Source organism: Abramis brama (assembly GCF_963993115.1).
Source record: "Abramis brama genome assembly, chromosome: 1".
NCBI classification, from domain to species: domain Eukaryota; kingdom Metazoa; phylum Chordata; class Actinopteri; order Cypriniformes; family Leuciscidae; genus Abramis; species Abramis brama.
The window spans coordinates 35453647-35597825 of NC_139963.1; the positions used below are offsets into that span (position 1 = coordinate 35453647).

The 144179-nt window shown below is 39.2% G+C and overlaps 4 protein-coding genes across 11 annotated transcripts in view; 2 read left to right on the top strand and 2 right to left on the bottom strand.

Annotated features, from left to right (window-relative positions):
* Positions 1 to 4420: 4420 nt before the first annotated feature.
* On the top strand, positions 4421 to 81331 carry cacna1ha (calcium channel, voltage-dependent, T type, alpha 1H subunit a). Of its 4 annotated transcripts, none has more exons than XM_084088421.1 (33): positions 4421 to 4545; positions 5936 to 6069; positions 6415 to 6512; positions 16228 to 16387; positions 17701 to 18013; positions 20317 to 20409; positions 21160 to 21937; positions 24922 to 25277; positions 45674 to 45825; positions 46510 to 46695; positions 46891 to 47008; positions 47653 to 47808; positions 55686 to 55770; positions 58335 to 58546; positions 59726 to 60103; positions 62523 to 62623; positions 62713 to 62830; positions 62944 to 63012; positions 63095 to 63279; positions 63543 to 63669; positions 63761 to 63886; positions 64108 to 64197; positions 64318 to 64531; positions 67999 to 68150; positions 68463 to 68572; positions 72240 to 72373; positions 72491 to 72561; positions 72846 to 72924; positions 74258 to 74379; positions 74479 to 74781; positions 77619 to 77787; positions 77886 to 78040; positions 78136 to 81331. In XM_084088421.1, exons 1-33 carry the CDS (start codon positions 4453 to 4455, stop codon positions 79132 to 79134), a joined length of 6636 nt encoding a protein of 2211 aa, XP_083944547.1. In that variant the 5' UTR covers positions 4421 to 4452; the 3' UTR covers positions 79135 to 81331. The 4 variants fall into 4 exon arrangements, with proteins under 4 accessions (XP_083944547.1, XP_083944549.1, XP_083944548.1 ...); XM_084088423.1 differs by having other exon boundaries at positions 64318 to 64510; XM_084088422.1 differs by having other exon boundaries at positions 58338 to 58546.
* Positions 81332 to 92401: 11070 nt separating this feature from the next.
* ccdc97 (coiled-coil domain containing 97) lies at positions 92402 to 98840 on the top strand. Of its 4 annotated transcripts, none has more exons than XM_084088995.1 (7): positions 92402 to 92537; positions 92665 to 92803; positions 93984 to 94133; positions 94225 to 94552; positions 95535 to 95774; positions 96103 to 96226; positions 98591 to 98840. In XM_084088995.1, the coding sequence occupies exons 2-7, from the start codon at positions 92705 to 92707 to the stop codon at positions 98724 to 98726; spliced, it is 1077 nt and encodes a 358-aa protein (XP_083945121.1). In that variant the 5' UTR covers positions 92402 to 92537; positions 92665 to 92704; the 3' UTR covers positions 98727 to 98840. The 4 variants fall into 4 exon arrangements, with proteins under 4 accessions (XP_083945121.1, XP_083945123.1, XP_083945120.1 ...); XM_084088997.1 differs by having other exon boundaries at positions 93987 to 94133; XM_084088994.1 differs by having other exon boundaries at positions 92402 to 92803.
* Positions 98841 to 100369: 1529 nt separating this feature from the next.
* llgl1 (LLGL scribble cell polarity complex component 1) lies at positions 100370 to 142030 on the bottom strand. Of its 2 annotated transcripts, none has more exons than XM_084088791.1 (23): positions 141781 to 142030; positions 140187 to 140284; positions 126760 to 126841; positions 126451 to 126581; positions 126194 to 126337; positions 122196 to 122358; positions 121729 to 121864; positions 118752 to 118806; positions 118502 to 118656; positions 115459 to 115676; positions 114830 to 114897; positions 114470 to 114623; positions 112888 to 112992; positions 111977 to 112269; positions 109066 to 109219; positions 108795 to 108936; positions 106000 to 106283; positions 105648 to 105912; positions 105437 to 105551; positions 104755 to 104831; positions 104339 to 104462; positions 104157 to 104258; positions 100370 to 101971 (listed from the first exon to the last, which is right to left on the bottom strand). In XM_084088791.1, exons 1-22 carry the CDS (start codon positions 141859 to 141861, stop codon positions 104180 to 104182), a joined length of 3123 nt encoding a protein of 1040 aa, XP_083944917.1. In that variant the 5' UTR covers positions 141862 to 142030; the 3' UTR covers positions 100370 to 101971; positions 104157 to 104179. The 2 variants fall into 2 exon arrangements, with proteins under 2 accessions (XP_083944917.1, XP_083944916.1); XM_084088790.1 differs by having other exon boundaries at positions 100370 to 101977.
* Positions 142031 to 142338: 308 nt separating this feature from the next.
* myo15aa (myosin XVAa) overlaps positions 142339 to 144179 on the bottom strand; it is a 36751-nt gene continuing 34910 nt past the window's right edge. Inside the window, exons 63-65 of the mRNA XM_084086314.1 lie at positions 144166 to 144179; positions 143078 to 143218; positions 142339 to 142927 (exon numbers count right to left, since the gene is read on the bottom strand). The exon at positions 144166 to 144179 is cut by the window's right edge and continues 120 nt beyond it. Of these exons, the coding sequence (XP_083942440.1) occupies positions 142826 to 142927; positions 143078 to 143218; positions 144166 to 144179 (257 nt within the window). The 3' untranslated portion in view covers positions 142339 to 142825. The remainder of the gene's footprint in view (positions 142928 to 143077; positions 143219 to 144165) is intronic.

Consider the following 144179-nt stretch of genomic DNA (forward strand, 5'->3'; position numbering starts at 1 on the left):
CTAGGTGGCAGGCTGTGACTGTCCTCTTGGCTTAATCAATGTGACGGCTTCATTAATCCTTTTCTCCTAAGCTAGCAACAAGCAAATAATACAATTGTTAGCAGTGACAGTAAGTAGTGAGACTTCCAGTTTCTGTTTCTCAGAGTCCTTTTTTTTTGTGGTCATGATGCTGCCAAGAAAGGTGAAACCAGAGCTCAGAGGAAGCCCATTTATCATTTTGAAGGGTTTGACAGAAAAAGTAAGCCTCTCTTTAAGCTTTAACATTGCAGGATATTTGTATTAGTATAAAAGGAATCTAAAAAAAGATTTTTCTGTACGCGAGTCATTCATAGGTTGATTTCCCACTACTGTGGCATTATGAAAACAACTTTTCAAATCTATTAAGTCAGTATTTTCTCGTCATATTCGTCAATTTTAAACTGACTGAAAAATGCATTTAATTTTACTCAACAAAAATAACTCGCCAAATATTCAAACATTTTATATGCTGCTAAAACTTAACTTGTAAAACATGTGAGATGAAAAGACTGAATTTGAAATAACATAACATATTTCAATAAACTTAATTGTAATGTATCCGAATTCAGTCTTGCTTATTGCCACTTACTGGGGCAATGATGTAGGCCTAATCTGCAGAAAAGTTCAGTGAATGAATCAGAATAAATCTTTTTAGTCAACTGATTCAAAAGTTTCAGTTCACTGCATGGGAGAAATCAAAAATGAAGCAGAACAATCTTTTGTATATTTTTACCTAACATTAATGCAGTTATAACATCGGCAACTATCAGAGAAAAAAAAATAAAGAAGCTACTGCTAATAATCTGAACAGCAGTGCCAAAAACCCACATTAGCACCTAGAATGTGTAAATGAACACCTCTGTTAATTATGTCTTATTACTATTGCTTTATTTGCCAACTAAATGCCTTATTTATTCAGCGACACGATGCCAACTGCTGCAATCACAGGGATTTAAGTTTAAAGTGTGATTTCCAACCTCAATAGTTTTTCAGTGAGTCATGCATTTGCATGTTAGTGGGTTTCAATCAGGGCGGTAGCTGCGGCTTCCTCAGAAAAGAGATGCTGGAGGTTTGTTCTAACACACAGACACAATTTGCAACACAGTCATATGGCAGATGTTCACAAGAGAGCGTGATAAAGGAGGCAGTCTGCCGTGGTTGTGTACCACTTAGTCAGCAGGATGAGTTCTTCAAGGACAGACAATGTCTTGCACAAACACAGTTCCATCTAGACATCAAAGTCGTGCAACTTTTCTGTGATGTTGCAGAAAGCCCAGTAAATTACTGCCATAAGCCCCATTGCTAGAGCTATCTGAAGACAATAACTGGAGGCTTTGGATGAAAAAACACTCAGACGAGCCAAGTTTTCTGTGTTGTTGCTGTGTAGAGAACGAATAAAATGACAGCGATTTTCATCACTGCAGGTCACCAGGTCGCTGTATTGTTGGTTACTAGTAGGCGTTCATGCTGCTGGATACCCTAATACCCATAGCTTTGGAAAATCTGGTCACATAATAGATCTGTTGATTGTAAAAATAAGATCCGTTTTGACAAGAAATCAGTTCTTGCTGTTAAACTTCACATTGTGCAGGGGAAGTTTGTATATGGCAGTGAATAATGTATCATGTCCTGAACAAGATGTCAATCAAATTATCAATTATCAATCAAACTATGAATTAAACTCACTCAGAATACAGGCAATTAAATAATATTGCTGTATGTGGGCAGAGACAAATCATATAGAAGATCATATATAATCATTCACAATAACATTGAACTAACTTGCTAAAAATGGCCCTTCTCACATACACACTTTTTTAATATTTCTCTACAAGGAAAATGGACAATAAATATTGACTCATTCTGCACTATACCGGTTTCAGATGCTCTCTAGAATAAGAATGTCCCTCCCCTGACGCCAACAGACAGAAATTCATTAAATTGATCAAAAATGACAGTAAAGACTTTGTCATAGAACAATTCCAAGTCAAATAAATGCTGTTCTTTTGAACTTTCTATTGTCAAAGAAACCTGAAAAACACAACTGTTTTCAACATTGATAATTATGAGGAATAAGTCTGGAGTAATGGCAGCTGAAAATTCAGTGTTGACATCGCAGGAGTAAATACAATTTTAAAATGTATCCAAATAGAAAACAGTTCCTTTAAATTGTAAAATTCCATAATCAAATAAATGCAGCCTTGGTGAGCATAAACAAACTTTTCAAAAGCATTAGAAATCGTACCAAACGCACACATTAGAATGGTTGTGTAACTTGTGTACATAAAGTCTATTTAAAAAAAAAAGAGAGAAATAATTATTTTAATAGGTCCAGAAGAAATATGTCAACACAAGACCAAAACTGTGTTCATCATGTGATTTCATGGGTTCTTTAAAAGTTCCAACAAATGTGCTTGTTTGTTGACTCTTATTTTACAGTAAGTTACTAGTATGAAACACTTCAATTTCCAAAACACATCATGTGCAAAGTATTATGAAGCAATATATTTTTGCATCTTATAGCATCTTGTCTGTGAATAATACAAGAAAGGTAATAAAGGGGGAAGAATGGTGGAATAATAAAGGAGTAGAACGAAGAAAACAATCTTCTCTGGTTGGGACATTTTGCCTCCCTAGAGTTGGCTCGACTGGTGGTTGGGAAAATTCTTATTTTAGCAGTAATGCATTTCCATTTACCTTTTAAGGGGATGGATAGACTGTAGAGCTGGTAAACTTGGCCAGTTCGTTTCAACAGAAAAGCATTATTTATTAAGTGACAGATTATCAATTTAAGCCACTCCACTCAGACTGTAGACTGTGAGTGGGAACGTGACTTGTTAAAGTCTACTCCATTTCCTGCATTTCCCTGGAGAGTGTAGCCATCTTTATGAAGTGGGATTTGGGACCTGGATCTGCTTGGAAGTATGACTGAGATGTGATCTCTGTCACGTTAATCAAAGTCTTCCACATCCTGATTTACCATTTACCATGGAAAATCATGTCCAACCCTAATTTTCTTCATTGTGTGCAAGTTCAATAGAAATCCTTGAAACTCTTGAAAATAGATATTTTTTTCTGTTCTTTATTCTTTACACCTTATCTGTTGTTTGTGAGGCTCCGACAGTGGCAAATCCTCAGGGTTCATCATCAGCACCTGATTTCAGTCACTGCTCCATTGTGAGGGAGTACAATGTTGTGACGCCCACAATCCGAAGCTCTGTGATTGCTTATGGAAATGAGTCCATGAAGCAGTGTTCAAATTTCTCATTTGTGTATTGCATAGCAAGTGCCCATCATTTGCCCCATTTTAGATGAGCAGACCTGCTTAATAGATGTGTTGCGAAGCCCTTGGTGGAACGATGATGTCATTTCAACCCTAAGAAAGCTGATTGTGTCCTTGGAGGGTTTAAGCGCAGATGTTTTAAAGATTGTGTTTGAATAGAGCTATATGATCAGAAATTGTCTGGAAAAAATCAGGATCTATAGGGGCCTGTGGGTGTTGTTGGTGCTGATTTGTGGTGTGACGGCCGCTGGTCATGACGGACACGTTGGTCGTGATCTTCAGTGTAGTGGACAGCGCGTATGAAGATGCTGATATGTCGTGCTTGGTGACAGCAGCAGCAACAGCTTGTTTCGGCCTCTTCGCTGACGGTTCTTATGGCATCTGACATCTCAGACAGCAGTGGAACCAATAGTTGTGCAGCTGAAACACATAACCCTGTTTCTGTTGCACTCACTAAATATTTCAGCAGATAAGCAGTGAGAAGAACATTTTATTTCTGCTTGGATTGTTGATATGGCTGGTTTGGCTGTATAGTTTATTGAATGTCTTACGAATTCAGCACGGACGCATTAAATTTAACAAGTGATGGCAAATACATTTATAATCATCATATTAGAATGATTTCTGAAGGATTATGTGACTGAAGACTGGAGTAATGATGCTGAATTTTGATTTGTGTGTAACATTGATTTTTCAATATATAAGCAATTTTTTTTTTTTTACAACATATCTTGGCTTGTTATTTTATTATGGTTTGTTAAACTTTTAATACACCTCCAGACCTTTCACTAAATGTACTTTATTTTCATTTCATCTACAATTAAAAGAGAAAAATGTGTAAATAATAGGCTTTGCCCTCCTTAATCATGCTTTAGAAGTTTAATTCAAATTCACTCAGAAGGAAGGAACGTTTTGCAATAATGTCCTTGAATTTTTTTTTGCAACATTTTTTTTTGCTCTAATTTGTTAAACTAAATTTCTCTAACTAAGGGATCAATAAAATCAATATTGGTGTTTACTATCTATGTATCTTTATGTTCCATAGAGAAATATTTCTTTGCAATTAGCTAAACACAATCCAGAAACCATGACTATATGATATCTGTGATATATTTCCTTGACTCTTGTGCACATGGTTTGAGCATGTGAGCATGCTGGTGATTCTGCTGAACTGTGTGACTCTGGGCATGTTCCAGCCATGTGAGGACCTCAAGTGCCAGTCTGAGTGGTGTATCATCTTACAGGTAAGTCTCGCTCCAATTTACTATGAGAGATGGACTCTGAAAGCTCATTATATGATAATGTTCCCTCAAACATCATTCAAAGATAGTGTTTCATAAAAGTTTTGGATAGAAAGTAGATATTGAATACTGTAGATATTAAATTGCACAAAATGGCATCAAACTAAATGGCCTCTGCAATCAAATGTCATTAGAGCTTTTCTCAGAACTAGCTTCACTTTTCTGAGTTATTACTTCAAATCAAAACTAGTTTCAATGTGATTTTTAGTGGATGTATGAAGATCAAACAGGCGTCCTAGAATAACAGCCATTGTTCATCACATGTTAGACTAACATGGTCCATGGTTAATTTTTTTGTCTTTAATCGGTTTATCCATATTTTTCATCATTTGAAACCTAACAACCTTTCCTTGTCTACATGACATTCATGGATTTTATGTGTGCATCAGGGTATAGTTAATCAACTAATACTAAAGCAATACAAAAAATATTAAAAAAACGTATTTTATTTCAGTTAGTTGGCAAGGCAACATTAACATAAACATCTGGTTTAACTTTATGTACTAAAATAACTCTCTTTTTTTTAAAGGAACTAAAAAATAAAAAAAAAGGAAAATATAAAGAAAAAAATTTATTCGAAATATTAATAAAAACTATAATAGTATCTAAAATAACACTGGTGTGGATGTCCAAAATACTTTTTGGGACTACAATACATCAGAATTCACATTTTAGTCTTAAAATGATTACTAGTTACCCTTTATTTTATCTGTTTATTTTATCATTTTTGTGTCCAATGTCTGTTTTTAGGACTGTCCCACCATAGACTTGGCGTTAAGCCCATGTTTTGTGGCACACACAGGTTTAGGGGTCACTGGAACCTTTCCCAGATATCAGAGACTGAAGCATTTTGCTTCCTTAGTTTTGTAATTCTCTGTAATCCTGCCCACGCTCCCACCAAAGTGAGCTGGGTTGTATATATGGTACTGTGGGAAATTTTTATGTCCAGAAGAGCCTGACATCAGCATCGGCAGGATTTTGGAGATCGGGTCAGCTGAGGCCAGAGCTGAAAATACTACATAACATGAATCATAGCTGATCTTCTCACTCTCTCCCAGTAAAACTCTCAAATGGTGCCCAAATTTATATACACACATTTTTGAAGTTCTTAGCCTGTACAGAGGCCCTAAAGCGACATGGTGATGGGGAAAAAAGGGATGAGAGGAAACAATTATATTTCAATGCTTTTGCGTTCTTTCACAGAGCAAAAATGGTGCACGCAAATGCAAAAGCATTGAAATATAATAGTTTCCCCCCCCATCTCATGTTCTGCCTCCTACGTAAAATGCCTGTCCTTCTATATGATTAAAAATACTGTGGTTTTTGTCCTCAGGCATTTGATGACTGCATCTTCGCCTTCTTTGCTGTGGAGATGGTCATCAAAATGATAGCCCTGGGGATTTTTGGATCAAAGTGTTACCTTGGCGATACATGGAACCGCCTGGACTTCTTCATTGTCATGGCAGGGTGAGGAAACCTGTCTCTTTTCTCACTTGTCACTCGTGCATTCAGCCATTATCACCACGGTAAAGCTGGTCAAGAGGGACCCGCCACTCGATTTACAGGCCGTCAGTTGGGAAATAGAATTACTGTGAGATTTCCCAGCGCTACGTCATTAACCGTTTAAAAAACATTCCCCTTGTTGTTTAAATTGACCTTTAAATTGACACGAGTGATAAACACATCTTCTTCTTTTTTAAAACCACTTTTCTTTCATTATCCTCACGTAAGATCGACAAACAGAAAGGTTATAGAGATTGACCTTTAGTGTCTGACTCTTGCAGTACGTTTCCTCTGCTCTGCTTCCTCCAGGATGATGGAGTATTCACTGGACGGTCATAACGCCAGCCTGTCAGCCATCCGGACTGTGCGTGTGCTCAGGCCCCTGCGAGCCATCAACAGAGTGCCTAGTAAGTGTCTTTCATGCTGGAAAATCCTGATAAAATGATGCATTTATGGTCAATGATTGGTTCAAGGTGGTTTAAACATATTGATCAATCAGGTTAAGTCGACTGGGTCACCTTGGCTGAGCTGCAAGGTTCCAAGGTGATTAATCACATGACATTTACGGTTCAGAGAATACGGCTAGCAATTTGTATATTTCCAGGAGAATATTTTTCTCTGCTATGAATTTCCTTGACAGCAACAAACTAGCTATTATATTCCAGAAACCCGCTTTAACCACCTGAGGCTGCTATGACCTGGTTTTTCCAGCAGGCTGATCTTTGGCTGCTGATGCTACCTGCCTCTCAAAGACATTGTTATGTGTCATTTCATCTGTGATGAAAGGAGAAAACAGCTGCCTGATCTATGACATGTAGATCAGGCAGATATGATATGTCATGTGAAGCAGAGATCATCTCAGACAATCACGTGATGAGCCTGTGTGCAGGAAAGACAACTTACAGAACACACAAGTCTATAAATTACCCAGCAGAACATGTCCTACAAACGAGAGACGTATTTCTTTTAGTAATGAGCCTCTGTGTGACGGACTGACAGTTATATTTGATCTCCTAGATCCTATAAGATAAAACAATGAGTCCCATAATGTGTCCCATAAGTCTAAGGGAAAATAAAATTACACTTGTGTCCTCTTTGTCTCTGTTTACTGTTAACAGACTTTTACAAAGGCAAGTGTCATATATATAGACAGTACCATTTAAAACTTTGGGAATGGTTAGATTTTTTTTAATGTTTCTGAAAGAAGCATCTCTTATGCTTAACAAGGCTGCATTTATTTGATCAAAAATACATTAAAAACAGTAATATTATGAAACATTTTAATTAAATTAATTATTATCTATCTATAAATTACAGAAAAGTCTGTCTGTCTGTGTGTGTGTGTGTGTGTGTGTGTGTGTGTGTGCGTGTGTGTGTATGTGTCTGTTAACCGCATATCTCTCGAACCGTTAGTCCGATGGATTTCAAACTCAACAAGTGTCTCGCTACGGGCACGAGTAAGTGCAGTGCCAAGTTTGATGTTGTTTGGATGAGAAATGCAAAAGATATCGTTAAATATATCATTTTTAGAAGGTTGTGGTTTAAAAAAAACCATTCTGACATTAGAGGGTTGTATCGGTCAAAGAAGCCCCAAGAAGGTTGTGGTTTAAAAATAAACATTCTGACATAAACACTCAGTCACCTCCACTGTTTACTTCTGAATATTATAGTTTGGTTCCTTCTAAATATTATAGTTTTCTTTACCAAGAAACCAACAATTACTAAAAACACACACAAAAACTGATTTTGTTTCTTTACCAAGAAACTAACAATTACTAAAAACACACACAAAAACTGATTTTGCACGGGCACTTTGCACTGCTCCCTGAAACGACGGATGTGGATGTAATTCATTGTGGATGTGATTCATATTCATTTGTGGATGTAAACTGAATCTATAAGTCAGCTATGCTGTTTACTTCTGTAATTTATAGATATATTCTGGTGCACTTAACGTTATCGCTACTGTATAATAGTAGCCTATGCTATTCACCAACTAAACATATCCTATTCAATGCGATCACAGTCTCTTTCACGGGCATCATTTGTAATTGCCTATTCACAAGCTGTTTGCTCAAGCATAGCGTTTTCTTAAATATATCGGTAAAAGAAGCACTTAGAAGGTTGTGGTTTAAAAATAAACATTCTGACATAAACACTCTGTCAGCTACACTGTTTACTTCTGAATATTATATTTTATTCACGGCTATCAATTGTAGTAACCTAGCCTGCTCCCTGAATTCAATGCGTTCACAGTCTCTTTCACGGGCACCAAACCAACAATTACTAAAAACACACACAAAAACTGATTTTGCACGGGCATTTTGCACTAGTTATTATTAAAATGTAATTTAGTGATGGTAAAGCTGAATTTCTCCAGTCTTCAAGGGATAGTTCGCCTAAAAATGAAAATTCTGTCATCATTTACTCACCCTCAAGTTGTTTCAAACCTGTATGAATTTCTTTTTTCTGCTGAACACAAAAGAAGATATTTTGAAAAATGTCGGTAACCAAACAGTTGATGGACCCCATTGACTTCCATAGTAGGAAAAAAAAATACTATGGAAGTCAGTGGGGTCCATCAACTGTCTGGTTACCGACATTTTTCAAAATATCTTCTTTTGTGTTCAGCAGAAAAAAGAAATTCATACAGGTTTGAAACAACTTGAGGGTGAGTAAATGATGACAGAATTTTCATTTTTAGGCGAACTATCCCTTTCAGTTGACATGATTGTTCAGAAATCATTCTAATATGATGATTTGCTGCTCAAGAAACATTTATTATTATACCATGGTCTGTCTGAATACTAAATTCTGATTGGCCTTGCAATAAAATGCACAGCTAGTTCCAAGAGTTTAATCAGCATTCTATTTTAAAGGTGCTCTAAGCGATGTTGGGTAACGTCACTTCTTGTTGACTTTCACACTATTGTCAAACAAAACGGAGGCTAGCTCAACCCTCCCTCCTCCTCATCCCATCCCCTGCCCCTCCCTTCCGTGCTTCCTGAAACAGTCATGAATCATTTAGAAAAAACAAACTGGATTTACCCACCTGTCCAGCAAAAACAGAGCCACCTGAATGTCGGATTGGAAGCCCTTCTGCCGGTGGAGTTCTCGTCACCTTTTGAACGCTTTTCCGATGTGAATTCGGGACTCGAATTCGCGTTCCTTCTCCTTTTCCCTCTTCTTTGTTATTTGTTCATCGGAACGTCGTCTCTTTGGTCGTGTGTCGGCCATATCAAAATTTGCAAGAATATAACATTTTAACGTTAGTTGTTGTTAGGACATCTCTCCTCTAGCTAACTTCCCTCTTCATGCTTCTCTCTCCTCCACTCCCCACACACCCTTTCATGTGCACGCACACTAACCCCCCACCCCCCACCCCCAAATCATTCTTGTCGGTTATTGGCTGGAACACTGTTTGTCAGGGCCGGCCCGCGGCATAGGCGGAATAGGCAAATGCTAGGGGCGCCACTCATCCATAGGGGCGCCAGAATGAGTGAACGAGTGAATTTTTTTTTTTACTTTTTAAAAAAAAATTATTATTATTATTATTATTATTTTTTATAATACTATTTTAAAACCATTAATTCGAAATACTACCAAATAAAACAAAAAAAGTCCGACACATCAATATATATATATATACTGTATATATAGGCTAAATAATCATGAACACAATGACGGGGTGAAATGGGCTGTGATGCATGGGGCACCAGGTAAAATCTTGCCTAGGGCAGCAAATTGGTCAGGGCCGGCCCTGCTGTTTGTTATGTTTCGTGGTCCAGGCTGGGCCAGTTTGTTTTTCTTGCCGTTTGTGGAGCCTGGGCTGTCTACAGAGACCGCGTTTTTTTTTTTTTTTTTTTACAGTGTGTTCAGGGGACAGGCAGCTAGCGGATAGTGAGGAGATGTTTGCTGAATGTGACAAATGTTTTGGCATAAAAAACGCGTGACATCGCTTTGAGCACCTTTAATGCGCTGCTTTCATTGAAGCAACTGAACTAACCTTACTGCACTACTTTAGCCCTATTTGGACGGGATTAACTTTACAAGGGTAGATGGAGTAATGTAATTTTACCACAGGACGTCTGTAATATTAATGTCCAATTCGCACGGGATAAGATATCTCATTAAAACTAGCAGAAGTGGGAGGGGTAACTCAATTTGCGCATCGCCGTCACCCTCCTGTCGTCATGTGTGCATTACATTGCTTCCTGATATCACTTGTGCAAGCACATATAACCTATTATGTCTGGTCGAATGATGTATTAATTAACTTCAGATTGGATTGTGTTGGTAATAGGCACTTACCTAACGCTAAAAGATGTTTTGTGCCTCCAACAAGTGCTTTCGATCTTCTGAATGCTTTTTCAAGCGTTTCCATACTTGAAAAAACTTGAAAAAACTTGAAAAAACTTGAAAAACTACTTTTAAACACGAAATAACGAAATATTTACGTACATATTTACAGCGGGTCTATTTGCACGGGATTAGTATTACCTGAGGTAATTTTTCCGGGCCTTTTTACTGAAGGTAAAAGTCGCCATAATCTGTACTGACATTGTGCGTAATGATTACTGAGATGGCACATTCGGACGGGACAAAAATCACTGAGCAGCTCTGGTAATTATTACTTTACCCCACCTCTCCATGTTAAACTGGTCCCGTCCGAATAGGGCTTTAATCTCTGTCTGATTTAAAATGGAACGAATGCAAGATCTAACGAGTTGTAGCTGATGAACCTAACCACCATTTTAACCCTTCCAATCAAATTAAGCACTGCAAACATCAATGACAGCTTTAACGTGTCAGTGCTGCATGCAAATGACCATGGTATTGACCTTATTTAGAGCAGCGCCATGACAGGTATGAAAGCGAGGCTGTGAGGGATAGACTTGCCATGTTTTCATTGGCATCCACTGTAAAACGCTGTATAAAGCTCCTAGATCACTTATTTTCCACAGCTCATGTTGTCTGGAGTTAGATTGTCTTGGAAGGATATTTTTGCAGTGTTTCATCAGCAGAACAATCCAAAAGCCTATTAAATAACAGTACAACCCACTGAAGAGATGTATGTCTGTCCCTCACAGCCTCGCTTTCATTCCCGTTAAATATCTAAGATGGCGCTGCTGTGAATTAGGTCTATAAGCAGGATAATCCACGGCTAGCTGTGAATTAAACGATTTGAAAGCACTCCGCTTTGCTTCGGTTGCTTCTTTGCCTCCACGGCGTGTATTAAAATCGTTTAATGCACAGCTAGCATTGCATTATCCCTTACTAATTATCAATGTTGAAAACAGTCGTTCTGCTTAATATTTTTGAGGAAACCCTGATACATTTACATTGAATAGAATGCTCAAAAGAACATCCTTTATTTGAAGTATTTTTTTTGACAATGTCACTTTTGTTCAATTTAATGCATCCTTGCTAAATTTAAGTATACATTTCTTTCATTTTTATATAGACTTCCATAGATGGGTATATATGTATATAGGTGTGGTATATAGACTTAAAAATCTTGACAGCATACTTTATATAAAATGTTTTTAAACACTGCAAAAAAACTAACCCCCAATTTGTTTCTTTGCAGTGTTTTTAGGGAGCAAACTTTTAGCCCACTTGAATTTCAAGATTCCCTGGGCAGTGCACTCACTACTAAACTAGGGGGTGGATTGAGACACACCCCTGGAGCTGTAGATTTTAAGTATGAGTAAGTCTGCTCCACTACATCAGCTTTAATGACTTTGCTGTTGCCCAGATGGAAGACGAGATATCGTGATTTATTTGTCTCGGCGGAGTGTTGCCGCCAGCAGGAGTGCTTTTAGTATGCAATGATATTACTATTCGCTGGAGCGAATTGTGGATGTTAGTTTGAGTGCATGTGTGCGTCTCCATTGTTTTGTTTATTGCCGACATGCCGTAATTCAAATACCAAGCTAGAAATGCTTGGCAGAGTGATTCTCTATCTCCCCTCTATCTGTTTACCATAGAGCGAGTTAGCATGTTCATCCTCTTCCAATGACCACGCTTTTCTCTAGGGGGCTCATTAGAGTGTCCGAGTGACGCTGTGGCTCCACGCTGTCTTTGGTGGGAGGGATGCAGGCCATCGAGAGGATGTTCACACTCAGACAGGCCCATTTAAAGCCCTCTCCTCCCCATATCATACACTTAAATTACATCAGCCACACACACCCACATCAAACACATTAGTCACATGGATCCACCGGATGAATCGCTTCTCTCCTGGGTCACTTCTCTCAATGATGTTTGCTGATGTTTTTATGCGCATTTGAGAGAGCAATGCAGTGTCTTTTTGCTGCTTTTCACCATTGTTGTGTCATCTCAAGAAAGCAGAGTGATAGACAGGACTGTTTCATCTTAAATGAGAATGAGTACCTGTAGGTAACAGGTTATTCATTCTGCATGAAATATGCTGAACGTTGATACTCTCTGGCTTATCCATTCTGACAGTTTTTTTACACACCGGTCTGTTTTCATCACTGGGCCATTTGACACAACTGAATTACATATGCATCCATGCCTGCTCTTTTGCTCTTTGGTTTGTTTTTTTGTCAGGGCTGTCAATTGATTCATATATTTGATTGTAATTAATTTCACATAATCTCACAAAAAATACATAACATGGACACTTTGTTTCAATTGCAGCAAAATATATGTGCACTACAGAGATTATCTCACTTGCACAAAAATATCATCTGCATATTATTCAATGATGAAATAACATTATGGACCCCCCACCATCACATACTTAATAGATTATACTTGTAAAATTACTTTTGTCCCCTTAGACCAACCTTTGCAAAACTAAAAAAAATACCTATACATGCAATTCACTGCAGTTTCTAGCTGAAATGAGCACTAGTGACAGTAAAACACCAACTTCATTTCCACTCTCTGAACATTTAATTTCCGAACAACCAACTCAATAATATATTGCCATAATCACGTTCATATGTTTCAGAAAAAATTAAACACACTTTTAGCACCACTTACTGGACATTTCACTTCAAAAGTGTTGCAAAATTTTCCCAATGATCCTAGGTTGCCTCTGACAATCATCTAATGTTTGTCCAAATTACATTTCACTTCTACAGCGGGGAATTTTTGTTTTATTTTTGATAGTTCACCTAGGAGAGACAATTAATAAAACCCTTGAATTAATTATACTAATCATTAATTCAATTTTAATCAATTCTAACGTAAAAACTTTTGCTCTTTTTAGTAATCACAGAATAGAATAAAACCGTTATAATGTCAGATTTAATGTGTTATATTTAACTGCCTGAAAGTTCTGGTGTGAGTTTATATTAGCATGTGAAATACATTCCTTAAGCTTTTCCTATTATGGTAATTCTCAACACTACACCAGAATTCTGCATCCACTCTCAAGAAAATGTGAGTGTTCCTTGCCTGCAAAACAATGATACTGTAGGGTGTTGCCAGGGCATTGCTGCTTGGTAGCTAAGGTGTTTTGGGTGGGTTGCTAATGTGTTCTGACTGGTTGTTAGCACATTGCTATGTGGTTGCTGTGGTTGCTACTGTGTTCTGAGTGGTGGTTAGCTTTTATTAGTGGTTGTGGGAATGGATTTGGAATGGGTTTTTGTTCAGTGGTCTTAATTTTCCATTCAAGTTAGACTCAGTCAGTCCCTCCAGTCCCTCAGCAGAGCACTTAAAATATGCAATTTGTCTGCTCTGTCGAGCATTATTACACATTGGACCAATTTAGGTTAAAGGTGTCATTCTATAACATAAGGGCCCAGTTTCACAGACAGGGCTTAGATCAAGCCAGGATTAGGTCTTAGTTCAATTAGGGCATTTAAGTAGCTTTAATAAACGTGCCTTAGAAAAAAAACTTTACTGGTGTGTGTCTTGAGACAAAACAATGGCATTTTATTTTAAGATATGTCAGTGCAAGTTGCTTTCAGTTAAAACAGCTCAAACATGCATTTTAGTCTGGGAATAGCTTACAGTAAGCCTTGTCTGTGAAACCGAGGGAAGGTTTGCCATTTGATTTACTTTACACTATATACACTGTAGAAAATGTTTTAGGTTCTGTTAACTATTGTTTTAAAAAAATGTCCTAAGTAACATTACTTTGTTTTGTAAATTTTAATTTGTTCATTCACTAAATGCAAAATGACTCGTTCAGGCAATAAATTCATTAAACTCATCAAGTCAGCTACATGTAACTGAGCTGTATCAAAAGGTCACACTTAATTCCCGACTATGCCACCGACTATAAAACTTCAAGCCCTCAAGCAGTGAAGAAAGGCGAATACTCTGATGACCCCAGAGGACAGATACTTCCACTCAGGCTGGCTCATGGAACACAAAGAAAAGAATCAAAAACTCCCCTTTGAACAATTACACAAAATAAACCTTAGCGGTGGGCTCAACCTTATACCAAGTTTTAAAATCACACACTTAAACCAAATACAAGAGTACAACATAAACACAAAGCCAAAAAAAACAATAAAAAACTAAACAAAGTATACATAATAAAACTAAAATGAATCATAAGCAAAATAGCAGGGTATAGACATCAGAGGTCCATATGTACATAGCTCCACAAGAAAACATCTGTACCGTACTCCAAAAGTGGAACGAAAACCAAATTCAACGTCATATTCCTCACTGCTATTAGGCTAAACATGGCGTCCGCAACCCCGAAATTAAACCCAATATATATATTTCTGTCAGGACCACTACCGTCAAATACGATTGGCAATTGCATACAGATTGGCGGTATGGTTCTGTTCTGGGCAAGAACTCCCTGCACATCCATGCAGCCTAGTATGGATAAGAGCAGGGAGAGCAGCAATAACCCCCCTTAGGGTACACAGAACAGAACCAACAAGAATATATTGCAGATATCATAAATCCAAGATTTTAAAGTACAACATGATTCAAGAATTTAATGCCATACTGACTGGACAAGAGGAGGAGCTGGGGATGGAGGAGGGTAATTAGCTCATGAAAAACGCGATAGCTGCTGATACTGAAGGAGCTTATATATGTATACAGTGATAGGCGTTGTATTCCTAGACGTGTATCAGCTGAGAGTCACTAGCTGATGCGAACTTGACTAATGTGACATGCCAGAACTGATGCTATGCTTTATATATATATATATATATATATATATATATATATATATATATATATATATATATATATATATATATATATATATATATATATATATATATATATATATGTGTATATATATATATATATATATATATATATATATGTGTATATATATATATATATATATATATATATATATATATATATATATATATATAAACACACACACACACACACACACACACATTCAAATGATTTAAACGCGGAAGAAGAGGCAATAATCGGCCCACGCGCGCTGTTATCTGTGCGCACAGCCTCACACACTCGAAGCGCGTGCACGCAGAGAGAGAGAAAGAGAGGGAGAGAGGGAGGCTCGTTTCAGGCAGTGCTTGAACACCTAATTGATTCCTCTTTTGCGTTTACTTAAGCTTGAACGGACACATACACACAAAATAATGTCAAAATATCCTTCTCCACAAGTATTCTTCCGGTAATGTCATAAGTTAACAGTTGAGAAAGAAACCGGATGTGTGTCAGTATATTCGGTCCATGCATTCGGTCTTAAAGTGACAGCAACCTAATTTTCCCTGTCTGTGTCATTAATGTTAATAAAATAAACATAAAAACAACATCATCATCATCATCATCATCATCATCATCATCTATCCTCGCTCATGACTCCTCAGGAAACTTCCTCGCTCCTCGTTCCTTGCGGTGCAATTAGAGGATTGAGATGTCCTTCAAGATGGCTGAATCGAATCAAAGATGTTCGATTGGATTCCGGTCACAGGTTTGAGGACGTAGGAGCGAGGAAACAAGGAAGCATCAATTGAGAGTATTGAGAAGCACCCATTGTCTGATTAATCCATACACTGGTCTATCCACAATTTATACTGGTACTTTCAAAAATAAAGCATTGGATGTTATGCAAACCATAAAAGCAGTATGGAGTTAGCACAGGATAATTAAAATGCTGTTGCGTCTATGTTCTCTTGTGCCTTTGTATTTCAGGTATGAGAATACTGGTGACTCTGCTTCTTGATACTCTGCCTATGTTAGGCAACGTCCTCCTGCTGTGCTTTTTTGTGTTCTTTATATTCGGCATTGTCGGGGTGCAGCTGTGGGCTGGACTTCTTCGGAATCGGTGTTTCATGCCAGCTGACGTGAAAGCGTAAGTACTGTCCTGCTCTTATCCAACCGGCAGCCTTCTTCCCCTCTTCTCCTCTTTTACCCTCTCTCTGCTGGGAGCATGTCAGCGCTATCAACATGATCCAAAGTGGCAGCCAACTGTTGCCAGCAGCAATGGCATTTCAGCCACTGACAGTCTTGTAAACTGAGCATTGCACCTTGGTGTCAAATCAGTGCCGAGCATTGGTCCCCGAGCACTGAAGGTACACACACCTCCAACAAAGGTACAAGAGTAAAACAACATTACATAAGTAAAGTATTTAGAGGCATTGATGAGTACAGACTGCAGTCGTCAAAATGGATTGAATTATAAATCGTATATTTTGATGTAATGGGACAAATTGGTGCTCTGTAAGTGCATGTGTTTGTGTAATGGCCCCTGTGATTCAAGGGGCCATTACGCAAACATTTTCCTCAGCCAGTTCTTATTTAGCATGAAATATGAGCTAGTGAAATGTCCTGTTCTGAAGTGTTTTTGCTGAAAGTTTATTTTCATTTTATTGAGATTAAATTAAGCACTGCATATGATGGCGGTAAAAGCAGAGTTTTGACCCGGTTCAGCTCTTACATGCATTCAGTTGATTTAATTTTTTCTTAGCCATACCATTTGTGACATGATATTCCCAGGCCTTCAATGGCATCAGAGTATATATTGTTTTAATAGCAGTGTTTGACCGCCATGTTCTGTTTTAAATTTAATTTGTTATATGCTTGGGGGCTCCAGGCTCCCAAATGATGTGCATATAAAATGATAATAGCAATTTTGAAATTAACTTATTTTCCCTTTAAATCTTATACTTCTTAATTTAAACATATCTTTCAGACGAATCAATGACAAGCAAGAGTGTCCATGATAAAGAAAAGGAAAAAATATTTTAGAAATCTAATTTAAAACACATTTTCCAAATTTGTAGAAATGTATTCTTTGTGTCCGGTTGGTTTCAGATAGTTTTGAACAATGTTTATACAGTTTTCAAGTTTACATTTAATTCATGAATATCATACTATTTTGGAGGAATCCCCCCACATGACATTTTACAACCTGAACCAACCTTGCCTTGTCATAAAAAGGTCACATATCGGATATTTTAAGAAACTTATTGACCTTGGCACGTAGTCCTGAGGTTCTGCAGTCTCAGTCTCATCTACAGTAAATGACTAGTGTAAAGATAAGGAGGAAGCTGTGGTCTCTGAGCATATAATGTGTCAGTTACAGTGTTTGTCTGTTATATATATATATATATATATATATATATATATATATATATATATTTCGCATTGTATGTGTTTCCACAGCCTTTATAATCTGTCGTTCATGAGTCCGTACTACATGAATGAAGAAGGTGAGGACAACCCCTTCATCTGCTCCACCAATAAGGAGAACGGCATGCTGCGCTGCAGTGAGGTGCCCCACCTCAAGGAGGGTGTTGAGTGCACTTTAAATGCATCTCCACTGGGACATGCCTACTCGGGCCTGGATGGGACCAACAACAGCAGCTGTGTTAACTGGAACCAATATTACAATGTGTGTGAGGCCGGGGAGCTCAACCCGCACAAAGGGGCAGTGAACTTTGATAACATTGGATATGCCTGGATTGCGATATTCCAGGTACGTTCCTATTGAAATGGTGTTCTGATCAGTTCTGTAGTCCAGATCTTTTTTTCACATCACTGATGCTCTTTTTGTTGAACGCTGTGGGAATGGAAATGCATTATGGCCCTTTCAGACAGGACGCGGAATGCGTTGCGCTGCGCTGTGCTATGAAACCCATTTATCTTCTTTTTCCTAAAGTCAAAGGCCCTAGTTATTCCAAAAATAGATTAGGCTTTTTACAACTTTTTATTGCTTGATTTTCTTCTTGAAAGGACAAAGTCTTGTTAAGCACGCTCCAACCACACCAAATAATTGAATCTCCACTGAGAAAATGTCTGTTTTAGTCATTTCTGCCCCTTTCTCAGAAGGAGCTCTGCAAAGTGATGAGATTTTTCGATGGGAAAGTGATATCTTTTATCACAGCCTGTGGAAATTAAATAAGAAAAGAATAAGCGTCATGCTGCATATTAACTCATCAGTACTTTCAATCCATCCTCATCAGCAGAGTTAAATCACCACAGACGGACTGATGGCACAGACCTCTGTTAAAGAGTATTTTAATATGCGCAGTCATGCCTTTGGTGGAGGGCCCACCATACGGACATACAGCAAGAACTATGTTTCATTCTGTGGAAATGATTGTCAGTCTCATTTGTCCGATCATCAAAAGTGGGTCAGTCACATGGCGTCCCTTTTGGCTGGGCTATAATGACAGGAAAGGTTATGCAATTATAAAAGAGGGCGTTTTCATCTGTGTCAACATGAGATTTTAATAAGACCTGGATTGTACTCATAAGATGAGTACCCCCGAGAGCAGGTTATTCCCTTTTATGTCCAGATAAGCCTTCTTATATAATGGTTACTATAAAATTAAACTTACACATACCATGCCATAATTTATTTTTGATTTATTTTTAGAAACTATATTTGATAATATATTTTATAAGTTGTTTCAGATCCAGACTTACAGTCTTCAAAAATAAAAATCGATCATAAAAAAATAGGTTTTACATTTTAAGAATGGAGTCATGAATTGTAACATGAATAATATTTTAGGATTTAATATTTATTGTGTGAAAATGGATTTAGATCCATTTATATAAAGAAAATTAGTGAAATTCAAGGTAGATTTCACCTGTGAGCAAAATATTTTTACTGTCTATTTGTAATTTGGCAGATATTTTGCTAAATTATGTTAAAAGTTTGAAAATATTAGTTAATTGTGTGTGTTTGGAATGCATAAAATGCTATCTATTAAAGTTTACTTAGCCACAAGCCAGCAGTTTTATTCTAAAAAAAAAAAGTACTGCCACATAAGGAAATATTCAAAGATATTCGTGCTATGACCAGCTGAAAACAATCCAAGTAACACGTTTTTGTTAGTCTGACATCCAATAAATCCTGAGCCCAAATGGACTCAAGCAATATTTTGAAATTATGCCTGCCTGTTTACAGTATGTAAAAAGAGGCTATAATAAATTATGTAAAATTGTGTGTCTAGCAGTACAGTCCCATTTGCAAAATGTCAAAAATGTAAAAGTTTTGAATCAGCTATTTTAAAGCCAACTGTGTGGATCCACTGTGGAAATCAAGAAAGAAGAGTCATGCTTTTGTTTTTCTGTGAACAACAGAAATTTGTCTCTTGTTAGACAGCATAGAAAGAATGAGAAAAACGGGGGTTCACACATGAGGTCTAATGCTAAATTATACAGCTGGATGGGAATGAAATGCAGTGCTGCAGGGGCAGAGCTTCCAAAGCAAATGACTCAATGCTTATAGACGTAACCCTGCGCTACTACTTTTACTGCAATCAAACTAACAATCAGACCTCTGGCATCACTCTGTACCATGAAGACTTTGCTATATTTCTCTTTGATTTGTATGTTTTTATCTATAAAATAAATAAAAACACACACACACACACACACACATTCAAAATTAATCCCTGGGAAGAAACAACTCTTTTTCAAGAGCTTTAGTGTCTAAAAAATTAGACATGTCTTAATCTGAGGTAAGGTAATTTATTGAAACTTTACCTCAGGTCAAGGTGTATTACCTGGACTCTACATTTGAATGTGTTTGAACTCAATTATAATTTTCAAAAACCTCCAGAAAAAAAAAATACAATAAACTTGCAGGCTTTCCATTCCCCAGACAAACTCTCAAAACTCAGTGTTTGAGCCACCAGCCATCTGCACAGTTGGAAATGTGAGCCAGGCCCCTGAGACTGCTATTGTGCTGAGCCAAGCTCAAAATAATGATCACTTGAATCTTCCAGCTCACAGCATTTCTCTTAATTTCTCTTCTGTTTTTTGCAGGTTATTACTTTGGAAGGATGGGTGGACATCATGTATTACGTCATGGATGCCCACTCCTTTTACAATTTTATATATTTTATATTACTTATTATAGTAAGTATACTCTAATTGAAGGTATTTCATAATGTCGGCCTGTTTCACACTGTATACATGAATCGAGTGCAATAACAGGAAAGTGGAATTTACTGAATTTCAATTCAGACAAATTTAACAGGTATAACATTTCAGGAAATGAAATGTTCCTCAACCCTGATCCATTCATTTGTTAAATATAAAGTAGTATACAAATTTCTACAAGTGACATTACAAATAGATTTATCTGTTTCTCAGTGTGACCTATGAAAACTTAAATTGAAATTTTGCATCCTATGCGTCACCTTATTTTGGAATTCAAAGTCCTAAATTTGATTTTAAATTCAGGATATTGAATTGAGAATGGGTATAAAATTACAGTTCAGTTCCTGAGTTTGAATTGAGCAGAACCCGGTTAATAGGGATGCCAAAATATACACAATCATACTAACACTGATAATAATAAGAAATGTTTCATGAGCATCAAATCAGCATATTAGAATGATTTCTGAAGGATCACGTGAGTAATGATGCTGAAAATTCAGCTTTGACATCACAGGAATAATTATATTTTAAAATATATTTAAAAATATTAAATATTACTGTTAGTGAGCATAAGACCCTTCTTTCAAAAAAGAAATCTTGGCGACCCCAAACTTTTGAACTGTGGTGTATGTGCACAACTTATAGTACATGTGAGGTGTAAAACAGGCATTAAGGAGACTTCTCATGTTCATGATGGTGAACTACAATGACCTTTGTGTCCCTCAGGTGGGTTCCTTCTTCATGATCAACCTGTGCCTGGTTGTAATAGCAACCCAGTTCTCAGAAACAAAGCAGCGTGAGAACCAGCTGATGCAGGAGCAGCGAGCATGCTACCTCTCCAATGACAGCACCCTTGCCAGCTACTCTGAGCCGGGCAGCTGCTACGAGGAGATGCTCAGGTACATCAGCCACCTGTACCGCAAGGTGAAGCGCCGCGTTTCCCGCATCTACAACAACTGGCAGAGCAAGCGCAGAAAGAAGGTGAACCCCAACAGCGTGCTGAGTGGAGGAGGAGGCACTGGCGGCGGGGTCAACGGTCACAGCAGGCACAGGGGTGGCGGGAACTGGGTCCGTTCCATCCACAACCTCATCCAACAGCACCAACGACAGCACTGTCACCTCAGCAACGGCAGCCCCAGTCCTGTGGTCTCTACTGGGCCCGGTGAGGCTCTGGAAATGAGGTCTATCGCAACGGGGCCGCAACTAACTGTGTCCTCTCAGCCCACCGGCATGCACAATCTTTCTTCCAGGACTCAGTCAGTGCACAGCATTTATCAAGGTGACTTTCTCGAGGCCCCACAAGGGCGATCGAGCGCCACGGTGGGCGTGCCGGCGCTCGGACGACTAAACGGGGGTATGAACTATCCAACCATCTTGCCCTCCCTCATCTGCAGCTATACAGGCAGCAGTTCTGCTGGGAAAGGGAGAGGGGAATTGGATGCAAATACAGGATGTGAAGTGATTGATCCCTTTGAGAAGCTGCACCAGCTCATGGGAGAACATAGTAAGTTTTTCATGGTCATTGTTTCCACTTCCAGGCAGTTCCAGTTGTAGTCACCCTGCACAGCCTGTTTCTGGATAATGAAAGGCGTTCTGTGTAGTGACTGTCGGGCAGCCCTTTACGAACGCGACAGAAAATCAATACCTCAAATGTTAAAGTCATTAACACAATCTTTAAAGGAGTGAGGCGGCAACCAGCACTCCACTAGCGATTGTGGCCATCAAGCCCTTTGAAATCCTACATCAACCGTTGATTCCTCGTGTTAGACGGAGACAGCAGGCTTATTCTGTCACTGGAAGGAAATGATCAGTTGGTTTTCAATGATTCAGACCGCTGGCGTTTCTAGTTGAGTAGTATTAAAGATTGAGTTCACCCAAATATAAAATAAAATTAAACATTTTCAAACCCATATAAATTCATTTTTACCACAGCTCTCATTTAATCCACATTCACATATACATATTTCCACAATACTTATATCTGTAAAGCATCTGGTTTTTAGAAATGTCACTAGTTTGATATCCATAAAACTATTTTAAGTTCACATTTTTAATTTGCACTCCAAAAAACTTGAAAGGAAGTTAAAATTCACATACAAGTTTATGCACTATAGGCTGAGATGAATTTTCTGTATAATGTTAAGTCGAAATTGACATTAAAGGTTGAGTTTTGACTGTCTGACACCGAATAAGAGGCAAGACGCTGGCTTGTGTTCATACGACACTTCAGGCAAATGTCCAAAATTATGAAAGATTTGGAAAATGTGAAAGATTTGAATGGAAATGCAGCAACTGGCTCTTTTGTGTTTGTAACCGATCATAAGTGCAGAAAAAGTGCAGATTTTAATTGAAAAATTACTTAAAGGGATAGTTCACCAAAAATTTACCTTCTTTCAACATTTAATCACCCTTATGTCGTTCCAAACGTGCAGGGCTCTACGCTAACTTTTTTCCCAAGGAGTACATGTGCTCCTAAATGAAAAAATTTAGGAGCACACAAAGAAATATAGGAGCACAGTGAAAAAAGTTGATTAAACTGCTCAATTCATATGGATTAGTTTTATGATCTTTTTATGAACGTTTTTCGAAGCATCAAAGTGGTAGTTGTGTAGGCTGTCAATGGAGGGAAAGAAATCTCTCAATTTCATCAAAAAGTTCTTCATTTGTGTTCCGAAGATGAGTGAAAGTCTTACGGGTTTGGAACGACATGATGGAGAGTAATAAATGACAGAATTTTCTATTTTGGGTGAACTAACGTTACCTGTTTAATAATTATGCAATTATTATTTTAACCTACTTCAAAATATATAAAAAGAATGAACACCTCAATAAAGTATAAAGTGCTAAAAACAAAACAAATGCCTGCTTGCTTTTTTCCTTCGCAGTACTTGCAGTAGCCTATATTAAGTTACATCAAAAATGAGTTTTTGTCGTCTTCCTGTCCTCAGTGTGGACTGTTTTGGTCGTAACTTCAGTTTATGCACTTGGTCTTTTGGTGGGACATAATTAAAATAAAATTTGGTGGGTTGCTAATAAAATTTTGATACTCATTTGCAAGTAGGCCTATTGATAGTGTGCGGGAGTTCATTATTTTTTTTTTTTTTTGCACTTGGTCTTTTGAGATAATGACTATAGGCTTCATACTGTGTTGCGTATCTAGCTCACTAAGTGTTTACTTTACTTTTTTTATGGTGAAGCGGCCTGTTTACACCTGGTCACACTGCAAAAAATGCTTTTCTTACTTAGTATTTTTGTTTTGTTTCCAGTCCAAATATCTAAAAATTCTTAAATCAAGAAGCATTTACTAGAGAAGTAAAATGACATAAGAAATTCTATTTTGTTTTAAGATAAAAAGAAAGTAATTTAAGTAATTTTTGCTTAAAACAAGCAAAATTATCTGCCAGTGGGGTAAGAAAAAAAATCTGAATTCGAATAGAAAACAAGAAAAAAAATCTTAATTCAAATGGAAACCGAGATTATTTTTCTTATAAAAAAGACTTATAAAAAATATTATTTAGTTTGTTTTTGGTCAATTATTCCTTTAAATGTATGATACTTATATGAGTTCAAGTGACAAATTTACTGCAGGAGCAGTACATTTTGTCCCAGTACTATACTAAATAGTACTACTATTTAGTGCATTTGGTTTTGCATTATATCGTTTGTTCAGCATCAGATAATCAAGGCATCTCTTTCATGCCCAAGCCAGTTTTCATTTTTGTATCAGTCTGTTGCAGAATGACTATTTGTGGATTTCTTTCAACATGAATGTGTACTGCAAATTCACTGCCTCTGTCAGTGCCAGCAGTAATTTTTGATTGCTGCTCGAGTCACCTACACTTCAGCTCATTACCACAGACTAAAGTGGGCCACGGTGTAAGATTATGTCCTCAGGAAACACATTAGTATAAGAGTACAGCCACAAACATACTCTGATTGGACCAATTAGTTTTATTTAAAGTAGTGAGATCACAAGACCAAGAGAGGGCTTAAACAGAATGCATAGAGCACTGACTTGACTGGCTAGACAAGTAAACTAATAGACTAACTAGTTGAAGTAACTGGTTTTATTGGTTTGACTAGTAAAGTGGAACAAATTAGGTCCAGATATGTGTAATCATTCAAATAAGTGACCTCACAATAAACATTAGGTTAATTGTAAGATCTGTTGATGTTTGAGTTATACGCCAGGTAGAATAAAGCATGTGAATGATTTAGAATATCATGTTTCTCCTGAGAAATGTCCTCAATCCAGAAGGAAGTAATGCACAACAGCAACAGATAAATTAGCAATCAGTGTTAGGGAATGTTACTTTTAAAAGCAGTTAAGCATTACAAATCGCATTATAAAAAATAAATAACTATGTTACAGTGTTACTTTGTATATGAAGTAATGTTTGGAAAACAATAATGTAATGTATTCCTTAATGTATTGAAATGCATGAAACGCAGTAACTTGTTGACTGATAGTGTTTTTCCCCCATGTAGGCCACAGTCGTGTGCTGTTGCAGATAGCTGGTGTGGTGCCCACTCAGTTGCTTCTTGAGCTCCTGAGTTGCCCGTATTGCTCAAGGGCCCTGGAGACCATGGATCTGGAGCTCGGTGATTCAGACTACTCCAGATCAGAAGGGGACGTGGTGTACGAGCTCTCCCATGGAGCAGAGTTAAAATCCAGACATGTATTCCATCATAAAATACTGGAGAAGCGTAACCGCCTGGCTCAGTTCTGGGAGGACTTCCGAGACCGATTGACACGCATAGTGGATAGCAAATACTTCAATCAAGGGATTATGATTGCCATCCTTATCAACACCTTGAGTATGGGGATTGAACACCATGAGCAGGTGAGTGCAAGTGTGGGTTCCTTCATGAATTTTCTGAATGCTTACATTGCTTTAAAGGTCCCGTATTATGCCCCTTTTCACAAGATGTAAAATAAGTCTCTGATGTCCCCAGAGTGTGTATGTGAAGTTTCAGCTCAAAATACCCAACAGATCATTTTTTACAGCATGTTTAAATTGTCATTTTTTGGGGCTCAGAAAAACGCGCTGTTTTAGTGTGTGCCCTTTAAATGCAAATAAGCTGCTGCTGGATGACCCAGGGGGCGGAGCTTCATGAGCTCGCGCTCAGTCTCTCAGGACAATTTCATCTCACGGAATGATGATAATATCAGAAACTCTCAGTAACGGTGTTCATTTCGAGTCGGACAATAATGCCTACAGAGTCAGAGTGCTGTATAGAGATGGAACAGGTATAGTTTAGTAGTTTAATTACGGTTATTATAACGTATTTGTCATCTGCTTGTATGTATCCATTATTTATTAATAGCCTACAAGTCTGCTGTCTGAATGATGATCAAACATATACTGATGAGTTTAATAAAGTTTATTGTACATCACACAAAAGATGAAGCGTCAGTTTTACTTCAGAAAATCATCGTAAGAGCTGAGTAAACACAGTAAGTTATAAGAAGTGTGCAAGTACATAAACGAATTTCGGTAGAGTTGAGGGAGCATTCCTGTGGGCGGAGGTTAGTCAAAAAACGGTTCTAGTGACGTCATTAAAGAAGGAAGTAGAGTGATGTAGTCCAAACGGGCCGTTCGATGTAGGCAACTTCTGTTAAATAAAATATCTCGCTTGGCATTGAACTTTGAGCTTTATAATTTTACAGATATTATTTATGCTCTAACAGCAACATTACACACTAACTAAAGTTTGAAACATGGGATCACGAAGAACGGGACCTTTAATAGAAATGCTGCAAGGACAATGTATTTTTGTTGGCCAAAAACCGAAAACAAGTTATTAGTTTTGCACTTCCGGTTCTGTTGGCATGAAGACAATGGGTTTTTAATGGGCTTTTGGTTAAACGCTTGCAATTAGGTCTTTGGTTAACAAAAGCTCAAGATATTTTCACGTTTTATTCTATGACCTAAAATACATCAGTAATACCCCCCTTTAATTAAAGGGAACATATTATGCAAAATTCAACATAATTTGCTGCCAGTGTGTGTACACAACCACCCTATAATGGTAAAAATCCACACACTCCTTTTTTTTATCCCCATAAATAATTAGCATTTAAAGTAACACGCCGACTTTTTGGGACTTAAGCTCATTCACCGTATCCCCCAGAGTTAGATAAGTCCATACATGCCCTTCTCATCTCCGTGCGTGCCGTAACTCTGTGTGACGCACCCACCGCTAGCCTAGCTTAGCACAAAGACTGGAGGTAAACGGCTCCAGCTAGCATACTGCTCCCAATAAGTGACAAAATAACGCCAACATTTTCCTATTTACATGTTGTGATTTGTATAGTCACAGCGTGTACAAATAACAAGGTCACATGAGACACAGCCATCTTCTAACCGTATACATACTGGAAACTATATTCTTAGAAGCCGAAGCACTGCTACTTCTGTGGAGTGATTTACTCCAACTCTGAGCGAACTCTCTGCTCCTCACCACGGGGCTTCTCAGGTGCTGCAAGCAAATCACTCCGCCCAAGTAGCAGTGCTAGTATGTATACGGTTAGAAGATGTCTATGTCTCATGTGACCTTGTTATTTTTTAAAGGGGACCTATTATGCAAAATTCAAAATTCAAAATTATTGGACATAAATGTGTGTTGGCAGTGTGTGTACACAACCACCCTACAGTGATAAAAATCCACTCACTCCTTTTTTTTTTAATCCCCATAAATCATAAGCAGTCTCTCCAAACGACCCGATTTCAGAGTGTGGCTTTAGTGACATCACTAAAGCCACAGGCCCCGCCCACGAGTGTTGACTGACACTGCCGTTATAACTTAGACCCGCCCTGATCGAGTTCACTGCGAGTTGTACACATCAGCCATTGCTGCAGCAATGCACTCACGAGAAGCGTTGAAGCATCTCCCAAGCATTGAAGGTGTTGTAGCTGGATGTATTCATTCACATAGCTCTCTCTATTTACTCTTGAAATCTGCCAGCCACTGAAGACGAGGTGGATTTATTTTGTTTTCAAAGAAAATGCTCCCTCAACTCTACAGAAATGTATGTAAGTTACTTATGCACTTCTTATACTGTTTACTCAGCTCTAACAGTGATTTTCTGAAGAAAAACTGATGCTTCATCTTTTGTGTGACATACAGTAAACTTTATTAAACTCATCAGTATATTTTGTGTCATCATTCAGACAATTCAGATCGTCAGACAGAGTCCTACAGCAGGCTTGCATTAATAGTGTATACAAGCAATGCCAAATAGGTTATAATCGTAATTAAACTAAACTATACCTGTTCCAACATATATTCTCTGACTCTATAGGCATTTTTATGGTCGAAATGAACACCATTACTGTGACTGTCTGTTTTATTATTATCATCTTCCCTGTTCTGGCTCTGATCGCGGCTGCTTAGGCTCCGCCCCCTGTGACGTGAACCAGCAGCTCATTAGCATTAAAGGAGAAGCACTAAAACAGTGCGTTTTTCACAGACCCCAAAAATGATGATTTAAACGTGCTGTAAATAAAATTCTGTTGGGTATTTTGAGCTAAAACTTCACATACATACTCTGGGGACATCAGAGACTTATTTTACATCTTGTGAAAAGGGGCATAATAGGTCTCCTTTAATAAATAACTAATAATTAATAACTGTTTATAAGAAAACAAAAGTCATTTGCAGTTAAACTGACTATATAATAATGTATTCCCCAGCAAAATGTCATTGTGACACGAGCAGAGGTTAGCTATTTATTTATTTTTCATTCATGAACAGTGATGAGGATTCATAGCTTTATTGGGCAAACAGATCTCCTGGTTACATAACTGTGTTGTGCTGCAATGCACCTCTATCTCTCCTCACCATGTTGTTGGGATGTTACTACTCGTGGTTTCGCACCCAATCCTGTGGTTTGACATTTATCCAATCTGATAGAGGTCTCAAGGAATGTGTGAAGATACCTTCAAAGGAGCGAGTCCATCACATATGTAGATTGATATCTAAAAGTTTTTTTATTTTTTCTTCTTCTCACTAACATTTACATATTTAAATCGAATAAAACAGGAAAGATAAAAAGAACTAGCTAGGTTAGCTGATTACCTTTAAAGTCATAGCTATTGCCGTCAGTTTGTACAGCCGCGGATACAATGAGACCTGTTTTCCTGTTTGTTCATGTGACGTTGGGCATAAAGCCTATTGCATAAATGGCTTGTGATAAATATTGTTACTTTGCTAAAAGGTGGTTTGGAGAGTGATTGATTTTGAAATAATGTTTAGCTGATCTGGTAGAAATAAATTTCAGTTGCACCTTGACTTTTTTCATCATTGAAAGAACAATTTTCACAATAGGAAGCTAGTGTACTAATAATAGATCTGAACAAACCCTTTTATCTTACATTTAATTATGTGTAATTATATATGATTGATTGGTTGCTCTTTGACTAAAGCGTGGCTTGTTGAATACCAATACGGGGCCCAGATAGCACATCTGCTTTTGAAGTAAAGTCTTTAATCGTTATGATACTTTAAAGAACAGTTCATGTTGTCTAATTAACCCAAGACATGAAATAAGGCTCTTTTAATCCTTATTTGAGAAGCAGAAGAGGTGAAAATTGTTAGTAGACATTTGTTATGGTGGCTTTGGGGTTTAGAGGGGTTTAGGAGGAACCTTTGGAGATTCTTAGATCCATTTTAAAGAATTAACTTGAATTCTTGAGTAAAATGCTTGTTATTTGTGTCTTGAGGAGGGACTACTTTTTTTAGGTTGAAGAACTTGTGATTATGTAACCAATGGCAATGTCAGTGCTTTACAGTCCGTTAAATGAGTTATGCTTTTGAGTATGTCTGATAGTAGCACATTTTAAGAATCTATTTATGGCGCTGTCTGCTTGCTGCCTAGTCTTCCATTATATGTGTATTTAATGTATAAATATATTTCCAGTTTGAAATTATTGTTGGCATGTCACAAAAGCTGATTCCATCTCAGGGTAAGAAAATGTTATTACGAGGTTATATCACTACTGAATCTTTATTAATTGTAATTTTGACTTTGTATTGTAATTGCAACTTTATTTTTCATCTGAGGTGGTAAAAAGCCTTCATAGTCCACATGCATTAAATTAAAGAACAAAAATGTATGATGTGATAAACAGGATGTTTACTGGGTAACTGCCATTATTTGAAATCAAATGTTTTAAGGCTTATCCATATAGGTGTTTGTTTAGTTCTGTCAGCTATTGGGAAAAATTGTCACCAGTAGTAATTGAGGGAGGATTACAGTAATGAGATAAGGCTGGGTGCATTGATCTATGTACTGAATGCTCTTGGCATAGTGGGGAGAAAGATCAGCAACTCAGCAGAGTCTCCGCACTCTCGAGTCAATCAGCCCCCTAATCGGATTTACATGGGGCCACTGACAGTCTTCATTACTGCATCAGTCAAAGTCACCCCACTGAGATAACTGTTCACCCCATCACTAAAGATACATGCATGTCTTGACTGCACATACTGTTATTTCCTTTTTATAAATATTAGCCATTAGGCTGAGGGGCTGACATGAAATTCTTTTGGGAAGTTGACATATCCTGCAGTGTGATGTGCTATTCTCCTTCGAAAAGTATTTTAAAGCCATTTGTAAGTAATTTATTGGCTGATTCCCCTGAATGTGTAAACACAGTGACTCAAAACATTGCTTTGTTTGTTTGAACATCCTGACTAGCACAACATAGCAACAGTTGCTCAACCAATGGCACGAGTTTGGGGCAGGGCTATCTGTTTTTGGTATTTCCGATTAGATTTTCATACAATCATTTATTTATTTATTTATTTATTTTTATTGTCATTATGCTTGACATTTTTTTTATAGCATCATATTAATTAATAGACTTATTTTGTATGTTAAAAATGCATTTGTCACAGTGCCAGACATTTGCTAGTGGCAACAAAACGTCTCAGGTTAGGTATGTAACCCTGATAGGGAATGAGATGCTGCGTTTGAGACGATGTGGGAACACCCTGCATGATTGCATCGTGAAGCACGTGTATAATCAGTCCAATAGAAAAACGAGATGTCATAGGCGGGTGACGTCATCGACCAGGAAACTATAAAGCACCCCTGAAACCAGACCGCGTTAGCTTATGGTAAGCCGGAAGCAAGTCGATCAGGGCATGCAGGAAGTATGGTAGGCGAACGCAGCGTCTCGTTCCCTATCAGGGAACCAGGGTTACATGCGTAACCTGAGACGTTCCCTTTCAAGGGAACTCGAGCTGCTCTTGAGACGCTGTGGGAACCCCATACCCACTACGCCATAATACCAAATGCTTGTTCTGTGTGAAGTCCTTGCGCACACTAAGAAGCAAGCAACCTAGCCCCAGGAGTGGAGAGGTCTAGATCATAAAATCTGACAAATGTATGTGGTGATGACCAGCCCGCCGCATTACAAATATCCTGAAGAGAAACTCACGAAATTAAAGCCTTAGAGGCAGCCATACTCCTCGTAGAATGGGCCCGAGCAGCCAAGGGTGAAGGCTGTCCGGCCGCTTCATAAGCAAGTGAGACTGCCTTAACTACCCACTTGCTCATTACCTGTTTAGATGCAGGGCAACCTTTCTTAGGTGACCCGAAGCAGACAAATAATTGCTCTGATTTACGCCACAGGGCAGCTCTGTGAACTTATGCATCCAAAGCCTGAACGGGACATAACAGATTAAGTTTTTCCTGATCTGGGGTATTAAATGGTGGAGAATAAAAGGCCTGCAGCACTATTGGGCCCGCAACATTAGTAGGGACCTTAGGGATGTAACCCGGTCTAGGGTGAAGAAATGCCTTCACCATACCAGGTGCAAATTCCAAAAATGAAGGAGCAACCGACAAGGCTTGCAAATCTCCAATTCTCTTGATAGAAGAAATAGCGAGAAGAGAGAACGTTTTATATACGTTAGAGTGAAATAACGTTAGAGTGAGGAACTTTTCTGAAACCTCTTCAATGGGCTCGAAGGGAGCCAAAGCCAGACCCTCAAGTACAATGGCCAAATCCCAAGCCGGTGCTCTAGAGTGCAGTGCAGGTCTCCACCTTAATGTACCACGGAGAAAACGAATAATCAGAGGATCTCTCCCAAGAGAAGTGCCCCCCCAGAGGGGTGTGGTAGGCCGATATAGCCGCCACATATACCTTTAAGGTAGAGGGAGATAATCCAGCAGAGAAGCGGTCTTGCAAGAAATCAAGAACTGTACCAACAGGGCAGTTAACAGGATCTAGGTGACGTTCACCATACCAGGCAGAGAATAATTTCCATTTCAATGCATATAGTTTTCTCGTAGTCCAACAGTCCGAGAGGAGCTGGGTGCGTAAGGGAGAACCACATGGGACAATGGGTTGTCTCTGATGATGCGAAAAGGTCGACTAGAGCTTGACCAAATTTCTCCCAAAAGAGCTCCACCACCTCGGGGTGAAGTCTCCACTCCCCAGGCCTCAGCTCCTGCCTCGACAGGATATCCGCTCCCAGATTCTGATGCCCCGGAATATATACTGCTCTGAGTGACAGCAATTTCCCCTGGGCCCATAGGAGGATCTGATGGGCCTGCTTGCATGACGTGACCTCAGACCCCCCTGATGGTTGATATAGGAGACCACCGATATGTTGTCCGTGCGGATAAGCACATGGTGACCTCTCAGGTCTGGCAGGAAATATTTGAGTGCTCGAAATACCGCCATCATTTCTAGCCGATTTATGTGCCAAGAACATTGATGGTCCTGCCAAAGACCTTTCGGCAAGCAGCCACTCATGACCGCCCCCCATCCCGTGAGGGAATCATCCGTTGATAGCGTTACGCGTCGACAAGAAGCCCCCAGCACTGGGCCCTGGGCGAGGAACCAAGGTTTCTTCCACATGACCAAGGCACGTAGGCATTGCCGCGTGACCTTGATCGTGTGAAACAGATTTCTCCTTGGAGAAACCCCTTGGTCCTGAGCCACCACTGCAGAGATCTCATGTACAGAAGGCCAAAAGTGATTACGTTGGACGCAGCTGCCATGAGCCCCAACAGTCTCTGAAACTATTTCACAGTGAGTGACTGGCCTAGTTTTACCCCCTTTACGGCTGTGAGAATCGCAGAAATACGTGCAGGAGACAGACGTGCTTGCATTGTTGTCGAATCCCATATTACACCCAGAAAAGAGGAGCACACTCTTTTTGGCGTTGAGCCGCAACCCCAACATCTTTATGTGAGACAGAACAACATCTCGATGCCGAACTGCCATCTGCTCGGACTGAGCTAGAATCAACCAATCGTCGATATAATTTAATATGCGAATGCCCTGGAGTCTCAGAGGAGCCAGAGCTGCATCCACACATTTTGTAAAGGTGCGGGGTGATAAACCTAGGCCGAAGGGAAGAACCCGATACTGGTATGCTTCGCCCCCGAAAGCGAACCTCAGGAACTTCCTGTGATGAGGATGGATTGATCTTGGATGGATAGACGCGTCCTTCAAGTCTATTGTGACAAACCAGTCCTCGGACTGAATCTGTGATACAATCTGTTTGAGTGTAAGCATTCTGAACTTGAGTTTCTGAACTCTACTGTTTAATTGACGCAGATTTAGAACAGGACGCAACCCTTCATCCTTCTTTGGAACAATGAAGTAACGGCTGTAAAACCCTGACTCTCTGCTGGGAGGAGAAACCCTTTCTATAGCCCCTTTTTGTAGAAGCGTCAGTACTTCCTGCTCCATAACCAGAGCCTGCTCGGAGTCCACCACTGTGGGAAGGACCCCTTGAAATCTGGGCGGACGAGAACCGAACTGAATTCTGTAACCCTTTTCTATTATATGCAGGACCCACTGAGAAATATTTGGTAGTAGTTTCCACGCTGCCAGAAATTCTGCTAAGGGAACCAGTCTCTCGAGACTGGCCTCTGGATTTGGTTGAACAGTCATTTCGGTGCTCTGAAGCGGCGAACCGGCAGGGAACAACCGAACTGACCATTCTACGACCCTCCTCGGAGGATCGTATGGGGACGCTGACACCTCGGTGCCCTGAAACAGCGAACTGGCAGGGAACAACCGAAGTGGCAGCGCTGCGACTCTCGTCAGAGAATCGCCCCCCAGAGGGCGCAGAGGAGGAACGACTTCTTGAAACCGTCCCTCCCCGGAGGGGACCACCCTCAGAAGCCTGACAACCTTGGCGTCAGGACTTCTTCTTAGTCCAAGCTCTCTTAGATCTTGCCTACCCCTAACAGGCTTAGACTGTGACCGCACCCAGGTTCCCCAGATTGTGGAGGAGCCCGAGCGGCGACGCTCTGTTTCTGTTGCACTCTGTGCTGTGAGGAGCTCGTAGACGGCCGAGACTACGGCTCGGGGACATTGGACTGGCGAAGAAGAAACCTCTGGAACGCTGCAGATTGTTTTTTCGTTTCTTGAAACCTATCGACGACACAATTTATAGCGTCGCTGAACAGACTTGTAGGCGAAAGCAGCCCGTCCAGAAGAACAGACCTATCACTATCTTTAATATCTGAAAGATTTAACCAAAGATGAGGTTCCGTGGCCACCAGGGCTGCCATAGAACGGCCCACTGCCATAGAACGGCCCACTGCCATAGAACGGCCCACAGATTTGGCTGTCTCCTTGGTGGCCTGGAGAGATAGATTCTCGAATTGCGTCAGCGCTAACTTCCTCACAATCGTCCATGTCCTTCAATCGTCCATGTCATCTTCACTGGTGGGTAAAGCGTATTCGGCAGCAGGTCAGGCCGTGGCATGCTTACACACCATGTCTATTCTCCAAGCATACCAGGCTGACCTGCTGCCGAATACGCTTTACCCACCAGTGAAGATATAGCTTTTAAAGGCTTGGTGGGTAACGTCTGGGCTTTCAGTGATGACGCTGAGATATCTCGCAAGCGTCTCTTCCGCCCGAGGCATTGTCATATAACCATAGTGTGATATACCCTTAATATTACTATAGTTGGATGTTTGTGGGTTATGTACTCTGAAAGACACCGGTTTATTCCACGATTTTGACACCTCGCTGTGCTCACTCAGTGTGCAGTGTGAGAGGGGGAGTGACCAGCAGCCTAGAGCAGCAAAAGCCAGTGTGTGCTTCTTTTACCAATATATATTTAATGATATATTTTGCATTTCTAATCCAAACAACATCAAACTTGGCGCTGCACTTACTCATGCTGTAGCAAGACACCTGTCAAGTTTGAAATCTATCAGACTAACGGTTCGAAAGATATGCGAATAACACACACACATGCACACACACACAGACAGAAAGACGTTCCCGTAATTTATAGATAGATATAATATACAGAAGTAAACTGCGTAGGTGACTTATAGATTCAGTTAACATCCACAAATGAATAAGCGCAGCGATTCAGGGAGCAGGCTACACTGTGAACTTGACGATTCAGGGAGCAGGTTACACAGTGAACTCAACGATTCAGGGAGCAGGCGACGATTCAGGGGGCAGGCTACACAGTGAATTCCGAAAAAATGCTACGCTCGAGTTAACAGTTTGTGAATAGGTTACTACAAATGATGGCCGTGAATAAAATGAAGAGTTTGGTTCCAAAACGCAATAAACGGCATTTAAAGTGTTCCTGCAAAAATCAGTATTGTTATAGGGTCGGTATTGAAAAGTACATTTTTTATTTAACTTAATGCGATATCCGCCGTGTTATTCTGTCATGTTTTCTCCCTTTCTTTCCAAACCGCGAAAAACGCCAATCTCCTTTCTCTGCAGAATGCGATAAATCTGCTCAACCAATCACAGCGCACCATTCCAAACATTGTAAACAGTAACAGCGGCACTTTGCTTACACCCGGCATCCTAGTTTTCCTTATCTACTTTGTGCTTTTTGATTAACAAACAAACAAAAAATTAATACATTTGACGGCATTGATGAACCTGTGGTGGTTTCTGCGGTAGGGAAGAAACGTACGCCATCGAAATCTAATCATTTATGTGAGGAGATTAAGAAGATGAGGCACGCGGGAGGAGGAAAAATGCAGACTGTTGCTTGTTCTCACACGACAGCATCAAACTTCTGTCACGCTGACACGTTGACCCCAGAGGATCTTTTAAAAAACTTTCAATTCTTGTACTCAAAAGTCAACGAAAACCGAGCTGGACCAAGCCATTTTACAGCTGATCGCCGTCAAAAAAGTTCAGGAGGTATTTCTTAGCGATGGCTGATTGAATGTATTTTAGTCCAGTGCCTGTATAGCCTATAAGATTAGTATTGACCGAGTTCAGAGGCTGTCATATGTGGATCAACTTACTTTGTTGTGTATTTTCAACAGTTTCAATATGAAAAATAAGTTTATATTGATTCAATGGATTAATTGCATTTTGAAAAAAAAAGTGTCATGAATTTATTGCATTTTTGTTTAAAAAAAAAATAATTAGTTTTTATAATAAATCTTTGAAAATCAAAATCTGGATTTGAATTTATGTTATTATAACCTAAAGATGCTATGTGAAAGTTTGAAACAGAAAATAGTGGTTTTCATCTTGCCACTTTCTTGGTAAAGAAAACACATTTTTACTCAAATTAATCAAAATGGATTTATCACGTTTTGGAACCAAACTATAATATTCAGAAGTAAACAGTGGAGGTGACAGAGTGTTTATGTCAGAATGTTTATTTTTAAACCACAACCTTCTTGGGGCTTCTTTGACCGATACAACCCTCTAATGTCAGAATGTTTATTTTTAAACCACAACCTTCTAAGTGCTTCTTTTACCAATATATTTAACAACCATGTTGTTGTTTTTCATTCATTGAGTTGTTCTGCACTCAGAGGTGTATAAAGAAGTGGGAAAGTGTGCTATGCATCATGGGAAATGATGGAGGAAGGGGGCAATAAAGGTTGCAGCAGCCGACTCCCTCTGTACTGTCCTCTGCTAACATCACTCTCCTTTAGTCTGCCATGTTGCCGCCACTGAAAGCCCAGTGTCCCAACATGCATTTTCACTGTCATTGCTTTTCTATTGCTCTGTCCAGCAAATGTGCTTGATGCAGCAGCAGTGGGAATTTGTAGCTTTGCACTCAGGCAGACCATTTTCAGGAAAGCTGGGATGGATATTCGATTTGTGTGTAGTGTAAGTGGTGTAGTGGTTCAGTCGAAAATAAAAAATGTCATCATTTACGCACCCTCATGTTAAAAGGACATTAAAAGGGTCTACAAAAAGCCCCCAAAAGCAGTATAAAAATATATAAAAAATAGTCCATACACTATATTCCAAATCTGAACTCATGCAATATATTTGTGTGAGAAACAGACATTAATTTACATTGATGTTTACTGATAATTTTCCCATTCGGGTGGTACAATAATTGCTGCGATCATTGAGGATCATTAAAGGGTTAGTTCACCCAAAAATTCTGTTAGTAATTGACCCTTCGCTAAGCCACGCCCGAAAACCGCCACAGGCCAATCGTGGCTTAGCAACCGTAACTTAGGCGCGGGAGGTCTGGCAAGCTTTCGAGCGAGGGAAACATGCCGAAGCGTTGTGCGTATGGATTGTGCAAATCTGATACCCGGTATCCTAAAAGTTTGGACGGGGTGGTGGATTTTGTTCCCTTCCCGAAACCTAAAACCCAAGGGGAGAAATGCCAGGCGTCATCTTCATTTATATAGCGCTTTTAACAATGTAGATTGTTCCAAAGCAGCTTTACATTGATAATAGGAAATTAAAAGTAAAGTGTTTTGGCTTTATAGCAGCTCTAGAATAAAGTTATTGTCCAGCTCGTGGATCAAGCAGTGTGATTAAAGGCAAGACGGAGGCTCACTGACATAACTTAACGTTACTTAAAAATATATTTCAACATTTTGTTAATCGACGGCCAAACCGTTACCCCAATCCGATCGCGACTCTCCCGTTAGTTCTAGTAAAAGTAAAAGGTACAGTAGTTAGTAAAAGGAGGGAACATCACGGGGCTTGCCGGAGATCTCCAAGGAAAAGGTTGGTATGCAAACTTAATCAGTTCATAACAGTAAGTTAGTCCGACGTGTGAGCAGTAACGTTAGCCTGGCGTGCTAAAAATATAAGCGGGAGAATGTTATCATTGCAAAGTGGTCAGGCTAATGTCTTGTGTTTATTCCACAATACATATGGATAAGCTGTTTGTTTTATAAATATTCGAATATTTTCAAATTTCACTTACCCTGCTGGGCATGCACATAGCTGTTCCTCAAATTTGTGTGTTTCCCATTTGAATGGTCAGCATATGAGGCGGTTGCTGCTTGCGCTGGGACCTAACGTTATGCTTTAACTTCAATTTTGATGAAATTATTCTCTAATCGTTTGCATATTATGTCGTGGATATAGCCCTCGAATGCATACTGCAGTATTGCACTCTCATATTTTCACCTGTTTGCCAAAAATGACTAATTATCTCCTTAGGAATGTCTGAAACCAGTGCATACATACTGTAATAGACGTGCCAGGCGCAAAAGCTTGACAGGCGTAGCAACAGTAACTAAGGAGGGCGGGGCTTAGCGAAGGGTCAATTACTCACCCTCATGTTGTTCAAAACCCATAAGACTTTTGTTCATCTTCGGAACACAAATGAAGATATTTTTGATGAAATCTGAGAGCTGGCTCACTCCTTCATAGGCTGGTAATTGTATTCTGCCGGCCCAGAAAAGTTAGTAATGACATCGTTAAAATTGTCCAAGTGACTACAGTGGCTCAACCTTAAGTTTATCAAGCGACGAGAATACTTTTTGTGAGTATGTATTGTATTGAAGAGTGGTCAGGATATTGTTTTGATATTGATAGTGTGTGATTGTCATGTGAACCATCCCTGGTTTTGTTGCAGGGGATGAGCAATAGGGTCTGGGGAGGAGGGATCAACAACAATACAATTGTTTAGTATCTTAAAACTAGACATGCACTGATCATCTCTGTCACTAGAAAAAAGACACGTCATTTTGTTGGAAAAATTATGCACAGGCTTGAAGATTGTGTTTAGAATGAATCACGACTGAGCTCAGGCTATGGCACTGCATAATGACACGTGTCTCACTCTATGAGGAAAATTACACTAAACAATGTTTTTGCCCCATAGTATGTTTTATGAATCTGTTGCTTCAGAATTGTTCTGGCAAATTAGCATTGCATTTTATTTCAAGCCAAATTAGAGTTAACACACTTCAACAATCTTGGCACCTGAGGTGGTGTCCGCTTCTGGAATAATGATTCACAAAGCAACCTGTTCAACACGACACAAGCACATCTGTTTATGTATATATGTTGCATAAATTGTAAGATTTAAATGGAAATTTACCCACTGAAAATGTGACTACCATCTGTTTTATTTTGACACTGCTAGCTTGTATTAGCAGATATTCTGGGTTTTTGTTTATTTCTTGTACCCGGCAATACCAATTAGCCTACAAATAGCCTACAAAATTTGTGATGCTAAAACTGTTTAGGACTACAAATTGATGCCCGTTAGGCGGAATATGCTTGTCTAATCTAACATTGCAGTATAAGATGATATAATGAAAGGTTTTCATTTTTCTTTTACTGATCCATTTCTAATCTGTTGTTCCTGGGTACCAAGTAGTTTTGGGAAGTGGCATATATATTCATGAAGTACATTGATATTCTCCAGTTGACATGCGCTTCTCGCGATCTCTGCACTTACACAGTTTGGTTGGATTTACGCTGCTCACCTTACATGTCTGCAGGAAGACAAATCGCCAGATCAGCCTCCGCCAGGCGTGACAGTTGTTTTCTACCAAGTTTAGCTGTGTTTGCTTTCTGAGCCGCCCACGCTTTCCCTTTCCACGGCTGCCCGCCACAGAGTTTTTCGCTGGTATATCGCTCTCTAAACCTGCCGCTTCTCACGGGAATAGCTTATCACAGGAATAGCCTGCCCGGTCGCATGTGGTGCGCTGATTGCCGTGAAGGACCTTCACCCGTTTTGCGTGGTCTGCTTGGGCCTCAAGCACGCGGAAGAGGCTTTGGAGAACCCGGAGAAATGCAGTCATTGCCTGATGCTGCCGAAAAAACTCCTGCGACGCCGCCTTAAAGTTGCTGCGACCCAGTGTGTTGAGCTCTGCTTTTCTGACTCGGATGGGGGACACGGTGACGATGACGTGCTACCGGGGCGCGACATCTCTCATCTGGGCTGAACAGCCCAATCCTGCATTCCCCGAAGAGGACATCTTCGCGGGCATACTCCCGCCTTTCGAATGAACCGGCTGGTTCTGGTGATGATGAAGACGCGGGCCTTCTCGGGGTCTCAGAGGACGAGGAGGCCATCCCGTCCTCTGGCGTTCCCCAGGCCAACGCCCCCGCGGCCTTGCCTCAGTCCATCCTCCTAGAAGTGTGTGAGCGAGCGGCCGCTTGCCTCAACATTGAGTGGCTGGCTCCACAGAGCGCCACCGACCAGGAAAGGGACATTTATGACGGGAAAGTGCTGGGACCCCCTCCCGGTTTGAGGAAACAACTCTTCCCTGTCCTCCTAGCGTGCGCAAAGCACATGAGGCACAACTGGAGCGACCCGCTCAATCTCAAACACGGTCTTGCGGGTCTAGAGGTAAAGGATATGGCGGCTCTCGGCATGGGTGATCCCTCCACTATTGAGCCATCGATCGCCAGGCACCTCAACCTAGTCTAGGGTGGGCTGCTCGCTCCCTCGAAACCGGTCTTGCCTAACAAGATGGACTGTTTTTCTGCCTCTGTGCATCAGGCCGCTTATAGATCCTCGGACTTGGCTGTCAGGGCCCTGAATGTCTCCTCCCTCCTCTCTGCTTACCAGGTGGAGATTTTGGATGACTTAGGCCAACAGCTGGACAAGGGATCCACCTCACCCACGCTGTGGAAGGAGATCAGTACTGTTAATGACCTCGTCCTCCGTAACGCTCATCAGGCCGTCCAAACCTGCAGGTGCTCCATGGCGCTTTTCTGTGGTGGGAGAGCGCGCACTCTGGCTGAACCTGTCGGGCCTCCCTGACAGTGAGAAGAGGTGCATTGCTGGCGCCCCGGTAGAGCCCGGCTGGGCTCTCTTTGGCCCCGCCGTCACATTGATGCAGCAACGATGCAAAAAAGGAAGACAAGGCCTTCAAGTTATGCCTTCCCAGGAAGGCGGCCCCACACCAGGCGCCCCCTGTGCATTTGCCTAACTCCCCTGTCTCGGGACGTAACTTCCATCAGGGCAAGGAAAGGCCCCGCAACAAACCCCCGCCACGACAGAGCAACCCACCCTCTGCTAAGACCTGGGGGAAACCGACTCCTGCCGCGGTGGGAAAACCCTCGAACCCGTGGGCATCGAGTCTGCGCTCACAAGCCGCAAGCTCTTTGGACTCTCTTCCTGCCCTAGAGCCCCTGTTCAAGAGACGGAGGGTTTCTTATGGAGGGGTCGACCACCCCCCTCTCGAGGCTGCCCAGCCCATTTGTTCAGTGGGCATTGTTTGTTCTCCCCCCACGCTCAGGGGGTCTGTTGTGAGGAAAAGTGCAAAAGCAATGTCACCACACCACACACACTGTGTTCCCCTCACCCAGTTAATAAAGGCTTCGGCCCATGTGTTCCCGAACACAAAACACAAAAAAAACACATTAAATCAAACAAATCAAATGAATTTGTTACAGAGAGGGAACCTCTCTCTGCAGAGAAAGTACTTTTCTCTACAGAGAGAGAACATCTCTCTGAACCCCTGCATGCCATCCCAAGTTCATCCACTAGAGGGCATTATTGCATCCCAAATGAGCCAGCTGGGCATACACAAAGCTATCACGGCTCGAGTGGGAACACTCACGAGCTGTGTGTCAGCGTGGCAAACTGCTGCGGCTCCCGAGTGGGTGACGCATACAATCTGATAAATCAGGGATTTTATTCTCATTATTTCCTGGTTCCAAAGAAGGACGGTTCTCTCCACCCCATTTTTGACCTCTGAGTGTTGAACAAACATTTGTGGAAATATTCATTTCAGAATGTTAACTTATGGCTCGCTTGCCCGCGCCATAAAACGAGCGCACGTTCTCTCTCTAATTAACTGCCTGTCGCAGTTCAGAGAGGGGGCAAAAGTGCAATTTCGCACTTGCCTTAGGCTGCAGAGAGCATTCATGAAATGGGTTTTGTCACTACATTTCAGCCTGTTACACGATCTTTGCCGCTCTGTAATAGTGACGCGCACCTGCACAGCAACTCTGCGCCACTGGAAGAGCGCAGACTTTTACGCACAGGGAAGCTGGCGTGCGCTCGTCGAAACTACACGCTCTAGCTTACAAGCTTTTGGTGTGGAACAGGCGATTTTTCCTGTCGTTACACGCGACTCATGTTCCAGGCATTCTGAACAGAGGTGCGGACCTTCTATTGAGGGGGAACACACTCTATGGAGATTGGCGCCTCCACCCTCTGATAGTGGGTATGATACGGATGAGATTCGGACAGGCAACTGTAGAACTATTCGCCTCGCACGAAAACACCCATTGTCCTATGTTGTTCTTGCTAAAGAACGTGGAAGCACTGGCCCACCCATGGCCCAGAGTACTGCTATATGTTTTTCCTCCTCTGTGCCTGATAATTCCCACATAGGCCAGGGTGAGAGAGAAGTGCCCGTCTCTCATTCTGATAGCACCCAGATGGCCCAAAGCACCGTGGCTGGTGGAGATAATCCCATATCTAAGCAACGCCTCTCACATTGGCTTGTGGACGCTATAATTTTGGCATATGAATTGAAGGAAGTGCAGCCCCCAGGGGACATCAGAGCTCATTCCACTAGGGGCTTAGCCACCTCTTGGGCTCTGTTCAGGGGAGTATCGCTGCAGGACATTTGCTCTGCTGCCAGCTGGGCTTCTCCCCATACGTTTGTGCGTTACTACCGGCTGGATGTCACCAGAACCTCGGTAGCACATTCGGTTTTGGGGGTGGGACGGCTTAACCCTTCCTTCTCTTGTGTGTGCCACACACGTTTCATGTCCTGCCTGTACACAGCAGTTATGTTTGTGCATCAGTATGGCGGGTTCATGATTATGGGACGTGTCAGGCACCGCCCCTTTGGGTGACCGTCTTTCTCTGGCTTACAGAACCTCACTGCGAGTGTATTGGGCAATCAGGGAGCTGTCCATGTCTCTCCCATAGATGGATCTCAAACACGAGATGATGAAAGAGAACAATGCTACCCTACAAAGGCAAAAGACCTTAACTTGCTAGAGTGTGGAACTGAGAAAAATGACTTTAAATATTTTTAGTTGTTCCGCCAAATTAATTATAGGTAGGACACTGGAAATCTGGCAATTAGATGTTTTAGTAATTGCTAGTACCGCTTGTAACAGCTGGTCTGATGTTGTATGCACCAGTAGCCTACACTTGTTGCTTCATTATGTTGTATTTGTATGCACCAATATACCCTTGTTGCTTCATTATTATCACTCCCTGTGATATAGTCCCGCGTCGGCTCGACTGTGTTCAGGGCGGTGCTAAAGGTGCCGGCGCAGTTTTGGCACTCTGCCAGCTAGATGTATGAGTATTTCAAACAGGTCCGGTACCCGAACTGGGTGAGGCGGGGCTTTAGTTCTTTGTTGTATTCATCTGCTACGGCATGTGTAACATTTTTATATATCCTTCGCGATCGATATCGCACGTTTGTCGACCATACTAAATGTTCTGTTTGTGCAGGACAAAGCTCTGAGGACATCAGAAGTTACAGGGACTGATGGCAGCTGTACAAAGTACACAGGCTACACCATAATTTCAATTTTAATGGAGAGTGGTTCCTTGGTTTCTCATGGGCTTTTGGAAGTTACTGTTAAGACAACCCATTATTTCCTTGCAAAAACAACGGAATTGACTCAAGATACTTATCCACATGATAAAGGAGGTCTTGAATGTGGCAAAAATATCAATAACTCATTTTCGACTTAAAACAAAGTTATGGTCTTTTGCCTTTGCACGGCAGAATAGGTTATTGTCATAACCCCAGTTCTCTGAAACATCGAGTGGAGAGATCCACCAGCTTTGCCCCACTTACCGCACGAGAGGCGAATATACTTACTGGAGAACAGCAGCGCATGCAGGCTTCTTATTCCCGCAGGTAAGGGATGGGGCCTCTGAGACCCCGAGAAGGCCCGCGTCATCATCATCACCAGAACCGGCCGGTTCATTCGACGAGCGGGAGATTGCCCGCGAAGATGTCCTCTTCGGGGAACGCAGGATTGGGCTGGTCAGCCCAGGTGAGCGATGTCGCGCCCCGGTAGCACGTCATCGTCACCGTGTCCCCCATCCGAGTCAGAAAAGCAGAGCTCAACACACTGGGTCGCAGCAACTTTAAGGCGGCACGCAGGAGTTTTTTCGGTAGCATCAGGCAATGACTGCAGTAAGCATCTTCCGCGTGCTTGAGGCCCAAGCAGACCACACAGAACAGGTGAAGGTCCTTCACGGCAATCAGCGCACCACACGTGGTCGGGCAGGCTATTCCTGTGATAAGCTATTCCCGTGAGAAGCGGCAGGTTTAGAGAGCGACATACCAGCGAAAAACTCTGTGGCGGGCAGCCGTGGAAAGGGAAACAGGTGTGAAGATGCAAGAGCGTGGGCGGCTCAGAAAGCAAACACAGCTAAACTTGGTAGAAAACAACTGTCATGCCTGGCGGAGGCTGATCTGGTGATTTGTCTTCCTGCCTACACGTAAGGTGAGCAGCGTAAATCCAACCAAACTGTGTAAGTGCAGAGATCGCGAGAAGCGCATGTCAACTGGAGAACAGCAGCGCATGCAGGCTTCTTATGTCTGCAGGTAAGAGGTGGGGCCTTTTGCATTGGCTGCGCGTTTCTGTCTGTCTTGCCAGACTTGGTGCAATTGGATGCTTCTGCAGAGGTCAGGTATGGATGCCCTTCCCATAGGTGGATATCTCCACTCTATGTTTCAGAGAACCGGGGTTACGACAGTAACCTTTTGTTATTTACAGGGTATGAGTTTATACTTGCAAACTAATTCAATAATGAGACAGGTATAGATAACCTACTGTATATTTTGTAATAGAAACATACTTCACTGGTAACAATTTACAATAAGGTTTCATTCAGCATTCTGTAGTAGGAATCATGAACTTATCAACGAACAGCAATTTACAGCATTTGTTAATCTAGATAATGTTAATTTATAAATGTATTATTGTTCTTTGTTATAAAGAGAAATGTCTTAAATGATTGCATAAAACTTTCAAGTTGAATGGGTTATTTCAATTTGTTTAGTGATAATGTGAGCTGTTTAATTTATAAGATTTAATAAAAAATAAAAATGAATTAAAGCAAAAATAATTAATTTAATTTAAATCAATAAAATAATCCCATGATGGGAACCTCTAAATGGTTCTAAATATTAAGCGCCTGACAAAACACTTTAAGGTCCAATATACCTTTTCTTCTAAGAGTGTAGAATAGATTAATAAATACTGTATTGTTTGTTGTTATTTCATTATGTGCAATAATGCAGTTTTATGTGTCTGTAAAAGCGCCAATAAGGCGAGAGAGTGATATCAGAAGCAGTGAAATCTTAATGTATGAGGTTTTATCTTTCTAAATGGAAGTGTTTAACATGATGACTTTCAGTTTGCCCATAGCAAGGGCGATTGTCTAACAGTTTGGCATTGATTTTATAACCGTATGTTAATGTGAACAGTATCCAGGTGAATTCTGAGGGTTGCTGCTCTTATAATGGGCAGCAAAACTAAGAGGTTCATATCATTTATGCTTCCTTTAGAATGTGTTTATTGATTTGCTCTGTGCTAAAGAATCGAAGAGTGCAGTGGTAATTCTTCAGGCACAAGACTTGGTACAGTCTGCATCAGCAAATGCCCTGAAACTGCTTATGATGGACAGATTTTAGAGGTACTGTCTGATTGATCTGTGTTGCTTTGCTCTTAATAAAAGAGCTTATAATGCTTTGGGATTGATTTTGCTTATCCAAGCTCAGCGCTAGAGCTGTTTGTGTAAAACTGAACAATTGTAATTGCTTCATAAGTGTGCTGAAATATCTTTTTCATTTGACCCAGAGGTACCGTGTTTACATAAACGCTCCATTTATCGTTTGAATGTGCTCAGTAGTTTTGCAGGTCTCTGTATTCATATACAGTACTCTGACTCATGGCGTTTCAAGTGATGTTGTGAGAGTAAAGGTGTGTGAAGGTACCATTATGAGGGTCAGTGAATAAGGTCACTCACATGTTGTATTCCCAGCAGTATCTTGGCATGACTTTGATCTGCAGAAGGTAATGAGGTGTGGCTCTGTTTCCTCTCACAGCCCATGCAGCTGACAAATGTTCTGGAGATCAGCAACATCGTCTTCACTAGCATGTTTGTCCTTGAAATGCTTTTCAAACTGCTGGCCTTTGGTACCTTCGGCTATATCAAGAACCCCTACAACATCTTTGATGGGATTATTGTAGTCATAAGGTAAGATCTGTTATATATCTATATCTATATTCATATCCCTGCTGAAAAATCCAGCATAAACCAGCATGAATTCCATGCTGGTCCTACTGTACCAGCAACCAGCACCCCATGCAGGTCTTAGCATGCAAAACATACCTTATGCTGGTGACCGGCAATGCTGGATTCTTCAGCAGGGAATTATATTATATATTAAATAGATTATATTGTACCATTCAATTGATGGAAAATTTATAAAATACGTATCAAATATACACTACTTTTTTCACTACAGAAGTTTTTAATATTGTAAAATATTATTACAATTTAAAATAACTGTTTTATATTTTAATATGATTTAAAATGCTATTTATTAATTTGATGGTAAAGCTGAATTTTCAGCATCATTACTCCAGTCACCTGATTCTTCAGAAATCATTCTATGAATTGATGCTCAAGAAACATTTCTTATTCTTATCAATATCTAAAACTTTTATTGATTTTTCATGGCCATGTTACAGTATGCATCAGCTACCCAGATGCTATAGCTGAAAGATAGTAGAAAATTTTAGCAGGGCTTCATGTTAATATGTTGTACAGTATTTTAAGTGCTTGTAAGCATACATAAGCAATGTTGAGGTAATGTTTTTTTCATCTGAACTATTCAATATATAACTCTTAAATATAACCATGTGTTTCCGGTGGCAGTGTGTGGGAGATCATAGGGCAGGCGGATGGGGGTCTTTCAGTGCTGAGGACGTTTCGTCTCCTGCGTGTACTCAAACTGGTGCGCTTCCTCCCTGCACTGCGTAGACAGCTGGTGGTGCTGATGAAGACAATGGATAATGTGGCAACATTCTGCATGCTGCTCATGCTTTTCATCTTCACATTCAGGTGCAGACCAAACCCACACCCTCATTCAACCAGTTAGAACCAAGCTTGTTGCACAGTGCCACCAACACTATAGCTAATCTTGACCATTTGATTTAGAAAACACAGTGCTACATTAATTAGATTTTATTGAACGTAATTCTGGAATTATGTGCTTAAATGTTTATGCATTTTATTTTTATTTGACTGTCAATACAGCATTCTTGGAATGCATCTGTTTGGATGCAAATTCAGCCAGAAGATGGAGAATGGAGACACCATTCCTGACAGGAAAAACTTTGATTCCTTGCTGTGGGCCATTGTCACTGTGTTTCAGGTAAGAGCAGAAACTATGCTTACTGTACATAGATCTGTCCTTACTTTCAATGAACAGAATAGACATTTTTTCATACTTTGAAATATTGACATATCAAATGTAAAGTGTGTTGTAAGTAATTGTTTATTTTTGTCAGGTTAGAGTTATTTATATTATTATAAATATCTGTATATCCCATAAACCAATTTATTAACTCCATATCTATATCTTGAGCTAAAATAGTTACTAATGTGCAGCTCACTACAATGGAAAGCATCAGCATAATTTTGCATCAGCACAATTTCCTGAATTGCTGAACCTGCACTGTATCTTCTTACCATGCGCATTTACAGCTATTCTCACTAGATTATCGCAAAACCATTTTGTGGTTAAAAAAATACTTAATTGCTAAACCGGGAAAGCCAATTACTTGTACTTCAGTAAGGAGCCGAACTCTGAATAGATGGTACAGTATAATCACAAAACACTATTCAAATTCATCAAATTCTGTATTAATTTCCCCACTGTATAATTCAGATACAGGAAAACACATACACAAAACACTACTCTATTGCAGATCTAATTAATATGTCAGAGTTTTTTTTCTTTACTCAGCCCGTTCTCTGTACTCTTTTTCTCAGACAAATTGTTTGCGTGTGTTTCAGATTCTGACTCAGGAAGACTGGAACGTGGTCCTCTATAATGGAATGGCTTCCACCTCCCCATGGGCGGCTCTTTACTTTGTGGCTCTGATGACTTTTGGGAATTATGTCCTCTTTAACCTGCTTGTGGCCATCTTAGTGGAGGGGTTTCAGGCAGAGGTATAAAAAAAACTTTCTATTACAGCTGTCTCATTTACAGTATTTTGTTTATATTTCTTAAGCATTTGTGCAAAGTAATTGCTTCCTGCAGATAGTCTGGGGAGTTAAACTTCATTGCTGTTATAATACTGCAGTCAACATAAGTATTTTTCAGCTTTTTTGTTCTTTACATTACATAAATAAATAATGCATTGAATGAAAAAAAAGTAAAGAATGTAAACTGTGCTGCAAATAACTGATTATTTTGGTTTTCATTATTCTATAGATTCATGTTTTGAAAAAAACATTTAAATGTACATCTTATAAACCAATATATCAACTCCATATCTAAATCTAGTGCTAAATATGTAGTTAATATGCTTTGGAGTACTTCCCCACTGGCAAAATGGACTTTTAATAAAACCTGGCTGCCTATGCAGAAGAAAGGCAGAAAAAAATCAAAAGATATCGGTGCTACCTGACTAGAGAAAACAGAAAAAAAGGCTGTTATCTTTCCTTTTCCTAAATAAAACTTCAACACCCATAATGCACTGGGCATGTTCCAATGCCACTCCCACCAGTCTGCATACATTTTTCAGTGATAAACAGACTCTTACAATAACTTTTCTGTTAATAACCCTCCATCGATCCGACTGAACGAGGGCGGGGATACAAAAATGGCAAAGTATAATCTATCATTTTCAAGAAAGCCCTGAAGCTGTCAAAAGTTTTTGCTGACAAATACGCATGAATTTCTCAGTCCAGGTAACAAGGAGTAAACATTGTACATTTACATATGGGCCTACTACCGACATTGTAAAAATACAAAGTGGGTTGAAAATCTGTGAAGTTACACTTTAATAAGCTTGTGCTGGTTCCCTTTCAAGGGAACTCCCGTTGCGTCGAGAATGACGCTATGGGGAACGCTTTGCGTGATGACGTCTTGAAGCACATGTAAAATCAGTCCAATGGTGTGGCGGAACGTCAGAGGCGGGTGACGTCACGTACCAGGAAACTATAAAAGCCGGCCCGAAACAGAAAACGAAAGCTTTCTGAGTCTTCAGTTGCGCTCTGTGTTGAATCTGTCCTTGTTATTTGGTGTTGTCTGTCTATATATATATATATTTATTCAGATATGGCGAGCAAGCAGCAGTATCGAGTGTGTGTTCATCCCTGCCCGCGTTATTTAACGGGAGGTGACACACACACTCTTTGTGTTGTTTGTTTGGGAGAGGAGCATGCCCAGTCAGCACTCGAGGGTGGTGACTGTGTGCATTGCTGTGCGCTTCCATTGCGTACGCTCCGATCCCGTTTGGCTCGGTTCAATCCCGACCACGTTCCCCAGGGCTCGGGTCCCGCCGCGGCTGAGGCTCGGCGGCGATCTCAGACCTGGGGTTCGCAAATGGATCTGTCAGTGGATGTTGAGACGGGCTCTGCCTTATCTCAGCCTCTTACTGACAGATCCAGTGCCTCTCATCAGGGTGTGGAAGCACGCGCTGCGGTTTCTTCCCCCCCAGTGGAGGCACCAGTACTGCAACTATCCAGCTCTGAGGAGTTGGATGTTGTGAGTATTGAAGCTGAGTCTGAGGATTCGCCACCTCAGTCTCACGCGTTTGAGGAACTGCTCGATGTGATCACTAGAGCGGTTGACAGACTTTCCATTGAGTGGCCAGAGGATAGGCAGGACGTTCGTTCTAAAAGCAAACTTGACGAACGCTTCCTGCCATCTCGTGCGCAGCCCCAGCGCAGGAGTCTTCCGTTTTTCCCCGATCTCCACACCGAGGTGTCGAGATCGTGGGGGAAACCAGTGTCATATAGAGTTTTTACACCACACACGTCCCACTACTCTTCAATTCATAAATATAAAGAGCATGGTTATGGGGAGATGCCGAAGGTGGAAGAGACGCTCGCGAGCTATCTCTCTCCAGCAACGGCATCTTCCCTGAAGACTCCTACACTTCCATCTAAACCAGTAAAAATGACATCTTCCCTGGTTCATAAATCATATGCAGCCGCTGGACAGGCAGCAGCGTGTCTGCATACGATGTCCATTATGCAAGCCTATCAGGCTGAATTGTTGGGTGATTTAGAGGAGGGCGGGGGAATTGGTCCTGATACTGTGGCAGAACTACGCAGGGCTACAGATTTGTCTCTCAGGGCCACCAAGGAGACCGCTAAATCAATCGGGCGGTCTATGGCAGCCCTGGTGGCCACTGAGAGGCATCTGTGGCTCAATCTGAGCGATATTAAGGATAGAGAAAAGCATGTTCTGTTAGATGCTCCGGTCTCCACTGTTGGTTTGTTTGGCGATGCAGTCAGCAGTGCGGTTGCAAAATCTCAAAAAGCTTCTAAGCAAGCAGCAGCTCTTCAAAAACTTCTTCCCCGCCGTTCTTTTTATGAGGCTGCTGAGCGGGAGCAGCCTCACTCCTCTAAAAAAAGCGCTGAACATCGTGCCACTCAAAAACAGAGTGTGTCCTCCCGTGCTCCCCCACAAAAGTCACGGGGACACGGAGGGCGCGCTCAAACCCAGCAGTCTTTGAGGGGTAAGACGGATCTGCGGACCGTCATTACCGCCAAGAAGGCTGCTGGGAAAAAGTCCTGTGCCCGGTTGCATAAAGCACCTTAAGTGTAATTTGCCCTTAAGTTCGCCCTTATGTTTCCCTTAAACCTAAGGGTGTTGCAGAAAAAAACCCTTAAGTGTTACTTAAGGGTTTCTTTAAGTAAAACGTCATAAACACTTAGAATTTCCCTTAAATGCTGTTTTTTCACTTAAGTAATCCCTTAAAAAGCATTAAGTGTTGCATAAAACCCCTTAACGGTCATTTCCCTAAGTATAATTTAAGGTTTGGAAATCGTAACCTTAAGAGTAACGCGGACAAAAATAAGACGATGGCTGAATTTATGGAACCAGCTGAAGATCATTATGTGCCAAGAATAATTTTTAGGGATAGAGAGAACCCTTTGGACCATCTTAGCAATGAAAAATTGTTGCAAGAATACCGATTTGATCGACGCGCAATATTTGACATCGTCACACATCGCATACCTTGACCATGTCACACATCGCAACCACTCTTTAACTGCGGTGTTACAACTGCTTATGGCACTGCGTTTTTTTGCAACTGGGAGTTTTCAGACGGTAGTGGGATATGTTTTCCACGTGCATAAATCGGCTACCATTCAATAAATGTACAATTAGTGTGTATCGGATCTTCAGGTGATATTCTCAATTCATTCAGTTAACGGACACTCTGAGGTAAAGTGACTGCAGACTTAGCAACGATTATATTTAATTGTACAGTACAGTCATAACATAACGTACATACATTATCTTAATTCCATTATGTCCTTAAACATAACAATATTGCTGTCCATAAACTGAGAAAGTGCGCGTCTGGTGTGTGATACCTCGAGTTGTCCTAGACGCGTCACGCGACGCGGCATGTTAGTGTTTTGCGTATCTATGGCAACAACAGACTTTTATAACGTGAATCCAGGATCGCTGTCGTGAAACACTTAAATGTTTCCCTTACCTAAGAGAACCGTTTAAGAGATTATATGCAACACCCTTAAGTTATTCTCTTAGGTAAGGGGAAATCGCCCCTTAAGTATCATACTTAAGGGAAAAACTTAAGGTGCTTTATGCAACCGGGCACTGACGTCCGAGGGCTCAGGACAAATGAGGGTAGTCCCCCCCGAAGCAGAGCGGTTAACACCTCTTTTTACGGTGCCCGTCTCTCTTCGGTACCCTCAGGGGACCGTTCTGCCAACCCTGCCGCCTCAGGTGTTACAGGGCGCAGCGGTCTCTGGCGAGCACATATCTCAAGGACCACCCGGAAACGTAGTGGCCTCGGGATGCCCGGCCCTCCGAGGAGGGTGTTAGAGCAGTCTGTTCGGTCGTTCCCTGCCGGTGCGCCGTTACAGGGCGACGAATTGACTACTCAACAACAACGAAATCCAGAAACCAGTCTCGAGAGGCTGGTACCTCTAGTAGAATCTTTGACAGCGTGGAAGCTACTGTCGAATGTTTCTCGTTGGGTCCTGCAGACCGTGGAAAAAGGGTATCAGATACAATTCAAAAAACGCCCACCTCGGTTTATGGGGGTCCTGCCCACAGTGGTGGGCCCCGAGCAGGTTCTGGTTATGGAACAGGAAGTAAACACTCTGTTAGAGAAAGGGGCCATAGAATGTGTACCCCCCTCCAACAGGGAAACCGGGTTTTACAGCCGGTACTTCATAGTTCCGAAGAAGGACGGGGGATTGCGTCCCATTTTAGATCTTCGAGTTCTGAACGAGTCAGTCATGCAGCTCAAGTTCAAAATGTTAACATTGAGACAGATCGTGCCACAGATCAGGTCCGAGGACTGGTTTGTCACGATAGACCTCAAGGACGCATATTTCCATATTTCCATCCGTCCGTGTCATTGGAAGTTCCTGAGGTTTGCTTTCGGGGGCAAAGCATACCAATATCGTGTTCTTCCATTCGGCCTAGCTTTATCACCCCGCACTTTCACCAAATGCATGGATGCAGCTCTGGCGCCGCTGCGCCTCCAGGGTATTCGCATCATGAACTACATCGACGATTGGTTGATTTTAGCTCAGTCGCATCAGTTGGCGGTTCAACATCGAGATGTTGTTCTCGCCCACATGAAAGAGTTGGGGTTACGGCTGAACGCCAAGAAGAGTGTGCTTTCTCCACTCCAGAGGACCACTTTTTTAGGCGTGGTTTGGGACTCAGTGTCGATGCAGGCGCGCCTGTCACCGCCACGTATAGAGTCCATCCTTGCAGCTGTGAAAAGTGTAAAGCTAGGCCAGCTACTCACTGTCAAACAGTTCCAGAGACTGTTGGGTCTCATGGCAGCAGCTTCCAACGTGATACCTTTTGGACTACTGCACATGAGGCCCCTGCAGTGGTGGCTCAGGACCAGGGGGTTTTCCCCGAGGGGCAACCCATTTCGCACAATCAAGGTCACGCGGCGATGCTTACGTGCCCTGGTTATGTGGAAGAAACCTTGGTTCCTGTCCCAGGGCCCAGTGTTGGGAGCTCCTTGTCGTCGCAAACTGCTAACGACGGATGCTTCCCTCACGGGTTGGGGAGCGATCCTGGAGGGTCGCTCATCTCAAGGTCTGTGGGAAGACCATCATCGTTCCTGGCATATCAATCGCCTAGAGATGTTAGCTGTCTTCCGGGCTCTGAGGAGCTTTATCACAGATCTCAGGGGACACCATGTGTTAGTACACACGGACAACACGTCGGTAGTCGCCTATATCAACCACCAAGGGGGTTTGCGCTCGCGCCCGTTATCCAACTTGGCACGCCATATCCTCTTGTGGTCCCAGGGGAAGTTACTGTCACTCAGGGCAGCTTACATCCCCGGGGTCCAGAATATAGGAGCAGACACTCTGTCGAGACAGGGGCCGAGGCCCGGGGAATGGAGGCTCCACCCCGAGGTGGTGGAGCTGATATGGAGGGAGTTTGGCCAAGCTCAAGTGGATCTGTTTGCGTCTCGAGAGACGTCTCACTGTCCACTTTGGTTCTCCCTCACGTATCCAGCTCCTCTGGGACTGGATGCTATGGTGCAGACGTGGCCGAGGCTACGTCTGTACGCTTTTCCCCCAGTTGCTCTGCTCCCGGGAGTTCTGGAGAGAGTTTGCAGGGACCGGGTTTGCCTGCTTCTTATAGCCCCGTGCTGGCCGGGCAGAGTATGGTTTCCCGATCTTGTGTCGCTCCTCGACGGGCCTCCTCTGGAGCTACCCGTCAGGAGGGACCTTCTGTCCCAGGCGGAGGGCTCGATATTTCACCCCCGCCCAGAACTGTGGAACCTGTGGGCTTGGCCTCTGAGGGGGCCCAGCTCATAGAGTCAGGTCTCTCAACTGAGGTTGTGGAGACCATTCTTCAGTCCAGAGCTCCCTCCACGAGGAAACTTTATGCCCTGAAGTGGAGAGTCTTCACTTCTTGGTGTAGTGACCGTCGGTTGGACCCAGTTAACTGCCCAATTGGTACAGTGCTGGAGTTCCTGCAAGACCGGTTCACGGCAGGTCTGACCCCGTCCACTTTAAAGGTTTATGTGGCGGCCATAGGTGCTTACCACATTCCTTTGGGTGGAATGTCTGTGGGGAAAGACCCTTTGATATCTCGTTTCCTTCGTGGCACTTGGAGGCTGAGGCCTGCAGTTCGCTCTAGGGTTCCGCCATGGGACCTGTCCATTGCATTACAAGGCCTGTCCCTGGCCCCCTTTGAGCCCATTGAGGAGGTTCCTGAGAAGTTTTTAACTCTGAAAGCTCTTTTTCTTCTTGCTATTTCTTCTCTCAAGAGAATAGGGGATCTTCAAGCATTGTCGGTTGCTCCGTCATGCTTAGAGTTTGCTCCGGGTATGGTTAAAGCGTTTCTTCATCCAAGACCGGGTTATATCCCCAAGGTCCCCACTAATGTGGTCAGACCTATTGTCCTGCAGGCCTTCTGTCCTCCTCCCTTTCAAAATGCTGACCAGGAGGCTAATAATTTGCTTTGCCCTGTGCGGGCGTTAGACGCGTATGTCCACAGAGCTGCCCTGTGGCGTAAAAGTGATCAATTATTTGTGTGCTTTGGGTCCCCTAACAAAGGAGGTCCAGTGTCTAAGCAAAGGATGAGCAAGTGGGTGGTCGAGGCTATCTCACTTGCTTATGAGGCGGCTGGGCAGCCTTCTCCTTTGGCTGTCCGGTCGCACTCGACGAGGAGTATGGCGGCCTCTAAGGCCCTTATTTCAGGAGTTTCTTTACAGGACGTCTGTGATGCGGCAGGCTGGTCCTCACCGCACACCTTCGTCAGGTTTTACTCTCTGGATCTAGACTCTGCTCCAGGGTCTCATGTTTTGTCTTCCTAGTGCTGCTCTCCAGATTACACACAGGACAGACATTCGTAGCTATGGAGGCGTTGGGATAGACGTTCCCCATAGCGTCATTCTCGACGCAACGGGAGTTCCCTTGAAAGGGAACGCCTCGGTTACGACTGTAACCTCGGTTCCCTGAAGAGGGAACGAGCGTTGCGTCGCCTTGCCATATCTCCTTCATGCCTGTCAGCTCGACTTCAGACTTTTACGAAGCTTTCGTTTTCTGTTTCGGGCCGGCTTTTATAGTTTCCTGGTACGTGACGTCACCCGCCTCTGACGTTCCGCCACACCATTGGACTGATTTTACATGTGCTTCAAGACGTCATCACGCAAAGCGTTCCCCATAGCGTCATTCTCGACGCAACGCTCGTTCCCTCTTCAGGGAACCGAGGTTACAGTCGTAACCGAGGCGTTTTTCACAACCCTCACAGCTTGTTTTGTACATTTAAAGTTTAAATTATATACAAAATATAATTTAAATATTGAATAGAAATTTAATTTAATTTAAATTTACAGCTAAATATGTAGCTAATATGCAAAGTGTTCACCCCTTGAAGAGGGTCAACCTGTGGCACACAAGTTGATCTTGTGCTACAAGCATTTACAGAATTTGGCTTCTGAAGGATGCAGATTTTTGCACAAACTAAGTAGCTGCTTTCTCCAGATAGTCTGGGGAGTTGAACTGCATTGCTGATACAGTTTGGCTCATCTGTCATTCTGGGGATTGTGTGAATTGTGAGCTTGTTATTAGTAGGTGTAAACCTGCAACAAAACAAACACCAACTTAACACAACCCTAACCAAATTTCTAACAGAGGAGCAGGGCACAGAGAATACGGGCACCGCAGCTGTCTGTATGCACAGCAGGCTATGACTGAGTGAAGGGCAGTTTGTTGTTGATGCCAGAGGCCAGCATCCTCCGAGAGAGCGACTCCTGTTTGGCTTCACTGCGCCCTGAATAACACTTTAGTGGGCTGAGCGTTTACTGAAACACTGTGAGCTGTCCACAAAAACCTCTTGTGCTTTGCAGGGAGATGCTAATAGGTCAGATGCGGATGAAGAGAAGCGATCTGTGAACTTTGAAGAGGAGAAGATGGGGGAATTACAAGCTTCAGGTTACTTTCTTTTTCACATAAAATGTTATTGCCAGGTAACAAAAAATGGCTTTTATGCACACATGCACACTTTTTACACGACATAGATTTTTCCTATTCTTAGCCTGATCATTCAGACATAGAGTGAAGTCCGTAAAGACCCATTCAAGTGGGCAGTGGTCCTCTAGAGCCACATTAAAGTCAATGCGTACCCATTTCCCATAAATGAATCTACTAAGGAAAATGTATTTTTTACGCTCCTCTGCCATTTACTTGAAGTAGATCCTGGATAATCCTTTTTACTTTTATTCAGTGAATGGTGTTTATGGAGAGCATTTTCTGCCAAATTTAAATAAATAAATTAAATGATTAAAATGAAAATTAAAACCAGATTAACGATTTCATTACAGAAAACAGTACGCAAAATATGTGACAAAATTGAGAATGAAATTAAATGATTTCATTTTCACAGCATTATCCCTGTCAAATTGAAAAATAAAATGCAATTGGTGATTTCACATTTCATTTTCACTACAGTCTCGAGGCAAGACTGTCAATATTAAAATGAAAAGCCAAACGTGAAAAAGAAACTACAAATGCAGTTTTTACAATGCTCTTTAGTAACGCTCACGCAATAATAGTGACACAATTCAAATACAAATGTAAATTTTCGTTTTCATTTTAATTCCTCTTTTATTTCACAGTTTTCATTTTCGTTTTCATTTTCAAAGACAACCTGCATGCAAATTCTTTGTTAATGAGTGGGTGTGGCTTATTCTAGTAACGACGCTGAGACACGCCTTCTGTAAAGCTAAGTCATCGACGTCCCGCATGAGTTTAATGTGTGAAACAAAATTATTTAAATGTGATTATATTGTAATCGAGACGACGAGATATGGCGAAATCTGTTAGTGAGCTTTTGCGGGAAGCTGCCGCAGCATTAGAACATGGAAACAACCAGCCTGACCATGTTAGTTATGATGTTAGACTCAGGCTAGACCATAATCGACGATGAGGTTCATTCATGTATTAGGCTGTTTTGGAAATTCAACTATTTGGGTGTACAGAAGTCTTAGTAACACAATTTCTACAACAATTATAGCCAGACATTAATACCCACTGGCTTTAACCGAGAACCTCGGCCAATGTTTCATTCGCGTCGTGCCTAACAACGCCCTTCAGCCGTGACTTATTCAGATACAGCACTAGCCTAGAGTAGCCTACCTTATTGCTTTTATAAAACGGTTACCACGCAATACAAATATTAATCCCGAAACATATGTATATATGCAACTTTCATGAAGTAAAATGAATCACTAAAAGCCAATTCCTTCCGCTGGAGAAAAAAAAATAGTCCCTGACCATTTGCAACAGAAGAAGTTACATTATTTCTCCATTAGATGGAGACAAAGACTGTCTTAATGAGTGAGTCAGTCAGTCAGTAGAGAAGACTTTTGAAATGACTCAAACTTGTGATCACGGAGAAGAAAGACACAACTGACATGACTATAGGCACGGACAACCCCTATTAACTGTTAAGAGTACAAGATATCACACCGGGTATTCAAGCGGATTTTTTATTATGAATATAGGACTGACCTGAAGAAAAATGCTATATCTACTGTAAATGCAGGTACACTCGCTTTCTCGGTCTCATCCAGAAGTTGTTACTGGAAATGAAAATCAGCATTGTGATTATTTTTGTACACAAACTTAAAATAACCAAAAGACATGTAGCCTAACAGTTAAACAGCGGACAGATACAGGCTAGTGCTGTATCTGAATAAGTCACGGCTGAAGGGCGTTGTTAGGCACGACGCGAATATGAAACATTGGCCGAGGTTCTCGGTTAAAGCCAGTGGGTATTAATGTTTGGCTATAATTGTTGTAGAAATTGTGTTACTAAGACCTTTGTACACCCAAATAGTTGAATTTCCAAAACAGCCTAATACATGAATGAACCTCATCGTCGATTATGGTCTAGTCTGAGTCTAACATCATAACTAACATGGTCAGGCTGGTTGTTTCCATGTTCTAATGCTGCGGCAGCTTCCCGCAAAAGCTCACTAACAGATTTCGCAATATCTCGTCGTCTCGATTACAATATAATCACATTTAAATAATTTTGTTTCACACATTAAACTCATGCGGGACGTCGATGACTTAGCTTTACAGAAGGCGTGTCTCAGCGTCGTTACTAGAATAAGCCACACCCACTCATTAACATAGAATTTGCATGCAGGTTGTCTTTGAAAATGAAAACGAAAATGAAAACTGTGAAATAAAAGAGGAATTAAAATGAAAACGAAAATTTACATTTGTATTTGAATTGTGTCACTATTATTGCGTGAGCGTTACTAAAGAGCATTGTAAAAACTGTATTTGTAATTTCTTTTTCACCTCCGCTGCGCGTCGGACGGTTCACGCCTCGCCGTCGTCCATTAAAACCTGATAATGGACACCTCGTCGGGCATTAACCCTTACTTAATTTTCATTTTAATCATTTAATTTATTTATTTAAATTTGGCAGAAAATGCCCTCCATAGGTGTTGACTTTCATTGAAAAACCTCTTTCATTTCCACAGTAGAGTTGAAGATGTACTCTCTGATGATGTCAGCGAATGGACATGTGGATCCTCGTGGCACTTTGCCCCCTCCAATCATCATGCACACTGCTGCCACACCCATGCCCACTCCAAAGAGCTCTCTTGGGCCGGAGTCAGTGTATAGTTTGACTGAGTCCAGGCGGGGCAGTGGGATCTCGATAGATCCAAATGCTTTTGATCAGAAATCCCTGGTAAGAAAAAAAATCTATGTCAACCTTATGTACATTACAGTGACATCACAGATAGATTGCTTTAGCGTAAAATAGTTGTGAAAAGAACACAAAAAAGGTGATATCATAAGGTGAAGTGATGTCAAAATGTATCTTTTTATGACATAGCTAAGTTTGTTTCAATTGTGAGGTCATGTATTGTGGCTACCCAAAAACGTAGTGATATTTATTCATTAATAATTTATGCTATTTTACTTTTTACCTTGAAAAATATATCGAATTTTCGAAAATAATGATTATGATGTTTACATGCAAATGGTCACGTACATTAACTATGTATTCAAGTTGTAAGTTGGAAAATATCCTATATATGATATAAAAAATGTTTTTTTTAAAACAATATGAAACCAACATGAATACAAAGAGCAAAGTTTTACGAACATGTCACACGTTTTTAAAGATTTCTTTATTGTGGACACTGTTATTTGTTATTGACTTAAAACTCGAATGTAATGTCACTTTGGATAAAAGTGTCTGCCAGATGCATAAATGTAATTATTTTATGTTGTTTTTAATTTCTCATTGCTATTAAGGGCTAGACCCTTCGCTGTGCCCCACTAAAATATTACTAATAAATCCTTTTCTAACACGCTGGATATTACTGTATACAGACCTGAGAATCATTTTCCCTAATAATATTTCAGAAATCAAGTCAATTGTGTTTTTACAATCACCTGAACAAAATCAGAACAATCCTAGTTTTGCAAATAAATGACCCTTTTGATCTTATCAGTCAGATTTTCAGTTTAATTTATTCGAACAGTTCACTCATGCACTGAATCTTTTGATGCAGTTTTCTCACACCGAAATAGTAACGGGATACTGTATAAGACAGAAAACAAAAAGTGTGCTGGATACGGTGGAAATGTACTTACAATCCATCGTAGGAAACAAAACTTGTAAATGTCTTCTATCGTTTATCAATGACAAACCAGCTGTTTATTGAGCATGCAGCTTATGCATGACTATGTACTGCAGGTAAAGCAAATTTATATCCAAAACAGTATCAAAATATACACTTATTTTGATGCCCCAGTACCGATGAAAGGCAGTACTTCATTGCAGTAACAAGAAATATGTGTAACATAAGCACTGTAATGTAACATCTTACCAGGACAACATATTCTTTTACTAACTCAGACTAGCCCAAGAAGATCTCCGTGCCACCCCCGTGGCTCAAGCAGTAACTGGGGCAGCCGCAGATCCAGCTGGAACAGTTTAGGACGGGCGCCGAGTTTGAAAAGGAAGGATACGTCTGGGGAGAAGGAGTCTCTGCTGTCTGGGGATGGCAGGGGTAGTTTTGAGGACGAGGATCTGGAGGGTGAGAAACTGGCCAATATTAGTGGGGGCTCGCTGCAATATCCCAGCTCTCTAGATATCCCTGAGCTGCCCCAGACCCCCAGCTTCAGCTCTTTGGGAGAGTACCACGACTGCAATGGAAGAAGCCTGCACATACCCACTGACCTGTACACCAGTCTGAGCAAAGAAGACTCCATCACAGAGGAGGACATGGATGATGTAAGTCATGGCTTGACACTTGAGAATCACACCTGTGCTGTTTGTTACAGTCAGGCATTGCTTATGACTTGTTTTTCGAAGATGTCTTCCCAAGAGTTTGTCTTGTGAGGAGACTAATTGTCATGCTGTAATTGATTCAGCACGGTAGTTTGAAGACAGTAATTGTTTTTCTTGGTGGGTGGAAAATGACCTTTATTGGTGTAAGTGTGATGATATCTCCTCACTCAAGAGGCCTTGTCTTGAAATTGAGTTTCAAGTGCTGTGAAATTACCAGAAACAATGGGGCTACAATAAAGGCCCACATACAAACAACAAACACAAGTCAGAAGTCTGGACACACCTACACATTATTTATTATATATATTTTTTTACACATTTTACAATTGTAGTACATTTTAAAACAATATATACACTACCAATTCAGATTTGCCATCACAGGAATACATTACATTTTAAAATATATTAAAATAGAAAACTGATATTTTAAATGGATAGTTCACCCTAAAAGGCAAATTAAGAGAATTAAAAAGGAGAATAAAAATAAAAAAATCCTGCTCGCACTCATTCACATAATGAATAGCAACCAGCATCAAGCTTTTTACAAAATACGCAAAAGTATCAAAGAATGATCCCATGCAACATGTGCCGTATATTCCAAGTGTTCTGGGGATATACGATACGGTTTAAAGAATGTTTTTGTTGATCTTGATTTCTCACAATTTGTGTGTTTTTCTGGGCAAGTCGGAGTGAACTGCGGAGCTAACAGATTCTCATAAATGTGCAATCGAGCACAGAAGACCAACAGTCATGGTTGGGATTTGCGTTAAATAAATTTAATTTAGTTTTGTTTTTCACCAAACCCTATCATATACCCTCAGAACACTTGGAATATACGGCACGTGTCGCATGGGATCATTCTGTCATACTTTTACATCCTTTTTTAAAGCTTGATGCTGGTAGCTATTCACTGCCATTATATGGAGCGCAAGGACTTTTTTTTTTTTTTTTTTACTCCATTTGTGCAAATTTCATTAGAACAACACAAGGGTGAGTAGTTTATGACTTCATTTTCATTTTAGGGTGAACTATCCCTTTGATTGTAATATTTCACAATATTACTGTACTGTATTTTTGATCAAATAAATCCAGCCTTGTTTAGCATAAAGAGACTTTTTTCAAAAACCCAAACTTAACCATCAATTTTAGATTATTCAAAGTCGCCACAGTTTGTCTAGTTTCTAGTTTTGCACATTCTGTTCATTTACTCAACTAAATACTTTTAAGCAGTACTGAAGGACAGTGTTGGGTTGCATTAGATGATGAGATTAATATGTAATGTAATACACCATAATATCTAAGTTTTTTTGTTTTTCAAATAACCTACATGGATTACTTTTCTAATTTTATTGATAAATACAATTGAAAACCCTTTCCTTTGTAATAGAATATAAGATAATAATAATAAAAATAGGTGGGGGTGTAATAATAGGGGTTGTAATATCTGTGAACATATTATTTTACTTTTAAAAGTTGCATTTTAATTCATTAAAGTTGCACTTAATATTGCATTACTCTTAAATATCATGTTCCCCAACACTTGTTTCCTGTTGTTGTTGTTTTTTTTTAATTCACTATCTGGTCCAGCTTAACCATTAATATTAATACAAAAAGATCAAAAAGTTTAAGACAATGAGAAGCAGTTGTGCCCAAACTATGACTAGTTCTGTATTTCTTGTTAGATGTGCAGATTTATAGCACACGTTTATAGGCAAACTCCTCTCATTGTCTTGTGTTTTTTTAGGCTGTTCCAGGAAACCAAATTGCATGTGTACATTTGTCTTCATGTTTCTGTTATTTCTTGTGAAGGAAATTTGAGTTATGCATCATGAAGGAGTCTGAGTTGTTGGGGGAAAAACACTTTAAATTGTTGTTTATAAGGTGCTGCATGGTGGTGAAACTGAAACTGCATAATGGAGTGCATAAAATGTCCATAAAAACAGCATAAATGTGTCAGTGCTGGAAATAATCTATAATGATTTCCCACAATTGTATTACAAGCTGCATAATTACAGCTGCATCATGGTGTCATTTCTTCAAGTTGAACCATCTTTCATGCCAAGTACCTGGCAAATCAATTAGACATTGAGACAAAGTGGATTTTAATTGCACAAAATCTATTTTCTGGAAAACACATTTGCAAAATAAACAATTATTTAGTTAAATGGTAATTCATCACGTTTAAACAAGCATGCATTTGAATCCCTATTTATTGATGTATTGAATCAAGACCATTAGCCTAATGCTTATAACAGAGGTTCTTATCTACCTCAAACACTTTAAACTCCTGACAATTTAGAGCTGTAGTAATTATCTGTAGTTCTTGTTCAATTTGCTGACGCCTCTCTCTTGTGTGTTACAGAGTTTCTGTCTGCGTCTCAAGAGGACATTGGAAGCATATAAACCTAAGTGGTGTAAAGATCATGACGACTGGTCCCTTTATCTGTTCTCTCCTCAGAACAAGTATTTTCCATCTCCTAGCATCTGCTGACCAGTTTGTTCTTTTAAAGTTTCACGTTCACTTCTGTAACTGCTATATAATTCTGTCCTAGGTTTCGGATGATGTGCCAAAGGTTAATTTCTCACAAGATGTTTGATCATGTAGTCTTGGTATTCATCTTCTTAAACTGCATAACTATTGCTCTGGAAAGACCCACTATCCAGTCATCTGTAAGTTTGCTTGAGTGAAATCTTATCCTTAACAGTTCATTTGCATCTAATATTTGAGATTGTCATGCTTACTGGATGTATGATACAGTTTGTCATTTTGTTTTTCACTTCAGGAGCGAATGTTTCTCAGTATCTCCAATTATGTTTTCACTGTGATCTTTGTTGCTGAAATGACTGTGAAGGTATGATTTTGTATTTTCATATATATAAAGAGCGTTCATTCCACAAAACAATTGCACAGACGTGATATGGCTTGTGTTAAAGGTGGTGGCCCTTGGCTTCTGCTCCGGGAAGCAGAGTTATCTGCAGAGCACCTGGAATGTTCTGGATGGGGTGCTGGTCTTTGTCTCTCTCATTGACATTCTGGTCTCTCTGGCTTCCACTGGTACAAACCGAATCTTTGGCATCCTGAGGGTTCTTCGCCTGCTGAGAACTCTGCGGCCACTGAGGTGAGTCAGTGAAAGGTCACAACCTGCCTGTCTGAGGCACAATCAATCAATGAAATCCACTACACAGTCATTGCTCTAGTTAGGAAATAAACTGAAGGTTAGTTATGTGGTTGCATTATGTCTCGAGTCTACACGCTTCTCACTTTCCAATTCAACTAAAGCTTGGCAGAATTAAGTCACCCAGTCTGTTGTACCATTACATAAACGTCACTGCAATCCAAACAGGTTGAAATAGGTTGTGTCTTTGTTTTTCACCTAAATAGAGTGATTAGTCGTGCTCCTGGACTGAAGCTGGTGGTGGAAACGCTAATAACGTCCCTGAGGCCCATTGGGAACATTGTGCTGATCTGCTGTGCCTTCTTTATTGTCTTTGGAATTCTTGGAGTTCAGGTAATTGCTTCAACTGGAACACAATACATGCTTTTCAACAGAAATATGAGTTTTTTTTTTAATAACATAGCATCGATATTATCTTTCACAGCTCTTCAAAGGAAAGTTTTACCATTGTGAAGGTGGCGACACCAAAAACATCACCAATAGGTCTGATTGTGTTGATGCAAAGTACAAATGGATTCGAAGAAAGTACAACTTTGATAACTTGGGACAGGTAACTGTTATTCACAAGACATTATTCATTGGTTTGGACACATTGAAGCATAATAATATTATTGAGTGAGAAAGTGAGGTCATGTCACCTTTTTATGTTCGTAGGACTTCCAGAAATTGTTTTCTGCTGTAATTTGAAATGATTCCCCAAACTGTCATTATGATCCCTGCAACTGCACTGAATGAATGAGGGTTTTGCTGGTTACTGTCTCTCTTCCGCAGGCTCTCATGTCACTGTTCGTGCTCTCCTGTAAGGACGGATGGGTCAATATAATGTATGACGGGTTGGACGCTGTTGGGGTGGACCAGCAGGTTTGGATCTGCTTTGCTCATTCTGGCCGGTGCTGTTTCAGTATTTAAAAATTCACATGACCTTTCTAATTTGTCATATGATGGATGTGTCCTCTATCTTCCTGTCCTTCACGCCTGCAGCCTGAGCGCAATCACAACCCCTGGATGCTCCTCTACTTCATCTCTTTCCTGCTGATCGTCAGCTTTTTTGTATTGAACATGTTTGTGGGAGTGGTTGTGGAGAACTTCCACAAGTGTCGTCAGGACCAGGAGGAAGAGGAGACGCGCCTGCGCGAGGAGAAGAGACATAAACTGCTGGAGAAAAAGCGCAGGAGTAAGGAGAATTGCGGGTCTGGTCGGTAGTCTATTTTTCTGAGCACTGCCTGCTTCCAGAGCCTGAGAGAGAAAGCTAGAGAAAGATTATTTTTTTTTAAAGACAGAAGCAGTCATAAGGCTGAGTAAATAAAAAAGTAAAAACGTGCACATTTTTGCACCGATCTGATGTCAGCCTTAGATTGTGATTGACTGCAGCATGTTCCTGCATGAGATGCCCGCAACACAAAATGCTGCATGTCAAGCCAACAGGGGAAGTTTGGACAGTATATGGGGTCAGCATCAAGACCAAAGCAGCAGAGTGTCCTGCTATCAGTATATAGTGTGATCCGTTAATAGTACACACAGATTTATTTTGAATATAAGATTGAACTAGTACTAATTAGTAATTAGTGTTCATTTTGTGTTCATTTTCCTACCATCAGAGCAATTCAACATTGTAATACCAACCTTGAGTGTGTTGAGTCAACACACCTCGGTAAACCAAACTTACTGAGAACAGGCAGCACAAAGTGAGCAAGAAGCCATTCGCATCTCCGTGCATGCAAAAGCGTTTTTCAACGTTTGCGACTTTGAAACTTGAAAAGTTGATTTTAATTCAATGGCATATTCATGCACAATTATATTGGCATATTCATGCCAAAGATCTGAGATCTACATCAGTCTGTATGTGTACTTAGACCAAGAGCACATCCTGTGTGAACGGCCACCAAGTCTACGCTACTGTTCAAAAGTTGGGATCTCTTAAGATTTTTTTATGTTTTTGAAAGAAGTCTCTTATGTTCACCAATGCTACATTTATTTGATCAAAAATTAAGTAAAAACAGTAATACTGTGAAATATTATTACACGTTGAAGTTTTTTGACAGGATGAAAATATCTAAAATGTCATATATTCCTGTAATGCCATAGCTGAATTTTCAGCATCATTATGCCATTCTTAAGTGTCACATGATCCTTCAGAAATCATTCCAAAAGAATTTTTTTTATTATCAATGGTGAGAACAGTTGTGCTGCTTAATATTTTTGTGGAAACCATAAAGAAAAGGATTCTTTGATTAATAGAAAGTTCAAAGGAATTTGAAATAAAAAGTCTTTTGTAACATTATAAATGTTTTACTTTCACTTTTATTAAATTTAATGCATCCTTGCTGAATAAAAGTATTTCTTAGTACTGACCCCAAACTTTTAAACCGTTGTGTATCTCAGACAGGTTGACCAACTCGATTGCATAATAGATTGCTGTGGACCATAGACCAGTGATAGACTTATAATCAATGGCACTGAAAAAAGTTAACAATGTATTGACATCTAAAGCTACTTATATTCATATATATTCAAAGATTTACTCCTCTGCCATAGTCACGTCATGCCTTTGATTTGTCTTCATTTGGCGGCTTTGCTAAGCAAATATTGCTAAATGCATTTAATTTAATTAATCTGCAAATTATTCAATAAAATACCTAGTAGTAATGCATCCAAAGAGGTAGTGAACATTTTTTGAATAGGGGTGGGGGATGTGTGGCTGATATTTATTCTAGAGCGCTGAACTCAAACATATGTAAAATTACATTGAGGAAAGTTACATCATATTATCCAGTTGAGAGATTGGAAATGGTTAGTTGGCAATGATCTGGCTGTCTGTTTTAATCAGTTTGGCACACTGAGGGCACTTATTAGGGTTGTCTGGTTCACTTCTGTGAGCATTAAGGCAAGGCAAGTTTATTTTTTTTTACGTGACTAAACGAATAAATGTGAAGAAGTGTTTTCTTTGTTTAAGCACCAAGCCTGCCAGGGCAAAGCTTCCTGATAAATGATCTTTAGCATAAAAGCTGACGGTTTTATCTACGTTTGTCACACTTGGCTCCTCTAGCCTTTACTGCAGTCAGGGGATTAATCGTGTATGAGATTGTGACTTATAGTACTCATAGCTGAGTCCATAGCAGTTGAGTTTTTTATTTCCCTGGATCTATTCAAAGAGCCCCTCAGTGCATTCATCTGGGATAGATTAAAGGACGTCTCACAAAACAGTCCTCACAGCACAGAGTGAGTTTAGCAGGACAGGAAAGAAAAGAAGGCAAATATTTGAATACATAATGTTTTTTCAACTTTGGCCATGTGGACTTAAGAAAATAGCCTTGTGGAAAACCTTTGTCATATATCACAGGAGAATTGTCTTTTTTTTTTTTTTATTAAGCATTGAAAATTCCTATCACATCTGAAAGTATGTATTGTGTTCAGTAGCATTGGAAATGGAAAAGATATTTTCTAAAAAAAAAAAATAATTAAAATGGCATACTAATTTGACTGTTTAGGCTAATTATGCATCCTAAATACGCTTTTGCATCATTTGAAAAAAATGTCATTGAAAAATATTATGCTCAGAAGTCATATGACCTCTTTATTACCTCAATGTTTCGCTCAATTATACACTCAGTATTATTTCATATTATTTCATTGCAATAAATAATGCAATTGTTTATTTCACATTTTTAAGATGATCCCATTTGGGACATAAATAATATAAACCCATGGGACACAAATGTGCCCGAAGTTGAAGAAACAACCCTATAAATATAACATATCCAAATAACATCTGTGGATCTGTCCTTTATCCAGACTCGCATGGAATCTGCTCCCACAGAAAGCTCAGTGGATTGCCTCAAAATTAGAATATCAATCTTGTGCCACTCTTGAAATATTTTGGCTAATTTGCTAAAAAAAAAAAAACGTTAAACTATCATTAAGAGTTAACTCATTTTATGTTCTGCAGAATTCAGCAGATTTGTCCCCAAATTCAGAGCAGAAAATGTGGAAATAATCCACAGATTCCATCTGGGCCTGCCATTATCCCATCATATTGAAAGACAGGCTGTTTCTGTGTGCAACTGTAAAAGACTTTCAAGGTGGCCATGAGTGTCGTATCTGCTAGGAAGAGATGTTCCATGTAATGGTTATGCTCTACCTGCATGTTTAACTCGATCTGATATTCAGTAGCTCAAAAGGCTTCTCTCTTGGCATATGGTACTATTTACCTGTAAACATGCTTTTATGGCAGACTCAGAAAGATGGATTCAAACTCAAATCAATTTTATGGTTGCTGTCACACACAGTTCAACTAGGCTAATCGATAAACAGTCACCTCTAAGCTCTCCTTGGTAAACACTCAATATGTCCCCGTCACCGGTGCTACTCACAGAAGTCCTTTCACATGTTCTCCCACACCCTGCCTTGTTTACAACGGCATGTTCACCAAAGCAGCATGCTTGAAATCCATGAAGGCACAAGTGCTGCATGAGAGGACTGTAAACAGATAGCATTGCAATAATAGCACAGAGATGAAAAGATAAAGTACTGGTCCTCTCTGCAGCGGTTGTCCCCTCACACCCAGTGCCTTTTGCCTCTGCCTCAGTGATTTGGTTTATCTGTATTTACCATGCACTGACTCTTCTGTGCTGTCTGTCTGTCTGTCTGTATGACTATCAACAGAGGCCAAGCAAACCCCATACTATGCAGATTACTCTCCACCCCGGCTCTACATCCACACACTGTGTACCAACCACTACCTGGACCTCTTTATCACCTGCATCATCGGCATCAATGTGGTCACTATGTCTATCGAGCATTTCAATCAGCCTCCGGTGAGTCTGTGAACACTTTAAACACATCTTGATTTGTTTCATCTAGTGATCTACCATTGCATAAAGTTGTATTTTATCATTTGAAACCTGAAGTAACAAACTTATTTTTGTGAAATGTTCTGCTTGGAAAGTGTTTGTGCTCTTCATTAAAATAAATGACACCTGGTGTATTATTTTTATAGAATGTATGCAATTTATATAAATGCAAAGGCATTTGTGCGTTATTAAATGTGGTTTAAGTGTCAATATGCTACTTTACTATAAATTGTACTACATTAAAACTGGTGAAATCATTGCTCCTATCTCCCACAGTACCTTGACGAGACATTGAAATACTGTAACTATGTCTTTACCGCCATCTTCATAATTGAGGCTTTGCTCAAACTCGTGGCATTTGGTGTTCGGAGATTCTTCAAAGACAGGTATTGTTGCCTATATGGCTCTAATGTGAACAGCATATAATGTGAATACCCTGTAAATAAGTTTAACAATGGATGCATGTATGCAAATCTGTATTGTACTGAAGAAATTTCTGGAAGTAAAATCAGTATTCACAAATGCTTATTAGGGCGCACTTTAGATGGTATTAAAGGGTTAGTTCACCCAAAAATGGAAATTCTGTCAGTTATTACTCACCCTCATGTTGCTCCAACCCCGTAAGACTTTCATTCATCTTCGGAACACAAATTAAGATATTTTTTATGAAATGTGAGAGCTGGCTCACTCCTTCATATGCTGCTAGATAATTTCATCTGTTTTCTTCAGAACGTAGGCTCACTATTCGCCAGCATCACACACATCACACACATGACCAGCGTCGGCCAAAAGTGAGCCTACGTTCTGACGTACAACCCAGAAGCGCTGCTTTGTTTACACTGTGTCAACAGCTTAGGAGAATGACATGGAAGAGAAGAGATGGTTGAATAAAGTCGTTATTTTTGGGGGGGATTTGCGCACAAAAAGTATTCTCGTCGCTTGATAAACTTAAGGTTGAGCCACTGTAGTCACTTGGACTATTTTAACGATGGCTTTACTAACTTTTTTGGGCTGGCAGAATACAATTACCTAGAAGCCTATTAAGCAGTGAGCCAGCTCTCAGATTTCATCAAAAATATCTTAATTTGTGTTCCGAAGATGAACGAAAGTCTCACAGGGTCATTTTTGGGTGAACTAACCCTTTAAGGTATTATACTGATACATTACATTCTCATTGCCAGTTTATTTTTAACTAAGCCATCTTATTCTAATTCTAATCCTGATACTAAAGTCACTTTAAGGAGGTCTAAGGGGAGTCTTGTCAGTCCCCAACCCCTCAGTGACCTTGTCCCTTATCACAGACTTTCCTTGTGCAGTGGATCAACTTGTGTTTTTGGATAACTGTAGTCATGCTGTAATTTGCAAGTGCTTAACCCAATTAAGTTAATTAAAGACTCCATCAGCTTTGTGTACAGCAAAATATTTTTTTTCTTCATTCAGAGATGGTGTGCACTAATTATAATTTAATTAATCAAGCCAACAAAGACATGAGATCAATGCATGACTGGCTGTTACTCAGATCAGACAGAAAAGATAATTGACACCAATGTCCTTCCAAAATATGTGTACTTAAAGGGTTAGTTCATACAAAAATGAAGATTCTATCATAATTTACTCACCCTCATGTCTTTCCAAACCCATAAGACTTTCGTTCATCTTTGAAACACAAATGAAGATATTTTTAATGAAATCTGAGAGATTTCTGTCCCTCTATTGACAGTCCATGCAACTACCTCTTTGTCAATTCAAAAAGTTTATAAAAAGATTGTGAAATAAATCCATTTGAATTTAACGGTTTAGTCAAAATTTTCTGAAGAGACACAATGATGAATATAGGCTTTTATTCACATATAAACATTCATCAACACACACATTAGATATGGTAAACGGAAGCTTAAGGATGTTTGCTGAACATGCGAGAACCAATGAGGTTCATTCTCGTGTGTTCAGTCTCGTGTTCATAAGCTCCTCGTATGCAGGGGTATGAGGTGGCGAATCCTCAATATCCCCTGCATCAAAGCTAACAACATCCTCAGAACTGGATAGTTGCAGCACTGGCGCCTCACCCCAAGGAAAATTTTATTTAAGGTGCTTTCACACTAGTACTTTTGGTGCACACCCGGGTTCGATTGACGTCAGAGTTCGATTTGTTTGGATGATGTGAATACTGTTTTCCGAACTCAGGTATGCACCCGCGAACCATACCCGAGTCAGCATAAAAAGGGTGGTCTGAGGTATGGTTCATGTGAACTCAGGCACGGTTATTATAAACGCAGTCGTACTAAATCACGGAAGTGAACCGGTATTAATGATGTACGATTCGATAAAACTGATTCGACTGACGCACTGCAAGCAGAGAATATATCTAATTTCTGCTGGACTCCCGCACTCATTAGAACATTTTCAGTACATTTGATGCAGATAGATGCACTTGCTGATGCTTTGTAAACAAAAACAAAGGTTCAGAAACTAAAATATAAAAGGTGAGCAACTCTATGCATTTTGCTGCCTTCTCCTGCGATGCCGATACTATGCAACAGGAGGGGTAAATAGCTACTGCTTTGATGATGCAATCGTACTGCGGTTCATACCCAAATAATATGATGTGAACACAATCCAGCGGGGGTGGGAGAGCAATCGAATTCGGGTTCAGAACAGGCAATCGAACCAAGTGTGAAAGCACCTTTAGATTTACACAATCCACCTTTTAATCTCCCGACACCAATTTATCCCTTAAAGGGTTAGTTCACCCAAAAAAAAAAAAAAATCATCAGTTACTCACCCTCATGTCATTCCAAACCTGTAAGACTTTCGTTCATCTTCAAAACACAAAGAAAGATATTTGAAATTAAATCTGAGATATTTCTCTCCCTCCATTGACAGCTACGCAACTACCACTTTGACGCTTCAAAAAGTTCATAAAGAAATCGTAAAACTAATCTATATGAATTGAGCGGTTTAGTCCAAATTTTCTGAAGAGACTCGATTGCTTTATATGATGAACAGATTGAATTTAGGCTTTTATTCACATATAAATATTGATCAGTAAACATAAACAGAAGTTCAACTGTGCTTGTTTGACGTGCAAGAACAAACCTCATTGGTTCTTTACGTGCTGCATAAAGGCCTGTTCACACCAAAAACGATAACTATAAAGATAACTATAATGATAACTATATTAGGATCCAAATTAGTGGACGATATTGATCTGTTTATTCTAAGCACGTGCTGCATTTTTGTCGTCTACCGCTTTAAATGCTCGAGCTCTTTAAGGCAGGATGGATTTTGTTTGGCTGTCAATGTTTTATTGTTTATCAGCTGGAAAGTGAGCATTTCTCTGTGCCGTTATCGTTATAGTTGTGGTGTGGAATCTGCTATTCTTTTATATTTAGAATGATTTTTAGACCTCTATATTATTATCGTTATCTTTATAGTTATAATTTTTGGTGTGAACGGGCCTTAACACGTTCCATCACACCATCATGACTGATTTCACACGTGCTTCACGATGCAATCACTCAGGAGCGTTCCCACAGCGTCTCAACACAGCTCGAGTTCCCTTGAAAGGGAACCAGGGTTACATGCGTAACCTGAGACGTTCTTTTGGCAATATTCAAAATATAACTGTAATTACCACACCCAATCAAGTATTTAAATTAAAATGAATTATGTATACAGTATTATCACAAGACAACTTCACTAACCTCTCTAACACATTTGTAAAACATCTTTGTGATTATGCGTGACAGCGTGAAGTCCTGTTTTAATATGTTGCGTCTGATGTCATGCATAGGGAATGGGATGAATCATTTGTTTCAGTTAAATGAAACATGCTAAATTAAAACGAGTCATGATCCCTGTTGTTTATCATTAATCCCACATTAGCACATGTACAGCTGCAATCAACCGTATGTTGTTGTATTTGCAATATGCTTATAAATCTGTGTACGGTTTGTTTGCTCAGCTTGCTTAATGTTCAGACACCGATTAGCTAAATGATACTCGTTGCTGGAAGTAATATTTTAACTGTATGATGTTTTAATGTGCTGGCAGATGGAACCAGCTTGATCTTGCCATAGTCCTGCTCTCTATCATGGGCATAACACTGGAGGAGATCAAGATGAATGCAGCGCTGCCAATCAACCCCACCATCATCCGCATTATGAGGGTGCTGAGAATAGCTAGAGGTACTGCAGTTTTTTAGCTTCTTGTTTTTCTCCCAGACCATACAAAATGTATTTGTATGGTCTTTTACAAGTGGATGTGTTTTTGGATATCTGTTTCTCTGTGCTTTTGCCCAACAGTACTGAAGCTTTTGAAGATGGCTACAGGTATGAGAGCCCTGCTGGACACAGTAATGCAAGCTTTACCACAGGTACCTAATGTTGTGTGTGTTTTTGTTTACACATACAGTTTATAGTAGAGACAAAATATTTTTACAGTGTATACAGTATGCTGTTGTGTGTATGTGTCATTTTGCTTTAGAGATATGTAGATGTACTGCACAATTGCATTTGTTTGTATCTTTGTGTGGATATGTAAGTCATGTGGGAGGACAGAGTAAAAGTTGGAGATAAAGTATCTATAACACAATGCTACTGTACTCCCTATGATTGATTGTTTAATAACATACAGTGATATTGTGCTTCCTCTCTTTAGGTGGGAAATCTGGGCTTGCTGTTTATGCTCCTCTTCTTCATTTATGCGGCACTTGGCGTGGAGCTTTTTGGGAAACTAGGTCAGTGCTGCAATCCTGCTCACTCTTCATACTGAGCTCTCCATATCACAGTTTTAGCGGCTTTGCTCTACCTTAGCTGACACTCTTATTTTTAGGCCAGAATTGCTTCAGTTTGGTCCCCATGGGAATGCTTTTAGAATTCTCCTTGGACTATACAGTACTGTCATAATCAGGGGTTAAATTGGGATTTGTTATGTGGGGGGCTCTGTGGTGTCAATGGCCCATGACCAAGTAAACACTGTAATAAATAAAGAAATTATAATACTGGAATGCAGCACGCCAAATACGCATGTAACTTTACTCCCTCTAATTGTATGTAAGTGTTAACTCGTGAAATGGACAGCAATCATGTCTGGCAATTTGAAAAAATAATTTGGGGTCTATAAAAGTTAAATAAACATTTAATGATCTATAAGCCTTTCACATATTTCTACACTAATTATATAAAATTATATTGTCAGTACACCATAGTTATACAAATGAGCTAAAGCAATGCATTTCCATTAAAAGGGGGGGGGGGGGTGCCACGGTGGGCAAGTGATGTAACCGGTGTTGCTTCTGAACACCGTTAACACCGACTATCATAGCAAGCTGACGTGCGCATGTTCAGATTTGCACGCACTGGCAGAACAAAACTCGCGCTTGTGGCCAGTTCTGCATGTGTCCTGTCAGGACTCACAATTTTGTTATTTCTCCTCGCAACATGCTGATTTGTGTGCATCATATTTTTTGTGCTCGAGTTTGGGATTTGTTTTATTGTAAATAAAAATAAATATATAGCCTATATTGCTGAAAATGTGGAAGGAGGAAAGTCCACTGATGAGTTACCAGCATAAGCCTATGTGCCGGGGCTCAGCCCCGGACAGCCCTGGTCCAATTTAACCCCTGGTTATAATGGAAGAAGAAGCTAAATTAGCGCTGTTGATCTTTGGAGCTTGCTCCTGCACAGATAGCATTTTTGTGAGATAGCCTCTAGGCTCAAAGAGACATTTCTATGCTACTTAGTTATATCCCTTTTCTATGCTAACTTAAATCCCTGCGAGAGGCCTCTGGAACACAAATGACAGGATTATGCTTTCTCTTAAAGGGCAAGCACTCTAATTACTTTCATTAGCCTTCAACTTTAAAATCAGTGATAATTATTGTGTCAGACGTGTCTGGGAGTAACGGCTCATTTGCTTCTTTAATGATAATTCAGAGGACCCTGTCATGTTATCTTTTCTTTTAGCAACACATTCAGTGATAATCTGGGAGTCTAGCTATGCTTTTTGTGTATAAGATGTTTAAAGTATTTGACTCTTGGTAAACTATTGTCTACCAATATTTAATCTAGAATGCAATGACGACGACCCATGTGAAGGATTAAGTCGCCATGCTACGTTTGAGAACTTTGGAATGGCCTTTTTAACGTTATTCAGAGTATCGACGGGGGACAACTGGAATGGCATAATGAAGGTACTACAATGCAAAGAAGTTTTTCATTGTTCTTCTGTAACTGTATTGAGAGGGTTTCACAGGTGCAGGTTTAATCATTAACATGTTGCATATGTGCAGGACACTCTGCGAGAGTGCCCTAAAGATGAGTACTGCTATCTGCCTCTGGTCTCCCCCATCTACTTCGTCACCTTTGTACTGATGGCTCAGTTTGTGCTGGTGAACGTGGTGGTGGCTGTATTAATGAAACACCTGGAGGAGAGCAATAAGGAGGCTAAAGAAGAAGCAGAAATGGACGCTGAGATTGAGATGGAGATGGAGATGGAAATGGCTCGGCGTTTCAGCAACGTCTCAGCGGGGAATGAAGGGGCTGAAGGCAGGGCAGGGACTTATGTAGGATCACATCCAGATTCACCCAAACAGGTATACATGCCCCAGTTTGCCCAAATGATACAGAAGTTATGAATAAACATTGTCAAGCTATGTATTTATGGTAATAGTATAAAGAGGGGTTTTCAAACTGATGATGAATTTATTTATTTATAGTGCACTATACATTTGACATCAAATCTCAAAGTGCTACAAGGATCAAACAGAAAAAAATTAAATAAAAACAAATAAAAAACTAAAACAAATACACAGACACTAAAAAAAAAAAAAAAAAAAAAAAATGGGATCTGGGAAACCTCAGGGGGCTGCAAGACATTGCTAGAGGGTATGTGAAACATTTCAGGAAAATCAATATAGTACTAAATGTATTTTTAGGGCTGTCGAAGTTAACACGTTAACCTAAGTCAATAAAACATGTTTCACGCAATTATTTTAACACATTTATCAAGTTATTCAATTTTACATACCAAGTTTTTTATGGTATGTAATCAAATATTTTGCTGATTCTTTGGTGTTCTGTACAAGACACAGCAAGCTCACTGTTTGCGATGCTAGATATATAGGAAGAAAAATATAAATATTAAATTGGGGGTGGGGGGTTATTTGAATGTATCTCTAAAGAGAACTAACTGTCTTCAGAAAAGTTTTGATGGGATTTTCTTTTCTGGTAACACTTTACAATAACAGGGCATGAATAATCATGTACTAATACCTGAATTAATAGTTACTTCAACATGAAGTCATGATTAGTGAATATATGAACTAATCATGAACCAATGAAGAGCAATCCTTAACTATACAACAGGAGTCATAATGATTCATTCATGAATAACAGCAGCCTTAAACATTTGAGTACGTTTGATAGTTAATGCATTAATTAACATTTAGGGGTAAACTAAATCAGTCAGGCTCCGTAAGAATGGATAAGAAATATTTTGACTTTGAAATACATTTAAACAATTTATTAGTCATAATTTAAACTATTGACATCAGCAGCTTCATCATAAACATTACTGAAAGGCACAGGATTAGTTTGTCATTAATTTCACTGATCCTCATCAATAGAACATACTAAATACACTAATAATTTATCTTAAAAGGTCCTAATCTGTTTTGTGATATTCTTTCCCATCAAACTAAACCTACTGTGACTTACAACAGTTTCTGAGGAATCAGTTCCCCCCAAAAAAACCTGATTCCTAAAAAAACACAACTAACCTGCAGAGCGAGCACCTAGTGCCCCACTAATGAGTGTCCCACCAGAAACAAACCCTACATACTGTAGTTCCAGGACGAAAAGTAGCTATTACTAAACATAGGCCTAAATGAACTATAAAAATCAGAAAACAGTTTAGATCAAATTAAATGTATTAGTGGTAGTTATTAGTCTATTTTCCACGTTTGATTAGACGGATCTGTAAAATTAATGGATAAATAATCGTGCCATTCCAATTATTTGTCACATAGCTGCAGATGGCAGATTGTGATATTACAGTTTAAATGATGGTATTAAATTATATGTTTAATTCAAATTTAGATTACTTTAGTTCATATCTTCACTAATCATGAGTTCAAGTAACTATTAATTCAGGTATTAGTACATGATTATTCATGCTCTGTTATTGTAAAGTGTTACCTCTTTTCTTCTTACCTCTGTAAAAGGTAGTGTTTATAAGCGAAGCGATAACCAAAGAAACCACTCCTGTTCCATAAGCGCAAATTATAAAATCTAATTTAAATGAAAAACAACTGCTCATACTTCATGTGTGTAGCATCTTTGTTTGGCTCGTGATTCAAATGCAGTGGTTGCCTTTAATTTAAAATGGCTAAATATATTTTTTGTTTAGAGCAAATAAACAACAAATGAATTTGCTTTAACAAAGAAAAAATCGGCAATCAGAATTGGCCATAAAAAAATATGAACTACAAATCACTACACATCACTACTTTCTAATCAATTTTTCAGGGATCTCTCACCAGACCTAACTCGGCAGCAAAAATCCAGAAACAGACCAAACCCTTTGATAATAAAGGGTCTCCAACATAATCTCACTTCAATCTTTGTTACATCAAACATAAAGAAATTGTATGTATATAAAATAATTAAATTATAAAAATATAAATATAAAAAATATTTTTTCACCACATTTTCCATAAAGCAATCAAGCAATCTTAAAACATCTTAAAACAAACAATGCTATACAGACATTCAAATTAACAAATGACCCTTTTACACAACACAAATCTACTCCCAAAACCTACACCAAAGATATCTTAATACAAATTAAATATTTTGTTAATTGAGATAATATTGTAATAATTTGCTTTGGTACAGTGACACTATGAAAACATGTTGTCTTTATAAAATCACACTTAATATTTTTCTTAATACAAATATATATATAGATGCTTTTTATATTTTAGGTTTCTTACCAGGGGATCATCATACTGTGGCATCAAAAAGTTTGAAAACCCCTTGTATGATGAACTGGTCATATAGTATACAAAACATTGTCCCATTTGTTTTAGTTTCTTTAGTTTTTTGTTTTTGTTTTGCACTTACTGTGCACCATTAACTTTATAAGGAGCAGCCTGAGTTGGCTTCAGGCAACAGGATTGCATTTGTGTTTTATTGGGTGCTGAGTTGTCACATTACAAAGAAAATATGCTGAGGCGATGTGGACAGTGAGAAGTGAGGCTCTACAAGGAGGCCAGAAACATTTGTTACCCCTCATGGGCTGCTCTGGCAAAGAGTAAATTTGCTTTGTCAACTGCAGTGAGCTGGTGAATGAACCTGGCAAGCTTGGCTCTGTGTGTTTGTGAGTTTATGTGTGAGGGAAAAAGCAGTGGAATACATTTCTCTTCCACAGGAGGAGGGGATACAAAAAACACAGGAGAATTTGCTATCTCCACGGAAAATGTCAGTGTCAAGGATGCACTCTTTGCCCAATGACAGCTTCATGTTTTGCCCTGTGAGGCCAGCCAGTGCTCCGTATCCACTAGAAGAAGTGGAGACCAGTCAAGGGTACCTTGCATTAGGTATAAAGACCCAGAATACATGAATGTATGCATTAATAATTATTGACTTCAAAAGAACAAAAACTTAAGGAAAGTATTCATTCACCTTTCCCATATAGGCTCCATCACCTCAGTCCACTCCCAGCCATGCGAAAGCCGTTCCCTGCTTCAGGTCCCTGGTGTTCCTCCCCGTTCCCAATTCAGCTGCCTCCCCAAGATTCCCCCTCCCCTTTCCTCTCCAACCCACAGTATTGGCAGGACTTTATGCAGACAGGTATACTCTCAAATGTCCTATCGATATCAAGTTCTTCACTGTTGTGCTCTGATTGCAGGCCACATGTTCATGATGTCCTATGTTTATTCTTTCAGGAAGCAATTAAAAATGACTCCATCGACGTGCAAAGTTTTGACTCCAAAGACAATCTTGAAAGACAGGCAGGTATAACCACAGGCAGCTTCAAGCTGCATTTTCCTCGGATCCCTGGCCCTAGCATTCCTCAGGGGTCACCCTTGTTGCCCCCACGTGGACATACACCCAGTGTCCGCGCCTTCCAGCAGCCGCATAGCCAGCACAATCTCCCTTCTCGACCTCCCAGCCTGGCCAGCAGCAGCAGAAGCACCAGCCCCAGTGGCTCCATGTTTGACTCCGCTGATCCGACCGACGAGGAGGTCCGCCAGATCAACAGTACAACACGGCTGTGGGCAGGGGTCCAGGCAGAAGCACGGAGTCACTCCCTGTCTCCTTACGCCACCTCAGGGACACTGCTTCCCATTCTCGTGAAGAACTGCAGCAGTGCTGCCAACTTAGGCGAGTTAAGCGTCAAAGACCCGAAGAAGTGCTTCGGTGTGGACACTGAGGGTTTTCTGGCAAAACCCTACAGTGCCGATGACCATCGCAGGCACTCAATTGAGATTTGCTCTTCAGGAGATGATGGGCTGTTTGGTCAAGAACTCAGCGAAAAGAGGCACGTTCCGATGCGCGGACAGTCGTTGCACATTCCCCGGAAGAAAAAGATTAGCCCTCCCTGTATCTCCATCGAGCCTCCATTTGAAACGGAGGCCCCTGCCTCTCTTGCATCCATGAAAAAGTTGTCAGAGAGCAGCATGTTACTGCGGAGGAGGACGCCATCCTATGACCTGGCCCTGCAGCGGGACTCTCTGGATATGCCGGAGAACCAGCTGTCTACCCAGCCGCTCATCAAAGTAGAGCGGCACCCCTCTCACTGTGCCGAGTATCTGTCCCTGCCACACCCCGCCCCAATGGGCAGTCTGGCAGGCATTCTGTGTGAAAGCACACAGCCACCCCCCTTTGATAGCAGATTTGAAGAATCCACAGACTTCAGCTCTGTAAACAGGACAGCCCAATGAGGGACATCGGCTTTAGCCAGATTTTACCGTTCGCACTCGTGGGTGCGGCAACTAGTTGAACAGGGGATGTTGACCTCTTTCTGTAGCCAAAGTTTTCTTTGTTTCTTTTTCAAATGTAATTTCATCATTAAAGCCAGCCAGGAATGGCAGCCGATCCTAGTGGGAACAGCGTTTGATCTGGAAGGGTGTTGAACATGGGATATGCAATTTCAGGTTTCCAAATGGAACTCTGGTTCTTATTTTAGTCCCAGTGCTCAATCACATTGATTTGAGTTCAGGATGTGTAGTGTTATGTATCATCTGTATCATATTTGTCAGTCTTTCCTCTCTTTGTCATGAGCATTGCTAATGTTTTCTGTAAAGACAGAGTATACATAATAAAATACTAATAGTAATTGTACAAGTTATGTACTTTATTGACTCATAATGTGTAAATAGAGAACATATTGTATTAGTGGAGAAACAAGCTCTATTCATATGCACATATTTTTTATAGAGATCTAAAATGTTTTTGCACATATCAATTTGAATTGTCCTCTGTTGTCTTCTTGTGAATGTACAAGTTCTTTTTAATCGAATAGCTGTGGGATCAATTCTAGTCTGTTTAGGCCTACTGATACTGAGATGATTTTTATTTTTCTATTGAGAGGAATGGAGTGTGTCGTGTTACATAAATCCAATGAGAACCAAACTACAAATGATCTGTAGCCTGAGTGCAATACACTATAAATGTTTCTGTAAGTTTACCCAGTTAGGTTACTCACTTTTTACACAAACATAGCCAGTAACGTGCATCTCACATTTACAACCCTTTACCATACTCAGGTTCATCTCTAAATGTATATTACAATTTCTGCTACACTCTACATTATAACCTAATTTAACTACAACATGCTATTTTAACATTTTGATGCCCTTGGCTGTGGCACAAGTTGCATGTGAAGGACAAAGTAATTCAAATGTAAATGTGACCTTGTTTTGTTTCTCCTGATGTTCAAACTTTATAACTATCAAAGCAGAAGACTAAGGGAGTTTATATCACTACACTTCTGATCTATTTTTTGATCTGTTCTGCTTTGAAATGGCACCTCTGGGTTTGTGCCCTTGTGCAGCAATGAGACACGTTTAATGAAAGGGACACAAAGGTATGTTTTTTTGTTGTTGTTGTTGTTTTTTTAAAGGGAGTAATGTGATTTATGTATAGTTAAACTAAGCCATGATGTTTTGGGGAATTCACAGGTAAATTTAGATCCTGCTCTTTAAATGATAAAACTCGCATATCCAGTGTCATCAGTGTATCACCTGAGATTTAAAATACTCGATGCAGCTTTTGTGCTGTGTTAATTTACTAATTTCCTTTATTTCTGAATCTCCTCAAAAGATGGAGAAGGAAAATCAGTTGCATGTTACCAAGAGGTTTAGAAATGTAAACATCTGGGTGTTTTTTTAAGTTTTTGATATTTCGATTTTCAGATATTTTCCATTTGTAGATTTATCTAATTGCACTAAGATGTAATTACAAGGTATTCCTCTTTGCAGAACTGAGTAAACCCACTTGTTGTCTAATGCAATATTTTATGATAGTTAATGTTGAGATGAGTGCAAGAGGTTTAGTTGTAAGCAAAACTCATTGATGATTACAAAAGTATGTACTCTGACAACATAATCTGACATCAGTTTAATATTGGGCTTCGAGACTAATGTGTGCAGTGTTTCTTGCATCTTACGGTACTAGATCCACATTTTTTGCAAGAGGATTGTTGAGAGTTTTTTTCTAATTGCTATTGAATAAATGATAGATCTGTATGGATGGAGTAGTATATAATTGCTTAAAGTGTTTTAATCACTTTGGGCATCTGGACATTATTAGCTGTTTTTTTTTTTAAAGCTTTTGCCATCAAACAGCCTAATGTCCTTTACCCTTCAATAAATAATCAACACATTTTCCTCAAGCTTTCATGATTACAGTCATTTTCTCTTCTGTTATTGCAACTATAGGACTTGTTTATTTACACAAACTGTCTGCAATAAGTTCAATTTTTATTTTTTTGGATTTGATATGACTTGGTTGATAAAGCAGAAGTGTTTGAAAAGCTATAGAATTGTATTTCTACATTGTATTACCTTGTATTGTGTAATGACCACAACTAATCTGAGGGATATTCTCTGTGATCTACACATAAATATTTTATAGCAAAAGGAAGATGTGTAATTTGTTTTTTATTTTTTTATTTATATAGACAGTTCTATATTATTTGAATTATAATTAATTATAATTTTAATATATTAAACCATACCCAAAAACATTTTTTCAAAAAAATGCACAAATGTCTTTTGTCCATAACAGAGGGCAAACACACATAGACAGAGGCAGAGGCAGTTCAGACCTAGCAGCCTTAAAATAGTTAAGTCAAGTCACCTTCGTTTATATAGCGCTTTTAACAATATGAATTGTTTCAAAGTAGCTTTACAGTGATAATAGGAAACTACAGTAACAGAGATTGAGTTGGCTTTATAGCAGCTCTAGGATAAAGTTACTGTCCAGCTAAAGTTAGTTTTGATTGATTGATTCACTTCCATTGCGAAGATCATTAGTTATTAACTTAGGGGGCGCTAACACGACACCGGAAATAGGTTCCAAGGTGCAAAAGATTATCAGTTATCTCTGCACAAACACCGACGTCACACACATGCGCATCACGTGTTCAGTCCATAGGTATGCGCGTTTTAATATATATATATATATATATATATATGCGCAGGCGTGTAGGCCTTTTTTACAAATCAACCCTCAACAAACTACTTGTCTGGCCTTAAAAATGTATAATACAGAATTATTTATCGCGTCCGTGTAGCCACGTGGTGACTCTGTACAGATAAAACGACAACGTTTTATCTGTACAGAGGTAAAGGGAAGGGAAGGAGGCCTTCACAGGGGAGAGGCTAGTTGACACTTCAGGACTGCGTTGTCGTCGTGTCCAGGCACAGTTCCTTCATCAGATCTGGATACAGTCTGGATCCGGCGGACTGCGGTAAATCTCGGGATAAACAGAGAGACTAATATTAACGTAGACGCCATCCTTCTTATGATGTAACAAGTACATCAGGATTTATGGGAAGTGTTCCCAGTTCCGGCTGATCTAAACTGTGCAGCCTAACATTGAATTATAGAAGTCTATAATGTGTATACTATGTAAAATGTGTATACTAGGCCAAAGATGTGTTTTTAGTCTAGATTTGAACTGACAGAGTGTGTCTGCTTCCCGGACAATGTTAGGAAGACTGTTCCAAAGTTTTATCGCTAAATAGGAAAAGGATCTACTGCCAGCAGTCGATTTTGATATTCTAGGTATTATCAACTGGCCGGAATTTTGAGATCGCAATAGATGTGAAGGACTATAATGCGTTAAGAGCTCGCTCAAGTACTGGGGAGCTAAACCATTTAGTGCATTTTAAGTAATCAGCAATATATTAAAATGTATGCAATGTTTAATAGGGAGCCAATACAATGTTGACAGAACTGGGCTAATATGGTCATACTTCCTGGTTCTGGTAAGAACTCGAGCTGCTGCGTTTTGGACCAGCTGTAATTTGTTTATTAAGCGTGCAGGGCAACCACCCATAATAGCATTACAATAATCTAGCCTTGATGTCATGAACACATTAACTAATTGTTCCGCATTTGTCATTGAGAGCATATGACGTAATTTAGGTATATTTTTAAGATGGAAAAATGCAGTTACTAGACATGTGACTTTCAAATGAAAGATTGGTATCAAAGAGCACACCCAGGTTCCTAACCGACGACGAAGACTTGACAGAGCAGCCATCAAGTGTTAGACAGTATTCTAGGTTATTACGTGAGGAAGTTTTTTGTCCAATATATTAAAATCTCTGTTTTTTTCAGAATTAAGTAGTAGGAAATTACTAGTCATCCAGTTTTTTATATCAGCTATGCATTCCGTTAATTTTGTGAATTGGTAAGTTTCGTCAGGGCGTGAAGAAATATAGAGCTGAGTATCATCAGCATAACAGTGAAAACTAATGCCATGATATCTCCTAAGGGTAGCATGTACAGAGTGAACAGCAACGGTCCTAGTACTGAGCCTTGTGGTACTCCATACTGAACTTTTGATCGATATGACATCTCTTCATTTTCTGCTACAAACTGATAATGGTCAGATAAGTATGATTTAAACCATGCTAATGCAATTCCATAATGCCAACATAATTTTCAAGTCTATTTAAAAGAATGTTGTGGTCGATAGTATCAAATGCAGCACTAAGATCGAGTAACACTAATAGAGAGATACAACCATAATCGGATGATAACAGCAAATCATTTGTGACTCTAATGAGAGCTGTCTCGGTACTATGGTACGGTCTAAATCCTGACTGAAAATCCTCGCAGATATCATTTCTTTCTAAAAAGGGACATAGTTGTGAGGATACTGCTTTCTCTAGTATCTTAGACAGAAAAGGTAGATTCGAGATCGGCCTGTAATTGACTAATTTTGTTGGATCAAGTTGCGTTTTTTAACAAGCGGTTTAATCATAGCCAGCTTAAAAGTTTTTGCTAATTAATGATAATAAAAAGAGTATCTATGACCTCTGGAAGCATCTCTTTCAGTAGCTTAGTCGGAATAGGGTCTAACATACATGTTGTCGATTTAGATGATTTAACGAGTTTAGTAAATTCTTCCTCTCCTATAGCAATAAATTAATTGAATTTTTCCTCAAGGAGACTACAATGCACTCCCTGATGCGATACTGTAGTAGACGGATGCATAGTTATAATTTTCTCCCTGATATTATAAATCTTGTAAGTAAAGAAGTTCATAAAGTCATTACTGCTGTGCTGCTTGGAAACGTCTGGGCTTGAAGCTTTATTTTGCGTTAGTTTAGCCACTGTTTCAAATAAATAAATATTTTCTTCTAATAGGGTTGAAAAATAAGCAGATCTAGCAGTTTTTAAGGCTGTCTCTGTATGCAATTGTGCTCTCTTTCCATGAAATGCGAAATATCTCTAGTTTTGTTTTCTTCCAGTTGCGCTCCATTTTTCTGGCTGCTCTCTTAAGGGCCCGAGTGTGCTCGTTATACCACTGCGTTGGACTATTTCCTTTAATCTTCTTTAAGCGCAACGGAGCAACTGTGTCCAAAGTGCTGGAAAAGAGAAAGTTAAAAGTTTCTGTCGCAATATCGAGTTCTTCTATCTGGGATGCTGAGGAGATGAAACTGATCAGGAATATTATTAATAAAGCAATCTTTAGTGGCAGAAGTGATAGGTTTAACATATTTGTAACACGGAGTCGGCTTTGCAGCCTGGGCTAAATGAAGTTTACACAAGACTAAATAATGATCTGAGATGTCATACGATCTGCAGAATTTCAACGGCATCAACATTGATTCCATGTGATAATATTAGATCTAGAGTATGATTACGACAATGAGTAGGTCCTGACACGTGTTGTCTAACTCCAATAGAGTTCAGAATGTCTTTAAATGCCAATCCCAATGCATCTTTTTCGTTATCTACATGTATATTAAAATCACCAACAATTAGGACTTTATCTGCAGCCAGTACTAACTCTGATAGAAAGTCAGCAAATTCTTTGATAAAGTCCGTATGGTGCCCTGGTGCCCTGTATACAGTAGCCAGCACAAATCTTAGACTTCTTAGTAATTCTGAAAATATTACTATAAATTACAGCAACACCTCCCCCTTTGCCTTTCAGATGAGGTTCATGTTTATAACAGTAATCTTGGGGGATGGACTCATTTAAAGTAATGTAATCGTTTGGTTTTAGCCAGGTTTCTGTCAAACACAACATGTCTAGGTTATAATCTGTAATCATATCATTAACAATAAGTGCTTTTGAAGTAAGGGAACGAATATTCAGCAACCCAAGCTTTATCATTTGTTCATCTGTATTATATGTGTTTTTTGTTTGTTGAACATCAATTAAATTATTAACCTTTAATGGGTTTGGGAGTTTTTTGTATTTCCTAATTCAGGGAACAGACACAGTCTCTATATGGATATCTAGGAGAAATAGGCTCTATGTGATGGGATTTATCTGACCTCAGTGACGTGAGACAGCTAGCAGACGGTCGGTTTAGCCAGTCTGTCTGCTTCCTGACCTGAGCCCCAATTCATGTTTGAGCTCTAAGACTATGTGCCATATTACTAGAGAGGAGAGCAGCACCATCCCAGGAGGGATGAATACCATCTCTTTTCAACAGGTCAGGTCTGCCCCAAAAACTTTTCCAATTGTCTATGAATTCTATATTATTTTGCGGACACCACTTAGACAGCCAGCCATTGAGTGAGGACAATCTACTAAGTATCTCATCACTCCTGCGAACAGGAAGGGGGCCAGAGCAAATTACTGTGCCTGACATCATACTTGCGAGTTCACACATCTCTATAACGTTAATTTTGGTGATCTCCAACTGGCGGAGTCGAACATCATTAGTGCCGACGTGAATAATAATCTTAGAGAATTTACGATTAGCATTAGCCAGCACTTTTAAATTTGCTTTGATGTCAGGCGCTCTGGCTCCCGGCAAACATGTGACTATGGTGGCTGGTGTCTCTATTTTCTCTAATAGAATCGCCAATAACTAGGGCACATTAAACAGGATTCTCAGTGGGTGTTTCACTGAGTGGGGAGAACCTGTTTAATGTTGTTATCGGAACGGAAGAGCAGCTACAGTGTCTCACGGTCACCCAGCCTGCTGCACAGGCTCTACAGCCGGAACCGAACAATGTACAGAGTTCACTAGTCGCATCCAAAGCAGTATCTAAAGCCCTTGCACTCTTACTATCCTCAATTAAAGTTTGACGCGTGTCTCTAGTTCTGAAATCTTCTCCGTCAGCCTGACTATCTCCCTGCATACTACAGTTAACTGTAGTTTAAACCTCCAAAGGTTGTTGCATGAGCAGAAATATGATCACAGTAACTAAGGGATTGCAGACAAACTCCCAGAATTCACCTATATGCTTTCCAAGCCATAGACCAAGTATTTTTAATATCATGAGATGCAAAAGTAAAAATTCAGTCATTTACCAAGGTGTCAAGCCAGGTTTGGCTGGTTAGCATGTTTCTGTAAGCTCCTGCTAGTAAATGTAGTAACTACTACACGATCTGGGAAGAAACATAACATATTTGAACTGGGGTCTCCAGCGGGGGAGGCTGCACACTAACAATAACGTGGATGCTAAAGACCGCAGCCTCTAGCGTGAGTCGCTAGCGCCTCTTGAGGCCAGGGAAGTGAGGTTTACATGCACAGCTCATACTGGCCAACGTTCATTACACTTATACTAAACACTATGTAGGTTGGCAGTGCCGCCATTTTCATGAGAAGGTGTAATGCTATTTTTTTTATATTTATATATTCACCGGCATTGATAGCCCCACCACTCACTGACTTCCTATGATATCCTCCTGTATTCATTTGGGGCTCCCGCAGTCAAACTGTTCATTCCATTAAGCGCACTGAAACAAACCCTTGTGCATATTGGCCAAGAAACTGGATTATATCAGTGCACCCGAAATATGTCTACTCTCATGTTCCTATATTTTTCAGAGAGCCCCTCATCACAGGCATTTTCTGTTGTTGCTTATCTGAGTAGTGTTAATTAACTGGTGTGGAATGCGGAACTATGGCAGTGGTGAATTGCCCTGTGTCAATCACTTTGTCTTTTATACGAGTACTCGAACGGCCCTCCATGCTCAAACATACAGATGCAACAATGGCTTGTCAGCATCATTTTCATATCTCCATCCCTCTAAGGAAGTACCTCCTCTCTCAAGCGATAGACTTAATCTGGCACCCCAATCCAGAATTGTGGAATCCACACGCCTAGACGCTCAGCGGAACCTTTCGGCGTTACTCTGCCTCAGCGCATGCTGAATACAATTAATGAAGTGAGGGCCCCTTCTACAAGGTGCTTTTATGCTCATTAATGGAGAGTTTTTGAGAGCTTGTGCAGCTCAAGGGTGGAAGACCCAGTGAACTTCTCAATTACAGTCATCCTGTCCTTCTTACAAGAGTGCCTAGGCTGCAGCACACCTTCTACGCTAAAAGTAGGGTGAATTGCCCTAATGTGGGACACTGCCTAATGTGGGACACCTAAGGTCTAGTGTTTGTAGGTCCCCCATAAATACATGAATGACAGTGAAACTATGGGTTAGACAAAGCTGTGGTGTCATGTGATCAAAATCATATGACCTATCAAATGTCCAATCATATTTGAGGGTGGAGCAATCATCAAACAGGAGGCACCTTGTGTGAAGACCATCTGAAGGTTAGTGGCATAGAGTTTTAACAAATTTGATATTAAGGCGTTAAATACATTTTAAACAAAGCAACTGTGCTACTTTTTAGCCTAATATGCTTATGAAATGTTTGTCCAGCAAAAAATTGTGTAACTTAGTGTGTATAAACTATATATTTTATATTTTTATCAAATTTCCTAGTGTCCCACATTAGGAAATGTGGTTTCCAAATCCGGGACAGCATGATCAGCCTTATGTGGGACAGTACTTCAATGTAGAGGTCTGCATTCCCGCGGCTGTCCCGCGGGACCCGCGGGACCCGACCAGATATGTTGCGCCGCGGGATTAAATTTTCGACTAAAAAACGGTACCGGTCGGTTACTCTGGTGTAATTTGAACGGGAGCGGTCGGTCATTCAATATCACGTTCCCGACGCCGACGTTCTTTAAGAACAGCATCTTCGCTTTACCTAATCTTAATCTTATCGACCACCCGGTATAGGCTACAGTCTGCCCTACATATTGTTCGGTTAAGGCATACATATTTTGCTTAATGACATGTCATATTTTCTTTCTTTCTCTGACACTTTTCCTGTGTTGACAGCAAAATGTTACGAATTTTGATAATACGAATAAAAATAATAGCCTACACTTCATTTTTTTTTCGCTGCGACATTTTTTCCCCTACTGTCTGCAGCAAAATGTTAAATTTTGTATATTGACAAGGCGAAAAAAAATAAAAAATAAAATTTGTGTAGACTACATTTTTATTTTCTCTGTGAAAATGTAGGCCTACATGTGAAATTCTGGGAGATCTATATTAAGCGGGATGGTCGGGTCGGGAAGAAAATTATTCTAAGCAGACAGCGGGTGAACAAATAGTGTATATATAGCGGGAACGGGTGGGTGCGGGATATAACCCCAGCGGGAGCGGGCGGGAGCGGGACTTAAAAAACAGTCCCGCAGAGACCTCTACTTCAATGAGCCAAAAATGTGTGGTGGGGCATGGTTTGTGGGACAAACATGGTTATTTACATGGTTTTAGTATTGTAATGCAATATTAGAATACTGTTAATGCAGATTTTTACAGTCATGTGAATTGTTTATTCTTGGAGGGCGGTTTGAAGGCTCTTTTTTTTTGTGTATGTGTGCGTGCGCATGCGTACGTGTGTGTGTGTGTGTGTGTGTGTGTGTGTGGGTATGTGTGTAAAAGTTAGGTAGTTGACTTAAAATAAAAAATAGCTCTGAATTTAAAAACGCAGTAGAAAACCAATAAAGCCATTCCATTTTATTTTATTCATCTGATTAATTCAATGAAATGTATTTCAGATAACAATGGCAAAGGTGAGAAAGACAGGGACAGATTGTCAGATGCAGAAAAAGAGGCAGAAACAGGGAAAGGATAAGAGAAAGAAACTTAATCAGTGGAGGCAGGACAGGATGAAAGGAGCCATAGAGGAGTATAGGCAGATTGTTGAGGATGGTGGGGTCCCTCAGCTGAGACTGTTGGCCAGGGCATGGCATGTCCCTAAATCTACTCTCCAGCGCAGGATAAAAGGCAATGGCCACTTTCACCATACAATAGGAAGAAAACCACTGATTAACAAGGAGGATGAAGCTGAACTGGTGCAAGTTATATGCACATTAGGAAAACGCGGATTCCCCCTAAGAATGCCTGACATACAGAAACTGGCCTACCAGTTTGCAGAGAAGAAAGGAATTAGGGGATTCAGCAAAGAAAAAGGAAAGGCTGGCTACAAATGGTTTCAGGGTTTTTTTAAATGAAACAAGAACCTGAGCATCCGAAAACCAGAGGCACTCTCAGCCTCAAGAGCTGCAGGGTTCAACCCCACTGTGGTGATAGGTTGGTTTGAAAAATATAAGAATACGATTGAGAGTCTGGTGTTGGAGAATGCTCCTGATCATATATGGAACTGTGACGAAACAGGGCTCCAGGACCACTTCCTGTCATAGGGTGGTTGCTGAAGTTGGGTCGCCTTGTTTTGAGGTTACCAGTGGTGAGAAGGGCGAGACTACGACCTGTCTTGCCAGCATCAATGCTGCTGGTGGGTATGGACCAACACTCATCATATTCAAAGGCAAGAGGCTAAGGGCAGACTGGCTTTTTGAGTCCCCCAACAACACGCACCTAAGGATGTCTGATAATGGGTGGATAAATGCGGAGTTATTCACAGAATGGGGGAAGTGGTTTGTACAAAGCCTTCCACAAAATGATCCATGGCCCCACCTGCTCTTTGTTGATGGTCATGCCTCTCATGTCTACAACATCGACTTTTTAAATATTATGAAGCAGAACAACGTCTGTGTGTTTGCCCTGCCACCTCACTATCTACAGCCAGCAGACAGAGCGCTGTTCAAGAGCTTAAAACATTACTGGAGGCTTGAGGGACGAAGGATCACGACAGAGAGTGGAGGGAAACGGCTTGACAGGGCATTGTTCATGCCACTGTTTTCTAAGGCCTGGAAGGAAGCTGCTACACCATCAAATGCCCAGGCTGGATTTCGTGGGTCAGGGATATTCCCATTCAACCCGGCCAAGATCAATACAAATCTTTACCTACCATCACAAACAGCTGAGAGATCCTTTGGAGAGACTCCTATGGAACCAAATGAGGTGCCCCCTCCTGCACCAGAACCATGTTGTCCTCAACGTGATGATGATGATGATGGGGATAATGATGATTTCTGCCATCCACAAATTAGGGATCTTCCAGAGCACACCCCTTGCCACCCTCTGCATGATGCTGTTCAGACAGAAATCTCCCCTGCTCCACAGACTCCACAACACCTTCTACTGTCCGCTATTGTAACCCCACCACCTCTGGCAGAGGAAGTTGAAGTGGTGACACAGCCCGATGTCTCCTTTAAGTCACTGATCACCATTCCTGTCAGAGAACGCCCAACTACCAGCCACCAGAGGGCAAAGCCTCCTTCCTATGATTTGACTAGCGATGCCCATTTTTCTTTCATCAAAGAGAGAGGGGTTAAGAACAAAGGGAACAAGGGGAAAAAGCAAAAAACTACAAACACCAGACAGGTGAACCAGGATGCTTATGCTATCTGCCAGCATTCGTACGGTAACATAAAGGACCCCAAGGTCACAGAGGACTGGCTTTCTTGTCCAGTCTGTTCACAATGGTTCCACGAAAGCTGTGCAGAGAACAATGGGGTTATAGACGATAAAAGGTGTCTTGACATGCAAGGACTGCTTGTTTCCAGAATTGTAGGAGTCCAAAGTTAACCTCTGCAGTTTTTTTTTATTAAGGCAGTTCAGGTTGGAGAAAAAGACTGTTACGATTAAACGTTTTCAACTGGAGTTAACAGCAAGTTTATGAATTACATTAAGTTTGTTCAAGCTGTGTTTGTTGTTAAGTAAACTGAACTAGATAATATTGTATTATCGGTCTGATGATGTTCAGTTATCCATGTTTCATCCATCCATAACCAAGAGAATTACTAACTAAGATTTAAGAGAGAATCTAAAATAAAATAAGATTTTACTATTCTACATGTATCAATGTGATTTTTGGTCTTTTATCATAGATTTTTCAGTGTCCCACATTGGGGACACGACTGTCCCACATTAGGAAGCTGCAGATTGTCTCAGACGACTTGCAATAAGAGCACTAATATGTCTATAATTTCTCTTATGAATGGGTTATCTGAATTTTCTCTTTTGATGTGATTAGGACACATCCTGGGTTTTTCTAAATGGTATTGGGTGTGGATTTAATGTTTTGGTTACACATTGCAATATGTCACAGAAGTCTGAAGTGCAAAAAATGTCCCACATTAGGGCAATTCACCTATTGTCACTGTGTCAGCATTTCACAGCGAGGTTAATGGCAAGTCAGTTGGCATGAATGACCTGGCAGTCATGTTTCTACAAGGTGCAATGAGGCTTTATTATTTTTTGAAGAAAGCTGTTTCCCCATAGTGTCATAGATCATTTCAGGGAACCAAGGTTTTGTCAGTAACGGGAGATGATTTCATGATGTTTTACATTTGCCTCGTTGAAACGAATATGCACTGTCCTGCTGTTTTTCATAAGGAGTGTTCAACTTCAGCAGTGAGTGCCGTTAGAATTTTTTTGTCCGACTTGAGGCGGCGCTGGCGCTACTTCACTGTGATGTATGCCGTAGCCTATCGCAAGAGTAATTTGAGAACAGCCATCTGGTGCAGTCAGTGCAGCTTCTTCAGAGCGACTGCACAGGGTCAGATGATTACAAAACCGATTTAGGCTACAATTGGCCGAATTCACAGATGACGGCGACCTTGTGTTTCATGTTTATTCTGACACCTTCAGTTTCGCTAATGCTAACAAATCCGTGATTTTATAACAGTGAAAACTCTTTTCATGTAATCTTAATGTTATATTGTATCGTGTTTATGAAAATAATTCCGATAAAAGAAAGTATATATAGACCCCACTCTATTGGTATTCAATCAGACATAATGGACTTGTCATTCACTCACTGAATCCAAATCCACCCGTTCCATTTCTGTTCGTCAAATCTTTGTGAAAATTGTGTCTCAGTTGTAGAATCTTTTTAAGTTCCTACAAATATTTATCCATGTTAGGAAATATGCTGAAAAAAGGCAGTCGAAGGTGGTAAGACGTTTCTTTTTTCTTTTGCTAAGTAACGTTATGCTATAGCGTATAACCATACCATAGATTTATTAGTAGGCCTACACTTTGTTATTTTGGCGACAGGTTAATGTGATAATTTTTTTATGGGTTATTCAAGACTTAACTGGCTGGTTATTAAACAGGTTCTCAGTAATAATACACCTAATTTTAAAATGATTCTGGTCAGATGATTCAGAAAGCTGTCGCTGTAATTTTTTCTAGATTTCTGACCAGTCAAATGCAAGTATAATGGAGTGTTGGCGTATGTCGCCATCTACTGGACAATTGTGTATTTACACAGGTTGAAATAAACGGAACTACCGATCTGAAATGATGTTCCACACGGAACTGATAGTGAGGCTACACTGATGGGCAGAACGTTAAACGCTACTGTTGTTGTTTTTTGTTTTTTGTTTTAAATGCAGAACATTTAAAAGGACAAATGTAAAAAGAGTAACGTTATATTAAGAGGTAGGGATGTCCGTAACATATCCTACTACTATAAATAAAGCCGAGATTATCTTTCCGTACGCATAGTTGCACATTATTTTATTAGCGTTATTTGGCAGAATACAATTTCTCTGTGATATATCGACAGCAGTTATCACTAAGACTGTCTTCGGAAGTGGAAGACAGAAATGTGGGGAGAAATCGAGCCATGTATCAAACCCAATGAGGGTGAAACCGTGAAGAGCAGCGGTACGGACCAGAGATGGACACACTCTCCAGATCTGCAGGTGAGAGAGAGAGATGTCATCACATTCACTACATATGTGCTCAGCTCATAGTAGTCAAAATGTTTGATATTTTGATTCTTAAGTATTCTAAAGTTTTACTATGTCAAATTCAATTGCAAATTTCAAGATAATCCAAACAAAAGCATAAGATAAAAGATAGGACATTTGCTTGCAATCGAAGAATTCACTCCATTTTGACAACATTTTTAAATAATAGTTCATTATTAAAAAATGAAGAAAATGTTATGGGTTATGATAAAAGTCTTGACACATAACTTTGGAACACAACTAGAGATTTATATACTAAATAAAATTTAAAGTCGCATGAAATGGAAATTCATCCTTCTAAATGCATGTTTTTGATCTTATTGTGAATGATTAATCCGTGCATGTTTCTTTTTCTTGACCTCGTTATGTTTAATCAAAATGTAATAATGACTTCTTCACTCCCCGCCCCTTTCTTACAAACAACTGTAAGCTCACATTCAGATCTGTCTCCATCCAATCAACCTATGGACAAAACCAAGACTGCATCCGAAATCACATACTTACCTACTATATAGTATGCATCTGAAATTGCATGGGCTACTTCCCTTCTATATAGTAGGCGAAAAACAGTACGTGACAAGAGTAGTATGTCCGAATTCACAGTACTCATAAAAGTGTAGGCAAAAAGTACCCGGATGACCTACTATTTTTGTTGAGATTCTGCATATGATGGACACGGGAGAGGATTTGTGAATGGCAGTGAAGCATCGCAACTGACGCTGGTAGGTCACATGATAATGACAGCATGAATGTAGTACGTCTGGATTACATTCATACTATATAGAACATACTTTTTTAGCAGTCACAAAGTACGTACTTGTTCAAAATAAATACCTACATGTGATTTCGGACGTAGCCCAAGTCCCCATCCTCCATTTTTATCTTTTTTTTGATGATCCGTTTTACTCGGATGTACGTCATATGAAAGAGAAGATCTGTCGCTACTTCTGTAGTTCTGTTACATCATGATTTTAAATAAAAAATAGAGAGAAAAGTGACAATGAAGACAAGATGCTAGCTTTTCTCACTCAAGTATTTTCATCAAGATGTGCCTATATACTATTATTCTATATTTGTATGATGACCCAAAATGATTCTAACCTCTTGAATCTCTGTGGACGCTCCTCTTTAGCAGAAGACAGCACTGTGGGGAGAAATCGAGCCATGCACTAAACCTAATACATCCGTTAACTGCAATGAACCTGCTCCTCAAGAAAGATGTCCTCGTGAGACAGATGTTAAGGAGGCCCAAAACACAACAAGCTACTCTCCAAATCTACAGGTGACGTCACCTGTGTTCAGCACATTAACTATACACGCGATATAATTCTGTACATGATTCTAGCCCTGTTGCTGCTGCTTGTTTTTCTCAGGATGAGCCATCCAGCTGTCTGAGCGCAATGATCGAGGCTATAGCAGCCAGTGGGAGTCCAGTGAAAAGCCAGCAGATGGGGGAGCCAGACTTAACTCTGGAGGAGAAGAAGGGGGTTTTAATGGATCAGTACAAATCCAAGCCCTTAGTCTTTCTAGAGCGCTATCAGGCCCATCTGAAGCCAGAGCACATGGACGCTTTCTCACACCTGAGCAGTGACTGCAGGGCGCAGTATTACTGCAAGGAGATTCAGAGACGGGCATCTGGCACAGCAGACCGGACGAGGATCCGGAACCATCGATACGCAGCTCTTCGTGCTCTTCAGAAGGGTAAGCACAGGTTGTTCGAAGTGTATTCCTGAAGGTTGCATAGGGATACTGCCTTTAAGATTCGGCCTAATTTTCAGTAGCACCTCACTGCACGAGATCCAGGGGGCGGAGTTGGATCCAGATCTAAGGGGTGGAGATTGGTAGGTTTAGGGGTGGGTTTAGGGATCAGGGGGTGGAGATGGGTATCCAACTCCTCCCCCTGGATTTCGTGTTCTGCAGTGAGGACCATCTCCTAATTTCGGCCAAATTCTAACACAGCATCACTTGAACCCTTCACGGAGAAGGCAATCCCATAACGCATTGCAACAAGTAAAAATACAAGATAGCAAATGATGCAAGATCAATGTTGATTAATTTATTAAAGTCATGATTCATTCAGCACTGAAGAGAATTGATAAATACAGTACACTACAGTTCAAAAGAGTCTGTAAGATTTTTTTTATGTTTTTGAAAGAAGAATCTTATGCTCATCAAGGCTGCATTTATTTGATAAAAAATACAGCGAAGTAGTTAAATACTGTGAAGTAGTTATACAATTTAAAATCACTGTTTTCTATTTGAATTTATTGTAAAATGTAATTTATTCCTGTGATGGAAAAACTGAATTTTCAGCATCATTACTCCAATCCTCAGTGTCACATGATGCTTAAAAAATCAAATTTGCTGCTTATGAAACATTATTATTATTTTTCACATTTTCACAAACATCACATTATTTTTATCAGTGAAAACAGTTTAATACTTTTGTGGATTCAGGATTGTTTGATGGATAGAAAGTTCAAAAGAACAGCATTTAATTGAAATAGAAACAACATATGTAACATGTCTTTACTGTAATAAATGTAATGCATCATTTCTAAATAATAGTAGTAATATATAAATAAAAAATAAAAAAACATTTCATTTTAAAACGGCAAGAAAAAAATCGCTTATGACAAGAATAGCATGCTTTTTTAGTTCCTCAAAAACGTTGTCTCGGCAGAGGGCCAGTACTTCAGCGAGGAGCAGATGCGTGTGCGAGATCCACTGCTGTACGAGCAGTACATCGGACAGTATCTCAGTGAAGAGGACATCCTGCAGCGCTCAGAGGAGGCCATGAGGAACGGCCCAGGGGGACTCGCTGACCTGCTTATCAACTCCTACCAGGAGAAACTCATCCAGAACCGCCTGGAGGAGGAGCAGGAGAGAGAGCAGTGTGCAGTGGAGGAGTCGGATGAGGAAGGTATGAGTCAAAACTCAGATTCCATCTAATCAGTTTGATGGATGATTATGTGTGATCTGGCATTTGTGGTTTATGAGGACACAAATGTATTTAATGAATGACATGGTTATTACAAGGGAAAGGTTTTTTATTTGGACACTTCCTGGTTCGTCGTAAAACAAATGGCTTAAAAAACACATTAAACGTTTTGGTTTTCTTTCCATAAAAAGGAAGTTTTCTGTGATGGGTAGGTTTAGGGATAGAATATACAGTTTGTAAAGTATAAAAACCATTACGCCTATGGAGAGTTCATGTAAACCACATATGCCAGTTTGTGTGTGTGTTTTAGAATGTGAGGAACCCAGACCGGCGGAGTGGGAGCCGACTGTAGAAGAGAAAGCCATGCTGAGGGAGGAGTTCCTGAGTCAAATGCATCAGCGCTTCTTGGATGGAAAAGATGACTTCAACTACAGGTTAAATCAGAGGACTTTCTCATTCTCCAGTTTTACTATCAATTAGGTCTAATTTAATATCAAACTCTGTGAATAATATTAATAAATATTGCTTTGGCAAAATGTCTTTCTCTTCAAATTAGTTGTTAAAGAGATAGTTCACCCAAAAATAAAAATTAGCCCATGATTTACTCACCCTGAAGTCATCCTAGCTGTATATGACATTCTTCTTTTAGACAAATACAATCTGAGTTATATTAAAAAATGTCCTGGCTCTTTCAAGCTTTATAATGGCAGTGAATGGCTGTTTCTGTTTGAAGTCCATAAAAGTGCATTCATCCATGATAAAAGTGCTCCACACGGCTCCGGGGGGTTAATAAAGTCCAGAAGTGAAGTGATGCGTTTGTGTAAGAAAAATATTTTTATATTTAGATTAATGCATTTGGCAGACGCTTTTATCCAAAGCGATTTAGCCTACACTGCATTTCAAGGTACACATTTTACATTCTTATTAGTTTTAAATATGAAAAATTCATATTTAAAACTTTATAAAGTAATATAACTAGCTTCCGGCCAAACGAACATACGGATTCGACTTAAGTCTAAGTGCGACTTATGCGAGTAATGCAACGTACTGCTGATATTTACGCTATGCCATGATGCACTACACTCTGACGTCACAAGTTGTGTTTTAGGAGCAAGTTGACTGCGTTTGGCCGGAAGCTGGAATTTTACTTTGTAACATGTTAAATATTAATATTTTTCTTACACAAAAGCAGGGAACTACACTGCGACCAAAATGGTCGCATATGCGACCTTTTGAAATGCCATTGCGACCCTAATTTTTAATGGGTCGCAAATGTATCACTGATTATTTTTGCACCTATGTTTTAGGCAATATGCTATGATTTACTATGAGCATTTATTAAAACAGAAATGTGTATTTTAAGAATACGTTTTATAACGTGCTCTGAGCATTCAACACATCAAGTTGGCTTCAGCCCCGCGACCGTTACTAAACGTACCATTGTATCAGTGCTGCGCTCTCTCTCTCTCACAACACGGACGCGCGCACACAGAGAGAGAAGATAATTGTAGAATGAAAATTGACGGGCTATAGTTTACATTTTGTTCTTGCTTGTTTGTTTTTTTCTGTCAAAATGTCAGAAAGCATTTTGTATTATCCATCCGTGTTTTTAAAATTCGTTAAATGACGGACGTTTTACTGTTAACACAGCCCTCGTTATATGTCGGATTCGTCTAACTTATACTTGATATTATTTTTAGAATAAGTGATTCGTTATGCTATTATTGGACTCCTGTCTATTCATTATCAACTGTTTTCTATAAATATGTTTGTATTGGCTAACATTTATTCAGCTAATGCGTGTCCTGTTTAAAATGTGCAATGTTCAAATGCAAAGACAGCACGTCACAAATAGAAGCCCTTTTCCCTGTGCTATTTAGTATCATATTTGGATATTGGAATAATAAATTAAGTAGCCTATCTTAATTGTACACAATGTTACACAATCTTATTTTTTTATATTTTTTTTTTACTGTTTTCTAGGGGTTTCTTAATTTTAGACAAGTTGACCAGCACACATTATATGCAATGCAATATAATTAATGCATGTGTGTCCTATGTGTGACATATTTTGCAAACACAGGAAAAAGGTGCCCAATATCAGTCATTTCTAATAGTCATGTGTTTTGGAAAATATCTCTTTATTTGATTATCAGTAAAAAAAAATTCTATACAGAGATATCGGTGTCGGCCATAACAGCAATATTAATATCGGTTATTATCGGTATCGGCCACAATTTTCACATCGGTGCATCACAGCTTAAGAGTTCAGGAGTCTGCCCATCTGTGCCAACCATAGCATGTTGAAATCCATTTTGCACTTCATTGTGTACTGTATTTTCTATTGCAGTAAATCTATCCCAACCAATGTTAAAGAAAACAAAAACAAGAAGGCATGTGGTTTAAAAGAGCGGCTTACTATAAACAATTTGTGCGACCAAATCATGTTTTGCGCCAGTAACTGAAAAAGTTAGTAGCGCAAGTGCCACCAGTGGAAAAGGTTAGTGTAGTTCCCTGCAAAAGCATCGCTTCGCTTCAGAAGGCCTTTATTAACCCCTGCCATTATAAAGCTTGGAAAAGCCAGGACATTTTTTAATATAACTCTGATTGTATTCGTCTAAAAGAAGAATGTCATATACACCTAGGTTGACTTGAGGGTGAGTAAATCATGGGCTAATTTTCATTTTTGGGTGAACTATCCCTTTAATAATGCTATGTAATGCAAACTGTAGTGTTAATTGTTCATATTTTAGCTCTTATATAATCTTATATCTTAAATAACATTATTTTCATTGCAGTGAAGTGGATGGGAATCCAGATTTTGATAACCTGGATATCGTAAGCCATGATGCAGAGGAGCGCTACTTTGATGATGATGATCAGGTAGAAGAGGAGGAGGAAGAAGAAGAGGATGATGATAATATGATGCAATAGCCCTTCATGTTCAGAATGATTTTCATATTTCTCCTGTTTGATATTTTTGTTTGTGTAGGTTAAATGTGATTATCAACAGTTAATTGTCTTTAATAAAAGAGTACTATTTTTCGAGGTGTAGTTGTGGTCACATTTGAGGAATTCAAGGGTGGGGTGGGGGACTCAGATGCTGTTCTGACCTTAGAAGACAAGCACTTTAACTTTAATATCGCCAGCATTTGATCATTTTCACCAAAATTTCATGGCCCCCAGAATATTTTGCTGTATGAATATCTGAACATGCAATATATCAAAAGAAATAACAGACCCTCCATTTTATTTTAGCGTCATGCATTCTTCTTTTAATCAACACTTGAATAGGGATAAGTTTCATTAAAGGGGACATATCATGAAAATCTGAGTTTTTCCCTGTTTAAGTGCTATAATCAGGTCCCCGGTGCATCTACCAACCCAAAAAACGAAGTGACAACCTAGTAACTTTGTTTTTGGTAAGTCTTTCTCTGACTGCAAGCATGTCAAAATATAAGATGATCAGATTTCGCTCCCCTTCTGACATAGGAAGGTATCTTATTATAATATTACCGACCCTCAATCTGCACGTTTCCACAGGCGCGGCCGCCATTAGGAGTTTCGCAAGTGGCAACAGTGTAACCAGTTCTAACGCAATGGCAAAAGTTCGAGCAAAGCATGCAAACTGTTCTGTCATTGGCTGCACAGACGAGCACAGAACACTATTTGAACAAAAAAAAAAAAGAGTCACAACTGTCTTTCTTAATAAAGACCTCAGGGAAATGTTTAACTTTTACACAAGTTAGTTGACATATCCACTAACCATTCAGAAACGTCCAGGTGCAGTCTAAAAGTTGCAACCTCTTCCTAAGTCTCTCCATAAGGCTTCACTCCGCTACTGGTGGTTATTTCTGCGATTTTGTAATGTGAAATTGTTATTGCTGGAGTATCCTAAGCTCGTGTAAAGGATCGACTGTCTTCTGAACTTGGGCGGGAAGCAGTAGCTCATTTGCATTTAAAGGGACACACACAACTTTGACAAGCTATAATAAATGATCTTGGGGGTATTTTGAGCTGAAATTTCACCTACACATTCTGGGGATACCATAGATTTATTTTACATCTTGTGAAAAGGGGTATAATGTGTCACCTTTAAAAAAATAATAATAATAAATAAAATAAAAAAAACATTTTGAGCAAAAAGCTGAGAAAAGTTTTGTACATCCAGATCGGATTCAGAACGATGATCAAAATCATGCTAATCCCTAGCCTAACCCCCGCAGAGTCCTATAGCTTGTCCTGGGTCGACATTCCATTCAGTAACATAACATTAGGCAGTTTTTATTTATATTGTTTAATGTCGATGGTCGCGTTATTTTACAAATGCATATAATTACATATATCGCTTGTTTCTGCATCTTTACATGCCTGTTGATCAGGAGATTCAGTAATTTTTCAGAAGATATGTAACAGCGCCCCCTACCGTATAACAGTGAAAACACACAAAGACGGAAAATTCTGTCAATGGCAGGGAAAGAGTTAAATGTATAACATCAATATGGTTATATAATATTTATAATAATAATGGTTTTATCACTAATTTGAGTACAGAAAACACAGACAATTCAACAAAATAAGGAGTAAATACTTTATTAACATTCAAGATTTCATTAGCATTGCAATATCTCAAATTAAAATTCTACACAAGAAAAATAAAAATTAAATACATGTTCACAGGATAGGTGCTGGATGGAAAGTAAAGGTTATGTAAGGCAAAAATATACAAACAAAAATTAAATCAACTACAATTAGTGAGGGCCCTTGGACATAAACCTGGGAATATATGCATGGAGAAATGTGACGATGCGTCAATACCAAGCAAATTGTTTGTGCAGTTTTACAATGTAACTGGAGCCTTTCACTTTTAAGTCATACTTCTAAATGCACACTGACTAACATCTGCATTATCTGATTTGAGCATCCAATTATGTCTGTGCAACACTTGTCCTATAGATTCTTTCCCTCTATTAGCTACACTTCCACCTATTGAAGTCATTTCTACTACACAGCTGTCTATACTTGCCCCACAAAATGCAGTGTTAGAAATGCCTAGTTACTTAAATGCCAGTGAAATATCTATAAAATACAAAATACCAACCCTTATAAGCCATAAAAAATTATTCTAAGGAATACTGTGTAAATAGAAAAAGTCATTAGCTCCTTCATAATGTGTTAATACTGTGGCAAAAACAAACTAGTTAGAATTAAAGAGGAGAATACTGAAAGGTTACATACACACCATGTTCCTTCAAATTACACACTTCACAGTTAACTGCCAGAATTACTTACAATGGCAAGTGGTTAAGGGACATTATTTAAAAAAATAAAGATGACTGAATGAAATGAAAATATCTCTATCAAACCCACAGGGTCCATAACTTGAACTTTTCAATAGATTTGTGGTCAGAAACCATCACAGTATCATATATATAGATAAAAAGGCAGGGAAAAAGGGAAAAAAGTAAACGCTTCATACAGATATACCCTTCTCCTTAGTAAATGAGCAGGGCACATTAATATGTTTCAGCTTCTAAATGAGTTTTGCCTTGATTATGTTTTAATGGTTATTTTCTGTTGTGCCACGATAAACGTAACCTACGTGGAGCAGTCGTTTGCCCTAAAGTACCATTAAGATTCATGAACTTTACTGTAGCAGCCATGTATTCTAGGAAATCAACTGATAAGGTAAAATATAAACTTCTGAATACAAGTATTTCGATTTGATTTAGCATAAGCTAATTAATGGCACACAGTGAGAAGAGAGGTGACGTGAGAAAAGAGGAATGTTGAAAGACAAACGAAGAAGAAAAACTTCATGGGGTCAGTGCAAGCAGCCCCCCTACCATCGTACGGACATTGTGCAACACATCTTGGCTGTTTTATCGCCCGATCCCTTTAAAAGTCACCTCTCAAATGTACCATTTTATGGCCCCCCAAAGGAACCAATGGTTGTGGGGAGAGGAAAAAAAAGGAAAGGGAAACTGGAGGAAAGGTGAAGGAGAACAGGATAATAGAATGAATCATTCAGTCTTTTGGCACAGGGGGAAAAAAAGTGCAACATTCCCACAGTAAAAACTTGATGAACAATGTTTGGTGCAACTTCCGGAGTCACAAACCGCTCTGTCAAGATCCAATTTGAAGTAATTTGAGTTCAGCTGATGAGTTTTCATCCATAACTGCTCCTGAAAAGAAACATCTTCATCAAGGCTTAAATACGGATGCAATTATATATAATCACAGGCACTCCTCCAAACACACCGACTGATCTTACAATCACTCAAACCATTCTGCACTGCCAAACGTGTCCACAAGGAGGCAAAGAGGTACAATAAAACAAATGTAAAATGGCTATGGCTAAATGAAAGCGCTGGAAAACGTGGTCTGTTCTTAATTTTCTGCACATTTACAGTTCAGATAATAATGCCTAAGGCTTAACTGAGGAGGATGAGAGAGGCAGATGCCCCACTGAGAGCCAGCTTGCAGGAATTTGGACTGCAGGAATCGCAAGAGTGCATGAGAAGCTCTGCGTACATCATGTACTAACTAGACAAGGAGAGGGATTAAAGGTAAAGCATAAAGTGATGGTCATTAGCAAACTGGAAACTACTGTAGCATCTAGAAAGTCAAAAAGCATGGGATGAGGTGGTGATCTCTGGCAATGAAATACACAACATACCTGGATGTGTGTGTGCGCGTGTATAAATATAATACACTGTATATAAAATAAATGAATTTTAATTTTAAGAGCATGATTTTGTTCAGTCTATCTCTGATATTCATTAATTTTATATACAGTGTATATATACACACACACATATATCTAAATATACACACATACATATATGTGTGTGTGTGTGTGTGTGTGTGTGTGTGTGTGTGTGTGTGTACAAAATATACAGATGTACAAATATATACACTGTATATAAAATTAATGAATATCAGAGATATTCTGAACAAAATCATGCATTTAAAATGAAAATTCATTCATTTTATATACAGTGTATATATTTGTACATCTATATATTGTGTACACACACACACACACACACACATATATATACACACTGTAGATAAAATGAATGAATATCTGAAATATATGAACAAAATCATGCGCTTAAAATGAAAGTGCACAGGGACTAAATTAATTTGTATTAAAAAAAAGAATAAAAAAGTACTGATCCGTTTAAGACTGTTTATAAGAACCATCTAAAAAAAAATCGGATTCACTTGACTATTTCCCAACACTAGATATGATTTCTAATATTAAAGGAGCTGTATGTAAGAATTGTATTTCAATTAATCATAAAATGGCCCTGATATGTCACTAGACATTAAGAAATCATGTTCATTTCAAATACTTATATCACTAACAACAGTAGTACGGCCAGGATATTGTCATTTAAAAAGTGAAGTTGCAGCCCTCAACTGATGTTGATGTTGTCATCTTGTGTTTTGGCCTGAAGCGCCACCATCCACCTATCAACCAATCACAAAGTCAGTAGTGTTTCAGCATCCGGGTTGCCAGCTCTGCTCTAGTTACCACAGCTACGTAGCAGCCTACGTTCCTGCTGGATCCTGCAGCCTATCTGGCAACCTCGAGTCAGGGGGAGGGGGAGGGGATACACCGCTCTACAGTAATTTGAAAGTGATTGCAGTACCAGTTTTGCCCACAATCTTACATACGGCTCCTTTAACCAAACAATGATTCATATCAGACTTCATAAAAAGACAGCAAAAATTGTTGCTCTTAGCAAGAGAACAAAAAGATGCACACATTTTATGCTATACTCCTAAAAAACCCAAGATTATGAAAACAAATATTTTAAACGGATACATAAGCACCTATTTTACTGGGATTTGTGATGTTTCCCTGACATGTTATCTTAGTAGTTTATGTTATGTTTACTGTATAACTCAGATTGTGTTGGGTTCTCTCCTTTTAATAATATTTTTCTTTTTTTTTGTATTTTCTTGTAACTGTAAAAATATACATATATTGTTTATTATTAAAAACATTTTTGATGTACTGCTACTGTACTTGTTGAAAAAAGTAGCTTGTTAAAAGCTACAGGATTTAGAAAACAAGTGAACTATTGTCACACAACTAAAAAAATGCAGTGATGTTAGAAGTACATTTTGTTCCTCCCCTTCACGAAATACACTAACACCACTTTTTTGCAAACTAAAGTCTAGCACAGATCTGCACAATAAATAACTGCCAGGCTCAGCGGGGTGCATGTCCTCAGTCAGACACACCTCCCTTCTGCATCCAATAACAAATCTCCTGTCTACTCTTCACAGACCACAGCGCTCCGCTCACAGACGCTCCACAGGCCTGCTTAAGTGCTAAACGTTCCTCACCTCCAGCTGTCTGCCGGCTCGCCTCAGTTGATGAGAATTCCAGGAGGCCTCCCATCCTCCTCTGTGATGTTCCTGAAGTTATTCTCAGCTTCATCCACAGTCCTAAAGAAGCAAAACATTGAGGGGAACCCAAAATACACTCAACTCTAATAGACCAGAACAGATAAATAAAAGCCGCTCACATTAAGAAGTCTTTGACGTCCTCAACGGTGAGATCGCCAGTGGTGTCCAGAGTGATGTCAGCACTGCTGTTGGGAGAATCCAAGATGGGCGAGGACAAATCGCTCCTCATTTCCTCCAACAGACCTGAGAGAAAGACCACATATTATCTTGTTTTATGCTTTTTCAGCCTAAACAATGAAATCATTGTATTTCATGAAATGCATGTTCTTGACAGTGCGATTTGTATTGTCACAAAAGGGGTGAGATCATAGTCTAAGAAAAATTAACTGCTGTACAAGTACATAAATTAGACCTCAGTCATAAAAATTCTAATTTCCAGTAAAACAAAACCACACAAATTATAGTAATTTCAGCTAGTTGAGTGAAGAATGACATACATTTTCCATTTGTCAAGACTTGAGTGCAGACTCGTTACCTTCAGTTTCAACAGACTTGCTCTCTGCTTGTGTCTTGTGCGTTCCATTAGCCTGTGGTGGGAGCGTCGTGCTGGAACTGCAAAAAAAAAAAGTGCTGAAAATGCAGAAGTACTATTATCTGAATATCAGGGACATGACTGATGACTGATCCAACAAAAATGACCCAACTGTTCAAAGGTTTGGGGTCGGTAAGAATTAACGTTTTTAAAAGAAGTCTTTTATGCTCACAAAAAATACAGTAAAAACAGTAATACTGTCAAATTTTATCACAACTTGTGAACAAATGTGATTTATCCCTGTGATGGCAAAGCTGAATTCTCAGCATCATTACTCCAGTCTTCAGTGTCACATGATCCTTCAGAAATCAGTCTGATATGATGATTTGCTGCTATAGAAAAATTTCTTATTATTATCAATGTTGAAAACGGTTTCCACAAAATATAAAATGGTAAAACTGTGATATATTCGAAATATACTCGAGTAGCCCTTCCAACAGTGAAATCTCACTGATCCAAAATAACAATTGCATTTTGTACATCAAATATCTTCTAACTGGCTGTGACTGACGCCCAGGAGTACAATTTATTATTAATTCAGTGTATGTAGAAGTCTATGTTTGGATGAATATTTTGGTGGGGCTGTGGCTGTTTAAACTTAATTAGTGAAATCTATGTTACTCACCTGTGTGCAGAGAGATCGTGAGGTCGCTCCACATCCATTCGGCACAGTGGCTCTGTGATCACACGAGCTGACAGCGAGAAGCGCTCGTACTCCGAAGGCGAAATCAGGTAGAACCCTGATAAAGTTGAAGGCAATTTAGTTGAACCTCGTTCCAGTGGAAAGGCTCCGAGCTAGAAATGATTTACAGGCTGTTTGAGAATGAACTACTAACCTTGTCCAGTCTTCGTGAACACACAGGAAGCAATGCCACTGATGTCTTCTTTGCGAATGCAGTCATAGCGGACTTGCGGTCTCAGTGCTGGCACACTGAACACGTGGAGGTCACCCAGATTGGTAAGGCACACTAAAGCGTTCTCAGAGTACTCCTCAGAGCTCACGCTGGTGAAGTTCGACAGCGCCACCTTCCGTACTCGACACCCCTCATGGGCGGTCAACTTGAACTTGGTTTTTGCACTTACTTTAGGCAGCGTGAAAATCTATACAAAGCAGAATATAGATTATTCACTTCCAATTTTGCTTTTTACGATCTAGTTAATGGTAGATTTAGTTGTAAATATCCCAACCTTAAACTGCTCTTCAGAAGCAATAAGAACTGAGTGGCTGCCCTGCATGTCTGGAGCTTTGGCCAGATCTCTGGAGACTTCATACGGCTCTGGCAGAGGGGTTCCTCGACCATCCAGCACAGCGATGGACACCACTGGAGCTCTGTGCATGAGCTGGATCTCTTTCCCCAGCAGGGCCTCCACACTCTGCTCAGAGAACTTCTCCTGCGAGGGTACGTCCAGAGCGTATGCGTATACCGAGCCAGAGTTTGTGCCGGCCCACATCGTAGGGCCGTGATGCGTTCCTGAGAAACGAAGGAAAAATAATAGTGGCCTATAGCATGCCATAATGAACAGATTATTTTCCATATCAATACATGATTGTCTTAAGAGCCTGGAGTCTTATTTACAAAACGCAAGCATGATTTGATCTTAGTTAAAAAAATAAAAATAAAATAAAAATAAAAATGAAAGAGAGAAGGCAAAAGCTGACATGAAAGTGTTATTTGCTGGATTGTAACTACCATAGATTTAGGCCCTGTCCCAAATGGCACACTTCATATGCACTTCCGGTCTTGTGGACTTACAATGGCTGCCGTGTGCACGTGTCCGTTAAGTCCACGAGACCGAAGGGTGTCCCATTTGTCATTTTAGGTTTCAGAAGGGGGCTCGCGATATGCGCCCTTGATGCGCACTTTTGCCGAGCCCACACTGAGCTCTACAGCAGACTTCTTCCCAGCAGTCAAAGCGGCATTACGTCATTATGCGGACTCATATGAAGACCGCAAGTGTTTAGGGTGCCATTTGGGACAAGGCCACTGTTGTTTTTTGCTTTCTTAGTTGGGGACAACAATATTTTTGATCTGCCTGCATTGACACAATTATATGAGAACTGAACTGAGCTGGACAAATGACATCACTGTTTTCTCCAGAGCAGCTATATATATATATATATATACATATATACACAGTAGTCAACATTTGAAGTGGATCAAAAAAAGTTAATCAAAGTTGTCCTAAGACAAGAACGGGTTTTGTTCAAAATTCATGTATAACTTTGATGAAAGGTTTTGATCCACTTCAAATGTTGACTACTGTATAAATGAACTAAATTAATACATTTTTGACAACAAAAATGAACCATCACTGAACTTACTTAAGCTGGACTATGACACTATTGGCTTCTAGATCGGAAACAAACTCTGTTGCATTAATTTCCTGTTATCACTAAAGCTGCTTTGAAACAATCTGTATTGTAAAAAGCGCTATATTAATAAAGGTGACTTGACTTGACAGGGTCATAAAGGGGTATATGCTCAAGTGTTCAACTGGTATGGGATTTTCAATGACAGATTCTGAAACTTTTGCACTTACCAAATGTTAAACTAAATGTAAAAGTCTCATTTTATTACTAGACTGTTTTATAACTGGTCTACTATTGAATAAAAATGATTGAATTGAACACAAGTACTTAAATACAGCTGAACAGAATAAGCATATCTTATCTTACTGATAAGTTCTTTTGATCTTTAGACGAACTATCACAGATGCCACAAATTTTTAACATTGATGAAAATAATGTTTCTTGAGCAGCAAATCATTATATTAGACTGATTTCTGAAGGATGATGATGCTGAAAATTCAGTTTTGAAATCACAGGAGTAAATTACATTTGAAAATATATTCAAATAGTAAACTTATTTTTAAAGTGTAATTTATTCCTGTGATGTCAAAGCTGAATTTTCAGTACTTTCATAGTACTAATGTTTTTACTGTATTTTTAATCAAATAAATGCAGCCTTGGAAAGCATAAGAGAGTTCTTTCAAAAACATTATACAAATCATGCATAATTTCCAATATCTGTAACCTATGGAGTATAAACATATTTTTGTTCACTGAAGTTTTGGGTATCTCTGTTATAGAACATATGATTCCACTTAAAAGATTATTAGTAGCATTCTCCATGACCTGATTTGCATTTCTCAATTTTATGCGTTTTGTGTGACTGAAATTTTTTTTTAGTTTTTCCTATTCAGTCAGCACAGCTGTTTCAGACAATAGTGACCTGACTTGACCTATTATAATGTTCCAAAAACAAACCACTCACACCCATAACTGCACAGTACAAACACAAAGTTATTCCCTCAATTATTGTGAAACATTTTAATTTATTGCACTAATAAACTATAATACTTTGTTCAGAACTCTCTCACAGAAATTTATTTCTCCCTAAAAATCATCTAATCACTATTGTGCAAAAGCCTGTTTTGAGTTAAGAGGTCACATATTTTGAAGATGAGGGAAATGAGGCTGCTTCATGCTTGTGACCCAGACATCATAATATAGAGTGATAGTGTAAATAACTTTAACACCACAAAAATGTGGGCGAATGTGTGAACAAATAAACAGCCTTGGTCAGGTTAGACAATAATATACACATCAGCCTACATATTTCACACAGGACAGACATAACTAACTAACTAACTAACTAACTAACTAACTAACTAACGTAAAATGACATTCTCTCTACACTCAGAGTTCTAGATTAGACTCGAAGCAAAATAGCTTCTAATATTCTAACAAGTCTAATATTTTGGCTTAAACTGGTACAATAACAGATGGATAAAATAGGCGTGTACAACAAATGTTAATTAAATTCAAGTACTTTAAATGTAATTACAATGCACCAACATGTACATAAGTATTTGTATCAAATGGTTAAATACAGTTACAGTAGTAGCTAAAAAAAAAAAACTAAAAAAAAAAAGCACATTTTAGTCATGTCACACTGTGCCCTTTTTCTCACAATTCTCACCATCTCTGAGGAATGTGTCAGCGAAGCAGAGGCAGCGCACCACCCCAGACAGCGAGTCGTCTGCAGAACGGGGCTCAATCCGTCTCTGCACCGGCGTCACCTCAGCATCGTGCTCCGCCAATTGGGCGTTAGCCTCCCGCACCTGATGAAAACAAGATCATCTTCTAATAATCTAATAATCAACAGGTCATCAGACTCAATGGCCTCATTCCCTGTATCACAAAAACCTGTGAGATTGTGAGGAACGTATGGGAGATTTCCAGACACTCACTTTACCGGTGGGGCTATTAACCACGGCACGTTTCTTTCCTGAGACTCTGCTCTTCCGGATTCGTCTGAAGGACTGGCGCAGGGATTTCTTCAGAGACTTTACTCGAGACAGCGGGCCCTCCATAGCCAGAGAGTCATTGGGGTGTAGGGTGCACCTATGGAAAGAACCTTCCTTTGAAGCAAACTCCATTCATACAAAAGTCAGATCTTTATTAATATCCTACGAGGTTATTCTGCTGTAACGGCTGAAGGAAATGTTTATTCAGATTAGGGTTTAATTGCATACCTATAACAATCCAATGCATTCATTGGGTAATTCAATGGATAATCAATTATAAAAATTTAAAAAAATTATAATTATAAAATCATAAAAATGTATAAAGTATTATTATTTATATAAATACAATTATTATTATTAATAATTTTATATTATAATATACAATTATAAAATGTATTATCTAATAAAATCATAAATTATCACTATTGTTGTTATTAGTACAGTGAGGAAAATAAGTATTTGAACACCCTGCTATTTTGCAAGTTCTCCCACTTAGAAATCATGGAGGGGTCTGAAATTGTCATCGTAGGTGCATGTCCACTGTGAGAGACATAATCTAAAAAAAAAATCCCATTTATTTGTATGATACAGCTGCAAATAAGTATTTGAACACCTGTATATCAGCTAGAATTCTGACCCTCAAAGACCTGTTAGTCTGCCTTTAAAATGTCCACCTCCACTCCATTTATTATCCTAAATTAGATGCACCTGTTTGAGGTCGTTAGCTGCATAAAGACACCTGTCCACCCCATACAATCAGTAAGAATCCAACTACTAACATGGCCAAGACCAAAGAGCTGTCCAAAGACACTAGAGACAAAATTGTACACCTCCACAAGGCTGGAAAGGGCTACGGGGAAATTGCCAAGCAGCTTGGTGAAAAAAGGTCCACTGTTGGAGCAATCATTAGAAAATGGAAGAAGCTAAACATGACTGTCAATCTCCCTCGGACTGGGGCTCCATGCAAGATCTCACCTCGTGGGGTCTCAATGATCCTAAGAAAGGTGAGAAATCAGCCCAGAACTACACGGGAGGAGCTGGTCAATGACCTGAAAAGAGCTGGGACCACCGTTTCCAAGGTTACTGTTGGTAATACACTAAGACGTCATGGTTTGAAATCATGCATGGCACGGAAGGTTCCCCTGCTTAAACCAGCACATGTCAAGGCCCGTCTTAAGTTGGCCAATGACCATTTGGATGATCCAGAGGAGTCATGGGAGAAAGTCATGTGGTCAGATGAGACCAAAATAAAACTTTTTGGTCATAATTCCACTAAACGTGTTTGGAGGAAGAAGAATGATGAGTACCATCCCAAGAACACCATCCCTACTGTGAAGCATGGGGGTGGTAGCATCATGCTTTGGGGGTGTTTTTCTGCACATGGGACAGGGCGACTGCACTGTATTAAGGAGAGGATGACCGGGGCCATGTATTGCGAGATTTTTGGGAACAACCTCCTTCCCTCAGTTAGAGCATTGAAGATGGGTCGAGGCTGGGTCTTCCAACATGACAATGACCCGAAGCACACAGCCAGGATAACCAAGGAGTGGCTCTGTAAGAAGCATATCAAGGTTCTGGCGTGGCCTAGCCAGTCTCCAGACCTAAACCCAATAGAGAATCTTTGGAGGGAGCTCAAACTCCGTGTTTCTCAGCGACAGCCCAGAAACCTGACTGATCTAGAGAAGATCTGTGTGGAGGAGTGGGCCAAAATCCCTCCTGCAGTGTGTGCAAACCTGGTGAAAAACTACAGGAAACGTTTGACCTCTGTAATTGCAAACAAAGGCTACTGTACCAAATATTAACATTGATTTTCTCAGGTGTTCAAATACTTATTTGCAGCTGTATCATACAAATAAATAGTTAAAAAAATCATACATTGTGATTTCTGGATTTTTTTTTTAGATTATGTCTCTCACAGTGGACATGCACCTACGATGACAATTTCAGACCCCTCCATGATTTCTAAGTGATTTCTAAGTAACTTGCAAAATAGCAGGGTGTTCAAATACTTATTTTCCTCACTGTATATAATACTATTAGTATTACATTCTTGTGACAGATGCTGAATATGTGAGAATATTATATGATAGAAATACATTGTACGTGAATCCAGTTAAATTGTTATTTTTTGTATCATATATTTTATTGGAGTACTGAGTTTGTGTTCTGGAATATTTGTAGAATTTGTTTGGAAATGCAGTTTCTGATGAGACATGCTCATCAAGATAATTCATTTTATGAACCTGCTTAATTTGAAGATGGGCTTGTACACGACAAATTTTACATGTTTTAATTATTAATTTAGTAAATTATATGTCTCCACCATTAAAGGAATGGTTCACCCAAAAATAAAAATTCTGTCAATGTTTATATGTGAATAAAAGCCTAAATTCAATCTGTTCATCATATAAAGCGTTAGAGTCTCTTTGTACTAAACCGCTCAATTCATATGGATTAGTTTTACGATCTCTTTATGAACTTTTTGAAACGTCAAAGTTCTAGTAGTGTAGCTGTCAATGAAGGGACAGGAATCTCTCAGATTTCATCAAAAAGACCTTAATTTGTGTTTCGAAGATGAATGAGAGTCTTACAGGTTTGGAACAACATGAGGGTGAGTAATTAATGACAGAAAGTTTTTGGGTGAACTATCCATTTAAGGTGTTATTACCATTGAGTTACTAAGGCCAGTATCTACCAACTTAAATTCTGCTATTGAGCCAACCCCAACTCAGAATGCTTCAATATCTTCATAGCAAATGACATCAATCTTTCAGTTTGAAGCACTGATTATAAGTGCTCCTGAACAAGCATTTGGCCAAGTAATACAGCAGCCTTGGATGGCCCCATGAGTTACCTCGCCAGCACCGGACTCCGCCGATGGTAGTCAAAGAGGCCAAAGCCATGACTGGTGCCAAAGGCAATGAGGTTCCACTCTGCGTGCAGGGTTACCGCAGTAACGGCCGCAGGCGGCATGCACTGCACCAGGACAACCGGCTGGAATCCAGGAGCAAACACTACCGGGCCCATCTTAGGAGGCAGCCGGTCATGACCCTTCCACGTAAAACCCTCTCGGTCCTGGAGCAGGTCCACTGTGGCCACATCAATCATGTGATCTGACTTCTCATCGCTTAGAACCATAACTATAACCTGTGAACAGAGCTTAGGTTATAACATTACTATCATTTCTTTTTGTGCAGACTATAGTCATTTGAAAACCTAGTGAGCTTCCCATCTAGGCAACATTATTAAGGCCCGTTCACACCAATAACTGTAAAGATAACTATAGCGATAACTACATTAGCATTCACGCCAGTGGATGACATCATTCTGTTTACGCTAATTGTGCTGCAGGTTTGTCGTCTGCCGCTTTAAATGCTCGAGCTCTTTAAGGCAGGATGGATTCTGATTGGCTGTCAATGTTTTTATTGTTCGTCAGCTGGAAAAAACCTTTCTGAAAGTTAATTCCAACAATATCATTTCTCTGTGCTGTTATCGTTATAGTTGTGACGTGGACTCTGCTATTCTTTTATATTTAAAATGTTTTTTAGAACTATATTTATATTGTTATAGTTATCGTCCTTGGTGTGAATGGCCTTTAGGCATTATTCAAATAGAACTGGTTTTCCCCTAAGGAGGTGGGATGAATCCATGTTTCACAGACGATTTTGGATGGACAGAGTCAAGATGTTATGAGGTTTCATTAAGTGTATAATACTGCATATGTGGATATATTTGCATTAAATCATTAAAAACTAGTGATCCTACTTGTCCAGCAGTTCCAGCCACCACCAGTTTTCCACTGTATTTACAGAGGCTGATCTTCTGGATTCCTAGTCTAGGATCATCACTGTATGGGTCAAAACAGCCCACCTGGAAATAAATGAAAAGCAAACATAGATTGTTATTATTCTTCATTGATTTCTAAAGCTGCACAAACAGTGCAGCAATATCCTATTTATGAGGAATGTATAGTGTAAAAACACACATGAACCAATTAAGTCTAGTAAAGCTTAAAGTATACTTCGGCTTTTGTGTGTACGCGAGAGATTGTGCACGATGCAAATTTCATCACTAGAATAGTATGCCCACGGCCCACCACCCGTTTTTGTAACCACTCATGCTTTTTGTGCGTTCAAGTCATGTCGAAAAGATCGTATTTACAAGTTAAACGCACATGAACGCCACCACAAAGTTGTAAATACGAGTTGGAAGCACCGATCTTTACGAATTGGGGGCGTGTTAAAGAGAAAAACTTTTTCATTTACAACAAAACAAGCTAATTCCCTGCACAAAATATAATAGCATTGTAATATAACAATAAAGTTTACAGTGGATTAATAAATTAATTAAAAACATTAAAAAGCAAAACACACCTGATGAACATAATTTGTTCTTCATTTTCTGGAAGTAGAGTACAAAAACCTTTCTGTTTTTTGTGTTAAGAGAAGGTACACCGCCATCTTGCTTTACAAAAGTGACTTGAACGCACCTGACGGCGTAAACAACTTCCCAGCCCTTGAACGCACCATTTGTACGCGCAAGTCACACATGCGCATTGAATTTGTTTTGCATTAATCAGTTGTTCCACAAGGTGGCAACACTGGGCCGGCCGTTGTTTCTACTACGCATACTATAATGTACGCGTAAAAAAAAAAAAAAAAAGAAATAGGTATGTAGAAGATATTTTGTTTGTTTTTGTGACAGTTAAGACAAAAGAAGAAGAAAAAATAAATAAATAAATCAAAACCCATCCGTACAGCCTTAAAGAAAAAGCATCAGCCATATAGCTTGACTGCATGTTATGAACATTATATAAATGCAATCGGTAACAATATAAGACTGTATTTCCTTCCCCTCTAGACACATTGACCCTCAACCGCGTCTGCTCCCGCCCAAACAGATGCCGACAAAGTCAAGAACAAAGAAAAGAGGAATGTGCATGTTATGAGGAGGGAAAAAAAACAATAAAATAAAAAGCAATGCAGCAGTGCCATCCAGAGCAACAATGTGCTTCATTTCCAGCAGACGCTAGCAAAGCATTTCAGACAGACAGTCTGCTTTTAATTAAGGTGCAAACGAAATCAACTCCAGTGTGAATCCCATATGCTTAAGTGGGCCACACGCCAGACTGCAGTCGGCATTTTATGGAGAAGCTGAAGAAAACAAAACAAAAAGAGAAGTGAGAGGTCAAGAAACTTGCAGAGCTGAAGCTGCCCTTGTGAAAGAAAACGGAGTAAAATAAAATAAGATAACATAACATATCCCAGTGTTCAGATGATGTGATAGCTTTGTTTTTAAAGTGAATAAAAAAAAAAATAATCATCAGAACTCCAAAATCATCCCTGACCTTTCTGAAAGGAGGCCATTCCTCCTCTCCAGCCTGCGTCAAGCTGTCGTTGTGGTCGCAGTCTGTCTGAAAGATGTTCGCTGTGCTCAGTTTGTACAGAGGTTTGAGCGACACTCCCGATGCATCCCAGAAGCGCACTGTACCGTCCTCATGACTAAAACACAAACAAAAATAGCCACTCATCATCCTGACAACTGATCCAAATAAATTAATGCATTTCATTAAAGCCTGTAGGATGTTTTACCAAGACCTTTAAGAGCAGCTGTTCAAATAACTTGATTATGATTTGTAATGTGTAAAGGAAACAGAGCTTAAAATAAATAAATTAAATAAATAAAAATAAAAATAAAACAAACTCACCCAGTTAACAGTAGTTCTTTTTGCTTTGGATCAGGTGCTAAGTTTTTCCCTCCACATATTGGCCAATTCTGTCAAAATACAGAGGAAAAAAACACTTCATGGCAGCCGCTTCAACGAAAAAACATCTGGCAAACTTTAAATTCTGTAATGAAATAACATTAAATAAAAACTTTGATGCTGGTTTATGTTTTACTGGAGGTTGTTAAATAAAATCCATTTCAGAAAGTCAAAATCACTTGCTCCTAAGCTATTAAATCTAAAAATACAGTATGAGCGTGCTGTATTAAATTCATTCATTTATATAACAGTGACAAAAACAAAGAGAGGTGTTGGTTTAATAATGTTAACATTATACACATAACAGATGTTATATGAAATGCAGCAGTTTTCTGCTGAATTGGAAAAAACATTGACATATAGTTGGATTTCCTCGGTTTACATGGGTCTTGTTTTTCAAACGGCAAAACATATATAACGCAATAATACTTTCAGCTACCAATATGAGTTATCCCAGCGCCAACATTTTAAAACTATTCCACCAAATTTCATTTCAAACCAACAAAGAACATGTGTTTTTTATTTTTTTATACAAGTTTTGGGTCTTTGTGTGGAATCTTTATTTCACCCACCTCATAGTTCTGCAAAGGACACTGCTGTTGGCCAGCACTGATCACTCTCTCCCAGAACTTGGGAGGCACATTTGAGATGTGACATGAAAAGGTGATGGCGGAGGAGTGCAGAGGAGCCAGATAGGGAGCAGGGACAGTGGGCCAGCCAGCCATCTGAAGATCAATCACTACCAGCTCCTCTTCCAAAAGAACCACAAGGGCTGATGGCTCATCAAATTCTGTGAGGCACAAAAATAACTAAAGTCCATGCACAGGAAATAATAATAACCATGTATCATCAGTGATTTATAGAACGGGTTATTACAACCCGGGTGCCATGATCAAGGGTACAATGGAGACCGTTTAGTGATTGCCCCATGTAAAAGTTTGAACTTATAACTATGGCTGGGCGGTATGATGGTATAGATTCAGCTGTATGGTTTATATGACAGCATGTATTTATGGTACAATTTTACTAGGGATGCACCCATGAATCAGCCAGTTGGTATCGTCAGATAAAAGCAATTCTTTTGTTTAAAGGTGCCCTAGAATTTGAAATTGAATTTATCAATTGGCATACTTAAATAACAAGAGTTCAGTACATGGACATGACATACAGTGAGTCTCAGACACCATTGTTTTCTCCTTATTTAAATCTCGTTTTTGAAAAACACCCCTGAAAAATAGGCGAATCTCCACATAACACCGACTGTGACGCAACAGTCGGGATCATTAATATGTACGCCTCCAAAAACTTGCATATGCCAGCCCATGTTCAAGGCCAGGCGGAACTGCGCAGCCGAATCATTTTTCTTCGAGAGACATCATGGCTTGCAAACGAGCGAAGCATCGCAGTTGCTCAGTGTTTGGATGTGCAAATGAACACAAAGGTATTTTTTTAGGTTCCTTCATCCGAGCCTCTGAAGAACCAGTGGGTTATGTGAATGTCTGATGTGTAATTGTTCAAGTTCAGACAGATAATCTTTCTCTCAAAGTCGTTCAATACTGTTTATGCATCAGTAAATCAAGCCAGTGACTAAACGATCAGTTTCTCTTAGTAGGATGAAAATAATCTTACTTAAACTATGATTAATATACAGATAGCGATCAAAGAACAATCCCTTTCCAGTCGCCCAAGCTGTCAATCACACAGCGCGAGTTTATCTGGACACTTGCCAAAAATCGTTATGAAATCAATGACGCTGTTACACTGCACAACGAAGTTACTCTTACTGTACGTACATCATGTTTGCATTGGTGAAATCATTAGTGAGAGTGCAGAAACTGCGTTGCAATAAGATCTTCATTCACGTGATCAACAGGCTTACACTGAAGTCTCACAGCAGCCAATCACAGCAGTGGGCGTTTACACTGAAGTCTCACAGCAGCCAATCACAGCAGTGGGCGTTTACACTGAAGTCTCATAGCAGCCAATCACAGCAGTGGGCGTTTACACTGAAGTCTCACAGCAGACACGCCCCTTCAAACAGAGCGTTCAAATCAGAGGCTAAAATCAGGCTAGGAAAAATGCCTTTTATTTCTAAATTATAATCAATTTTGATCTAAAAAACATACTAACATTATAAGGGCACCCCAGGAAACATTCTAAAATAATAAAATAATCCATGCAATGGGACCTTTAAGAACAGCCAATGATCAGGGCAGATTATATCCTGTCAATCAAAAGGGGTCTGAAAAACGTATCACACAGCTGTGGGAACTCATACTACTGTGTGTAAAGAAAATATCTTGTTAAATTTAGGGCTGTTGAAGTTAAAGCGACAATAACAGTAAAAAAAAAAAATACAGATGTTAAAGCTGGCTCTACTTGACCCTTTGAATCACCAGTAGTTCTAGCCAGGGTTGCTAGGTCCGTGGTTTTTCCATACACTAAATCGCAAAGAGCTTACCAAAATGTATAACATGTCATGTAATCACTCAATCAGTGTTTCAACCACAGAAAAAACGCCAGTAATTCCGCTTGTGAACGATGGCACTTAACGTTGCATTTACAAGTTACAAGTACAAGTTATCCAATGTTCATAGTTTGTTAGTGAGCTATAAAAGAAAACAATCGAGATGAGCTTATTTACTGTTAATATGTGCTTGTTTGAATAAATTTGTCATGAATAAATGGCAGTTGAATACAATTGTTTAGGCTCTGTTGTTAATTTTAACCTCTAATACTTGGTAATGTATCAAATGAGAGGGTTCTCTATAGTTTACAGCATTAGTTGAGAGATTATTTTTTTTATTTTTTTTAATAAATCAAAATATGTATCAGCAGATATCATTCCGCATAAACGGCTATAGGTATCACTTTTTGAGAAATTTTGCATAATGTGAAGTGTTTTTGCATTGATGGGAGACTAAATAACACTGTATTCTGCTTTGAATCCATTAAGTAAATAAGCTATTAATAACAACATTAATAATAACAATAAAATTACTTAATATATTATTACAGAATAATAATTATAAAAATTACAGAATAATTAATTATTTTTAATATTGCAATATCGCATTTACAAGGAATTTATAGTTTCTGGTTTGCATCAAACAAGCAAATAATCTATCAACAACACCATTAAAGGGATACTCCACTTTAAAATGAAAATTCTGTCATCATATACTGACCCTCATGTTGTTTCAAACCTGTATGAATTTCTTTCTTCTGCTGATGTCAGTAACCAGACAGTTTCTGGTCTCATTGACTTCCATAGTATATTTTTTCCTACTATGGAAGTCAATGGTACCAAAAACTGTCTGGTTACTGACATTCTTCTAAATATCTTCCTTTCTGTTCAGCAGAAGAAAGAAATTCATACAGGTTTGAAACAACATGAGGGTCAGTATATGATGACAGAATATTCATTTTAAAGTGGAGGAACAGTAAGTGTTGTTATCATTCTAATTATAATTATAATAAAATACTTATTTAATAATTATTCAATAATAATAATAATAATAATAAATAATTATTATTAGACAGGTTCAGTGTTTTTAATTATTCAACAACAACCCAAATCTTTAACCACTAGGCCACACCACCTGACCCACTCACCCTTATCTCTGTCTGTGCAGTGAATGGTGAAGAAGTCAATGACACGCGAGGTGAAGTCCAGGGTGACGTGGCTGCTGTCCTGCAGGATGGTTAAGCAGTGTCTGTCTCCATAGCTGGCTCTGGGCATACCGCCACTGAACAACACTAGAGGAGCTCTACAGAGACAACAGAGGACACCCTCCTGAGTCAAACCAGCAGAGCTGAAACATGAGATTATGGGATTTCATTTCTCGCACATTACGGCACAAACCCTGATTCTGTTGTCCTCCACAGGATCTTGTTCACGGCTTTGCAGGGAAAGGGGCCTGAGATGAATAACACACAAAAAGAGGAAAAAGAAAGACAAACTGAGTTTGAGAGAAACCACCAAAAATACAGTAATCTTGGCAGAGGAGATGTTAAAAATTGGAAAATATCCGTAGATCCCCAAACGGTTTGTGTCAACAAACCATCAGCTAATAGTGAAGAGTGCATTTGAGGTTTACGATCCCTTTAATAGGTCTGGAAAAGGATTTTAATGGCCTATTACAAAAGTTGAACAGACCCTAAGCTTTGCTATATAACAACATTTCCTGACATTGTGCGAGTCATGCAAACATTACATCATAACCAGCCATCTATGAGCTAATGGCTACTGGAATTACTACAGTGTATCTGCACAAAAAAAAAAAAAAATAGATGTGCATTCACATGCATGTTAAACGTTTGCTTTCAAACTGAATAAAACAATAGCTAGTCTTTTTAAAATGTAATGTGAATGCTTTAATACAGTGGTTCCCAAACTGGGGTATGTGAGGTGACAGACGGGGTACGCGAACAAAATGCTGAGTTTTGCCATTCATTTAATTCTACCCCACCTTAAACATGACACTAAAACCGAGCATGCATTTTTAACAGGCAAAATGCCACCTCTAATGTAAAAACAGGAAAATGGTAGTGCCGTAAAAGGTCAAATATATGACAAAATCAAATTAAATCATCTTTTGTGGTCAAAACTGACTGCATCCACACAAGCAGCATCCATATGATAGGTTCTACATTATTGCCATTCTTTGTAACTATAAAAGTGGGGATTTAGGACTTACTAGCATGACGAACAAATATAGACAGACTGTGCATAGACATCGATTAAGACTCAAACTCTCTTCAATGTCAGTATTGTGTGCTCTATTTTGAAACAAAATACAACAAAAGCCACAGCAGAACTGTTGTGCGTCTCCAAGCAACACACAGCCGTGTTTTGTTAGTAAATTAACTGCGGCTTTGAACGAATCAGGAGAGTCAATAATTCAATGACCCATTCATAAATACAGCCACTCAATTCATTGCTTGCTGAATGAATGAATGAATGAATGAATGAATGAATGAATGAATGAATGAATGAATGAATGAATGAATGAATGAATGAATGAATGAATGAATGAATGAATGAATGAATGAATGAATGAATGAATGAATGAATGAATCAATGAATCAATGAATCAATGAATCAATGAATCAATGAAGGAGAACTCCGGTCAATTTTAACATTGAGCTCTTTTTTTGTAAATTTGGAGTGCTGTCAGTACAGAGAACAACGACAAAAATCGGTGTTGCCTACACTGTGTTATCCTCTTTTTAAAATTTGCACTCTGTTGACTTAAAGGAGCTGTATGTAAGAAATGTATTTCAGTTAATCATAAAATGGCCCTGATATGTCACTAGACATTAAGAAATCATGTTAATTTCAAATACTTATATCACTGACAACAGTAGTCCGGCCAGGATATTGTCATTTAAAAGTGATAGTTGCAGCCCTCAACTGATGTTGATGTTGTCATGTTGTGTTTTGGCCTGAAGCCCCACCCTCCACCTATCTACCAATCACGAAGTCAGTAGTGTTTCAGCATCCGGGTTGCCAGCTCTGCTCTAGTTACCACAGCTACGTAGCAGCCTACATTCCTGCTGGATCCTGCAGCTTATCTGGCAACCTCAAGTCAGGGGGGAGGGGGAGGGGATACATTTGAAAGTGATTGCAGTACCAGTTTTGGCCACAATCTTACATACAGCTCCTTTAAATGGGACAAGTTTTAAACCTGCTTTTAGCCTCTTAACATGATGTGTCATTACAAGTGCACAGCCAATGTGAGTGATTCCTTCAGAGTGAACACGGTGAATCTGACTGCAGTAACGTTAGATGTGAAAGATATGAATAAAAATGAAGTTAATTCAGCCAGCGCTCATAACTGTATTTACATCCTGTTTTCGGTCGAAGTCCACAGTAGTCGATTGTCGAGTTCACGCGCATGATCATAGGTAACTAAGCAACAGTGGAGAACTCGACAATCGACTACTGTGGACTTCGACCGAAAACAGGAAATAAATACAGGTATGAGCGCTGGCTGAATTAACATCATTTTTATTCATATCTTTCACATCTACTGCAGTCAGATTCACCCGTGTTCACTCTGAAGGAATCACTCACATTGGCTGTGCACTTGTAATGACACATCAAGGATGTTAAGAGGCTAAAAGCAGGTTTAAAACTTGCCCCATTGAAGTCAACAGGGTGCAAATTTTAAAAAGAGGATAACACGGTGTAGGCAACACCGATTTTTGTCGTTGTTCTCTGTATTGACAGCACTCCAAATTTACAAAAAAATGAGCTCAATGTTAAAATTGACCGGAGTTCTCCTTTAAGACAGTGACTAACAGTTTGACATTTAAAAGCATCACTTCGTTTTTATTTTTGAACTTTTATTTTTGAAAAGGTGTACAGCAGTCCAAGTGGAAGAGATGTGGTACGCAGAAGGATGTTAAATGCCTCAGGTTGTACGCCAGTCTAAAAAGTTTGGGAACCACTACTCTAGTATGACTGAAATTGTACCAGACTTATATCAAGTGACTGGAGCTTGGCTTTGTTCAAAATGTATATGGATCATACAACAACTGGCCTCAGTGATTTTGGCTCATATTTAATCCTTCAAATATCGTGTCATGTACAGTATGTATATTTCATCCTTCATATTGTGTTGTACAGTACCACTTAAAAGTTTAGGGTCAGAAAGTTTTATGTTTTTGAAAGAAGCAAGTATTATTAGATCTTTCAGAAATCACTCTTACATGCTGATTTGTTGCTCAATCATTTCTTATATAATTGTGCACCAAACTTACAGCTAACAAAATCTGTGTGAGTGAAACAAAGAGAAAAGGGAAAGGCTGTGTAATTGGCATGTGTTGTGGCTCACCATATGGTATGGTGGATGAGATCGGGTCATGGGTGCAGGGATTGCTGCTGCTGACAGCCCACACCATGTATCCGCCATCACTATGGGAACTAACAAAGCTGTTCCCGGACCGTTCCCAGACCAAACTCTCCAGCTGCTGCAAGAGTGACAGTCCCACACAATACACAGTGTCAAAAAAGGACCAAAGACGTTGAAAGGAAGTCAAAAGATTTGAGTTAAACCATCTGGACAACTTAACATCAAGCATGGATGATTTAAAGATGCAATTTAAGCAGAGTTAAGGGTCTCGGACAGATCTCTCGACCTGCTCCCTTTGAAAGTCAGGAGTGTAATTATTTGACATTTACAGACAAACTTTGAATTAAAATAGAAACATAGACATCAATGTTTAAAGTTTCAAGCTCATGACCGCAAAGAGTGTTGAAAGCCATTTGAGAGACATCAAACAAACTTGCACACACACCCACCTGCTTTCCCAGGAAAAGGTTGTCTACATGCCGACTGTTGAGGTCCCAGAGTACAACCAGACCTCTGCTGTAACCAATGAGGATTTTATCAGAGTCTTTTGGATTTTCCTGCAGGGACTCCACAGGCCCCAATGATTTTCCACACTTGTACTCTTCTGGAACACTGAAGAGGGGAATAAGGAGACATGTGAATAAAATTACACCGCAAGATTTTATTCAGAGTACCTCGAAGATACAGAAAACCCTACAGATAAATGACAAAACCAAGAGCTATGCTGCACCAGAACACATTTGGGAGATTTATTCTCTTTCTAGTGCCGCTCAACTGCACTTCTATTTGGTATAAAAACCCAAATGTAAGTACACACTACTTAACTCCCCAAACACAGAGCGCTACTGAAGTACACATCAGAGAACCTTCACTGCAAAACTTCACTCAGCACTTTTACTCTCAGCAGATTCGAATGCAGGCTTGTGTGGAAAAGCATATCACATGGAAAAATGTGCAGGTCTCAGGGTTCAATGAGTGAAGAACAAACCAAGCTGCAAGCTTTGAGAACAATGTATTGAACATTTGGTAACAATTACATTTGATTCATGTTTGCAAAGTCTAACGGGGTGAAATGGAAAGAAAACACAAAGTTCAATAAACAACTAAAAAAATATCAGTGGTTCAAACACAAAAGTAACACGGCAGAAGTTGACACCATTATCAGACGCTGACATGCTTAAATTCAGTTTGAAAGCCAGACAAATGATGACCAATCAAAAGCCACAGTTCGGGATTCCTCTGTGGCTGTGGCATGGATTCAAGAGCTGGAATGTGCATGGTACACCCACAGAGTCGGGATGAGATGTAGCCATTAAGGGGGAGAGGAAAAGTGGAAAGCGCATGGAAAAGAAGGACTGGAGTAGTCATTTGATGGCATTGCTTGGGATGAAAATAGCCACAAGAAACAAAATTCACACAAACAACCAAGGCTTTTACAAGAAAATGTAAGAAAACCAGATTTGCACTTCTTGAAAGACATACCACTGTTTATAAGTCACTGTGTGATAACCAAATAATACATTTGTATGGCAACACTGAAATTACATTATTGCTCCGAGATTGTTGAATTATTGATTGTAGATTGTTGAACTGTCAAATTAATGGGAGATCTTGCAATTTTATTTCTTAGATTTCTTAATAATATTTGTATAAAAACTGAAAATGTTTAGCACAAGTCTGTAAGCTTCGAATAAAATTGAATGAGTTAAATTAAAGGATTAGTTCACTCTAAAATTAAAGTTCTGCCATTTATTAACCCTCATGTTGTGCCAAACCCGTAAGACTTTCGCTCATCTCCAAATTACAAATGAAGATATTTTTAATGAAACCTGCGAGATTTCTGCCTTTTATGAATCGAGAATAAAAGCCATTTAATTTAGGCTTTTATCCACATATAAACATTCATCAACTCACACATCGGTTGTGGTAAACGGAGGCTCAAGCATGTTTGCTTGATGTGCGAGAACCAATGAGGTTCATTCTCATGTGTTACGCAAGTACGGTTGAGCTTCTCTTTATGTTCACTGATCAATATGTTTATGTAAATAAAAGCCTAAATTCAATCAGTTATTCATATAAAGTGATCATGTCTCTTCTGAAAATGTGGCCAAACTAAACCGCTCAATTCATATTAATTAGTTTTACGATCTCTTTGTGAACTTTTAAGCGTCAAAGTGGTAGTTGCGTAGCAGTCTATGGAGGGACAGAAATCTCTCAGATTTCATTAAAATATATTAATTTGATTCGAAGATGAACAAAATTCTTAAGGGTTTGGAACAAAGTAACTGATGACAATATTTTTTTATTTTTGAGTGAATAACCATTTAACAAATGTTCCCATACCTTTCTACCAATAAATCTATTATTTTTTTACATGATCTTTCCATGATTTTCCCAATTATTCATGATATTCATAAATTAAATAAGTATTCTGAAGACATTAAAACTCAAACACATGTCAATCTAGATTTCCCACATGCCTTAAAGAAAACAAAATCACCACAAAACACAATGTTTTCTACCAAGACGCAGAGTATACTCTGGCATTCTGGATCCTGCTGATTCTCAAAGATGAGTGTGCAAAGCTCATATCCTCCATTTTAAACGCCTCCTCGGATAGGGCCCAAGAGATTTGGCACTTGGTACAAAAGCATTTTGTTCAGTAGTTTCCTGGCTGACACATACTTATTACCAGTGGCTCAGATAGGATGCCCATTACCCCCAAATTGCGCTGAGTTAATGAGCAGTTCAAGGTCTCTCAGAGGCAGATGAGGTCCACATTTAACCACCCAGACTATATCTGCAACAGGGCACACTGGGAAAGCTGTAATTTATCTCAGAGTTAAACAACATCTTTAAAGAGTAAGATGAATAGCTAGTGTGATTTCCTGCCTTGTAACAGTCACAATTACAGCTATTAGGAAAAACAGGTTTCTTCTTAAAGACTTATGTATTAAATATTTATAAATATTCTTACAATGACAACTGAATAGCAAAGGAATAAATATCTCATCAGATTGCGGGGATCAATGCCTTTCTGAACTCCAAACTTTTAACTGTGGCCGTGTGAAGTCAGTGCCTTGGCAGTGGGACAGGAAAGCTCAAGCTGCATAATGTGCATATAACCTACTGACAGAGTACCAGACAGCCACAGCTGGGGGCATAAAGGGGCAAACAGTCTTGGGTGAATCAGGAAGTTTGATCTGTCCACTGTTCAAAGTGTATTTGAGAAGTGTGACAAAGGCAGCTTGGATAAGGGCTAAAGGAGGGAAGGAAAATAATGCTTATTTTATGAGGTAAGTGGTGTCTTTATTAGAGTCCAGTGTAGACATCCTGATTCAAAGAGACTTAAAAATACTCTTGTCCCCTGAGAGACATTCAGAAAAAAAAATTCAGAGTGGTTGTAGAGAGGGTTAGGGTTAATACTAATTAATACTTTTATTCAGCAAGGACACATTAAATGGATCAAAAGTGATATTTATAATGTTACAAAAGATTTCTATTTCAAATAAATGCTGTTCTTTTGAACTTTCTACCCAAAGAATCATTAAGAAAATGTGTTACAGTTTCAACAAAAATTTAAAGTGCCCATATTATGCTATTTTAAAGGTTCCTAATTTTGTTTTGGAGGTCTCCTCCAATAGGTTTACATGCATCCAAGGTCAAAAACACTTAATTTTCTCATAATATACATAGCATCTTTCTCAAAAAGTCTGAAAACGGTTTGTTCGAAGATTCAGTCTCTCTAAAGCCCAATGTTCCAAGAGTTCACTCTGCTCTGATTGGTCAGATGGCCCAGTCTGTTGTGATTGGTCTAACACTTACAGCACTTGTCAGAAACGAAACGCCTATTACCATATCTGAATTTCAGCTCCGGAGGCTTCCTCAGCACGTGTATACACAGTGATACAAATAGTAACGATGGTGTCCCTTTTTTCACATCAATTCCAGCGAGAGTCCTCATCCTTTGGAAGTTTACCCAAAGTGGAGTTGCAGCGCTAAAAAACTGCATCTTCTCGACATGTCGACAACACAAACCTCTTCCAGGCCTCCGCTACAACTACTGTCAATGTAGACGTTGTTTGCGGGCAGCCAACGAAGACCATATGCAGGCAGGCAGCACTATTTTACAGTGTCCTTGTTACACATAGTTACTATAGTAACTATAAATTATGCATAATTACGTGCAACAAGCCCTAAAACCCTAAACTCTGGGTGGAGCTAGAAAGAGAACCTGATTTTGATCAGATAAATGCAGCCATGGTGAGCACAAGAGACTTCTTTCAAAAAAATAAAAAAAATTTGGTTTGAATGGTAGTATAATAACTGAAATTTATAAATAAAATGCAGCTAAATACAGCTAGTCTGACAACTAGTAAAGTGGTAACATCCGAGTGACCTGATGATGTGACAAGGTCAATATGGACACTGGAAGGGCAGCTCTCACCTCTGCATGACCTCGTCCTGGAACAGCGACTTGTTCAGCAACGTGAGGGTGGGCAGTTCCAGAAAGTGTACCCCGCCACCTTCAGTGCCCAGAGCAAGAAGATCACAGCCCAGCTTCAACAGCATGACGGTCACACGAGTCGCACTACAGAGGAGAAGCAAGCAACCTCAAGGTCATAGTTTGGACAAGATTGGACAAATTTGAAGAGTTGAAAGAAAAAGAAAAAATAACGGAAAAAAAAGGAAAAAAAACCTTACCTGGTGCTCTCAATGCCTGGCCTGCCAGGCAGATTGAAGCTGTGAACCTCTATCAAATGTGAGTGGTTTTCTCTCTGCACTATCTCCCATAGGTGAATGGTGTTATCATCCAACAGAGAAAGTATCCTCCCCTATAGAGAGAGAGAGAGAATCCCATAAAGCTTATTGACTGTTCAAATGGCCAAAATACAAACAACAACAACAGAAAAAGAGACCAATAATTTCAATAAAACACACCTCAGCACCAAGCTACAATGATTGATGTAAACATGTGCACCTTATGAGTACAGGATTAAAACATGATCTTACCTGTCCATAGAGGAAGTGTATCTGAGTGACAGCAGCAGTGTCTTTATGAAGTCCAGTCATCTCCACCCCAGGAGCGCCATATCTTAATGCCCAGTCAAGGAATATTTTACAGTGGTGCATTCCAGAGTTCACATCTGTTTTGGGAACAGATTACCTCAAGGGAAAACGTTTCAGACTAGGCTTTGGGAACTGATACATTTTCTTCAGTTTATCGAGTATCTATTCATGCTTTCTTCAAACAATGCACAAACTTAAACCATGCATTAAGCGATTTCTGAGAAACACTTCTGATATTTGAAATCAATCAAACAAACACACCCCTCCCTTTATTGCTACGCATTTCTCTTTATCATAGCTGAATGAAAGAAAATAATGCTTTGTGAAAAAAAGCGAAGACGACGAACAAATGACAAGAACAACAAAAATGAACAGTACACAAGAGCAAGAGTTTGTTGTTAGTAGGGCTGCACAATATATCGAAATTATCGAAATATCGCAAATGTATATATCGCAATATGTATATCGCAACGACTTGCAATAACTGGGGTCATGAACAAAAGACAAAAAGAAAATCACTCACTGCTGTTTAATAAACCTAATGTAGGATAACCTGAAACCCCATGGTTTACATTGATGTTAAAATAACACTTATGCTACAGTAAAACACTGCTGTTCACTTTCAGAAGTTGTAGGGATGTTTTCTCGTCACAAAAAGAATGTGAAACAGGTATGTAGGTTATATAATTTTAAATATATTTTAAAGATAGTTTAAGTTTATTTTACACACTTTAAGCATTATCGTATCGCATATCGTAATGGAATATCGCATTTAATGAGTTATCGCATATCGCATTTTTCTTCAATATCGTGCAGCCCTAGTTGTTAGTCGCCAGCAGCAACTAGCTCCATTCAAAACTGTCCTGCTAACGTTACTTGCTAACATTACATCAACAGCATAACTTGGTTTTGTAAAACATAGCAAAACCAATGTTTCTCACATACTGAGCAGAAACAACGCAACCTCTGCGTCTGGTTTCAGGCATTCTCGCTTAGGTTTCTCTTGGGTCTTTTCTAATATTAACGCTGGTCCTAAAGCTCTTGCCTGATCATAACCCTTCTTTTTCCGGTGATATTCCTCTGACCTTTTCTCTTTTGTAACATCTCTCAGCCATCTCTCTACAGTCTTTCTTCAAATCTCCCTCTTGCTTACTGTCTCTCCTCACCCATGATGTGTGGAAACACCCCCTACTGCTGATTGGCCCGATGTGTGTTGTGGTGCTCGGTCTGATCCACTGTCAACAGCGTTTTTCAGAAATCACTAACTGCACCTTTAAGTCTTGATAAATGCTTGCTATTCATGGTGTACAAAAATTGTTTTAACGGACATGCATGCAATTCATTTTTATTATTGATTTTATTGATTGATTGCAGCCCTGCTTAAGACATGTTTTGTCACATATCAGCTCCAATGAATCACTTTCAATCTTGTTTTTTCAAAGGGAAATCAAACCAAAGCTGTGGTGAATGTAGTTAAAATGTAAGGCCAAGAAGCAACACTGTGTAAAGCCTTAAACTCATGAAACAAAGGATTCTCTGAGGGAAGTAATTGCAGACATATAACGCTCATTAAACAGTCCACTGAGCTAAACACTAAGAAATGAGCCAAAATAAAATCAAAACTAAATGGCTCTGATTGGCCCACACTCAATCTGATCCTGAATGTCTCCAGAATCAAGAGAAATCTCCTACTTCTCTTTTTCAGTTTGACATCAACAGCAGTTCAATAGACTGTAGCTCAAATGATTTCTGGATGGCTATTGTGGTGTGCTTTTCATTACAAAACTACACAGCCTTCCACTCTCATAACAAAAGTGTGGATATCTAGGTCAAATCTGATCCACGTAAAAACGATCCAAACTCTGCAGGAAGGAGGAGACATCCTTAGAAAAACTCAATTCAGCAAGCCTTGTGAAAGAGAGGAGCTCTTTAAAAGTAAAATCTTGACTTTAAACAGAGCACGAATGTGCTTGAAGTAGCGCACTATTGAAGCAATATGTATTACTGTGCAAAGCATGCACATTTTTTGGGGCAAAATGCGCAGTATGCAATCCAACAACACTGCGTCAAATACCCTATCCCACAATGCAATGCCCTAAACCTGACCATCCATTTGCAGCTTGATGAATAAGCTGAAAGAGTGCCATTATTTGACCAAAAAGCCAAAAGAAAGACATTTGTGCACAATTGAATTAAATGTGAAATACGTATTTTTCTGCACAGCATGCAGTTTGTATAGTATATTATATTATTATGATTATAATCACATGCACATGCACCAGCTGCAATACTTGCTCACTTCTTTCGCTAGAGAAGAAAAGTAAAACATTATTAACAAGTTTTAATTTAATGTGTAAAGAGACCTGGGTTCAGACCTCAACTGAACAATTTTTCTTATATTTCTCATTTACAATCAATATCTTTATAAAATATTTCATTTTAATTTTTAATAATAAATCAATATTTTAATGCATGCATTTTCATTAAATGGACACAAAGCGTCATTGTTGTTTTTTTATTCACTTTCAATGGGTTGGAATGGACATGATGATTCTGAACACAGTCCCTTTCTCTCAGCAAACTTGCTTGTGAGGCAGGGTAGGTACATCTGATTCAGACTAATGAGAAGAGATGCACTGATGGAGCGAAGGGAGCGAAGGGAGCACAGGACACACCGTCAGCTCGACTGAGCCCAGAACAAAAGCTCAGGCTGTGTGGCACTGCCGCACGTCACCCTGCCACCTCACACACAGCTCTCTGAGAGCCACTTCAGCTGCTGCCTAATCAAGCCCATAATGTCTTACACAACCAGGCTCTTGAAACGGCACCCCAGACGAACTGCTCCATTCTGAAGTCCCCGTGGTTGCCATGGCAGCATCTCGATTATGTCACACGGGAACAGGCATCCTGTTATTTGCAGAAGAGGCTCATATGCCCCAAAAATGCTACACAATGAAAAGGTTCAAAAGCCGAGAAACATGACACAGAGCATTTCTACATGCAAAATCTTACACCCATTACGCTTAACCAGATGAACCAGGTGAAAGGTCATGTATGTTAACACCTTAAATGGTGTTGTTTATCAGGTAATGGTCATAAATGGTTTACGCAACATATACATGTAGATTTTTGTCTGCATGAAACTCCTTTACCAGACAAAATTATAATTTGAATTCAAATGTAGTTTTCTTGAGTTTTTTTTTTTTTTATAATGATCTGATTATATGATTCTTATTTATGAATAAATACATGACAGTTAGTGCTCAAATTGGTTAAATCGCATCTAACATAAAAGTTTGTGAATTTACAATATATACACCTTACACACACACAACAAACTTTTATGTTAGATGCAATTAATTGCGATCAATCGATTTTACATCAATAATAATAGTATTAAGATATCTTTACGAATATATAAAATACTTCATCATTTGTACATGTAAGCACACTCATTGAGTAAATCTTGCTTTCCTATAGGACTAAAATTCTCACTGACACCGACACTGTAATTCATATTAATGCATTAAGCATAAGCTTTTATCAATATACATTTTATCAGTATTGTATTCCCACATCGTGCAGAGATAAAATAGTAAAGGTGTGTGAAGCATGCTGGGAGTGTAGGAATTAAACAGAGGAGCGAGGAACAGAAACATCTGTAAAATTCTCTCACACTCAGCCTTGATTACTCAACAGGCCATTAACATGAGCAGAGAGGCCCTGTCATTTTTTCCCTCAAAAACTCCCCCTACAGTCAATATACCCTCCTTTTTGAGCCAATCCATCCACCTCAGTGCATTGCTAATGGTGCGGAGAGATTACAAACCATGAGATGGCTGCACTCTGAACAGGGCAGCGCATGGTTTTGGTTTGTTTTTTGTTGACATGGAGAAAGAAATGGATTTCGTTTTTGTGGTGAACTTTTTTTTTTGTGGGGGGGGGGGGGGGGGGGGGAATCATGAACCATTTGACATCTTTGACACTGGAACTTCTGTCCCATCCTCTCAGGCTATTAGGAGTTAGACAATGTTGTTCAGTCATAACATCTTTCAGAAACACTCTGAATTCAGAATTAATTTTCCTCAGCTACATGTCTCACATGAATACTGAAGTTTCTATTAAAGTAACAAGCGGACACTCAAAACAGAACCTGATATTTCCAAGACACAAAGAACATGAATTTTAAACAACTGAAGGCATCCAAATCAGTTCAAAAACATTTTAAAAATCACATTTTTACCCTCAAGAAATTCATGAAAGTATTGCCAGTATTTAGATGTAAATTATTTTGACCAAGATAATCAATAGTAAAGCCAAAAACGACAGTTTTCAGCAATGCAAACAGAAACAGAACCCAGCGAGCAGAAACTTGAAAATTTTACTTTAAATTGCTAATCTGGAAATCCAATATACCTTAGCAGTTGTTTAGTTAAGAGACATGAGAGATACTTTCATTGTATGGAAAAAGAGAAGCATAAATATTTTTCAAAGCATCTCCTTTTGTGGCCTACAACAAAGTCATGGGGTTTAGAAAACTGAACAAATCCAATTGAGAGTAAATGACAAATTTCATTTTGGTAACCCTTAAAAAGTTAGCATACATAAAACAATTTTTAATTAAAATATTTAAAAAAGTACTCCTTACAGTACTTCAATTATATACTTTAAAAGATTATTCTCAAGTGTTAAATGTATTGGTTTAAATTTAAATTAAAAAGCAATTAGCTGAATTTGAATGATTTTTTTACCTTGAAGATGTAAGTAGATTTTTATGTAATTTAAAGTATTTATAGTAAACTAATTTAACCAAATATGTTATTTCTATTGAAACTTGTATGCCATGTATTTTAATATATTTGTAATTAAACCTGTAATGAAGTTGCAATTTAGTAATCTTAAAACAATCATTTTAAAATGTAATATTGAACACACTACAGTTAAAAATGATAATAAGTACATTATATTTGTTTTATGTTAGTTAAAGCTGCAGTCGTCAAGATTTTTTTTATCATATTCACTGAAACCTAACCGACACTATGCTCCGACAGAAGCATGTGTCCATTAAGTGTCCATTAAAGCATGATAAATGCTTACAACAATTCCTTAAATTAAAAGTATCACTTTTTCAAAGCATACTTAAGTCCGTTAAGAAACAGTCATGAAAGTGTACCAAGTTAAGCCTTTTATTTTATTAATATTATATTATCTTCAAATACAGTTTATATATATATATATATATATATATATATATATATATATATATATATATATATATATATATATATATATATATATATATATATATATATATATATATATATATATATATATATATATATATATATTTGATTTCACACAGAGTTGAAGTACAAGTGCACATTTAATACAATGCTTTTTCACAAGGGAAACTACAGCTTTAAAATAGCTGCCTTAAACATAAATTAATCTAGGCCTAAATTGTATAAATATTTACCACACTATAGATGTTCTCTCCACCCTCTCCATTACCACAAAAAGAGTTTTAACATGTCAAAGTCATGTAACAATCAGAACTCCTTTCCTGGGCCCCAGACTGCTCTCACAACATAAGCCAAACACACTCTCCGAGGGCCCACACCGGCCATCTCCTCTCCATACTCCCAACAACGCTCGACAATTACTCACTCAAGCGCTAACAAGTTAGCAAAGGATAATGCAATTTCACGGTCTGAATAATGACAAACAGCAGACATTGTGTCCGAAGTCTAATGTAGTAAACATACGTTGTCCTATATTGAAGACACAAAACCCAAGTAATTATGGGGGTTTTCTCTTTAAAAAAAACACAACAATTACAAGCAAATCCTGTTGAATGAGTCATTGAATGATGGATTAAACCCAGTCTTTTTAGTATCCACCTTTTTTAGATAGAAATTAGAAAACATAAAATGTTCCAAAGATACATGGTATCCTCATAGTTAATTAAAAATATCATCTGATTTGAGATAAATATGCAATTTGAGATTCCTTCCTGTAAACCATCTACAAAAAAAAAAAAAAAAAGGTAAATGACGAAACTTGACATACAGCAGCTCCAACTGAACTTTGGCTTTGTAAGCATTTCTAGAAACTGCAGTTTCAGTAACAAAGAACTAACCGTGAACTTTGTTTTACCCATAGTGCATGGCCATTTTCAGTTCATGTCACCACTGATTAGACGAACTGGAAGGAGATTCCTGCGTCTGTTCTGCTTATTTCCAAACCAAACTAAGGTCATTATAAAGAAGCCACAGGCAAACCCTTTCCCGTCCAGTAACTTGCCACAATTCGTAATTAAACTGTGGTCCTTTAAGTGGAGGGTTTGGCAGCAATGAACATAAAACGGATTTCAATGAGTCTTCTTCACTATTAGAGTTTCCAAAAGGTCTGTAGATTGCTTACCGGCCACAGAGTGCACTACAGGGGGGAAGGGGACTGATTCTGAGCTCCCTGTGTGTGACCATGAGGCTCACAACAGAATACTAATGGCTTTAGGCTGAGACACATGAGAGAAAAGATATGCAAAGAGAGACATTTAAATTTCCTTCAGAAGCACCATCGAAATCCATCAGGAAGAAAAAGCTCCAGCAAAACGAGAAAGTTATGAATGAACCAATGAAGAGGCGTTCGAGTGTTTCCTCAGCTGTGTTCAATAAGAAGAGAGGACATCCCTACGTGGGAATGTGAAATGTGAGTGTATCAGTCTTTGATGAGGCAATCTGCCAAACTAAAAGTTGTGATAAGCCTATGCCTCCAGACCAGACAAATGTTTGAGTGTTTGCAGTGGCGTAGATGCAAGCTTCCTGGTTTAGATCAGAGAGCTGCAGCAATGCCGCTGGGAGAAGAAAACAGATAGCTAGCACACTAGGATAAGACCCTATGCATACAGATCCATTCACGCAGAGCTACCGCGCCTGATTGAGAAGACAAACGACGATAGGAAAGATGACTGACAATTTCAAGATCTAGCAAGAAATATATCATGGAACTGTTGTGTGTGTGATTGGTTATACTCTAATTCTTTTAACCCCCTTGATAATGATAACGGAGAATAAGTGCACTTTAAAGTCGGCATGAAACTGAAGTTGCTCATATTATTCACTGTGCAAGTCTTAAACTTGACCTCTTTTTGTGGCAGCAGTATGATCATTTATAATGATTGTGATAGAGTATAAATGGCGCCCGTTAGATTAGGTTAATGAGCTCTAATGTGTGCCAAGTAATCAAGGGGATGCCATGGCAATGACGAAATTCATTTTGGGGACAGCACCTCATTTGAGCGCAGTCATAACCAACGACAGAAGACAGCTACATAGCTCAGCCTGCCAGAGACGGTCAATCATGGAAGCTGTTGCTCCTCAAATCTGAAGCACATCCTGATTACCAGCCTGTTCCAGCGGTGGCCCGGGAAACCATTTCAAAAGATGTCTTTGAGACAAGGACTGGCAACAATAGTGCAGAGGAATGTCCTCTTACAGCAGAGGGTGGAATAAGGGCACAGCCACATGCATTCTTTAGGAGTGAATCCGGAACTTCCAACAGCTCCTCTGTCCCAGCAGTCTCATTGCTTTCCGATCTTACCCCTCGTCTGTCCTCCCCTTTAGCTTTAAAATATAGTTCCAACCCTTGCAGCCTCAATTTGTGGTTGCAGCAGAGACACATTTATGATCAGACAAGCTCAAATTACATTTAAAGCTTACTAAACTGAGGCCAAGAAACAAAAGGCAACTGTAAATATCTAATTTAAACGCAAGCCTTCAGAGGATCAAGAATATTGGCTCATAATAATAAAAAACGGCTGGATTTTAAAGGTTCGACATTTCTGTACCAGTAATGGCATATAAATATTGAATAGTTAGTAACAGTTGAATCGCCATGGGGTCACCTAAAACCGCCAGCGGGTAAAATTGACCTATGCACATGACTACTGTTTTGATACGCCAAAAAAAACGTATTATGTCACTGTCTCAACAAAGTAATGTCTACTCTAGAGTCATGAAATGATTATTTTTAGTCATCAACTGTTTTTGTCCTGTTGTTTTATGTTCTAGGCTATTTTAAGCAGGCTACAATAATGACTTTTCTTAATGGTGATCTGAATGTAGGCTAAACCAGCCTGCAATGACAACGAGAATAAGAAAAAAATAAATACATATTTGTGTGGTGTAATATTATCCATTGTGACAAACTGTTTACCGCTATCTCAGTGGGTGAAAGGCACTGCCTTAGAACGTTAAACATAAACGGCACGAAAATATAGGTAAATTTGACTTGCTGGCACTTATAGGTATAAATGCCCCATTTTTAATCTGGTTTTATCTAAACAATTTTTAACAACAGCTGATTGTACATAACACAATTTTAGTAAAAGTCAATGACTGGGAGACTTATTTTACAGAAAATCTGTTATGTACATTTGAAAAACAGCAATGGGTAAATTTTACCCCGTGGCGGTTCTAGTGTTAAACAGTAAGCCATTGGTAGGTTTTGGGGCAGGACATCCTAATATCTGTCTTGATAAAGAGTGTTGCAGCGATGAAATATTTTGTAGGTCAACCTTAAATTAGCATCACACTTGTTCCCTCGACAAAAACCTAATAGGGTTTTTCGATTGGCTTTTGGAATACTGGACAAAAATAAGCTCTGTGACCAACACAGGTTTGATTCTTACAGGTTTTGTTCATCATAATCTTCACAAATGAACAACTTTCATGAATTATGAACCCAAATACATTTGGCAAAATTAAAAACAGACTATTAAGACACTCCACCACAGTTGCATGACTTCACTGTCATTGTGGCAAGCAGGACGAGGCCGAGGGTCGTGAGAACCAGATGAGGCCGGTGGCGTGATTGATAATGAGCGTCACCTGCGCAACATGCTATTTTGCACCTGCATGGAAGGAGAAGGACGGCAGTGAAGGACGAGAGAGGACCAGGCCTGGACTATTTTACGTTATGTTTTGTTTTTGCTTTTACTTTTGTTTTGTGTTTGTTTAAGTGTGTTGAACGTTCGCCGGCTCCCACCTCCTCCTTCCCTTATCAATTAACTTTGTTACAGTCATCATCACTAAGATTAAGACAACTCTTTCAGTCTTTATTTAAAAACATTTTCCCATAAAGTTTGAGTTAGAATAGTGCAATTATTATAAACACAACGAGGCTGTGGAAACAGACTAGCGAGTAGGTGAAATTAAAGTCTGTGACAACATCTGTCCTATTTAGCAAATGCCTTTTTTAAAGTCAAGAGAAAGTTTAATAAAATCAAGAGTGGGGTATTACTTATGTCATAGAATGAAACGTGAAAATATCTTGAGCTTGTGTTAACCAAAGACCTTATTCGAGCATTTAACCATAAACCCATAAAAAAAATTTTTTTAAAACATTGACTTAAGGTTGATGGACCTGCTAAAAAGCTAACTAATTTTCGGGTTTTGGCCAACAACAAAAATCTACATCAAGCCTGCAGCACTCTATTTTTTTTTTTTTTTTTTTTTCACTGGCATGGTTAATGGCTTAGTCACATAATAAATGAATATATCAGAGCTTCTGTTAACAGCTTTGCAGAGGATGAACTGGACAAACTCTGATGACAGCACTCTTGATCAGACGCGCTTCAGACTGGGCCGTTCTGGCGTCTGACATCAGGATGACCGGGGCTGTAGAGCTATGCACATCACAGCAAGCTAGCCTTTGATGTGCAAACCACACATCTGGAGCTGGAACCAATCCAGATAAAATGGAGCTTATCAAACCACAGCAGCGTTCCAGTTTTTTCCTAACTAATGAAGAAAGCACTGACAGCTTAATCAAATAACTCAAGCAAGAACTGATAAAATTCTGGTGTGGACTGTATTCTGTTTTTACTAAATAAGTTGTTCAATGCGCTTAATGAATTAAGATTGGCCATTGGCCGACATAGAATCTACATGCGTAGATTTCCACAGTAGATTTTCTTTAATTTCACAATGTTGTACACACAATGTTCCTCCCGGGTTAGTGACACCATGAACCCTAAAATTTGCACAGACCCCGGCAACACGCAAGCAGTGTTGAGAAGAGGAAGAGTTGTTGTAGTAAAGCACATTTGGGAGTCTGCTCAAACTGTCGCATCCGTCTTTTAACATTTATTGCAATACAGTAAGTAACACAAATGCAATAGCATGTCACTCACATGTAGGCATCTTACAACAGTTCCAACACTAGCAATTTATAGATTATCATTAAAGAATATGCTAATCAATGACTTGAAGATAGTTAACTACACATAAGCTACACAAATTCATCAACTAACCATTCAGAAATGTCCTGTTGCATTCTACATGTCACCACTTCTGGAGTCTCTCCATCATTGGCCGACTTCAGTTTGAACATAAAAGGCAGAACAGTTTCTGACATTTTAGTGCGTGTTTGCATGAGGTAATCAGAGCTGCTAACACACACACACACACGCACACACAGACACGCACACACAGACACACGCAAGCTCTTGAAGCTCCGCCCTCTGTGCCGGGAGCAGCAGCTTATTTGCATTTAAAAGGGACATAAACAAAACTACAAACACAATTTTTGCTCACACTCAAAAAGGGACCACTTTAACATGCTATAACAAAAATAATCTGAGAGATATTTTGAGCCAAACCTTCAAATAGACACTCTGGGGACATTAGAGACTTATTTTACATCTTGTAAAAAGGGGCATTATACCACCCGTTTAACAGGTTTGTTAGTTTGCGTAACTTATGTATTTACTAGTGGTCTACCGTTATATCGCCAATGTGTCATAAGTGGGACTTTTATTTTGACAGCATTGAGACTGAGCACACAATATAATCATATCTTATTACATATAACTGTTAAACAAAGCAAGTAAACAATATTCAAAACATTAGCATTAGCTTTTTTATTATTACTAATAGAACGGCAAAATCTGTAATACCACAGTCCCTTTCTCATCTACTGTTAGAATTCAGCATATACTCATTTATACCATTTAAACAAGTCTTTGAATGTCTAGTAAACAAGTAACCCTAACCCTAAACCTTGCAGACAGTCGAATTCAGCTGTGAGATCTTCTTAAGTGTGCATTTGTAGCCTGCATGAACGAGTGTTAGAGGTGTTGATGTACAGGGCAACTTTTTTAATCAATGTTGCTTGGGCACTTTCCCATTGAGAACGGGCAACAAATTTCTATTTGGATACTTCAGATCGGTCGTGGGCCCTGTGTCTCACCTGGTTGCCCGTTGACGCAATATTGCTCAAAAATTGTCCTGGCGCCTACTATATCAATCCATGTTATTTTTACTGTGTGCTATAGGCTATGTAAAATGAGTGTTTACCTTGTCTTTATTTGAAATATTTATATAATTCCCAGTGCACACAAACTTACCAGATTATAGAGTGCCCTGTTTTTTTTTTCATTCTTTTTCTTCATATTTTTAACCATTTCTTTATTTGTGAAAAAGAATATTATAGGATTACAGAATCTTTATTTAACAGATTTTTACAAACTCCAAATTAATTTTGCTTGTATAATTTTCAAATTATTTATTTCTAATTTTGTAAATATTAAGTAGAATAAATACAAATAATGTAATAATGCAATGAATTTTTATAAATGGTCTACCACCTAATATAATATGACAAGGGGGAAAAAACCTAGTTTATTACATATTTGGGCTAATTTGATTATGCTTTAGCATTTAAATCTATTCCACAGAATTTGAGCACAAAACAAAATAGTGTGAGACCAAGTCATTTAGTTTTCCTTGTAAAATAAAATTCTGAGGAAACGTCTGAACAAAACTTATAAGTCTCTCAAAAAGAACTCTTAATGCCAGAAAAAAGCAACGAACGAGAGAGAGAGAGAGAGAGAGAGAGAGAGAGAGAGAGAGAGAGAGAGAGAGAGAGAGAGAGAGAGAGAGAGAGAGAGAGAGAGAGACTGACCAACTCTAAGCTAATGCTATATTCCCAGCAGCAGTTATTCAAAGACATCCAGTTTTAATAAGGATGGACTCAGAATGGGTAAACCAAACTTTGATCTCTCATCACACAGCCTTCAACACCTGATCAAATGCCTTCAAAGCCAAATCTGTCATTACTCAAAGTCAACCCTTTATTTACACCCAACCAGTCTCTGTCTTCTCTGTACCCTGAGTCTTCTTGTCAGACGGACGAGGCATTAGCTTCTAAGTGCTGACAGACATTCGCTCAGATCTGGTGAGTGGCAGGTTGTCAGATCAGGCCGTCCTCAGCTCCCACCCTCCCCACTGAGTGAGTCAAGGCTGCAGGCTGAGCGTCTCTCAGCTGGGCTGTGCCTGACACTACCAGCCTCCTAAAGCTCAAAGACCTGCACTGTACCATCACAATCACTATAATAATCACTGATCCTGCCTGTATCTCAGCTTCCATCTCAAGAAAAAAAGCAAGCATTACTGTGAAATGAATACATCCATGATGTTTTGGCTGTTTGACTCGTCCAGTCCAAGAGGACTAGATAATGATAGCTTACCAGAGGAGTCTCCAACACTTTATTCTGATGATACCCTCCTAAACATTCCTTAAACCCACTGGACTTAAACATTCAGGCCTGGACAACGTCAACTATAATTATGACAATTTAGAAAGTTTGTTTTTAAAGTACCAAGTTTGATAGGACTAGCACAATATGTAGTGAGTCACACTGTGTACCAAGGCAGATGACAAGTCTTCAACACAACAGAGCCATACATCCAGAGTAATTCATCACAATCAGTGAACCATAAACTAGGACGTTCCCTCACTGTATTGTATCATCGATCGAGATAAACATGACCAAATCTTTCTCAACATTTTATGAAAATTACAGAGAGTTTGGAGAAGTATCAAGGATGCAAAGAGTTTAATACTATAACATTGAATAAGTCAGTGTTCAATAACCCTGTTGATGTAAAATGTAAAACCATTATATAGACAAATACAAATAACTCCATCATCGTTTTATAAGCATCCCTGATGCAGCTCATGAAGTTGATTGAGAGAATCCCTGTATTCTAGACAAACAGTGGCTACTTATAAAAAAAATAATTTTGTCCACATTTGTGTCTACATGGAAAAGTTGTGCTGCCTACTATTTTTGTGGAACCATACATTGTTTTTCAGGATACTGTATAAAAAAGTAAATAAAAAAAATATATATATAACAATGTGAAAGTATTTACTGTCCACATTTGATCAATGTAATGCATTCTTGTTGAATAAAGTACACATTTTTTTCTTTTTTTTATAAATCTCAAGTGGTAGTCAGTGTATAAAAAAAAAAAAAACTATATCATTGATTCCATTTTAGTAAAGCGCTCACAAAAGGATACAATTTGATGGCCCCTGATTTAGTTCCAATGGCCATAAGCTGCAGTTTGGGATCATAGGCCAAAGCGCTTGGCTGGTTTGGGAATCCATGTTCAACTGTCTGAGTAAAAAAAGAAAAGAGAAAAGAGGAAATCTCACATTCAGAACTTAAACTCACATGTAATGTACATCAGATAGAAATGTAAGAATTCCTCTTTTTCTAAAAAAGAAACCAATTCATACTTCATTGACCTCTATGAGCCCTGATGCAACAATTAGCAATGTAGTTGAGCGTTCCAGGCAGGAAGAGGATTTCCTTGTTTTTACAACAACACAAATACAGAACCAGAAATAGTAAGGAAGGAAACCTAGTAGATTTGACAGACAATGTCAAATTCATCTTCACACAAGCTATCAAAAATGATTTGCAGAAACATGTTTTGGGGCAGTTTTAAAAACGTCATCTTAAATCAACACGAATTTAAGCAAAACAAGGCTTGAAGTTGTCAGAAGGATGCAGATCTCTTTTCACAGGTTGACAAAGTGTGACATAGTAAATAACAGGACCTTCTTGTAACATTATACACGGTGTCATGACACTTCATCAGTATGACACACAAACACCTTCCTTACACACCACTAAACCATCTGTGGATAAAAGTCATCAGCAGCATTAGAGAAATGAACAAAAACTGAGGGCTAACCCAAGACGTTTAAAAATGTTATCTCTCATGGTGCTTTACAATGAGGAGGGGGGCTAGAAATGTTGCCAGAGTTTGGTCATCAGTAAAGGAGAGCCAACAATCAAACCCTTTCTGTGTTTCTGGCAGGGGAGCAGTAACATGTTCATTATGATTTAAGAGCAGTCTCGTTATAAAGAGCTCAACAAACCCTTACAATCACCCTGACCCTGCTGCCAGCACCACTGCAGAATACATTCAAGGCTCAGAAACCAACATCAATAAACCAACATTATCTATTTTTCATTTAATAAAATTATCATTGAACTAAATTAATATATTTAGCTCTTATATAATCTCATATATTATTTATTTTATACATGCAAATGAATAAATAAAAAAGTTGTCAAACATACCAAAATTAAGTAAAAGAAACTTCATGACAGACACTTCCTGTTCTGCAATTGAAATTCGTTGGAAAAAATGTAAAAACTAACCGCTGAAGATTACAAACATGAGTAAACTTTGAGGTCACTCACAATAGACAACGCGCCGTGATCTCATCTGAGTTAATGAGCTCCACTGATGAAGATGAATATCAAACACGACACATTTTTTCATTCTCGCAAAGCTATAAAAGTCCAACTGTGCACTAACAAGAAGAAAAGCTTGCTATACATAAAGTAGCCTACTAATTGTTTCAAACAACTTTCATGCGTGTATATTGTTGATCCTTAGCCTATATATCTGGTCCTGATAGTTGGAAAACATTGCTGTTAACAGTTGCGTGTTACTAAAAACAACATTTAAACAGTGCATGTAATTATTAATATATTTGCTTGAATTAAATGTTCTTTCAGTCGATTTCAGTGCAACCCGAAACGCATGCATGCTCGAGAGAGAGACAGGAGAACCCACCGCTATATATCCCACATACCTTATTGAATGCAAATAGATCCTGCTTGATTTTCTCACGATGAGGGTCATTTCCCTGCCGTCTGAACCTAAACTTCATCATCCTGAAGCCGAATCAGAGATATATCACAGTCCGCACCGTCTCAGATTGATAGAAATTCCGTTAGGCGTGAATCGGTGCAGAGAAACAATGTGATCCTTCATGCAAGCTCCGGTTTCTTTTGTATCCACTCCTCAAGCCGTGCAAGTTTTCAGCTGTGTGTTTATGCAGTTTAACCACAGGGCAAGTTCGCAGGAACCACGTCTCAGGAGAGCCAATCAGAGGCAAGAATCTGTAACCAATTCACCAAACCACGCCCACTGCCAGCAAACGCGTGGAAAACACGGATCAGGATTCGGCTGGCTTTACTATTTATTCACGTTTGAATTGCCTTGCATCAATTTAATTACAATGCACGAAGTTATCAGTCAGTTAAAACTTTAAATGACATTAATTTTTTTGTTTTTTTTACAAACATTTAACAGCATAATGTTAATATTATTCAATGTGCATTCAGTGTAATAAAATTAAATTGTGAGAAACAGTACAGCTGTGATTTATTTTATTCAGAATAAAGACTTCATATTATACCTACTACATTCATTGTACATATAGTGCATTTCTCGTCCACGTAGAGAATTTAACATAATAAAAACATTGTATAAATATTTAAATCATAAAAGTCTCAAGTAGTGCAACTTCAAAAACAGTGGCTACATTTATTTTATCACTCTTTCTCTCTCATAAAAACTAAAAAAAAACTAAAAAAAAAACTCTTGCTGATCATGTGTTCGGAGCTAGAGGTAGAAATATAGTGTTTTAAACTATGGAACCATATGTTCAACCTAATGGAAAGCATGCAAATTGTTGCGAATAACAGGCTAATCCTGGAACTTGGTTAAATTGCAAACAGACATATTGCACTATCAATAATGACAGCTGGCTTTGGACGTGTATGAGTTTAATAGTGTCTGATTGCAATTATTGCCATAAAAGTACTATTAAATAACATCAGTGAGAAGGCGTGCTAGAGCAGTGTGATTTCACTGGGCGGCAGAGTAAGTCTCTTCTCTCGTACGGACAGCAGGTTCTCCACATGCATGGCGATGACACGGCACAGCTCAAGGCTCTGTAAAGTCAAACGCACAGGAATAAGCTCAGCTCACAATGGCCCAGTGAAAATGAAAACTCATTATATATGACTTATATATATGACTTAGATTTATATTGTGTGATGATTTGGAATTATACATTCCCTCTTTTAGTTGAAAGTCCATACCTGGTCCAGCTGTAACTGTGTAATGCGTTGAGACATTAGGTCACCCAGCATTATCTCCACGTACGGGTAACTGGAGCCAGCTGTGGGCCTCTGTGTCCGGGTGGACTGGACCTCCTTCAGCGGGAACTTCACCATCGGCTCCTGAGGAACATTGAAAACAGCTGTGAAGTCTATACGTGACCATGTTATATAATATCTTGGGAGGAAATGCAAATACATTTGCAAATATAGGATATAATGGACACTTCAGCAGTGCCAAAGCAGATTACATATTAAAATCCCAGAATAATGCATACTTTTACATAAATTGGTACAAAATTCAATTAAATCTATATCTAGGACATGCATCATATTTACTAAAATACAGAAAAAAGTGCTAATGATTTAAATATGAGCCTTAAAGAGATATATACCATTCAAAAGTTTGGGGTCAGTAAGACTTGAAAAAATAATACTTTTATTCAGCAAGGGCGCATTAAATTGATCAAAAGGGACAGTACAGAAATTTATACTGATACAAAATATTTCAATTTCAAATAAATGCTGTCCTTTATTACTTTTCTATTAACCAAAGAGTCCTGAAAAAAAATGTATCATGATTTCCACAAAAATAATAAGCAGCACAACTGTTTTAATAATAATGTTTCTTTAAATCAGCGTATTAGAATGATTTTTGAAGGATCATGTGACTGGAGACTGGAGTAATGATGCTGAAAATTCAGCTTTGACATCACAGGAATTACATTTTAAGGTATATTAAAATAGAAAATGGTTATTCTAAGCTGTAAACATTTTTCAAACAATATTACTATTTTTGCTGTATTTTTGATCAAATAAATAGCCTTGGTGAACATAAGCGATTTATTTCAAAAACATTAATATATCTCACCAACCTCAAACGTTTGTACTAATTCTGTCATTATTTACTCACTCTAAATTCATTTTAAACATATATTACTGTCTTAATTGTGAAAATATTAAGTTAAGTTATTAAATTAAGAAATAATGCAGTCTTAGAAATACAGCTTTAACAGGTTATCTTCACACAGGCTTCAAGTAAAGATTGGGAAACAAGGGGTTAAACTTACATGAGTCTCTTTGC

Coding starts and splice junctions, on each gene's coding strand:
- cacna1ha (XM_084088421.1), top strand. CDS start 4,453: ATGCTGGTGATTCTGCTGAACTGTGTGACTCTGGGCATGTTCCAGCCA. Junction 21,938..24,921: donor CCAGCTCATGGGAGAACATA/GTAAGTTTTTCA, acceptor TCCCCCATGTAG/GCCACAGTCGTGTGCTGTTG. Junction 45,826..46,509: donor GGGATTATTGTAGTCATAAG/GTAAGATCTGTT, acceptor TTCCGGTGGCAG/TGTGTGGGAGATCATAGGGC.
- ccdc97 (XM_084088994.1), top strand. CDS start 92,705: ATGTGGGGAGAAATCGAGCCATGTATCAAACCCAATGAGGGTGAAACC. Junction 94,134..94,224: donor GCTACTCTCCAAATCTACAG/GTGACGTCACCT, acceptor TGTTTTTCTCAG/GATGAGCCATCCAGCTGTCT. Junction 96,227..98,590: donor AAAGATGACTTCAACTACAG/GTTAAATCAGAG, acceptor TTTTCATTGCAG/TGAAGTGGATGGGAATCCAG.
- llgl1 (XM_084088791.1), bottom strand. CDS start 141,861: ATGATGAAGTTTAGGTTCAGACGGCAGGGAAATGACCCTCATCGTGAG. Junction 126,842..140,186: donor AAATCAGGGGCCATCAAATT/GTATCCTTTTGT, acceptor CTGGGCATTAAG/ATATGGCGCTCCTGGGGTGG. Junction 126,338..126,450: donor CCAGGCATTGAGAGCACCAG/GTAAGGTTTTTT, acceptor TCTCCTCTGTAG/TGCGACTCGTGTGACCGTCA.